General features: G+C 45.3%; 1 protein-coding gene across 1 annotated transcript; it reads right to left on the bottom strand.

Annotated features, from left to right (window-relative positions):
• Nucleotides 1–73,168: 73,168 nt before the first annotated feature.
• LOC119387709 (calcitonin gene-related peptide type 1 receptor) lies at nucleotides 73,169–116,792 on the bottom strand. The gene is made up of 15 exons (XM_037655188.2): nucleotides 116,588–116,792; nucleotides 113,581–113,759; nucleotides 112,099–112,301; nucleotides 105,297–105,422; nucleotides 103,494–103,588; nucleotides 98,903–98,994; nucleotides 96,599–96,743; nucleotides 95,503–95,653; nucleotides 94,008–94,068; nucleotides 90,893–90,959; nucleotides 86,518–86,603; nucleotides 83,676–83,811; nucleotides 78,310–78,351; nucleotides 77,256–77,475; nucleotides 73,169–73,567 (listed from the first exon to the last, which is right to left on the bottom strand). Exons 1-14 carry the CDS (start codon nucleotides 116,627–116,629, stop codon nucleotides 77,368–77,370), a joined length of 1,533 nt encoding a protein of 510 aa, XP_037511116.1. The 5' UTR covers nucleotides 116,630–116,792; the 3' UTR covers nucleotides 73,169–73,567; nucleotides 77,256–77,367.
• Between the last annotated feature and the right edge of the window lie 12,957 nt (nucleotides 116,793–129,749).

The raw sequence follows: 129,749 nt of genomic DNA on the forward strand, positions 1-129,749 counted from the left end.
CTGTGGCGGATGCACATTATACCAGCAAAATGGCACAGAAAAATGCCTGTTATCAGATAAAGGCACAATGCGTGTGTGCTAGGAGACGACTTTCCCCGCTTTCGTAGCTCCCCTCTACGACGGAGCGCCGATGAAACTGCAAGTCCTCTGATAAGAAACCCGAACATTATCTGGACGCGCGTGATTGCGGTGTATACCCATGCGTTGGGGAAGAGCGTCAGCCCTGAGTATATCTTATACCGGGGCATGGAGCTAACTACGCGCTCTCTCTTGCTTGCGTGCGTGAGAGAATAGGGCTGCTACGCTCTCCGTTTCGCTCCGCTTCTGCTGTTTTTTGCGCAGAAAAAAGCAAGGAGGAAGGAGGTAAAAACGAGAGTTCGTAATATTGTGCGACGGGAAGGGGGTTGCGTTTTTGGCGCGAAATGGGTTTGGAGTTGTAGCAGTTGTAGCGCATTCCACGACAGCGGCGGATGTTTGATAGGTTGGTGTGGTCCGTTGAGCGTGTCGCGTGAGCCTGTACTCTGCCGCCATGGAAATATTCTCTTATCTCAATATTAAAGGGGTGTTGCGAGGACATAGCGACATCCCCTTGCACGTGCATTGGCTACACGCAGGCTGTTGACGCAGGATTACACGACGATTTCGCGCCATTTCTGTCTAGCTGGTGCGCTCACTGCGGACACAGCCCGGCGCATCGTACCCGCCTGGGTGAGTGTTCTTCTTTCTTCACATATATGCTCGTGCTGTTAGCGTTCACATTTTGCATGCTTGCGCTGATATATATGATGACGGTTTGAGCTGCCAGAATATTATTTTGACGGCTTTTGAAATAACTATACGAGTGCTTACGAGTAATATGCGAGTATACGAGTACTTTCTCTTTGTTGTAATCGTCATCCATCTCTATAGTCGCGCACGTGTTGTCGTGCTGGTCGCATTTATTGTGAACTCTCATACAGTTCAGAGGCTTTCGTCGCTCTTGACAGATGTCACTGAGAATCACTTCGTGTTGCTTGACAAGCTGTGTAATTTTAGCTCTCGCATGGCTTCCTATCTTTCGGCTAGCAACTGTTCTATGCATTTATGGTCAATGATATAATGCGGTAGTCAAGGAAGCATATTTTTGCTAGCAGTTGAATGATGTTCGGACATCTTTCATGTTAGGTCGTTATGCTTCGCATTTACATTTCTTTGTTTTTACTTTGGGAAGCGGAAAGTTTTTCCACAATCAAAAGTAATAAAACTGCACTTACGAGTACCGAAGACGTTAGCACCGTTTCATTGGATCCGGCGCTCATAGATACGCTAGCGGCATTTCTTTTTTTTTAGGAGGAAAAATCAGCAATTTGACTTTCTGATAGCGACAATCTTTAAAACGCGTTTTGCTGCCTAATTTAACAAGTTTCTAAGCCAGCCTCATTCATGCTCGGGAATACATTTGCGTATTTACTGTGCCCCTTCACTGATTTCTGTGGTTTCGGGTCACATTTGCCCATTGGTCTTATGCAGTGCCATGTGAAGTGTGGACAAGTCATCAGTGCATCATGCACCAGCTGTGGTGCCTGTGCAAATTGCTGATCTCGATGAGGTAAGTAATGCGTCCATATGTAATTTAGACGTTAGCTAGTTGATGGCATTTTTTGTTCTCTCATCCATCATTCATGCGATGCAACAGCGATATATAACCGTTCTTGTATAAAAGTATTGTTGTTTTCGTTGGCAGCTTATTATTTATGTTGCATTGATCATTGTTAATGTTATTACAAAGAAGTGAAATTCTACAGCAGTCGTAATAAGGATATAATTGTTGTTCATCCTCGTGATAGTATACACAGAATTTGAATACGTCGGCAGGTGACAAAACCTTCTGACACAAGAGCCAGGCGCAGTTTTATCGAGCAACTGGCCAGGAGCTCACACCTTGCAGGGTCTCCATAGCAGCATCAGCAGCAACACCGGCCGTGGTGTTGTTTACAATGCCGTAACTGAGCATACGATCTTTCTTGTTGTGTTTTTATTCATTTTCTTTTTTTGCGTTGCACTCCCATCTAAAAATCTTATTTAATTAACGAATGAATCGAGTCTATTGTAAAAACTGGTTTCCTTGTACGTGATTCTCATCAATTGCGACTGTGCTGTGGTTTCACTTGCAGCCGACATTCGAAACAGAGCTTCACTTCTAAAAAAACTGAAAGTTTCATGGAGAAGCTCCACAAAGTCAAAGTCATCCTCGGTCAGATATTCATGCCCGCATGTATTTATTTCGTGGAGGTCGACGAGTATTTCTGAGGAAATGATGCCAAGCTTTCTTTCATAACTGTGGCAATTTATGGTTAAAATACTATAAGAAGCTTCATTAGCGCTTCCGAAAACACTTTTGTAATTTCCAACTTCTGTGACAACATCTATTTAAACAAATTCACAAGGTGTATAACAGAATGAGAACAACCGTTTCCCAAGTATAAGTTTTTGTGTGAAGGGCAAAAAGGGCAGGTGATCTAAGACATAACGTCGAATGTGTCTTCTTGCTTTGTTTTGTTTCGTCAGGATGACATGCCAGCAGCCCGCCCATCGCCTGACCCCGGAGTTTGGAGGGAGTACACAACAAGGCTTTCTACTGCGATCAAGTGCAAGATAATTTGAAACGTTCGGTTGGCACAGTTCTAGAGAAATTTGTGCTTGACGATGTACGGTACATTAATTTGTGCTTGACAATGTACTATATTAAGGTCACATACCCAACTGGGTATGCTCAATGCTTCGTCTTGTGCAGAGTGCAATGAGAAATACCGTTGTTTCCCAGGTGTTTTGCCGGCGGGAAGCTGCTGAAGAAACATTGAAACGATCAAAAGAAACGATCATTGAACATCAAAAACGATCATTGAAACGATCAAAGCACCAGAATATATTTGTCCGAAAAAACATCGGATGTCACGTTTATCGTTTCCTTCAGCTCTTAGCATTGCTTTTAGCGCTGTTTGTATTTTTTTTACAATAAATACTTCTTTTTACACGTGAGTAGTACCTGTTTTCTCGCATGCTTATACACGCTAGACCCCAGCAGGTACTGTTGAACTATGAAGCTGATAGGGCCAGTCAAGTCATTATCAAGGAAAATGATACCGCTGAACGATACATTTACGAGGAACATGTGCGTCCATGCTTTAACCGCCGTTACTAAAAAAAGAATGCGAAGTTTTATACGCTTGTCTAAACACACTTCATGCTTATAGTTTCCAAGTTACTTGTAGTGGTTACTCTAAGTAACGATCAAGGGGGAACTGAGGTAAAAACTCTCTATGTGATGTAATCGGTTTCACGTTCAAAAAATCCCAAGTGGTTAAAATTAGGCACTATTAAAATTCGGTACCCAGCCTTCGTGTGCACATTTCTTGTGTTTGTTGCCACTGCGCATCTTTCAAAGACTAGGACACTGGTATACGCACGTAACTTTCCGAATACAATATAGCGTACGTGCCCAGCCAACGCAACGTCTGCGTACACAATTCTAAAACTCCGTTAGCCAACAATCAAACCACTACCACGGCGTGCCATTTGACGTCCAAGGGAGTCCGCATTATGGGTACCGCAACCTGACTGCTTTCTTGGCATAGGCGTGCGCAGGGGGGGGGGGGGGGGGGGCAAGGGGGCGAGAAGGGGGGGCGCAAAGTCAGCCCTATACATTGTAGGGGGGGGCCGAGAAGAGGGGCGCAAAGGCAGCCACATACATTGACACAATAGGGAGGGGGGCGCGTGCGACGAACCTTCGCCCCCCCTCAAGGGGAACCCTGCGCACGCTTATGTTTCTTGGTTCTTGTGCATGCCACAACACACAAAAAATAGTAATGAATACGCTGGATAGGATCAATGGGGGACTGGAGAAGATATCTTCGCCCTCAAGTGGACATAAATAGGGTTGGTAATGATGAAAAACAAATGCTTCCTTGGACAAATGCGCGAATCGTTTGCCGTGAATGTACATATCTAATTTAATGCTCTATTAAAAGCAACGGCATGCTGTCCGAACTCAAGTGCGAGCAGTAGAGCTTCCACGAGGTTTCTAGATTTCGCAAAAGCGTTCACGCTTTTCTCCTCTAAATCCATGGTAAGCAATGCCTAAGTCCTGGAAAACAATATTTGCATACATAAATTACCGTCCTCTGGAACGTACATATTTGCCAGCGCGAGTGCGCACGCCGGTGGGGTAATACCTCGTAATAACAGCGCTTCATTGGCCTAAAAAGTTCAGAAATCGTTAAACACCCTCATGTTCGACAAATGGCCACTCTACGTTAATTTCTTGGGATAATATGTCATAGTTTAGCAGTTTAAGCTCCTCGTGACGACTGCCACACTCAGGCGCACCGCTTTGTATTGCCCAATAAAAAATTAAAAATCCAGCCTTGCCCCAAAGTTGCATCCTTCATAGACAATACGTTGTCTTTTAGCATCTGCGCCATAGCTCTGCAACACTAGAACCTATTACTCGATGGTGTCAATTTCATTTTCCATTAATGCACCACTATACTACGTTCTGGATTTCTGGTGTGCGCAACACCTCTCATTAATCCGCACATTAAAAATTAAGTGCGTGTACAAGTAAACACCCCCAGAAGGTTATCCCATGCACTCACAACAAACTAACATACCCTAGTCGCGTGCGCATGCAAATGCAGCTGTGTGGATGTAGCTCGCCAATTTTGCGTGTACCGCCGTATTAATCGCGACGAAATATGCCAAAAATTTATTGAAAGGTGAAACTTGTGTACAGTTAGGCACTGCATGTCCATGAAGGTGCCTTTCGCACAAATACTTCGTATAGTACATTGCATGGACTCGCGCTTCCAGAAAATATTCTAGTAAACTTATGTGAAAATATTGTATCATCCAGTGTGAGTTTAGCAAATTCTCCGCTTTGAGACGGTATGAGGTGATTTAAATTGCGCGGCAGGACCGCTATACCAGCATTAATCGAGATGTTCTAAAAAAGATGGCCACTGATGGAGTAGTAACAGAACGTCGCAAATATTTCGGCGATAACTACTGCCGGATATAAGATCCAGTTCATGTTAACAGCCAATTTCCGCCTGCGCACTGCGTGCCAGACAACGGCGAATGGCGAGCCGCCATGTCTTTAGCGTGGACAGTCCACATCACGAGTCACGTCTGTCGCGCGAGTGTCGTCCAAAGTGAGCGCATGTGAGAGGCATTTCTTCCGCGGCGCAGTCCGCCGAGCGACCGCGAAGCTGCATGCAGTCAGCTCTACCTCCTCGCTTCCATTGTCGACCGAAACGTGGGCTGCACTTTCTGTTGAAGCAAAAATAATATCTGCGGGAATAGTGTCAGTCGTTTGAGGGGAAGCTACGTGCACTATCCAACGTTTAGAACCAAGATTAGTTCCTTTACAAGTGAAGTTCATCTGCAGTGCGTGCGCGGCACACCGCACCTGCTCGAGCGTGTTCGCATATTACACATATTGCCGACAATACCACGGTTATCAGCGCATGTTCATCTCAGTGTGTAAATTATTATGCGGAGAGGGTCGAGCCAACAACGGTAAGAAGTAAAAGATCCTGACATATGAGCGTGAGCGCTTTGTTCTGAAGCACCGTCGACTACGGCTTCGAAATAAACTGAATAGGCTTAGTGACGATATCGGCCACCGGCCCGGTAACCATCGGCGGTGAAGCGGCCAGCGACGTTACTTAGAACACGGCTATTCTCCATCGTTGCTACGTCGTTGCTACGGCTACGTCGCTGTGCGGTTGGCACGGATGGATTCCGAGCTCACGTCCCACGGCAAGCGAATCTTGACGTTGAAAACTCGTTCAATCCACGAAAGGCAACAGGCTGGCGGCTGACGTGAATAGAACTCGGGTATTATGCACGCTAAGATTCCTTAAATGTCACTGAGGTGCCAGTGCCAAATATATGCGGAACAGTTTTATCTTTTATACCAAGCAGGCAAATTCGCTTCAAGCATGCTCCGAGCAGTAACTTGAGTGACCTCGTATATATTTTCACAAATGTCGTTTAAAAAAAAAATGTCTCCTTACGTATCCGTTAACGCTGCATGTATAATAACGATCTCCACTGCACTAATAGGCCAGTGCAGCTGGCCAGTGTGTAGCTACCCATTGGTAGATATAAACCCCCGTTCTTTTACTACTGTCGCCGCGGCGTGACGTGGTGTAGTGGTTAGCGTACGCGCTTCCTGATCGAGTGTTCGCGAGTTCGAATCCGCGAGTGTTTGTTGTGAGTTTTTCTGTGGTTTACTTCTGAATGTGATATGGTGTATATGGATTTATGTATGTCATAAAATGTGTGTCTCAGCCTCCAAATCCCCTATTAGAGCTTAAAAGGTGACTTAAAATCAATTTTTGTTTCGTCGCTTCATACACCGCCTATAGCTAGGACGTGCCGTAGCTGGGACACACTGTAGCTAGGCTCAGGCGGAGCGAGGAGATCTCCTTAGCCGGCCTTGTACCTAGCCGGGATTCGAGACGAAAAATCTCCGGCCTATTTGAGTCCCGCCTATGAGATGAGCCGCTGAGAAAACTACTACGCCGCGGGACGGCTACGGGCGGCGCCGCCTACAGGTTGTGCCGGCTAAACAAACAGTCTATAGGCGTTAGATTTTTCGTCTCGTTTCCGGGCTGTAGACTGCCACTTTAAGCAGGACATGATTAAGAGTGTATAAACGTCGGTTTGTGGTGTACATTAGAATGTTATGTAAAGGGAAAATAAAGACAGCACAAAACTATCCCGATGAAGCACCACAGGACTCACTAATCGAAGGGGCAATAACAAGGAGCGACAAGTGTACAAACAAGATAGCGATGCATCATAAATGACTATATATATGTATACTTATCAGGCTGTCCAGAGAGCCCACGACATCGCGACGGGACTGGGGCGGGCGCCTCCGATCTGGGGGGCCTCCGTCTTCCCTAGATATCACTTCCCCAGGACAAAAATAAAGTCATTGTCATGTCATGTCATGCCATATCCGACATCTGAGTGGTGAGAACCAGTGGCGTAGCCAGGGGGGGGGGGGCACAACCGGCCCGTGCATACCAATGCAACTACTACTGTGACGACACTTTTCACTTTCGTGTTATACTGATTCCTATGATAGAGGAATCAGCCACCTTTTTTGCCATGACATAGAGAGGACAAAATGACATTCGATCACAACTGCCTGCCGGACCCTTAATTCATATCAAGGAGGTGCCCCTCCCCCCCTCCCCCTCTCCCCCCCCCCCCGAAAAAAATTTCTGGCTACGCCCCTGGTGAGACCTATCTGAGTGGTGAGAACTTACGTGCAATGCTAGTTCAGAGATTGAGCGTTATCTTTGTCAGTAATATTCAGGCTAAATATTAGCTGCGATTTTCTGCACCGAGTGTCGGTGTAATCGCATTGGTGTAAAGCAGATAATCCGTATGAGCGTAAGCTGCATGTAGCAGTGCTCGCGAAAAATGTTATCTGGTAATACCAACGCTACAGGGGGGATCTTGGGGGGGATCTACAGGGGGGATCGCTACAGAGGGGAGCCTGTCATTAGGGTGGTCTTGTTCTTTTTTCTTCTTCAACCAATACTAAGTTACCTGTGCAACGGCCTCGTATGCGCCCGAACTCTCAAGCGAGCAGCAGAAATATAAGCTCTAAGTTTAACACTCTGCGATGTTTCTGTCGAATTTCGTTTCTGTGGATACTGCATTCATGTTTTCTTTTCTTTCTTTTTATAATTTTGCTGCTTAAGCGAACGCGGATGGAAATGTGGACCTTTTCTCTATCTTTTTCTTCTTTGAGCAATACACTTTCTTGCGCGTCACCTGCGTTGTTGCAGGTACGCACGCTGTCCGCAGTGTCATTTATTCAAAAAGTGCAAGCAAGACACGCTATTTTTCTTTTTTGCCCAACGCTGTGTGAGGTGCCTCGAATGCACGCTGCACTACACGGATGAGCCGGACAGTTTCAGGCTTCTCTCGTTTTGCGACAATACAAAGTTTTCTCATTCTGGACATTATTGCGTTTACTGGAACAGTTTGACAGTAGAAGTATTCACTCGCCTGCACAGAGCTTGTATTTATGGTGTCGCGCTGAGTGTGTATACTCCCTGCACGAAGAGAAAAGCGGTTTGTTCGATGATACTTTTTTAAAGGAAAATAATTGCGCGAAACTTGAAAGGGAGACCACAAAGAAGGGTTGACACTGGGGCGTAGCAAGAACACGTGTGCTGGGGAAGTTTTGGAAGCTTTTATCATCAAAACGAAAGGTAATAGCTGTGTAAGTGAGGCCTCGATATCGTTTTACGGTGCAGAAATGCCTTTCTTTTTTTGGATAAGGTGCGTTAGCACTTGATGTGTTCGTGCGCGTCTGCGCAGTTCTGTTCGGATGACCTAGTTACGTGACGCTCTGCGGTCAATAAAAAAGTGGGTATTTTGCGCTCGATCTGTTCGTGCGTCTTCTTTGTGGTGTCTCTTTCAAGTTTCGCGCAATTATTTTCCTGAATATAATAAACCAACTAGCCCCTCAAGACGTCCTGATCTTCGATGCTACGTAAGAAATCTTTATTTTGTTCAGTGCCCACGTCCAAACGAAAAACTAGCCTCAGGGACTGTCCGCTTTTTGAGCTCATAACTTCGGTTTTTGCAGTAAAATTACTAATAGTCAGCGCGCGTTTATTTTGATTGTGAAACGCGCGAGGAGGGTACATAAAAAATTCTAAACTTTCAGCATTAGAAAGTCACACAGAAAATGAGAACCTATACATATATGTGCGGCCTTTTGATACGATGTCTAACATGACGTTAGGAAAAACAGCACAAGAATACACAAGCCGTAGGAAGGCAACAGTCAGACCAGCGCGAGGTTTCTTGTAGACCTCCTGAGACATGTCACTGGGGACATCTATTGGTTTTTTTTTCTTTTGGTTAACGTTAAAATGTGCTTGACTGCTGTGACGTGTGTCAGTGGCTCTGGGACCGGCTCGCTCTGCTAATTTTGGTGAGTGCCCATATCGTGCACATGTGTCAAGAATGACCTACCAAATCACCTCCTTTGGCAGAACGCGCTCTTCGGTATCGCGAGAGCTACTCGGCCAAACAGCTATCCACGCAAAGTCCTGGGAAAACCAAAATAGAAAGAGAGAGAGAGAGAGAAAGAAAGATTATTTTATGACGTGAGAGTTAGTATCAGAAGATATTGATCAGCATAAAATACGCAAGTGAGGAACTTAACTTCTTTTGTAGATATAGAGTGATTTCTCTATTTAGTAGATGCCTCGGTGTAATTTAGAGAAATTCTGGCAGAGTTTCTTTTTAATCCTTCGTTTAGCCTTTGTTGTAGTAAGATTTCGTGGAAAACCACTTTTCGTCATTTTCTTCACTTTGTCTTGTCATCAATTTGTTAACCTCGCGGTTTAAATTTCCTGAAGCAAAGAAGGGTTGTATACTTGGTGCGAGATCAGTAGAATATGGTGGATATAGCGAAATATTTCATAACCATATTGTTTTACTTACACTGCAGCACCCCTAAAGGAGTGTACGTGCTTGGTATCCGCTTTAGTAAACCTTTGGTTACTTTGACCCGTCAGGTTGTTGTTTCCAAGATTTGAATTTTCTCTCATTCAGTCTTTTGCCATCATGAATTAGCTGTTTCAGTGTTATCACGCGCACTAGATCACGTGTGTGTGTGTGTCTCCTTTCTAACAAAAGAGAGAGAGAGATAAAAGCAAAGGAAAGGCAGGGAGGTTAACCAGGTTGTACCCGGTTTGCTACCCTACACGGGGGAGGGGGAAGGGGAGAAAAAAGAATAGAGATAGCGAGGAGGAAAGAGGGAACAAGTAATACGCGCGCACACATCAGTGTTCACCGCATACACACAGACAGTCACAACGGAGAAATATTTAACATCGGTTCCTCTGCGAGATGTTAAAAAAGGCTTGCAAGGACTGGCTCCAAGGAATCGAGAACTTGCAGAGCGCATTGAGCTGACGGAGTGGTCATTCCGTTGAGGAGGGTGCGCATCGTGGTCATGAGAGACCTCAACACAGCGAGGACTTGTAGGTTCTTGTCGTGGCAGTCATCCGTGGACGATGAAGCCTTTCTAACAAAGTCCAACGAAAAGCCGGCGCAATCCTTCTACCTTTTAAGTCTCGCCTTTGTTTGTCGCGCTGTACGTATCGTAATCGGCGTTAAGACGTAAGCGGAATGTTTTTTGAAAGGGTACAACAATGCTCATACTTCAAAATATGTTGTGATATTCTTCAGTACAGATGCAGTAATATGGACCGTTTGTAGTCATACGTTATTACAGAAGTATGTCAGGTGGACTCGATGACCATCCCGGAACGCGACCTTCTCTGCGTAAATCCGAACCTCGGCAATCTTTTTTTCTTTAAAGGTACCGTGACCGTTTTCGTTCTCTGCTGACATCTTTAATCTATATATCCCAGAGGCAGACCAAACATTGCTCTGTATAACGGTTCTACAAAAAAAAAATAGTGTGATTTACTCCTTGCAATATTCTGTAACATGCATTTGGTTCCGTGCAAAAGTGCATTGGCATATTTTAAAGCTCTGGCTAGAGTTATCAGGGGCACCCTGTACAACAAGCGACAACAAAAAGGATAGTCGTGCTCCAGAAACTAGCATATTCCTCGAGAAGTGGCAACAACGTCTTTTTCCCATCTCCACCTCCAGTTCGCCTCCTGACATCACGTGTGTCTCCTAAGAGCAGTTATTCTTTCATGCTGCGTAACCATTCGTTTGAGCAACAACTGGATAAAGCGATCTTATGTTAGTAATGCTTTTTCGACATAGAGGCGTAAGAGTGGCATTAACGAACCATCATACCTACCCATGAGGTGAAGGTAATAGACGTGGTTACTAGTCATACTTGAAAAGGCGCGAACCAACTCGCCCAATTTTCTGTCTTGGTTACTGTTATTGAATGGAGGTGCATACGGTCGTAATACAGAACATAAAAGGGGAATCGTAAATGAGGGGCAAACGTTATTATCGGAAGCAGCGGTCGCCTGGAGCAGACCGTGCTAAAGGCTTCCTTGTGTGCAGGTGCTCGATGAATTATTCGGAACGGAGCAGGCCTCGTTCCACAGTGCATCTAGAATGGCGTTACATTGTGCCAAAAGGCTAGCTTTAGGCGAAAAATTTTAACCGGGGTTTATCTCCACTTAAAAATATTGTACGCCATGATCTCGCGACGTGTTATAGAGGTTCCTGCTTTTGGTGCAAAGGAAGTCCTGCACTATATCACGTTACCTGGGGCTGTTCAAAGCATCCCCCACGCCTGACAGACACAGAAATGACACCAACGCACACGTTGGAGCAGTGGGAGGCGCAACTGTCCGGCTCTGACCTGGCCGACTAGCAAGCGCTGATCGACCAGGTTGAACTGGCGGCTAAGACCAATGGGGCCCTCGACTAAGGCTCCCCCCATGACAATAATTTGTATTTCATAAAATTTTTTTTTCTATTCTGTTAGGCGCTTCTTAGCGCTAAGCAAAACGCCGGGCTTTGCCAGCGCTACTCGCACTCGCGCGCCGTAAGTATACTTCTCAGCCAGAATAGTGGCGTCGAAAAGATAAACGGTGCTACACGCAACAAAAGATAAAAGGCACCCAAGCACTCGAACCCGCACGCACAAGCGCACATGCTCCAATGGGCGTCCACACAACGTGTCCTGGACCCTACCGAACCCCATACGCCCAGCCAGTTTGTCACAGCACTAAGATGCACCCGACGCAAGACCTCTGGCGCGCGGTAACGCCGGTCCAAATGCACTCGGGGGCGAAGCTTGCTTCCTATAGGGAGACAACGCACGCGCAGGCCATGAATGTATTGTTCCACCAGCCTGCCCCGCCGGTGATTGGCTGCCTCCTGTCCGGCGTTCAAAACTATTCTGTGAGCACCTGTACACGCAGTTACTAGCAGCAGATCTGTGCCACGCAACCAGCATCTTTGCCATCCGCCGTAGTTCTGGCTGTCAATGCGTGCAGCGATTCACCTATCGAACATTCCTGTGCTGTACCGTGTACCATATTTTTCAAGCCACTGCCGCAAACATCACCACGCAGTCATTCGGCTATACACTCTAAAAAAAAAGGGAGCGAGAATGGAGCAACGGGCTCCGTTCCTCCTTCGGAGCCGCGACTTTCTCCTTTGCGGACGATTTACTCGTCGCGCCCTCTTGCGGCAAGCGCCAAGGGAGAAACTTTTCTCCTTTTCTCCTCAACCACGTGACTTGCGCGCGCGCGCATGCGCACGCCGAGTTCAATCGTGATTCCGTGCTGCGGAGAGCGGCTGCCCTTTCGCGGTCACTCGGCAGCCTCAGACCGGACTATCCAGTGCTACCGATCTCGGCCAGTCGCGTGCAATTACTTGTACCTAGGATTGATGCGAGCAACACACGAGTGACGTTCATTGTTTTTGTTCTATGTGTTGAGTAACGTGTGTGGAGTTCTTTTTTTTTTTTATAGGCTCGGCGTGTGCGCGATGCGCCGCATACTTCCGTGTGTCTCGTGTTGTTTGTATACGCTTGCGCACGATCTGCTTGTCATAAATACAGTAAGTCCCGCTTCACAAAACAGTCTTGTTTTAATGAACACCTTCGACGGTACACCAATAATTCAACTTTTTTCGGCGTTAACATACTTGGCTAGAGCACGCGTTTTTAGTTTTACACAGCACTTATAGCACTTATCAATGCAACAAGCAATATAAAGAAGCATGAAGGTTAATTTTTACAACATTTTAGCAAACGTGATACCACTGGACAGTGCATGCGTGAAAGTACGATAACATATAATTGCTGGAGTTTGACGTGTCGAAACCACCGTATGATTATGAGGCACGCCGTAGTGTGGGACTACGGATTAACTTCGATCAACTGGGGTTCTTTAACGTGCACCCGAACATAAGCACATGGGTGTTCTTTGCCTTTCGCCCCCATTGAAATGTGGCCGCCGTGGCTGCATTTTAACGTTAACCTGCATCATAATTGCACATATCTGAAAAATAAGTCAATGACTTCTGTCAATTAAGCCAAAATTCTCAATCACATGCGTTTTGGAATACGCATGCCATCACTGAGAATTAGGACCGACTTATGCACGCGTGCAGTATGTATCTCTCGTTCTCAGGATTTTGCTTTGGCGTGCGAAACTCAACACAAAATGCGCTTCTAATGACAGCTGTGCACAGTGGGTAATCACTAACACTCTCACTCACCTTTGTGAAAAGAGTATTCCAAATCTAACGCAAGACAAACCACCGCCACAACGACAACTACACAGTTGTCGCACAATGACCACAATTTCACACGCCAGGCGAATACCGTGACGTAACAGTAGCAGAGCAGCATGTAGGTACAGCGTACTGAAATATTACAGAACACGTAGTGTGGGTAGCGTTCTTTTCCATAATTCGCGCGGTGTAGCGCCAGTTTCTCTACTCAAGTAATCGAGCTGCCGCGACGCCAAGAGCCACTGACATCGCTCTCGAAAGACCACCGTCCGGTGCGAGGCCATCTTGTCTTGTTTCTTCGCACGACCCGCGTTGTAACGTACGTATACACAAATGAGACGGCCGTACCGCATCAGAAGCATTGTCACTGAAGGGCTAGCAGTTGAAAGAATCCATGGCCCATCGTCATACTTGTGGTCAACGCATGAACAGAATGTGAACAGATGTTAACGCCAAACCACTCAACGAAGTCGACGCGACGAAGGCGACGGAATCTGAACTATGTTGCCGATGTTGCGCCCTCACACAGTAACTATTGAAAATAAAGAAATAAGAAGAGAAATTTCATCTGTGGCCGCTGTCGGAAGATGGCGCTACTTCAAAATGTCGCCGGAATGGTATGAACGGTTCACAATATGGTCGTTTTCGCACTAACTAATCAACTCTCTGTAATTATATTGTTCATTATCATGCGGCTTTAGATTAACTGGTGCGCTTGGCTAAGCCATAGCTAACATTTAATAATGTCGGCGTATATTGTGACGCAGCCATGAAATCGTAAAGAGTTGAAGAAAAATGACGCATCTTTGTGCCACTATGGTCCACTGTAATTCAGTGACTATATAAGGGCCAGCGCTTCTTAGAGGGGTATGTGTAAACGTCTATACGTATGCGTCTGTAGTGAATTGTTTGTGTTGTAGGTTTTATACATGCGAATGAATTGTGTATGTATTGAATTGAATGTGCGTACTATGTGTCTGCCTAGTGAACATGTGCGTATCAACTTTCCGGTGTCCTTGAGTAATCCATGAATGGGCCCACCTCCCCGAAATGCCGTGTGCAGTATCGACGTACGCCGCCTCAGTCAGAAACAACTTTTTTTTTAGTATTGTTTAATCCCTCTAGATGGCGCCAGCTACCACCTACTTCGCGGCCGAGGCGCTCTCATAGCTCCACCTACTTATATGAAGTTGAACATCTATCTATCGAAACTATGCTCTGCTGCGCCGGGATTGTTTTGATGCGACAGAATGTACATTTTGGAGGCACAAACGCGTGGATAACGTCGCTACACCGTGTGACGCTTCGACAAATAAAGACAGCAAGCGTAACGTACAGTCTCCGGGTGAGAGCCCCTTTGCAGTATCCGTCTCTTTTAAAGTGAACGCCGTCTCGCTGGCCGAGCGAAACGTACGAGTTCCGTCGTTCCGTTTCGCGAGGTTTTCATCACTACAGGTTTGTCTGCTTGATTTTATTGTCATAGCGTTCGATATTAAGCTCAGCGGGACCGTTTTTTGTGACTGCCAGTGCCGCATACTCTTTATCAGTCGAGAATCGATGCGCTCGCTAGGCCTAAATCTATTGCTCGCTTCACTGGCTTGGCGTCAGCCATCTTGATTTTGACGGTTTCTCCATTGAAAAGGGAGGAACGGTTTCTCCATTTGAAGACGAACATTGGGGACATCGCCGTTTCTCCCTTAAAGGAGAGAGGGTCACTCCATTTTTTTTAAGAGTGTAGGCTTCCTTCTTGACAAGCAGGTTGGTGCCTCGTACTTATTTCTTCTGAGAGGATTTAGTATCGGCCGTTGGCGAGTGTTTGTGTAGTTATGCGTTTTTCGTGCCTTGTTTTTTTATTTTTTCTTCGCTGTCTTTTTCATTGCACAATAGCTAGCTCTATCGAGTCGTGTGCGTCATGTGCAAAATAGCTTCGCACTTTGCCGTCTCTTCATGCAGCGAATGCAGAAGGTCCTGAAACCTCAAACTTCTTTTGACACCTAGAAAAGTACGAGTCTCGCAACGCCTGAAAGGTCTGGGAAGTGGTAAAGCACAAAATGACCCGTATATACACCCTTCCAATTTTTTAACAGTATCGCGCGAGGGCTGAGCGCGGAATATATGGTAACGTCTAATATTCTCGAAAGGCAACGAGATCTGCCGATGATTTGCAAGCGCACAAAGCACACTGAACTGCGAGCGCCGTCTGACGCTGTATCTTTAAGTAAACAGCGCCGTACAACGGAGCACGTCGGAGAAATGGTCAAGAGTATGTGCATGCGCACTATGCGCAGCCAAGCCCAAGTGTCCTCGGCTGTGCTATAGGCAGATTTGTTTTCCGCAGCGTTATCCGCTCCTTTATATTTATTTTTCCTTTCTTATGAACGCCCTTCACGGATAATTGCCTGAAGACAGTGCCCGCAGGTCAGTATGCTTTATGCGCTAGCACATCGTCGGCAGATCTCGTTGCCTTTCGAGAATATTTGACGCTACCATACCTCGCGCTCTGCGCTCGCGCGATACTGTTAAAAATTGCAAGGGTGTATGCGTGCTCCACTACACACAATTTTAGAGCGGCTTGAAAAGCTCGACAATCTACCGGCGTAAGTTTTTTGCACGGATAAAGCCATATCACACTTATCCGACAGTCATGATGGGATTATGATGACTATGACTGAGAACGACGCAGAAATAAGACTTATGCAAGCGTGTGGACGTGCTCGATGTCCAGGACAGCCTTGTGCAGATTCAAGAGCTTAAGCTTGCCGTACGTGACCTTGAATGGAGGAGCCGTAGACAGAACCTAATCTTCCATGGAATACTTCGGTTGGACAGGAAAGACATACCATCTAAGACAGATGTTGAAATGTGAAAGTCTTACACATGGTCACCGTCAAAGATTGTGAGTGTTCCAGTAATCATTGTTCGCATTGTCAAACAAAAGAGAATGGCTGCAGAAGAATAAGCTGTTGAGGGAAGAGAGGTCTAAAGTATCACTGTCCGAGAACTTTCTGCAACCTGCGAAGCAATGGGCAGTTCGCAATGACTCTAAGTATTCAGGACAGCGCGATGGCAAAGTTCATTGGCTGAAGGCTGAAGGCAAACGGGCACATGTTATCCAACGTGCAGAAGATTTGACAGAGAACCGGTTTAAAGTGTCAGCTCGCGTAAAGAAGAAAGGCCCTACCGGCGCCAGCACGTAGTGCAGGAGCGGAGCCTCTTGGTCCACACAGGCGGTGGATGATGTTACACCGATGCTGAGGGCTGCCTCCCTCCGGTCGATACGCGTCGTCGCGCCCATTCTGTTCTTGAACATAATATATTGAGAAGCCTTATGTCCCAGTTCCACAGTGACGAACTATGCTTTTTGATGACCCCACGCCCTTCCGCACACGCCTAAGAGGCCGAATTTTTATTGAAATAAAACAAAATGTTAAAAATTATCTCAAGAAACTTCATAGATAGCAGGAAAAGGAGAAATAAAGCAGCCGAGCATGCTATGGCATTTAAGCAATGCCTTCATTTTTCTTTTTAAATGCGAAGCATTTCTTAGCGAACTTCTGCGACTTTGAGCGTATCTATCTATCTATCTATCTATCTATCTATCTATCTATCTATCTATCTATCTATCTATCTATCTATCTATCTATCTATCTATCTATCTATCTATCTATCTATCTATCTATCTATCTATCTATCTATCTATCTATCTATCTATCTATCTATCTATCTATCTATCTATCTATCTATCTATCTATCTATCTATCTATCTATCTATCTATCTATCTATCTATCTATCTATCTATCTATCTATCTAGCCGCCTACGACTTTGTGCTCTCCTGGCCGTTTTATTCATGGGGTGCATACCAAAATTGGTATGGCATAAGATGACTGTATGACCAACATAACTGACTGGTCATAACATGAAAATCACGACATGCATGTCATGTACAGCATGATTTACATGCCACAGTCTTGGGGCTCTTGCGGCCGTTTCGTTAATTTGATATATACCAAAATTGGTAGTGCGTGACCTCACTGTGTGACGAACATAAATAGCAGGAGTTAATATGAAAATCATGACACGCAAGTCATGTATACCATGACTTACGTGCCACGCTCATGGTGCGCTGGCGGACGTTTCGCTAGCTTGATATACACCAAAATTGGTAATGCGTGACCTCACTGTGTGACGAACATAATAACCGGAGTTAATATGAAAATCATGACACGCATGTCATGTATAACATGACTTACGTGCCACGCTCATGGCGCGCTGGCGGACGTTTCGTTCGCCTATATACACCAAAATTGGTATTGCGTGACATGACTGTGTGACGAACATAAATAACAGGAGTTAATGTGAAAATCATGAAACGGATGTCATGTATCACATGACTTACGTGCCACGCTCATGGTGCGCTGGCGGACGTTTCGTTCGCTTGATATACTCCAAAATTGGTAATGCGTGACCTCACTGTGTGACGAACATAAATAACAGGAGTTAATGTGAAAATAACGACACGCACATCATGTACAGCATGACTTACGTGCCACGCTCATGGTGCGCTGGCGGCCGTTTGGCTAGATTGATATTCACCAAAATTGGTATTGCGCGACGTGACTGTCGGACGACCATAAATAACAGGATTTAATATGACAATCATGAGCGCATGTCATGTAGGGCATGATTTAGACGCCACGCTCATGGTGCACTCGCGGCCGTTTTGTTAGCTGGATATATGCCAAAATCAGTGTGGCACCTGAGTGCGTGTCGAATATAAATAGCAGATCACGAATCGTATATATGTACCAGAATGGACGTTTCATTAGCAAGGCATATGCCAGATTGTACATCCATGCATTCATGGCAAACTTGCAATATATAGTGAACTAGATGTCACGACATGAATGACTTCGTTTGCCTCAATGACAAACCAGACGATATATGCAGCTCTTTGCTGGCTGCTTTGCATTACTTCGATTCCCACATTGCGTGGGATCTGCCGGCTTTTTTTTTATTAAAATGATATGCAGGAGAGGTTAGTGCCTTTATGGCGGCACCGGCTGCACCCTCTCGCTTAGCAAACGAAATATACAATACTAAAAACTAGAGCTGTGCGACCAGCGAAATTTTGAGTGCGAATAGAATTGGAATATTAAAATGTGAGTGCTGATAGAATCGAATATTTTTCGAATAGTTGTCGAATATTTTTGTAATACTTCAAAGCGAAATTACAGAAAAAAGGTTGCAGAGGATCTCCAAGCATATTCTTATAAGATATTGACATGAAAGAATTTATTTTGGCTAGGTTCGTGAAGCGCTGGAGGGGTGGTGTTCCCTAGTTGTCTTATCAAGAACGAAGCAACGCAGAGGACAAATTGTATTTGTTTACATGACTTGGTGCAACCAGTGTGGTCACTGTGTGGTGTCCACAAAACTTTAACATGTGAAAAGACGCGATTTCCTCATCCTCTCCTCCTCCTTCAACTTCAACTGATGTGGCGGACAAGGGCGCGCTTCCTTCGAGTGCGGAGTTCCTAATGTGCCTCATAGACGTCGGTGTATAAGAACATCTGAAATTTCGGACGCTGAAACTCTTTGGCGTCTGATTTTTCGGACTTTCTGTCCAAATTCCGGGTGCAAAACGGCATCAATATTTGATATGCGATCCCCCCCCCCTCGCCCTGCCGCGTCTATCATCTCGTAGGTTCGAACCAGCGCTTTCGTGAGTCACTCTGTTTGCGGCCGCAGCAGAGTCCGAAAGGCACCTTGCCGCAATGTCAGAGTGTGATGGGGTGAAGCATATAAAAAATCTGAAGGGGCCACTGCCACGGCGCAGTGCGGCGATGTCCTTACGGATAAGCATTGGAAATGCACGGAGGCGTGATAGTGGCAGACGGCAACCGCGCCCAACCCTTATGATAAGCATCTTCAGCTAACTGCTGAGTAGTGCATGTACCGATGTACCGCGCCGCCGTTCATGCTGCCTCTTTGTGCGAGACTGCAAAGTGCGCTGCACAGACGCGTTGCTTTCACGAACGAAAGCAGTTCGCCAGCGCCGCGCCCGTGTGCAATCGGGAACGGAGTGGGACGGAGGCCTATCAGAACGAACGCTATCATGGCAAACGCGTGCGTATACGGTGCAACAAGCACCCTGGCAGTGATGGGGTCAGCTTGGTTGGCGATGTGCTGCACACAACTAGGAACGATCGGCTTCACGCGGCAGCGAATGCTGCTTATCGGCGGAGATTCGGCGATGCGTGTGCGCATCGGGGAAAGCCGGACGAGTCGTCCGCTCTCTCGCCGCAGCGTTTGTGCTCCGAGTCATCGTTTCCAAACGTTGCATGTGAGAGAGCCGTAACCGTAACCTATTCCGCGCTTTGCTGGTATGAGCGGCGCTCAGCATGAGACGCAGATTTGCAATTGGCGGTTAGCACGTAGTTAAGCGGGGTTCGCGGCAGGTACCGAATGTATTCACAAGAGCCTGGGCGCACACCATATTGCCTGATAAGTGTACTGGGAGGCATTAAAGATATTTCGGATGTGGCTGTGGCGATGTGACCGCTTGAGCGGAATAAAAAAAGCATGAATTCGTTTTTTCGGACCGCCCGGCTTTTCGGACGATTTCGCGGTCCCCAGGGAGTGCGAAAGATTGGACGTTGACTGTATTTATCTTGCGGAAGTTCGAATACTTTGAACAGTTAAATTCCGCTGTGAATCGAATCGAATAGCAACCAATATTCGAACAATATTCGAAAGTACGAATATTCGCACATACCCTGCTAAAAACATAAAAACGACGCGAAATATGTCATACAGTAGAACACAAGATGTGCAAACGCAGTACAATCCAACAGCACACGAGTCACGAATATTCGCGCAGAAGTTCAGATAAGTAAAAAAAATACACCATCTCCCGCTAAAGGGGACCATGAGGCGATGCGAAGCCGGAGCACTTGCACGATCGCGTTCCGTTGGCGTTCGTTCCGCATGCTACCGACCTCGGTCAGATTGTTATCGAACCAAAGTCGGTCGCACACGTTGCAGCTGTGCCCGAAGCTCCGGTGGAGTAATTCGCGCTGGAACCGGGCATCGGCACCGTCGAAGCCCGGGCGTTGAAGTTGTCTAGCGAGGCGTTCTGCACGAACGTTGGACTCGCGTCGTCTGTCCGCAGCCGACGCGTTGGCTCGACGCTGGCGCTTGGCTTCGACGTCGGCGTTGCGTACGGCAGGGTTTGCTTGCCAACGCTGCCGTTGCGTTTCGGCATGTCGAGGCCGCGTTTCATCCGTAGCTGTTTCCCGCCGACGTTGCCGTTTGAGCTGGGCTTCCCTAGCCCGGAGCTGGGGGTCCGCTTGTCGACGTTTACGTTGCGCTTCGGCGCGTCGAGCCTTCAGCTGCTCCGCGATCTCGGCAGGCCTTAAGGTACTACTGCAACTGCCGCCGACGTTCACGTTGGAACTCATGACACCTCTGCAGTGACTGAGCGTGTGTACGACCTAACGCGAGCCTTTTTATTTAAACGAGGAGAGGGAGTGGAGAGGGCGGAGAGGGAAAGGGGAGAGGGGGAAAGGGGAGGGGAGGGGGAAGGGGGAGTGGAGAGGGTTTGCGCATGCGCAGTAAGGATGGTCACGCCGCACACCGTTTGAGCTCCGCCATAAGATGCTTCGCATCTAATAAGTTCACATGTATGTACACGTACAAAGTCAGATGTTCTGTGTGGCTCGATAGGAATATACATACAAAAAACATAATTGCGCACGACATAAAACACACGATCACAACATTATACAATTCTGGACACACAACAAGATATAAAACTCTCTCGGAGTCACCAGAGATTTCTCGATACTCTTCTTGATATTATTAATCCAAATACTATCACACTGAAGCTGTAAGACAACAGATTATTTATTCAACCAGCTTAATTTTCATGATCCCTTTTATTACCGTATTTCACTGGCCCTTCTGCATGCATTCGCGAGTAGTGTATTTGGACCGTTCAAGCAGAGAAAGTTCCCATTCGCATATTTCCATTAAAAACATTTGTTCTTTATGAACTGCTCTAAAAATTAGTATTTATTATGAGTTTGTCGTGCGTGAATGCATAAGAACTTTAGGCCTGTCGTCGCTATCGTCTATTCGTAAATTTTTCTTTGAAACTTCTGAATCGTTAGACCGATGAACATACGATACATACGAACATAGTGATGTTGTACACGAGCGTCTTCAATAAAAATAATGCATTACCCACATGAAATTGAGTACTAGCTTGTGTGTGCGTTTTCTGTATCGACAACTTTGAATGCGTGAGCGAGGTCACTGAACCTCTTACTACGATACTGATATGCCCTGTGCGGTTTTTTTTAAATATATTTATCCGAATACAATCTCGACCAACATCTCGAAATCGAACCATGCCCTCGGGCGGCTTCTCACACGCAGTTTGTCGACCCGTTATTCAGAATTTTGTCTTAATATTTTCTGCTACGAAGGAGATTACAGAGTTGCGCTGGCGGATTGCGCCAACGCAGGCTTGTCTCGCCTAAGGCGACTTAGCGACGCGTGCGGCTGCCTTTGGACGTGAAGTGGCGCATTTCACAATCCTGACGTTTTCATCAGCCTCGAACTGATATCGATCGCATGTTTATTCCTTTTCCTATAATACGGCATGATAAATTCGCGTAGGGTACGACAAAATTGACCGGGCTGCAGGAGCTCTCGATATTGTCATTTCTTTCTGCTTTAACTTGAAGCTAACAGAAAGCAGAGGCTTGCAAAAAACCGCACCTGTTTTCCCCTAGTGTTGGAGTGGTTTAATATACCAGCCATTTTCTTGACATATGGGGGTGGGGGCATCGGATCTACGAGTAAACTATCTAACGAGCTAGCGCGTTAGTCGTTTATTGAGCTACGTTTGTACTATATGTTCAATCACAGTTTATTTAATTACGGTTCTCGTAATTTTTCTTCCACTACGTTCTAACGACTGCCTATCGATAGCGCGAGGACGCAGGTATCGGTGGAAGTGAACAAGTTAGTCGAGACACGAGAATACGTTCCGAGGCATGCGCCGTCAAACGCAGTAGGAATGCACAGTTTTTCCACTCACTTTTAACACAGACAAATTTCAAACGTTGCAGAGCAGACAGGATTCCTTGGAGATGTAGCAGCGTTCATCGAATTGTAATGAACGCCTCGTGTTGTCGAACAGTTTCCCGTCGTGACGCAAGATTTATGAAAGAACGGAGTGTCGTAGTAGCGGACCCTTCTCGGAAACTCAAGTTTCAGTTCTACAATATAGGCGCGCACCCTGGACGTTCCACTGCAAGAACCCAGAAAAAGGACTTTGTATACTTCAGTGAACACCATCGATACGACTTCCTAGTTGCGGCCATTGACGCATGTTCGCAGCCAGCGGCACGGTATGTTCTCGGCTGCCGCCTGAGTCTCCCGTGGAAGCATTATCTGCACCGTGGGGTGCAGGTGCATTTCGCTGAGCTCAGATGTGGATACATCATCATGAAGATTTGAAAACATTTGTGGCGGTATTTTGTAAGCATTCCTAAAACGGACGGAGGCGGTCCGTCCGTTTGAGTCGCACGCGATTGGTCAATGTGAGCCGTAACGAGCGCCGCGACTAAACGAAACGGATGGACGGATACGCAAGAAACCGTCTCGAGTGCCTACGTTTCAATCCAATCCAAGCCGTCTGGCAGCCATCTTAATCCATTCGTTTCGTTTCGGACCATGGAGGAATGTTTCGGACGGTCTCGAGACCGTCCGAAACGAAACGGATGAATTAAAATGGCTGCCATACGGCTTGGATTGGATTGAAACGTAGACACTCGAGACGGTTTCTTGCGTATCCGTCCATCCGTTTCATTTCGTCGCGGCGCTCGTCACGGCTCACATTGACCAATCACGTGCGACTCAGACGGACGGACCGCCTCCGTCCGTTTTAGGAACGCTTACAAAATACTGCCATTGAAACACCATTCTAAGCGATCCACGTGTACAAAAATCTAACGCACTTATGGCACTGTGCAGAATTGCTAACTGCTTTGTGAAAAGACACGATGCATTGTTTTGACTGGCTGCATGTAACAGTCGACAGCGATTCAACATGTTTTCATTCCTACTTGGTTTTGAACGCTGGACGCCTAACTTCGAAACGTATAGTTCACAAGTGCACCTGTTGCATGGCTGCGCATCGAATTCCCAGGCCTGCACGACAGCAATTCGCCCAGCTTTGCGTGAGCAAAACACGTGTCGAGTTCTTGTCGAGAATGTAATAGTGTTACGGAACAAGAACACGGTCCGGGCACGTTCATTTTGCCGCCCATCTGAGCCGTTCCGGAAGGCGGTGCAGTCAGTGCAGTGTCACGTAGTGTCTCAAAGCGCTAGCTGCCGCTATGCAATGATGCGGAGAAACTGCCGCACTCTCGCATTCATATGCAAATTGTTGCCATGCGACGCGACGCACGTGCCGGGAGTCTCAATCCGCTGGCTTGCCTGAGGAAAGACTTGTAACGTTGTTTCAGTACCATGCTTTGTAAGCGTGTTGTCCTACTGATAAAAGCTGCTGCGTTGGAGGAGCGCTGTTGAAATCCTATTATTGTACCCCTGTACGTTTTGTTACGGTGCGATTGAGGCCGGAGGTAGGCAGCAAACGCGCGGAAGGAATCTTTAAGTGCATCGCATAAATTTTAAAATAAACCCAAATGTACATTACGTTCGATAAAGCACGGGAAGGTACACGAATTCTGTGCATTCACTATCCCTTGAGGGTAACCTACGTAGAAGTTTTACTATTGCCACGAAATTTCACTGAAAATACGCAAAACTCTCAACGAATGTTCGCCTGTGAAATTTGTGTCAAAATTAATGCGTACTAGTTTAACTCTTTATCGCTTTCATTGATAGGCATCAATATATGATTTAAAGCATACTACCACGATATAAATAATCTGCAGCTTTCTCTATTCGTGATCTCATTTGCATGTTTGCAAAGAGCTCGTTTCTTCAAATATACCTATAACTAAAACTACGCGTTCGGTTGTACTTTCAGGATATGTGCGACAAGCATGTGTCAGACGAAATATAGACAGTGAGGGTGGCCAACCGTGGTATTTTGTTAGCTAATTTGCGTTAGGGTATGGGGGAGCTGAACGAAGTCACATAACAAAGGGCCCCTAAACAATGTCCGAGAACACAAAGAACGAGCGTGTTATTCTCTCCTGGGGATTTCCGTCTTTGCGGCATAATACGTGACACCAGAAAGTCTGTTCACGTGACGTCATGAGAAAATAAGCTCTCGATTGGTCCACTTACGAAGGATATCAGTTGTGAACTGTCTCGATCCTACCCTGCTTTTCCATGCAGTCGCGCTGCCGCTCTGCCTTGTGCCTCAGGACTATCAATCGCGATCAAGTGATTTCAATTTGCGCTGCGCGTTTTCGACTGCGCAAACGGAGATAACAGCGTGTACCCGAAAAGCGCGTAACCTTGGTAGGCTCAGCGCGTAGTGCTGACATTGTCCACATAGGAAGCGTAGTGAAGGCGAGAAACAAACCACTCTCTCGTCTTTCAACTCGGAGATGTTTAGCGCCCTTTAAATAAATGTATGCTTGGTCTAACGTAGCCGTCGTCACAGGTTAATGCAAATGAGCTCTAATGCTATTTGTCTGGTATGTGTTGTCATCATTTAAGCTTAGCTACGTACTGCTCCTTCTGACGCCGTGGATAGAGTTAGTCGATCCATGGCGATAGCAGGGCAAGTGTGAAAATGTCTTAATACGCTGCGCAGGGGCTTCTTCATACTATGAAGCGGCAGTGAATTTGCACAAAATCGCGTCAGCTTGATCTTCTTATTTCCAGCGTTTATTCTGTAATTTGATATTGGATGAATGATATCGCTCTGTTCTATAGCTTCAGTTGCTGTCGTTTGTCAGCCACTTATCATCCAGGATTATATTCTAAAGAAATGTTTTACGAACCTGTGCGTTCGACGGCGGAACAAACTCGTGTCAAATGACCTTGTTTTAATGCGCTCCTTGTCTTTCGATGTTAAGCTATATTTATAAGTTTCGTGCTCCGAGGGTAGGCTTGTTCTTCATGAAAACGACAGCTTGACTCAAATTCCCTTTTTCGGCCGCTTCGAACCTATTATATGCTCTGTGTACCGCTGTGCTAACATTACTATGGACACATCCCTTAATTTGCGTCTGCTCATACACTGCTTGAAGGCTGCTAAAAGCCTTTAAAGATTGCAGTATTCAATTAAGGTTTAGCGTCTCTTTACGGAAACGAAACTGCAACCAGCTTACGATCATATGCTCACATCTTTTCACCTTGTGCACTTGTTTTGCAGCTTCAATTCTTCATCAAAGGACAGCCTCAAGAGCTGTCATTCTTCTTGATAGTAAATGGAACATGTAAGACATATTGCGTGTTGTGGAAGTACCCAAAGCACCTTCACGCCAACTGGAAAGGAACGTGACATTGACTATACTTAAAGTTGAAGACTAAATAATACTTTGGTTACTACCTCTTGTTTTGACAATCGGCCCGAAAGGTCATTGGTTTATATTAGGGGTGTGCGAATATTCGGAAATTTCGAATATTCGTCGAATACTACATTCGAAATATTCGTATTCGATTCGAAAATTGTGTATTCGAAAAGATTCGAATATTCGATAACTTCGAATATTCGAAAAATTCGAATACGCGATTCGATTATCATGCATAAAATAACTCGTCTTCCACATTTCTGCTGCGTCCGTATCGCTAAAAACGTTGCCGAGAGGAGCAATAAACATCGTAAGTACACGGAGGCACGATATCTGCCTGCGACGAGCGCCCCAATACGTATTATTTATTGCTGGTGCATCTCCGACGTACAGCGCTGTTGGCGATCGTGTAACCGTACATTTTCAATATTATGCGGCCGTAACGTGCCGCACTACCACTCGTTCACTATGCGGGACCACTTCTGAAGAAAGACAGTGACCCATGTGACTGGTGGCGGACTGTAGGCACCTTCAGATACCCCAGTCTGGCAAAGCTTTGTCCCATGTACCTCCCTATACCTGCCACTTCTGTTCCAAGCGAGCGTGCCTTCTCAGTGGCAGGGGGGGGGGGTTGTCTCTGTTAGAAGGGAGCGCCTGCTGCCTGATCATGTGGAGCAACTCATATTTCTTCATGATAACATCTAGTCATTACTTTCATTGTGCCGTGATATTTGCTTGCGTTGTGATGTGCATTGTGCTAGCCTGGACATTGTGTTCTGGAGATGGCAGTGTATGTTTTGTTGCCAGTCAGGCTGTTAATGTTTTTTTTTTCATATAGCTACATGTTATTGTTACTGCGGAGGCATTTTTCCTTTGATATTCGATATTCGATTCGATATTCGAAGGTGGATATTCGTATTCGATTCGTATTCGAAAAATTTGATATTCGCACACCCGTAGTTTATATTGAAGTACCTAATTTAACATGTGGGATGGCGGAGTGACGTCAAGGCGTGCGCATTGTGAGGATATGTCCTCAGCGTGCACAACTGCGGCTTCAATGAACTTATCGTCGTGAAACGTACGGAGTTCATGATTTCTCGACTGCATAATTTGACAGCATCAGAGCTTTACCATTTCCTTGACCGTCTCTTGGAATGCAAAGCTGATTATCTGGACGATGCAGGGCGCAGTCTCGGCATATTACATTTACAAACAACGCGCTGAGAAATTATGTATGATCTTAGATTATGATAATATGCATTCCGAATCTGCTGTGGCCATCAGTTGAGATTTCTTTTTGTGTGCGTGTGTATGCGTGTGTGTGGGCGTGTGCATGTGTGTGTGTGTGAGCGTGTGCATGTGAGCGTGTGCATGTGTGTGTGTGTGTGTGGTGTGTGTGTGTGTGTGTGTGTGTGTGTGTGTGTGTGTGTGTGTGTGCGAACGCGCGGCGCACACATGTGTGTACGTATGTGCGTGTGTATGTGTGTGAGTGTGTGCGTGCGCGTGGAGGGGGGGGGGGTGACCTTTGTAAGCTAGACTGAACACTGCAGCGTCATTTTTGTTATGAAAGATTTCCTCCAATGAACCCCAGGTTTCATGCGTGTATCTGTTCCCCATGACCTAGGTTCTCGCGAGGAATTCAGGCAATCAGTCTTTCATAATATTCCGTTCAGGTCTATGCACACTTCAAACTCCCAAGCAGAAATGTCTTATAACGCGGCGTACACTCGTAGACTTATAAAATGTGTAAGCAATAGAGCCATGAGGGTATCGTGCGTGAAGTGATAAGACAGACGTCTGAACGTATTTTCGAAAAGCTCTAACGCTAGAATAGTTTGTAAGAACAGGCTCCTGGCAACCCTTTCGCTTGAAGGAAGGAAAGGGAGAGTGGAAAGGCTATCCTTTGATAATGAAGCGGACGCGCGAATAAAACGGAACGCAAGAAAAGGTTGACACAAGTCGACGCGCCACTAGCAACTGACTTCTTTATTCAGGAAAAAAAAAGATATTTAAAACGCAGTTAGACCAGATTAAACCCAACGAGTCGACATAAAAAAGATTAAAAACTAGCGCTCAGCACGAATTACCTCACATGTCGTTCAAAATGGTTATCTCAGCGTCCTGCAGATTAATGGAAGGATGACTGATGCAACTCGGCCCCTCCTTTCTGATATGGAACGCCTCTATTATCTTCCTCTGTGTGGAGCCCTTGTGCCTGTACATTACTGTTGTTTGCACAAACAGAACCAACTCGCCCAACAGTTGGCCGAGTTGGTGTAGTTTGAACCAACACCAACTCGCCCAACTTTTTATTATACTTGTCCTTTGATGTTAACTATTCTAGAAAAACTGGTGTGCTTCCCTGCACTGGGGAAAGGGGTGGGGGAGTTTGAAAGTTGGAGGTGCAGAGAGATATACCGAAAGAGGGAGAGGGGTAGCATGAGCGTACAAACTACAAAGTCACACTCGTCAGTCAAAATATCTCCATTGGTCTACAACCGCCTGTGCAAGTCTGTTGTCTTGAAGAATTTGCGCAATGCCTTCGTCGCCTTCATCCACCTTTCGTTGGACGTTTTCTTACCCATAAAGCGTCAGCGTCGGACAACAGGCAAGCATAGCTTAACAAAGAAAAGTTTCGCGAGCTAGGTTCGAGAATTTGCCGTTGGTTTTAGGAGATTCGAAGAAACTGCGACCGGTATCTGTGAGAAATGCCGTTGTGCATCCATTGCAGTCATGCACGTCATCGTCTCAGACTTTGTGTCGATGCCATCGCCGTCATCACTCATTACGGGTGCACTTTTTGATGAATTCGTATTCCAATAGGAGCAAAAAACTTGCACTGAATCAGTGTTGCAACCTGTTACCGTAAAATGTCTCATTTCCCCACATCGCCTGCTTCTGCGCTGTCGCAGCTGAGTGTTTATTTTGTCTTTTGCCGTTTTAGCTTCGGGCATATCTCGCAAAGCTCCATGTGCAATTTCCACCGGCGGTTCTGCTTCGGGAAACGTACTGAGCACTCTTAACGAGCACTTTTGCCATACCATGTCTGTCAGTCTTCACGAAGTATATATTAAGACTTCGCACATCGCTACATCCTCGGGCTCCAGACCCGGTGCTCATGGTGTCACTGCAGTGTATGATGAAATAAACACATAGCGAATGAGAAAAGTGTGCAAAGATTACGACAAGGTTACGGGCAATGTATATGCGAAAACAACATAATTTTTTCTTGCGTTGCTGAGGAAGTTCTTTCTTTTTGTCTCGAATTTCACAAGAGTCGGGACACCTGTGTCAGTGCAGTCATTATCATTTCTTCATGGGTCCCAGGTAACTGAATCGCATCATTCGTCCTGTCTACCGTCGAAGTTTTGATCAAAGGCACGGAAAGTGAGTAGAAAGACGACGCTTGAAAAATTTGAGCCGTGAAAGAGCCACGAAAAGAAGTACAGGCGCATTTCTTACGTAACTACGTTTTGCCGCGCAAATCCACTCCCTCGACGGCTAAAAGCGTCGAACTCCTCTTTCATGTTCTAGAAATAAAGGGGACTGTAAAATAGATAAATTGAATCTCATTGGAGAGACTTGGGACCTTAAACGAGGCGTCAGAATTCGCTGATTGCAGTTAAGATCAAAGGGCGTTCGTGAGTTGCAGAGATAATGGCCGCTAGAAGCTACACGTAGCTCATTACGAGTCAACTAAAAGCTGCCACTTAGTTCAAAGTCCCGTCAAGGCTGGGAAAACTAGGCTTTGATTCGCTTCATTAATTCCATACTGCTAAGTGAATTATCCTTTCTAGGTTTTCCGGGAATGTAACAGTAATAAAATATAAGAATGTACAAATGCGCACAAATTAAGAGGTCAGGCTGTTGAGTAGGTGTGAAAAGATTAAGCTCCTCGCACTTTTAGGCTCAGGCTGCCATAGACAAAACTGGCAAGCACTAGCAGCAAGGAAAGAATCAGTTGGCACCGAGACGGACCGTACTTTTCATAATTGCATAAAATGGGACTGCCTCTGTCGCAAAGTCACCTATTGAGTTTCTTTTATTAATTGTGTTATAGTTTTGCCAATACATTTGAGAATAAGGCATTTAATTAGCGGCACGTCTGCTGTGATTCGTTGTCGGAGCATCTTTGAAAGACTGTGCGATGAAAAGAAAACACGAACCTTTATGACACATGTCTCAACTTCTCAAAAGCACTCCACCGGTTCTCGGTCACGAAGATTTTCGTTGGGGCACTCGGCAAAATTACATCAGCACCTTTGAGACTACCTGACAATTATTAATGCATTTCCAATCAATACTTCTGTCTTTTACCAAATGATGCAGGAGTCTTGCAGGTTTTTGTCGGCAGTGAACAGAGTCCTAACACCGCCATATACTTCAAGCACGATTTTGCTTACCTCACCTTGATAACTCCCAGGAGGTTAGCATGCCAAGTGTCCCAGACGTGGCGCTCGTACATCGCAGACTTTGCTGATAAAATTGGTGCCTTTTTCCTGTGCCACATAGAGTATTGTGGCAAAATATTTTTGCTCGAAAAAAATTTGCACGATCATGGTGCCCCCTCGAATTTCGCTTGTATTTTTTAAACTGTGCCTTATGGAAAAATGTGTATAAAATCCATTTCTGTGTGGTGAGCTTCGAAACCACGTTCGCGCCATCGCAGAGGTCCTGTTTAGTTGTCCCATTCATTAATTCCGAATTTTGTGTGTTTCACTACCAGCTACGTATCTTCAAAAAATGCGAAAATCTTCGAAGCTAGCGATTTTTTCTTCAGCTATCTGGAACTCTCCCTAACCAATCTTAATAATAGTATGATTTTCAGGAATGTGCACTTTAGTACAAAAATGTTTAGGGGTAAAGTAGACTTCAAATCTTCCCGAAAAAAATTGTGAGATTAGAGAAAATATGCGATTTGTCGCATGTTTGACCGTATTTTTCATACTGATGCGGTCCAAGTAAAAATTCTCGTCATGCGGCGTTTGATAGCATACTACACCGTTGAGTAATTAAGAAAGTCTAATCAAATCATTTTTTGTTTTAAGGAAGAAAATAATTTTTGAATTTGGCCCTCCGAACGCGTCCTGCATTTTATTTTGTTGGCGCTTCGCCGCAAAGCACGTGGTAGCCCTTGCAGCTGACACTCGTCACAGGCAGCGGCAAGATGCGAGATATATGTCAGTGACTCGTGAGTGGTCGAAAGTCTTGTGGCGTTGATGTCAGGGCGACGAGTAACGAATTCGTGTTACAATGTGAGCTCCCTTGCCGGGCGTACTGAGTAGTATGGACGCCCGAGAGCAGCCTATGGCGTCGTTGGCACAGTGTGCTAGAGGACCGTCTGCACAGCTAGCATAAGCATACTGAAAGAAATAATGCACATTGTATGCACTTGTTTGTCTTGTTATATATATATATATATGTTGGAACAACTTATCCGCCTGCATAACGAACACACCTGGCCCGAGTGCTTTTGAAGTAAGTTACCAAGCCTGTAGAAAAGGAAAACAAAAATTCCGCTTAATAACTATTTTGTGTACTTGAATTTCTCCCTCTTTCAAAAGGCAACCTCTTAAGTATTGTGTTTTCTTCCTTGTTTTGCAAAGTATGCTCGTGCACTCTGCAATGTAATTATACCCTGTGGTAGCGCTAAATAAACGAATAAATATAAAAGAAAATAAGTTCAAAGATGAAGGCCGGATCGTGAGCTTGTCATGCCGACTTAAGCGAGTGTCACATTGTCCGTTGTTTTTCTGTCTCCCCTGGGGAAAATAAAATTGATTATGTACGGAGAGAGCTGTCTCCTTGTACCGGAGTTATTCGGTTTTGTGATACCTAACTCACATCGAGCGTTATCTGGAATTCTTTGGTTCGTTAATGAGAGCACGTTAAATAAACTAGAAAAAAAAAACACCGCTCCGCACAGAAAAAGCGTGCCATAAACAATTGAATGGTCGAATCTTCTAGGATGATCTTTGATAGCCATTGAAAAAGAGAGCGTGAGTCGCGTTTTTGCGGTAAGGCTGCTACAATATCAAAATTATGGCACCTTCTAATCATCCGGCGTATGGGGTCAATCGCAATAAAATATTGTTCCTCTCTTGAATTTAGGTCATAGCTCAGTCGCAGCAACTGCTCGAAAACTTTCCGGCAACGTTCGTATTAGTGGCATACTAGTGTTAACTCCTCGCCAGAAAAAGTGAAGGAACGGAAATTCCTCCTTTTCTGCCAAGATATGGCGCGATCGAGTCGTAATTTTCGTTCCGTAACCACTATTTGGACCACTTTTGGAGGTAGACCATAGAGATTCCTACAATATTTACTAGAGGGAACTGTGGCGCTGCGATCGTACAGCCACCATGGGAATGATGGGTAGTGCATGGATTTGCCTATAGTGTTCGTTGCGTGCGGCTTCGAAGGCACTTGAGGCTTTGTTTATTGTCGTGTTTTGATTATCGTTTCGGATAAAAGAACCACTCGTTGTGAACTTCGTGAGCTGATACGAATTGGGGAGCCTAATAGTGTCAAGGTGAGGAAGTGGGACTACTGAACCTTTGCTGAACTTCGTCTTGTGGCAAACGGGTCGGTTGACCACACGGAGCCGAAAGCACGAAGATTGGACAAATCCATGTCCCATCATTCCCATCATATACCCATCATTCTCATGCTGGCTGAAGCGCCATGGGTTGCAGCTCCCATAGACACTATAGCGACCAATTTCCCTCCAGTTTACTATTATGAAACTCTATGAGCTGGCTGTGGCCTCGCAGTACCATTTTTTTTCGACTCGCTTGAAGAAAAAAAGACATTTTGGATATGTAGCAGCAATAATGAGAAATGCTGTAAATTTATGACTTTATTTAATTTTTAACCGCTTGACTGGGCTTACGCAGCCGCTTAATAGATTTTGTCGATTCATGCGGACATATGGAGACATATATTTGAGTGCATGTAAGCACTCATGTTGCTGGCCGAGTCAACGGAAGTCAAATCGATGCTACATAACACAACAAATTGCTTAAAACAGATTATGCTGTATCTCAAAAAAGATTTCTTTGTTATTTCATTGCCCATTACTCTTCTTACCCTTTACTCAATCAACATCCTACTGTAAAGTTTCCCTGTTTACAAAAAAATTAAAACAAAAACGTCGTAGCAAATACTGAGCCGATTTCATTGAAACGAGGCTTTAAGGTGACAACTCCGAAGAAAGGCATAATCTGCATTAAAGGCCTGCTGTGAAGCCGCAACCACAAGATAAGCAGTTAACTGTTAAGACATGGGTGCTTTTTCATGATTTTCTTTTGTATGGACGGTGTTACTATTACTATCAACCCGAAGCCACTGTGGTCGCGCCTTGTCACAAATTTGCAGCGCTAGCTCTTCACAAATTTGCTGACGCCGAAGAAGAGAAAAGAATATGCACCTTCTACACGTTACTTACTCTTCTCTTAGCTTCTGCATCAGCAAATTTGTTAGAAACAAGCTCTGCAAATTCGTGCGAAGGCATGACTGCAGTTAAAAGAGCCACTGGTGGTACTCGTGTGTAAGCTATATAATTTAACGTTGTCGGGGCGTTACAAAGTAATACTTGGCTTAATGTTGCAGCTACACGGAAAAGGCGGGACGTTGCTTATTGGACAACAATCCCTGCAGTCCGACGCTAACGTTCGCAATTAAGAGCGCACGGAATACATGATGCGGCAATCTCAAAACTTTGTCCCCGTAATGGAAGCAAACGTTATCATCTATTGAGCGCTGACACTTGCGTTTGCAATCAATACTAATGATGTGTCCGTATCGCAAGAAAAGTAAACTTGCACTCAATTGGGGACTTTTACCTCTAAAACTAATTAAGTTCTGCGAACTTTGATTCTGCGTTCGCCGTCTGCGCAACTCTCGCTTTCCAACTATTGGCACCGGCTTCGCGGACATATACTTTTTTGCAAAACATTTGCTGCACTTTCATAATAATTGAGTGCTCGTTACTTCGAGGTTAGAGCAGGATGGACACCAACCGTTGCCTCAAAAAGACGGGGGTGAGGATACCGGCCTTGCGCTAGAATACATGTTGCTTTTTCGATGTTTAACAGCGCAAGGAACGAGGACGACGAATTTGGAGACGCTGTTGCGCTGTTGAACATTGATTTATGCTGCACCAACTAGCCGAACGATCAACCTTAGTAACGCTGCTTTTCTTCAGCGTTCCTGACATGATGACGCAGAGCGTCATCTGGATGCGAAGTTCCGTACAAATGATACGAGGCCCCGTCAGCTGTACCGCAGTATCAGCAAGACACAAACAAATGGGATCGAAAGAAGCGTTTGCCCCTACCGGTTTCTCTTCAGATCTTGCATTAGCGCTGCCCACTCACTGCGCATACCTTTTGTAGGGCAACTTGTTCCATCGCCACTCGCCAGTAGTCATTTGCCTTCGGTCCGTCCATCTGGTCCTGTGTACTTGGCTCATTTATCCACATACCTTTGATCTCCAATCCGTCCTGCTCTTTGAGCTACGAAGACATCGTGCGTCCTCTGCTGCCGGGTCAACTTTTCTCTTGTACATTCACCATCGTCACTGCTGATTTTACTTTTGAAGCAACCGACATGCTCTTGTTATCACAGGTACGTTGGTGGAATACAGAACGGTAACCTTTAGCAACACGCGGTCGGCTTGGCATAGTCCTGCGGTGTCTGCTTCCGTAAAATATTTATTAAGGCGAAAGCCTTAGATCCCTCATGAAACACCACGTGGTGCTCCAATTAAAAATTTTCTGTATACCTCAACCGAAAGCAAATAAATAGTTGTTCTTATATGGCAAATTTTATCATTACAATTTTTGTTTTAAGAAAGAGAATCATTTTTGAGGTTCCCCCTAGACAGCTATCTTCTCAATTGGTCATATGGTAGCTTCCTCGTTGAAGTTATCCATTGCCGTCAATGGGGAACTTCAAAAATTCAAAGTGTTAATTGGAGCATCACGTGGTGGAAGTTGCGTCTCAATGTGGACCAAAATGATTACCTCAAATTTGTGATTTTTTTAGTCAAATTTAGGAACATCAGTTGTCTGAAAATATTTTAACTCAAAACATACCTTCTGTAGAGTAAGTATTCATTACTGAGATATTCATACATAGCGCAATATTGTAAGGGAGAAAATACAAACATAGAACATTTTAGAACAGAGATAGAACAAACGTAGAGGAGTTTATGGCAGAAAAATTGCAGTAATGTTTTTGAGCTTCGGACATCTGGCACAAACGCCTGTGCTTAAGTTCTAAGCCAAATTCGCTATTGAATCAAGAAACGATACCCTCCCACGTGAACAAAAAATTTTTCTCTGCGAAATATTCTAGCAAGTCACTGAGCACAGTTTTTTCCCGAATACATTTGAGAAGGTCGCCAAAATGGCTGGGATGTTTGGCGTGGAATGACCCTTTTGTGCTATATTGCCAGATCATGGCCGTGACCATGGTTTTTAAGTATATGAGAAGATTACTGGCACAAGTGGATACTACCTTTACCTTGTCTCAAAGAGGTCCTGAAGTGATTAGCTCGATCTCTTTCATCTAATCAGTTACGAGAGGTGGGAGGCTACATATTTTGAGAAGTGTAAGAGGAGTTGCCAGTTGTGTGCCTTCGATCCTTTCATGAATCCTCTACTCCGTCGGCTATCGAGGTGGTCGATCGTCAGTTAAGTGTTCTGGTTGGCCAGACCGACCAGTCGCTATAGCAGTGACACACGGAGACAGTGAAATGGAACATGGGATGCGGTCATTCCCGTCACCACTGTCATGACCGAGCGACATTGCACGGCAGCGGGAATTTTTCGTGTCCTCGAACGTTGTGGTGTCGACGCAATGAAACCAAACGAATATAACTGCACAAGAGAACCCAGCAATCTGAATGCCATTGTCCAGTGTCTAAGGCACCGTGCTGATGACTTCGCAGGTTTGATCTCGGCCCATATTCGGCGGCAAAAATGCAAAAGACACTGAGATGCAAGTTCACACTTAAAAAAGAAAAAAAAAAACCGCAGAAGCCCTTGCCCTAACTGGAGGATGGGGGAAAGCGAAGTTTGGCTTGTGCGTTCCTGACACGCTTTGTTTTCTCTCTCTCTTTCCTTCTTTCTATCGCAAGGAATGCGATGCGGGCTTGTTGGTAGCACATCTTCAGTAGGTTTCTTTGTAGCGCACATAAAGGACAGGACAAAATAAAAGCATATATACACTCACATTGCGCAATGTTCCCTCCTAACTGTTCTTCCTTCCTCCATGCCGGGAATTGGACCTTCTTCCACGTGCTTAGCAGGGCAACACTTCAATTGCTACAGGCAACAACGACGGACATGCGTTCATATCCAGGCGACAGTGAAATGTCACAATGTGAAATAACAAGTCACCTCGATAAAAAAATCACATTGCCATATCAGCAACGAAACGGCTGATCGCCAACAAGCCCACGATCGAGAGAGCATAATTTTTTGTAAAATGGCGCATACAAATACGCATGCGACAGGCGCGCCTTCAAGGGTCGCATTTCTGTATGCCCGCCGGCGCCGGGCTTCCCGAAATCTGTGAGTTATGACAGAGATATATATATATATATATATAGAAGTGAAAGAAAGGCAGGGAGGTTATCCAGGTTGTACCCGGTTTGCTACCCTACACGGATGGAGGGGGAAGGGGAGAAAAAATAATAGAGAAAGGAAGAAGGAAAGAGGCAAAGACAGTCACAACCGAGGAATGTTTGACATCGGTTCCGCTGCGGTTGTCTAAAAGTAGGCTAGAATCCGAGATGCAGGCTTGCGAGGACTTGCTCCGAGGAATGCAGAAATTGCAGAGCGCATTGAGCTGACGGAGGTGTCATTCTGTTGAGGAGAGTGCGCATCGTGGTCATGAGAGACCTCAACGCAGCGAGGACTTCTAGGTTTTCGTCGCGGCAATCATCTGTGGACGAGGAAGACTTCTCTTCCTCGTCCGTCGCGTGGCCCTCACTGCCACCACTGCGCACTCATAAAGAGTCGATGCAGAATGCCCCGCAATGTGAGTTGTAGCAGCTTCACTTAAAAACCCAGGTGCTCAAAATGAATCTGGAGCCACCAGCATATATATGGTGCCCCTCAGTCGTACCTCGGTTTTGGCACATAAAATTGTGTTACTTTGCGCCATTATCAAGTTTCATAGCGCGGTTTTATTCGATGCTTGGCTGATGAAAATATTAATTGCGTGATGAGAATATTCATCACAATGGTAGGAATTCAGCTTATTTTTTATTTCCGTGACATTTATTCTATGTTCAAGAATCTGGTACATGAGAAGTTTTGTACGAAAGCATATATTGGGCTCCCCTGAGAATAGCGAAGGCTCCTATACATTGGCCTTCTGTAAGTTGCACGCCGAACGTCGTTTCCACGCAACGAGGACACTTACATCGGGCACATCGGCAACAGCAGAAGAAATATACCGAAAGTTGACTGGTAATGCACGAGTCGATCAAGGTCAGAAATCTTGATGGCTGCTTCAATGAGCAGGTTCTAGATAAAGAAAGCTACTAACAAATGTCCATCCAAAACAACACGAATGAACTACGAAGACAGTATTGCTAGACCTAAATTCTAGCCTTGGCGATCACAGGAGTGTTCTTGCTTCTCGCGCAGCTGGTCTCTGTACTTGCTTCTATAACGTGGTTCTTCTATTGCCCTAAGCCTCTGCGCGGGGCCATTTTCTCTATGGAAACTATCATCAGACAGGGAAGTCGCTTTCACTACGTCACTAACGAAGAAACCAATTGCAGTGGTGTAGGGGCATATGCATTATTTATTTGTAGCTCGATATCACACGACTGTCTTATAAGTAAAGAAAGGGATCAAGTTGATGTCCCATAAATCTTGCATTGAAAGCACAAGGAGAGTGCGCCAAGTTTGACGTTTTTCCTCGACGCTGGTGCACTCAATCTCACGCCGCTGTCAGGATATGATATGAAAATACGTGAACTGGCAAGCATTGATCTCGTGGACGCTTTACCAAGCACCATGTGACTGATTTTCATGATGTATACGTTTTTTAAATATCACAACAAATCGCAATCTTTAAATTCAATGAGGTGTAGTATGCTTTATCGTACAAAAACGCTATGCTGCGTAGGAGCACTTATTCTGAGTCGATCCGCAGTTGTCATACGGTGCATGATATTACAATATGATTTTCTGCAGTGCTTGTTTAACTAAATGCCGATGCCATCCATGGCTCTTTCGTACGAGGTGCCGAAATACCACTGCAAGCTTAGTGGTTCACGAAACTCTGCTACAAACTCACAAAAAGCCACTTCTCAGCAAATTTTCGCTTAAGATAAAAATGGCAGCGTAAGTGCATTTACAGAAAAAAAAATCAACACGTGAGAGGTTCTAGGTTCGCACATCAGCCGGTTTCTGCTCGTAAGAGTTGTTGAGACCACTCTAACGAGAGCAATGGCGGCAGTCAGACATCAAAAAGCGGTGGTATTTGGTTTCCGCGACTGACTTTCATCTCGTTCGCGTCCACATAAACCTGGCTGACTGCAGGCCTTCTGTATCTCGGCGTCTTGAGTTTTGTGCTTCCCTAACTTTTTGAACGCGCAACGGACAATATTGTCACTCCGAATCGTTGATGCTGACCTACAAAAAAAAAAAGAAAAAGAAAAAAAAAAGAAACAAAAGAAGAGAAACGTATTGGGTATATTGGGTATTGGGTATACCGGCATATGCATGTGGATCAATGGGGCATTCTTGGATTATGAGCATGCAAATGGTCCATTAAGCCCAAGTGCGGTTCGACATAGAGTCGGTATTTTTAGCGTGGATTGTGTTTGTCGAACGTTTCCATCAAATCAGGCTTCTTCCCCGTGTCACTGTATATGCATAATGACATATACATGTGCTATACGTTGACGACAGTGACGATTAGGGGCTTTAACAGACTCCGCGTAGCATGGAAAGTTGGGAGTTGAAGACGAGAAAGAGGTATCCTGTTCTGCTGACTTGAACTGGCTTTTTTCGCTGTCTTGTTCAACAAGTTCTTGTCTCCTGTTCGCGATGAACCGCAACAATATTGGTCCAAACCACGATTAACAGATTCAAAATAGGACTTCAACTGCATTCTATTCAAAATTAAACTACACGCAACATTTCAGTTAGCCATCCCCGAAGTCTAATGAACGATTCCGAAGCTTTACAAATGAGTTCTGAAAAAGGCCGCGGGGTGGAGGTCATTCGATTTACTGGCACGTAAGAGAATCAATAATTCTCTCTCAAGCCTGTTTTACGCCGTTGCCTGAATCGCAAGTGGGCCCACATACGCGCTTTCAGTCTTTCATCACCACACTGTGTGACCGATTGCCGTCTTCTCTCTTCCCACAAGTGACCCCCACTTCGTGCTCACTGGTTCGCTGTTTAGTCTATAGACCTTCATTCGCACACGTGCTTTGTCCTGCCCTTGATGGCGCAAACAAATGATGAATCGTACCACAAAGCACAGGGACCGTGCTGCATCGCAAGTACGACATAACGAGCGTAGCTGTATGCCATTGAAGACACCCCTTGAGTTGTGTGCGTTAGCTTTCATTCGGGGTACCTTCTTCGTTAAGTCTTCGGCAAGCGTTTCAAAAAGATGTTATGCACTCTAACCTAACGTGCACGTCACTGCTAATTCTTATAATTATTTTTGGTTTCTACGTCCCAAAACCACGACATTATTATGAGAAACGCCATAGCGAAGGGCTCCGGAAATTTCAGCCTCGTGGGGTTCTTTAACGTCCACCTAAATCTAAGCACACGAGCCTCTAGCATTTTGCCTCCATCGAAATTCGGTCGCCGCGGCCGGGATTCTATCCCGCGACCTTCGGGTCAGCAGTCAAGCGCCATAACCATTAGACCACCGCGGCGTGTACCACGGCTAATTCTTGAAGTTGGTTAAAGAGGCATAGTCGTCACCGTTTCGGTGCAGGTGAAGATGCATGCGTTCGTTTAAAGACATATGCATACATGGGACTTGGGAATTCAGAGGCCCGAGGTGCTCAGTTTCGTAACTGTGCCCGTGCCTTAATTCATGTACGAATGTTTTCTTGGAACTTGCAGGAAATTGTGAGTGCATGCGAGTCTGATTTCCAGGCGTGAGAGCGCGTAATGCATCTGATTTTTTTTTCTTATGCTGCAGTCGTGATCGAAGGTTGGGGAATCAACGTGATCTAGTGTGTGGTTCTCAATGGCTTGATGCAACGGAGCAGTGAAAATTGGGGGACGCTTAAGCTTCGCCTTTAGGAGTTGAATGCGATAGCGATATCCTGCCCCTAGTGCGCACTTCGAACACTACGAGTGTTTAACCGAATGCGCGCACTAAGGTGTGTGCCTTATGTAATGGGTAGCATGCTTTAAACTAGGAGCAATTATGCGCGAGAAACTTTTTCGAAGTTGCATGCACCCACTACGTGGTCTTAAGAGAATACGGGCAGTAATGTGTGTGCCTTTTGTAATGGGTGGCTGTCTTTAAACCACCGAGTCGTTATGATAGTGACATGGTGTGACGCCCGATGGCAATGTACGCTTGTACCACGCAATATCACTGCGATATTACATCTCGTACTGTGACACCTGTATACAGAACGCGTATTTTTGGGAAGTATGAAAGTTACTTTCAGTGCAGCTCCAAGCAGAGGCGTGGTATTCGGTTCCTCCCTTTCAAAAAGAGCCCCACCAATAATGCACCGTATGATTTATTAATGTTATTAGGACTGTATGCGCTATGGAAAAGTCACATGGTCGACAGGCACTCCGAGCCACCACGATTGACGAGGTCTGTCTTCCGAGAAGAAGCTGCTCAAGTGCGCAGTGTTGTTGAGTCTTTTGAGCCCGTTCCGGAGTGGCTTGCACTTTTGGACGCTTGTGTGTGTTTGCCTGACTTTTGAACAGCCTCTTACTGTAGGCAACAATGTGGGTGTTCTGCATGTTAAGGTAATTCTAATGTGACGAAGTATGTAGTGTGTGGTTCACAGCTATAACGGGTCATCTTTCTATGAATTAAAGAAAAAAAAAAGCAGAGGCGTGACTCTGTGGTAGAACACTTGCTTGCCACGCAGACGGCCTGGGTTCGATTCTTACTCGCACCCAACATTTTTATTATTTATTTTATTTGCAGCTTTTTCGATTTTTCGGTCACGGACAAGATGATGATTTTTCGCTCACAACCAACGGCGCCGACGCCGACGGCGGAATTTCTGCGATACGAGCTCTTTAACGCTATCGCGTTAAAACAACGAATGCATGGTTTGACACTGACGGTCAGTTCTTATACATTTCTTTCCTGAAATGACCTTATACAGTTTCTCGTATAATGCCACGCAAATATAGTCTCGCCCCAAGGGCGAAGCAAGGAACGCAATAGAAACGAATGGGAATGTGATACGAAGTAAGGCTAGCAGCTCATTCCTATAGGAATCGATCTGGCGTAACTCTATGAAACGCTTGCGTAAGGGAACACGGCCGCTGCGGCGAGCGAAGCCACCTTCGGGCTGCCAATCGCTTCTACGTGATATAAGCAGTCACAGCACAGCGCGCACTAAGGTATGAGCTGCCTGCTGATATCCGCCGAGATAGCGAGCGCGCGCGACCACGCCTGTTTGATCAAAATTTGCAGTTCCTGACAGAGCGACGCCGCCTCACCCCCCCCCCCCCCCCTGGACATCCCTCCATGCGCCTTCGCGTGACAAAGACGGCCAGCGCGTTTCATATCTGCTTGAGCCGCGACCGGCGGCAGCCACTCGCACATGGAGCATACGACGTGCGGGATGATCTTATCAATTTAAACTTTATGCGGAACATGACGGCGACACCGACAGCGACGGCAAAAATGCGCCTCGAGTGCCCGTATAATTGCTATTGCAATAAAAACTAGACCATTTATAGTGACGAGGTAAAAAGACGCAGCGCCTGGGAAGAAATGAGAAGCAGTAAGTAAAAAATAAGGTACTTTGAAGCGTGGTTGATGTCAGGGGCTGGTGCGTGCGTGTCCGCCCATTATGTCCCGCTGCGATATATATCGGTGCTCAGCTTGAATTCCCGGGAAATCTCTTTTATACAAAGGCCACACAGCTAGCTGGCTTTACAGAACAGATGTGGCAGTTGTGGTCGCCCTTACTGCTAGATGACCAGGTGTTTATGGTGAGGGTTGGGTCAAACGGCGACCGGTCGCTTTACCACTAATTCTGTAGCGCGACCGCTGATAGTTGCAGGTGTGAATGACCCTTTAAACCACAGTGCAGTTGGAGGCCTTGCTATGTCATACTCTTGGAGAACCCACGGCATCTTATACGATCCGGTGTCTTATTTGAAATAACGCTGGTTACTGGTGACTACGAATGAGACTTCCTAGGAGAAGCAAGAAGTCTAAGATTCAATAGATAGAGGGGAACTGAAGGAATTTTTTCTGCAATCCCCCCATCTTTTCTTTTTAAAGGTCACAAATGAACAATTTCAATTGCAATCGGAAAAATTAGAAGCCCAAGGAACATGTTAGAACGAGGTCGCAGTGCCTGTTCTTTTTTACATTCGCATGGAAATGTTGAACAAAGAAGTAAACCATCCGCTAGTCAACGCATACGGGACAACTAGTTAAAAATCTGACCCGACGCAACCGATGCCCGTCGGGCCAGCTTTTTAACTCAGTAAAGAGAGAGCATAGACACATTTGAAGACCGAAAAGCATTCCATTGAGCACGAGCTTGCCATTAATATGAAGAGAGTACAAAGCCGCTGCGCGAGCAAAATATTAAAAGCGGTTATGTTGCGAAACATAATCTTTTGTCTAAATCTTTTGGGCCTTATTGTGCATCTAGGTCAAGGCATTATGTTTCTCAAGCCACTCGTGTAATAACCAAAAGCCACGAAGCGAAGCAAGAAAGGGTTCATTATTTCATTCCCACTGAGCTATTTCTTGAATTAAAGAAACCATTCATCTATAGCCTCTTTCTTACTAACTTTGAGCTCAAATCCGTGCTCCTGTATTCTCCCCGCTATATTTCATTTCGTGTCGTCCATTGTTCAAAAGTTCCACTGCTATTATGCCAGACGAGGGAAATATATCCATTTATTCCTGTCAATGACGTCATCTGAATGAGATCACCTCACCACCCTCCAAAGGACAAAAAGTGTTATCACGCATGAACACTGATATTATATGAGCGTGCTTTGAACTTCCACTCTTCTTTGTTTGAGTCGTGCCGTGTAAGCTAAATAACACGAATAAATAACAAATAGAACAAGTGGCGCATCCACTATTAGGCACTCTCTAAGACTAGTGCGGACAAACATAAATTAATACAGAAAGAGTCACTCTTTTCTCCGTTTTTTAAAACTGATAGATCTTAGACTGCATCTGTGAGAAATCAATGACGCAGCTTAATTTTGAGAGTACTGCTGTAATAGTAAGAAAGGAAAGATATTTCGCTAGGAAGTGACTTAGAATGAATAATGAATCGTTGCAAAGGTACCCAAAGTGTCGCCGCTCTTGTTTCGTCCTCTTCTGCCAAGAATCTGACAGTCGAGTATGAAAATAATTTTACCGAGCTACAGAAAACTGCCGACGCACGCGAAACTAAGTAACACAGGGTGTGTTCAGATAAGAACGTCGGTGCATGTCCGTCGACCCCCTGTAATTTCGCCGAAAAAAATATATTTCGTTGTCCGCGTCCCCAAGACCACAAAACCACTTTTAGTCTCGCGAAAAAAAATTTCACCTTCCTTAAAAAAATTTAGAAGTCTCCACTGAGCCGCAACCGCCTTTTTAGAATTTCTAGGAAATGGGATTTCGATGAGATGCCACAAAAAAACTATTGCAGCTGTAGGTCTGACAAATTTTCTCTACATACTACGGATAGTTTAAGTTGACGGAACATTATTACTTTGCAGTTTTGATGCTGTTCTTTTAAGAAAAATATTCGCAAAATCGGCAAAATGTTCAATAATGCTCAAATTTAAGATTTTTTTTCTCCGCGCGTATAAGAGCCAGACTTCCCAAAATTTTTGAGAACATTGCCATATGTTAGCTTAACAAATGTGCTGAACGAAATTGCTGAGAGTGACTTGAAACGTTAACCAGAAATGTTCAACTGAGGACAAGTCTCTAAAAATGCGATATTTCGAAGGTCATTTAAAAAAAAACACCATCTTCGATTTTCTTTAAACTCTTCATAACTAAAGCCAAGCACGTGTTCTAACTTAATCTGTAAAAACATGTTGCATTATTTTTGTGAGGTAGGAGTTATGAAGCACGAAATGTGGCCAAATTGACGTAAACTGAGTAAGCACAACATTGAGCGAGCATGGAGCAATAATTTCCATTATCATTATTTTTAGGTCGTGAATGTGTTCTGTGAATTGACGGATTGACAGAAAAAAAAGAGGAACAGTTGGTTCTGAAGAGCAAATTATTACTACATTTTACGCAAATCAAAAAAACTTCTACATGGGTCCCAGCCACTGAGCATGCCGCGATGCTGAGTCGCACGCTTCGCAGGAATCGCTTTCAAAATCTTTCGCGCATGCGAGCCTGCGTGCCGTAGTTCTTCCGGGAGAAGTTCAGTCATATCACTGGCAAAAAACCCAAGTCTCCATCTTCACATTCGTCGTCACGACTAGAAAAGGAAACCGCAGCTGCGCTCTTATAAGCGATGACACTAGCCACGACTCCGCCCACGCATGCTACGCTCTCGCAAAGGTGCACGAGTGGCTCGAGGGTGTTGCTCGTTTATATGCACATGTTACATACGTCAGTGATGGTGCCCCGAGCCATTTCAAGAACAGGTACCAGCTTCACGAGCTTACAGCTACCAAATACGCCTCGGTGCAGTGGCTATTTTCCGCAACGGGGCACGGCAAGAATGCTTGCGATGGAATTGGGGGCGTCGTCAAACATCACGCAACCTTACACAACCTCCGCAGCTCCGCCACATCAGTTATTAAGTGCGCGAAAGACATGGTTGATGTTCTCAACACAAAGCTACAGAATGTGACGCTGATTCACCTTCCAAGTGCTGACTTGAAAGCCATCAGGGAAATGAAAACAAAGAAGTAGCAGTGCATCCGTCCAGTGCATGGCATTCAGTCGTGGCACATGTGGGAGTGGACGCGCGTCAGCCAAGAGCGCAACGAATTGCTTGTTGCAAGAACAGCCGAATGTCCAAAGATGAAAGTGCCGGATTAGGCGCTGCTTTTCAGCGCATGAAACAAGAATAACTCCACAAAGGAGCTTCTTCAGCTAAAAAGGATTCTCTACAAAATGAAAAGCGTTCATTACGAAATCAGGTTAATTTTATTGAGTGACAACCATGCCTCGTGTAAAGAAGCAGGAAGCATCGTTCCGAAGAACGCAGTAATACAGGCGTAACAAAGAAGACATGACACTGAACGTCACCAACAATAATGCACCTGCTAAGTGTAAAAAGTGTTGTGAACTCTTGTGGGTGGTACTCCCATGACCGCGGCTTTCCACGACGGTCACCCTGGGTGCCACTAACACTTAGCGCAAGGCGCCCCCCTTGCCGCATGTAATCAAGATCACAAGGTTGCTTCACCAGGAGCAAAAAACACAACTGCTTCAGGGACGTGAGTAACTGTCTAACTTGTCTGACTATGACTTGTGACTCTGACGCCCTGTGTATACATCAGGGGTAAATAAACTGTTCCTTCCGAGAGCACGACTCGACTACATTTCTAGAAATCGTGCGGTTAGTCCTTACGTATGGGCCAAAACTTCGACGCGTGCACGCACGCACATGAACAAATATGCACTTTAAGGCAACTCATTGGTTTTCTCTGTCAAGCTCTTGTCCCTCTAGCACAACAGAACACATTGAGGACCTAAAAATAATGATAACGGAAACTATTGCTCCATGCTCGCTTATCTTGTGGTTACTCAGTTTACGTCAATTTGGCCACTTTTCGTGCTTCATAACTACTACCTCACAAAAATAATGCAACATGTTTTTACAGATTAAGTTAGAACACATGCTTGGCTTTAGTTATGAAGAGTTTATGTGTTTTATGTTCTTTCTTTTTTTTCTTTTTTATTAGGAACCGCGCGAGCGCGGTCGGGCTCCAGAAGCGCCGCTTGTGCCGCCACGCACCGTCTGCGTTATCACATTACCGACGCGCCATGGGAAGCGATAAACATCCAGCCGTGGATCCTCTCCAGCCACCTCCTTTGTGAGCCGTACGCAGGCTCGCATGCGCAAAATATTTTGAAAGCGAATCCTGCGAAGCGTGCGACTCAGCATCGCGGCATGCTCAGTGGCTGGGACCCATGTAGAAGTTTTTTTTTTTTTATTTGCGTAAAATGTAGTAATAATTTGCTCTTCAGAACCAACTGTTCCTCTTTTTTTTTCTGTCAATCCGTCAATTCACAGAACACATTCACGACCTAAAAATAATGATAATGGAAATTATTGCTCCATGCTCGCTCAATGTTGTGCTTACTCAGTTTACGTCAATTTGGCCACATTTCGTGCTTCATAACTCCTACCTCACAAAAATAATGCAACATGTTTTTACAGATTAAGTTAGAACACGTGCTTGGCTTTAGTTATGAAGAGTTTAAAGAAAATCGAAGATGGTGTTTTTTTTTAAATGACCTTCGAAATATCGCATTTTTAGAGACTTGTCCTCAGTTGAACATTTCTGGTTAACGTTTCAAGTCACTCTCAGCGATTTCGTTCAGCACATTTGTTAAGCTAACATATGGCAATGTTCTCAAAAATTTTGGGAAGTCTGGCTCTTATACGCGCGGAGAAAAAAAATCTTAAATTTGAGCATTATTGAACATATTGCCGATTTTGCGAATATTTTTCTTAAAAGAACAGCATCAAAACTGCAAAGTAATAATGTTTCGTCAACTTAAGCTATCCGTAGTATGTAGAGAAAATTTGTCAGACCTACAGCTGCAATAGTTTTTTTGTGGCATCTCATCGAAATCCCATTTCCGCGAAATTCGAAAAAGGCGGTTGCGGCTCAGTGGAGACTTCTAAATTTTTTTAAGGAAGGTGAAATTTTTTTTCGCGAGACTAAAAGTGGTTTTGTGGTCTTGGGGACGCGGACAACGAAATATATTTTTTTCGGCGAAATTACAGGGGGTCGACGGACATGCACCGACGTTCTTATCTGAACACACCCCACAGTAGAATATAAACATGGCCTAACATTTACCAGCAAAGGCGCAGGTGAATGTGTGTGTCATGAGTACAACATATGGCAGTCGTGACGCCGTATTCCACACGTATGCCCCATTCATCATCGTACGCTAAAATTCATTAACTACTTGTAAAGTATTACATGACGGCTATGATAAGTGAACCGGGGCCAGAGTTTCTGCAGGCTTGCAAACCCTCTCCGATGATATGCAAGATCGATGTTAATGATTCGAACCATAATTAAGAGCGGAGCTCTTTAGGCTTTTCGTTGCGCCGGGTAGTGCGAACAGAAACTATCATCATCATGAATCGGCACGCGCTCTCTTCGTCCTCTTCTTCCTCTGCTTCATCTGCTGCTTCGCTCCCAAAACACATGCGCCGACTTCTCCGGCGCGGAATGAAGAAACTCTGGCGGGTGAGGGAACAAGTACAGAGATAGAGAGAAAGAAAGAAAGAAAGAAAGAAAGAAAGAAAGAAAGAAAGAAAGAAAGAAAGAGAAGGAGAGAAATTCTTGCCAAAAAAACTGCGTGAGGCGGGATTCGAACCCACGGACTCTCGATCCGAAGGCGAGCGTCCTAACCACTCGGCTATCCAGGCACGCTAGCGGAGCGTAGCATAGTCTTGTATAGTATAGTGTAGCAAGGGGGCGGGAAGCGAAGTGAGAGTGAGGAGGAGGGAAAGGAGGAGGGGAGAAAGTAAAGCATATACCGTAAAAAGAGAAAGAGAGACAGTAAAACATTATAATAATTTCTGGGGTTTTACGTCCCAAAGCCACGATATGATTATGAGAGACGCCGTAGAGGAGGACTCCGGAAATTTCGACCATCTCGTGTTCCTTAACGTGCACTGACATCGCACAGTACACGGGGCGCTAGCATTTTGCCTCCATCGAAATGCGACCACCGCGGCCGGGCTCGAAACCGCGACCTTCGGGTCAGCAGCCGAGCAGCGTAACCACTGTTCCACGGAGGCGGATCGGAAGAAAAAAAAAGACAGAAAGAGAGAGAATGAGAGAAAGAAAGGGAAGAAAGGAGAAAGAGAAGAAAGAGAAAGAAATAATGAATTTTCGCATCGAATAAGAGCGCATAATGCTTACCTCAAACTTGTTCCTAAATGTTGACGCATTTAAACACTTCGTTTTCTACAACAAAATACTTCTGGCATGCTTGCCGTAACTTGTGGCCCTTTATGGATGAATATTTAACCGGACACATTTAATTACCAGCTCAGCTAGCAAGCGTGACGCCGTATCATTAAATAATCATTGCTTCAAAGTTAGTACGTGAGTGTTTTAAGTATACTTCCAAGCGTGCTCCTAACGGCTGAATTAACGATATAACGCAAGATACTCTTAAATATTCTATCCCACTTTGTTTGAAGCAGCAAATGGTGTTTCATGTCCTGCGGTGACGACAATAACAAATAAATTTCAATCAGTTTAATATTCATAATTAAATGGTGTGCAGTGCATCATATTTATACTGCTGGGAACAAAGAGTTCGACGTTAATTAATACAGCGTGAGGCAAAACAAGTTCGCAACAACAGAATCAGTTACTTCCTAAATGCCATTCATGCGTCGTCGCTATATTTTGTTTAATGGCAAAAAATTATGTTGGGACTTGGTGATTGCCAAGCACAAAAGAAGAAAGAACGCGTGCACAGCTCCTCCGGCCATCGAGATCTAGGGTTGTCAGGAAGAGAAAACAACCGCCTTAGGGCAGCGGAAGATTAAGTTCACTTCAATAATGGATTTTTTGTTTTTCACGAGCGACACAAACTTCGAACACGATTCCAGACGTGCCGTCGTGACAATGCGCAAGGGTCGCGGATTAAGTGCGTTGTGCCTTCTTTTCGCGATGGCTGCTTTACAGTGTAGTTGTTGAGAGTCTCCCTCTGCATGACTGCAGTCTCACTTGTTTTTTTTTTTTTAAATAAATGCGCCAACAAACAACTTTTTGCGAACTAAAAGCTTGGATAGTTGGGCTTGTTGGTTGTACATACTTTAAGAAACATCTCACAAAACGACAAGACACACAGAAGACGCGTATACAGCGCTTTTGCGAACATCTGAAATGAGCCTGAAGAGTGCTTGATTCGTTTTTCTGGTTTCCTTGAAGTGTTGGACAATGATATTTAAGAGAAACACTTGGAGCACAATAAATGTCAAACATGCAACAATAGCATTAGAGAGGAAATTTTCTTCAGCTGCGGAAAAAAATTTTTCTGCTTAGAGTTGATCAATTAAGTCGATGTCCTCGAGGAACGACGAGTACAGCGAGAGAGGCATTTTGTATATATGACTGAATGTTCGCTGTTGCGATATAAAACAAAGTTCCCCTATGTCTGGGGGGACGGCTCATTCCTCTCTTTATGCCAGAAAAACAGTTTGAAAGCAATGGCATTATAAACAAACAAACAAAAAACAGCGATTTGACGATTATTTGAGAAGGAGTGCTCTTCACTTGCGAAACATTTTCCCGAGTTGCATGGAAGACTGAAAGGGTATCGTTGCATCAGTGTACGTACCGAGCTACTATCTACACGTGTACCACAGCGGAGTTGAGACAGTTCGAGCGAAATGACAGTGCATATGCAGACGCTCTTACCCAATCGGAAACTCAGCTTTATCAGCGCATACTTTTGATGAGATCGTCATAGATCCTATGGAGACCACTGTACTTTCTCTGTTTTTCAGCTTCGGAACTCCTGTTTAAGTGATATTATATTGTAAGTTTCTTAGTGTACACGGTAAAAAGAGGTCTCGGACAAAAAGAAAATGTGTGTCTATTGTGCAACGCGAAGATTACCTGTACTGCACTCTGCAAGGAACCATCGATCCGGCAGATTTCATAATCATGAAGGGGGCGCAGACCAGCGTTGAAGCGCGAATTTCATATTCGTGAGCTCAGTGATCGAAGTCGCAATTCCACGTCGAAGTGTAGCTGGAAAATGCTAACCGGATGACACAGGGGGTAGCGCCGGCTGAGCATACTGGATGCCGTGTATTTTGTCCGTGCGCCGTTCCATTTAGAAGAGAGAGCGAGGCCAACTTTTCTCCTTCTTTTTTTTTTTTTTTTACTGCCATAGCTGCATCGATTTTCCGTTTCTGTCATACCCCCGTGTGCTGAGTAGGAGTACTCGTTTGTTTCTTTTCTTCTAATAGAAACTTTCAGGGTTCAGTGAAGGCATTCGGTCACGTGCTCCAACGTTATGTCACTATATGAGACTGTGACGTGCCATATTCTTAGAGCCGTGTATCTCATCATCGATGTGTTGTAAGGCTTTCCAGAAAGGACGTCAGAAGAATATGTAATATTCGAACGGCCTCAAAGGGCTTCGCTGGTGACACATAGTCAAAGTTCTTGAGCGTGCATCTTCCTATTAGCTTTAGTTGAGAGAAAAGTCTCTATCGAATTCTTCTGTGTTTAATTAGAACGACCTTCGTGTTGTTTTTTTTAGTGTTGGTTTGTTTTCTCACCGAGCGCTCTTGTTCAGATTCTCTGAGGCGTTTTCTGAGTGACACACAAGTTCGTGGCGTACATTTGTAACGTTTGCTGGCAGGCTAGCTGGTGATGCATAGTTGGTTCATTGGTAAAACAGCACAAACACGTTGGAAGATAACTGCGAATACACACGAAAGAGTGGACAGAGTGCTGAGTGTACAGAGTGTTGGCACCCTTGTCTTCTCAGTTTTCTTGTTGCGTGTCTGTGCTGTTATACCTATGAACTGTACTTTCGTAGAGAGAGCCAGTCTACTTCCATAAGTAACTCCTGAGCACTTGGGCGAATGCACAAGATAGCAGGGGCACAAGATCACCTCGACATAATGATCTACGCGCTCATATGGCCTTGACACCGGGAAATGGTCACAAGAGAACTCTGTCAGTGGAACGTGCGTCTTCATTCGTAACTCCTATTGTAATAGGACGAAAACACTTCAAGTATACGTGGTACTAGAGTACACTCTGCGAGCTTCTACACCATACACGTACACTCGTCCGAATTGAAGTGAGCGAAGCCGGTCAGCGCAATTCCAGTGTTGGAGAGCTTTCGTGTACGGGTCTCTGTATCCAAAGAAATTGACACGAGATTCGGGTCAACAGAGCAGTCGCGGAGCGGTTGTTGATGGCGAATGCGGCTCAATTACTTTCTTGCTCCTGTGCCTTCCTACTGACGACGTTCCTCGCGGAACAAATGGTCGCCATGTGCCGTCTCTATGACTATACTTCACTTTATAGAGTGTGTGGAGGCCAATTTACCGTTCGCCGGAGCACGAGGCCGTGCGATGGACGACACAGCCAGAAGATGTCTTTCGCTACGCTAGTACCATGGCGCTTCGATCGGGTTATACCTGATCCCGCAGAAACGTCATCTAGAAATGACGTTCAGTACTCTAGCTTTTCTTTGAACTAATTTGCTAGGGCAGAGGTCGAACGGCACAGCCGTGCAACCACCTCACGTTTCTGGGCCCACTAAAACCCCTTACGCTAAAATTCTTTGCGAGACGAAATTTCTGCCAATCCTGACGCTGGACACATCATTAGCGCGGGCGGCCAACCAATGATGAAGAGATTTACGAAGTAAAAGAGATATTTTTATAGTTGTTTTGCCTGCTGCACTTAATCAGAGGAAATTCGGTAAAAAGACATATAAGAGTGCTTTTTGACCCTTAAGACGTGCCTTATTGTTATTGCAAAGTTCCTTGGGTCCTTGATGCAGCTTCAATATGACTAAAGCAAGAAGGAGGAGGAGGAGGAGGAGTCGACGCTACCAACTCGCGCATCCAGCATCACCTTGAGGGAGGGAATCAAAATAGAAATACAACGCTAATGTCTTTCTTGTGTAAGGATTGGAGTAGTTCTAAATTCTGTGCTAAGTCTAGTTCAAATCCAGCGCTAAATGTACTTCCAATCCAGTGCTAATGTCGATCTTATGTAGCGATTGGCGTAGTTCTAAATCCTGCGCTAAATGCAGCAGCTTCACTGCTGTGAGACCTGAGGAAGTGCGTAGCACGGGCACCCAGCGATTCCCGTTCGTAGTTTCCACTGCTCCGTTTACCAAACCGTCGATGACGTCAATGTTTGAGGTAAGCATGTAGGCTTTCCCTGGCACGAGCAGAATCTTGCTAGGGAGATTCGCAAACTCGATGTGTGACATGCACGCCACTTTTTGCTGCGCTTTATCGACTTCCCGCTTCTTGCGGCAATTTAGATACGTGTCGTCTGCAGCGAGTTTCGCCAGGATGTTTCCCCCTTCTGATGCAGCGATGAAGGCGCCGGAGAAGCGCCGGTGGGAAGAGCAATCGCTTGCTTCACGAGGCGGCGGCGGCCTGTCTTGCGCGGCGCGGTTGTCAGCCGCATGTTTCCGAAGCGTTTTAGCAATTTTAAGTTTATTATTGCGCTTACTTCATTGGTTATTTCTGTTATTATATTATTTATACCTTGCTCGTTTATTTTAACCCGGTTTCGAGCATTGCTAGCCTTGTTTTTGGCCTGTATTTACCACTTGATTGTCAGCGTGATCACGCCACATGAGATTTACGGATGGACGACAAGGCGTAGCCCTAACGTTCTACGCACTTAATACACTACAGCGCCTTGTCCGCATTTCGCATCTACCTTAACTGTACTGTAGGTGAAGTCGTTTCAATTTTTTTAGTATTTTTCAAGTATTCAAATACCAACAATATACGGTAAAGGTGACGTACAGGGTTCGTCCGGGAAGTAGTAGGACTGACTTTTTCCCGCGAAATCGTGGTGGAGGAGGGGGGTGTTGCTGCGCTGGTTGGGTTGAAGTAAGGTGGCAAATTGAGCTAGTTGGAACGTACACGCCATGTTCAGCGCAAAAAAAAGGAACACGAAACAGCGACACAGCGCTTGTGTCGTGCACTTCCTTGTGTTTTCGTGTTCCTTTTTTTTGCGCTGAACATGGCGAGCTGGTTGGGTTGTTGGGGGTCTTAGCTAGCAGCGCACCAGTCGCCGGTCGTCTGCTAGCGTTAACGTAGTGTACATCGAGTTTGAGCTGAACCCCTTTCATGGTGCCTTGTCATCTCGACAATGTATCGTATGTTAGAGCAGCGTTGCGCGGTGAAGTCTGCGTCAAACTTGGCAAAACTGCGAGTGAGACCCATGACATGATCAACACTGCTTATGGTAGTAATGGCATGGGCCGATCGAGTGTTTCTGAGTGGAATAAATTGTTTCGGGATAGAAGAGGGCAAGTTGAAAATGAGCAACGGTCAGGAGGCCCTTCAACGACAAAAAGTCGCGATATTGCGTCGAGCTCCACCATTTTTGCTGTCATAGGCTTCCTGACCAAACATGGCACCGCAAAGCTTCCCCAGCCATCCTACAACCCAGATGTCGCTAGTTCAAACTTATTCCTCTTCCCCCCGACTGAAAATGCACATCAAAGGGTGGCACCACGACTCCTCGGTCCAGGGCATTGAAGAGGTCGTAACGAGGGAGCTGGAGAGCATTGCGGTTTCTGCGTGCCAGGGAGCCTTCAGTGATTGACAGAGTCGCTGGAAACGCTGTGTTGATGCAGAATGGGCATATTTTGAAAACTATTAAGTCGATTTGCCTTCAGTGTAGCAGCTCTACAGCCAAAGAGAATTGCCGTGTTGGGCGTGGGGCGGCACTAACCTTCTTTCGTGATTTCTATGCCGCAGTTATTTTCACTATTAATTGCCGCGCTAGTGCCGTAGTAAAAGTAAGGACCAAATTTTAAATATTAGAAAACACGCAAATGCAACGCAAAGTGTAATATAAGTGACGCGATGACTTTTTTTCAGTTAGCGAGGTCCCCGATTGCACGTAAGAAGTCCAGCTAAAGTCATCGCAGTACGAAAGCGAAAAAAATGTCTTTTTTGGATTTTCTTCTCATTCTCATGATTTATGTTGGAAGAACTGGGCACCACATCGTAATGTGGAATCATCAGTCTCCAGCGGTGTCGCACACTTGCTTATTAAGTTACGAGCGTACGCCTGACTGAAGTGGTAAAAGCGGTTGCGTAACTTCTTTTGTAAGGCCTAATGTCTCCAGGATCATGCTACGAGCAGGGAGGGAGTCATGCGTAAATCTCCAGACGTGTCCCATAGAGCAACGTGATAACAAATGACTTCAGGTTCTGCGGAGAAGCACTTTCGCTGCGTACTGCAGTGCTGCGCCGGAATCATTAGCCTCACTCTGCCTCGTATGCTCCCAGTAGCCAACTAGGATAAGCTTGAGGAGCGGCCACGGTCTTGCTTGTATTGTTGCCTGTTTTCCAGCCATGAGCGCCTTGTGCGTTCCCGTTTGGAGTGGGAGCGTAAAGAACTGTCGCTAAGCTTTAATCTGTGGTATCCTGAATGAAGGAGAGTGCGGAAGAACGTAAAAGAGGAAAGGCCGCAGGGAGAATAGTAATGTCAAGAAGGCCGAATTACCCACTTAGCTATGCCATTCTTGCATGCTAGTAGCTCGTATACTTCGTTACTTTTGCTCTGCTATTCATTACCAGTGATTTGGTAAGCCGCGTCAAGTTGACGAGTATAGCCCGCATACGTTTTCTCCTCGCGCTTTCCCCTTTGCTGCTTAAGGATGTCGTAACCACAATGTGTCTCGGATATCAAGCAAGAAAGTCCCTTGATTTTAGGAGGTAGACTGTACACTTCATTTGGTTTCGCGAGCTGATATTTTCTGTCTTGTTTCAGCGCTTACTTTCCCGTGGCACAAAGTGTCACACAGTTGATATGTCAATAGACTATTGGACATTTTACGAGTCATGCATTATAGCTCTAAAAGAAGGTCCGGTATTTGCGGAAATTTTGAAAAAGTAATACCGAGGGGCCTGATATCGTTTATACGGCTGTTATCTACAGTGTTTACCAGAATACGCCAAAACGCACGCAACGCCACTTTTACGTTCTGTCATGTGAAAAGGAGGTCTGGGGTCGGAGCAATTTTGCAAGCGCATAAGAAAAACTCGCAGGGTCCCTCATGCATTGGCCCCAAGACGACTCGAAGCCGAAAGCCACTTTCTTCTCGGCCGATGCATTGATTCTTACCACTCCGAAAGCTTTCCACACCTAACGTGGTTTTGCCATGCCTCCAGCATCGGAGGAAGTGCAAGGTTTCTGCACCTCACCTGGTTTTGCACTGCTTTCATGATCGGTCCACCTTTGACCAAGCGACGATATCAGTGTCGCCGTCATCATATGACATCACATGATGACGACATCACGATGTCACAAATTTAGATGATCTTTGAAGTCATCATGTGATGACCCCGACGCCACGGGTCGCCGGCGCCGACGGTCAATTTTCGTCTTTGATGAGACATCTAAGGCTTTCCCCTCCTTGAAGTGCATCGTCACAGCCAATTATAGTTAGGCAGATCTAGTCAGCTGTGTGCAAGCATTGCAATAATACCTCATTCTCATATTTTTTCTCAACAATATGCGCCACGTTCTTCCTACACAGCTACTTAGTAAAGCTGGTAATGCTGTCCCTTTGACGTTTCTTCCTTTTACGTCTCTTTATATTCTCTGTGTGTAATCTAAGCAGAACCGCATTATCTCAGCCTGGTTCTTCATGCAAGCGGCCAATCATCGCATGAATCTGACGTGAATGGCACGACGTGGATGAAAAAAAAAAGTAAAATAAGTTTCTCTGCGCAGAACAGACACGTCTCCAAAAAAGTCGTGACACTTTTGATAGGGCCAGGCTGTTCTTGCTTGACCCATCGGCCTGTCGCGCTGTCATCCTCAGGTCATCCTAATCCGGTATGACCAGCAGAAATAAGGAAAATCAATTGGTATTGGTTAAGATAGAGTACCTACAGTGGCAGTCTCTTCTCGGGTACAAGACGCACGCAAAAACAAAGCGCCCGTCTCTCTCCTTTGTGCAAGACTGCAAAGAACATCCTCTACATTTTGAGTTGCTTGGTTTCCGTGCTGCGAAACTTCTTGTACTGAGAACGTTTCTTTCACTGTATATATATCCAGGCTTTCTCTCTCTCTCGATACACACACACACGCATATATATATATATATATATATATATATATATATATATATAGTCAAGTAGATCCTCCGTGAGAAGTCACAACGTTGTTTATTTCGACGTTTCAGCCAGAGTCTGGCCTTCTCCTGATGAAGGCCAGACTCTGGCTGAAACGTCGAAATAAACAACGTTGTGACTTCTCACGGAGGATCTACTTGACTACTTGCAAACGCTACGGCCACTCCACCACCATGCCTGCCTATATATATATATATATATATATGGTACGTAGATTATGAAGAGTCTGTCTTCGGTTGCCGTAAAATAATTAGGAAAAAGGTATACGCTTCTAAAAAACTGTTTATTTGTCGACGTTTCGATCGGAGACCGATCTTCATCAGGATGAAGATCGGTCTCGATCGAAACGTCGACAAATAAACAGTTTTTTAGAAGCGTATACCTTTTTCCTATATATATATATATATATATATATATATATATATATATATATATATATATATATATATATATATAATATATATGGTAGAATGGCGAGTAGCCAGTTGTGCGTTGTACGGCGGTATTATATGCAAAAGTTACAAATGGCAAAATTGCGTCCCAGTTTGTGTGGTATGGCTCAATGTACATGGCTATCATGTCGGAGAGTGTGCGATGAAATCGCTCAGTTAGCCCGTTGGTTTGCGGGTGACAGACATGCGTCACCACGCATTGGATCGAGACTGATGGTAGGTCCATCGTTCGTCGCTGACCATATCCGCGTATCTCTAGCCGAGCGGAAGCTCATCGAAGAAAACGTTGACGACATGCTGCGACGGAAGATAATACGCCCCTCAGCTAGTCCTTGGTCATCTCCCGTCGTCCTGGTTCGAAAAAAGGTGGTTCTGTACGATTCTGCGTGAATTACCGGGCGCTAAATAAGATCACGCGCAAGGACGTATACCCTATGCCACGTATAGACAACGCATTGGATTCGCTGCAGGGGGCCGAGTACTTCTCGAGTCTCGATCTACGTTCGGGATACTGGCAGATACCGATGCATGAGGACGATAAAGAAAAAACGGCGTTTTCGACCCCAGATGGGCTTTACGAGTTCAATGTAATGCCCTTCGGCCTCTGCAATGCTCCTGCAACATTAGAGCGCATGACCGACACCGTTCTGCGTGGCCTCAAGTGGAAGACTTGCCTGTGCTATTTGGACGATATTGTTGTTTTCTCGTCAACGTTCTCTCAACACCTAGAACGTTTGGAGGAAGTGCTGACGTGCCTTGCTAACGCTGACCTTCAGCTGAACACATAAAAGTGTCACTTTGCCAGCAAGACCATTAAGGTCTTAGGCCACATTGTGAGTAAGGACGGCATTCGTCCTGATCCCGATAAGGTTTCGGCGGTTCTTCGCTTCCCTCGTCCCGAAAGGAGCAAAGATTTACGCAGTTTCCTGGGCCTCGCTTCCTACTTCCGCCGATTCATACGAGACTTTGCTTCAATAGCGGCACCTTTGCTCGGTTCTGGTGTTCTCTTTACTCGGTTCTGGTGTTCTCTTTGACTGGTCTCCCGAATGTGAATCAGCGTTTAGCCATATGAAAAACGCCCTCACGTCCGAACCAGTACTTCGCCATTTTGATGAAACAGCACCCACACTCCTGCATACTGACGCTAGTGGTCACGGCATCGGTGCGCTTTCTCGCTGCCCACTTCCTAAGGCACCGTGCACTGGTTCTCCTGCAGCGAGATCAGTCATCACGTAAGAGGGTCGTCGCGTATGCAAGCCGCGTACTGACCAACGCTGAGAAGAATTACACCATCACTGAGCAGGAGTGCCTAGCTGTCGTTTGGTCGGTGCAGAAGTTTCGACCTTATCTGCATGGCCGTCATTTTACCATCGTTACAGACCACCGTGCTCTATGTTGGCTTTCAACACTCAAGAACTTATCCGGACGCCTTGGTCGCTGGATTATACGTCTGCAAGAATACCATTTCACTATTATCTACAAGTGTGGTAAAAAGCACCAGGACGCAGATGCGCTTTCTCACTGCCCACTTCCTACGGCACCGTGCACTGGTTCTGCTACTGACTTCAGCGATGAATGCTCGGACGGTCCTTCCACGTATGTCTCTTCCTTAGCCGCTCTTCACCAGATTTTTCCTGACGACCATGGCCCGATGATGTCTCATCAACTCGCTGACTCTTACTGTCGACGCATCATAGACCGCCTTCAGGGAAATTCGCGGCCACCTAATGCCCGCCTTCGTCGACAGCTGACGCAGTTCAAGCTTCATAACCATGTCCTTTACCGTCATATCTATCAACCAGATGGTCAACGCTGGGTGCCCGTTCTGCCTCGCTCTCTTAGAGCTGAGATTCTTAAGGCCTGTCACGACGACACGACTGCTGGTCACCTTGGTTTCCAGAAAACGTACGACCGCATTAAAGGTTGCTTCTATTGGCCTGGCCTATCCACCTGTGTAGCGAAGTACGTCACTTCCTGCAACCTTTGTCAGAGCCGAAAGCTCCCGACTTACCTCAAAGGGGCGAGCTGCAACCACTGCCGTGTCCGTCGGCACCATTCGAAGTCGTTGGCATTGATCTGTATGGTCCTCCCCCCATGACTCCCACTGGTCATCGCTGGATAGTGACAGCTGTCGACCACTTGACACGTTACGCCGAAACAACCTGCGTGACTTCGGCGTCGGCTTCTGAAGTGGCTGCATTTATGCTTAAAGCCTTAATCCTGCGTCACGGAGCTCCTCGTGTCATTCTGAGCGACCGTGGCAAAGCTTTCTTTTCACAAATTGTTGAGGAATTGCTCAAAGCCTCTGGTACCACGCACAAGACAACCTCCAGCTATCACCCCCGAAGCAACGGGCTAACTGAGCGATTTCATCGCACACTCTCCGACATGATAGCCATGTACATTGAGCCATACCACACAAACTGGGACGCAATTTTGCCATTTGTAACTTTTGCATATAATACCGCCGTACAACGCACAACTGGCTACTCGCCATTCTACCTTGTCTATGGCCGATCGCCAACTTCCCTTCTTGACGTCTCTCTCTTGTCCGCCCCTGTCACTCCATATGCATCCTCCTGTGAACAATATGTGTCCCGCATCCTCCACTGTCGCCAGCTCGCCCGAGTGAACACTGAGGCAAGACAACAGCACCGCAAGAGTCTCCATGACGCATCGCACGGTGCTGTATTCTTCCACCCCGGCGACGAGGTGCTACTCCGGACACCAGTTCGCACTCCTGGCTTGTGCGACAAATTTCAATTTCGGTTTCTTGGCCCACACACAGTCTTGGAGGAGACCTCTCCCGTTAATTATCGCGTCGAACCTGTTATTGCTCCAATTGACCGGCGCCGTCGCGGTACCGAGATTGTGCGTGTATCTCGTATGAAGCCTTTTACAAGGCGTTCTCCGTACCTTTAAGCTGCGGCCAGGATGGCCGCTTGCACGTGGGGGAAATTAGTGTGGGCATTTATCGGGCACTTCTTCATCATCTGTACATTATCGTTATCACATGGTGTTCTTCATCATCTTCGCTTGTGGGGACATATCTGGAGATTGTTCTGTGCCTCGGATGTGTTCAGTTCGCCAAGTCTCGAAGGCTTAGTAAAGGTGTATCAACTGCGACGTCACAATATATATATATATACATACACACACCGCTACGCACGAGTAGTGCGAAGACTGAGGAAACAGCGGAGCTGATGGCCTTCCCTTCCTCCTCACCGTTACTTCTACATGGCATCTGCATGGCCTTACACACCAGGAAGGAGTAAACTGTGCATTTCAGCATTTGGAATCGGTTCATTCGGGCAAGCTGTGGAGGAGTTTATGTATACGACAATACTTATGTGTGTGTTTTCAGCTCATACAGGAAAGAGTCAAATAATAATACCGCTCTATAGGACTGACGCTCCATGGAAGCTCCGCGTGCTTGCTCGCCAGTGCACCACGTCGCACTGAAACGAGCCGCATTTCAAGCACGCACGACTATATTCCCTAGACCCAACTCTCAGCCTTCAAGTTCCCCAGGCCTTCGCCGAGGTGCCGCTAACTTTCTGGGCAGGTTATGGTTGGTAGTCGCATTTGCGCGTGCGTACCCGTGCCGCATAGCAATGGCCGACACCGCAGCATGTGACTACTGCGGCAGTGATGAAACTACTCAACATATTCTGTGCGAATGCCCACAGCACTGTTCACAGAGACAGTCGCTTTGCAACACGCTCTATAAATTGGACGACCGCACTCTTTCGGAAGAAAGAATCCTGCGCCATCGACCGGACCTAACGTCACAGAAAAAGGCTGTGCAAGCGCTGCTGCGCTTTCTGCGGTCAAGCGGTCTCTCAGAACGGCTCTGATTGGAACATCTTGCTTGTGTGTGCATATGTGTGTGTTTTTTTAACAAGAAAGTGTTCTATGCTGGGGTCCACCAAGACTGCAGTTACGTACTTCCGTCACGGATATGACGTTAATAAAATGGACGCCAACAGGTGAGAAAAAAAAAACCAAGAAAAAGATCCGCCACTGGGAATCGAACCCATGATCTTGCGGCCGCGACGGTAAGCGCTTGACGCTTAAACGACTAAGATACCGTGGCAGATGCTGGACACTTCACGAACGCGCTTTATATCTTTCACACATACACTCTCGCACGGTGCTCTCTGTTGGCGGTGTAGGTAGGCGGGGCGGAGCAGGGCGGTGCCGCCATCTGTGAGAGGTGAAAAGAAGTAATGTGTCACGATCGATGCTTACTAGCGCTTACTCCGAGACTGCGCGAGAGCTCGGAAGTCATTGTTAAGGCGTCTTGATACCATCGAGGGACACTGGCCGCGCTGGCGTCGCGAAGGCACCCTAGACACAGTTACGTTCCTTGCCTTTCGCTTCGTGGTAGCGTGCGCCAGCACATCGGAATAGTGCAGCTTCCACATGAACCAACGGGATTTCTCCGCCGCCGACTGCTTCGATTCCAAGAACACCTACTAAGAAAACTGCTGCAATACGCGTTGCAGAAAGGACACGATTTCGACGGGCGAATCTCATGCCTTGGTGGAGCGAGACAGAGGCCAGCGGGACGGGCGCGTTTGCGGCTCAAGCTACGAACCTCTGCCTCCCATATTGCTGAAGCGCAGTGCGGTGGTGTATGCATGAGCACAGGCGTCGGTTACCAATTACTAGAAAGCGCACACCGCGCCATTTCTCCCCTTAATTGACGACGTTTTGAAGAAGTGCATACCGGGTACCAGTATTGATTATGAGCTTGTTGATATCATCCTTACGCGGGATTCACGATTCGCTGTGTCCAAATATATGTTCACACCGTCAGCTACCACAACTGTTTAATCATAATCATGGGCGTTAGTCGTCGCGATGGCATCAACATGGGTGCATCCACTAGGCGTCAACATTGGTACATCCACGTCAAACTGTGCTATAACTGCCAAATACGAATAGACGTTGTACAAGCTCTCATATATAGCTACACAATATGCACTACTGTGAAGACACGTTTCACTTTCGTGTTATACCGATTCCTATGACGGAGAGATCAGCCATGTTTTCTTTTTTCGTTTTCATTTCATCTCTCTCTCTCTCTGTCCTTTTTCCTACTCATATTTCCCCACCCCTTTGCAGGGTAGCAAACCGGTCACTCGCATCAGGTTAACCTCCCTGCCTTTCCTTTTCATCTATTTCCCTCACTTCTAACAGTGGTCCTTCGCTTGCCTTTCCTCTCTCTGGTATCTTCTCTCGTGGCCGGACCAACAGTGCCTGAACGAGGAACGTCGCTGGATTAATCCATAATAATAGCGCACTTCAGACTGCACAGAACGACACACAACAACCGCTAGGTTGTCTTGTGTCAGGTCAACTAGCGGTTATCCTATGTCGTTCTGTGTACTCTGTAGTCGGTGTTCATGCTAAAAGACTGGGCGTGCAGACACGGACACAACAGAGAAGTCAAGACAACACAAACACCGTGTTGTCGTGTGTGTTCGCTAGCATTACGGACTCATCAAGCCAGTACCATCTAGCCCAGCTAAATACACTAACGTCGCTGGAGGAAGTGCTTCGGCGCAGGTTCTCGTCGCCGCCTTGATCGAAACGCATCCCTTTCACACGGCGCTGATCACGATCGCATTTCTTCGTGTGACCACTTTTGGTGACGTCGAAAAACTGTCATTAACACCCGCAATTGAGCTCAATTATCTGTTCATTCTCTTTTGTGATTTCCTTATTCCAATGTGTGCATTGTGTTTGTGCGTTGAATCCTTCACTCTATGTTGTTTCGTTCTTTTAACTTACCTCACTCATCTTTCCTCCGAAGACGGCGCGTAATTACAGGGACAACGTCACGCATTTTCGCACCCCCGCTTCGCCGGTGTTCTTGCACAAGCGGAAGCAAAAAGGAAACGTGAAGAACGCCTGTAGTTTTTCTTCTGTGCGCTACGAAGTGGCATCCACAAAAGGGACAAACTGAATTGCATGTCGGATAAACGCGGTAAAGGGAAGCTTAATTATACGCCTCTACGTCTTTTTTATCTTTCTTTTTTTTCCCTTATGGTTCGCCTCTCCAGTCACCAAAGAAATGTGGGTCCATTAGTCTGGCTCGATATTTGTCACCGTACGACCTGAAAACAGTCTTTCACGGCAGGCGAGGTGGCATTCACTCGCCCTAAGTCGGACGCGATCTGTCGCAATTACGTGTTTGTGCCCCCCATGGTTTTGTTATCAGGGGGAGCGCGGGATTCGCTTTTCCTCTCGGTCGAACGACGTTTATAAAAGTTGGCTGCCTTCTGAGCTCCAATAAGGACCCACTTGAACTCGTACCATCAACAGCAACGAAATTCTGAAAGTTGTTCAGTGAAAAGGTGCATGCTGTGCTGAATGCTTTGACCGAGGAATGTCATTATAGGGTGTGTCATTTGTGTGGGTAGCGTACAAGCTTAAAAGTAATAACTTGACCTTTGATGCTTTCTTTTTACGTTCTACAACTTTTCTTTTCTTTTGCGGTGCCTCCCATCTCTCGGATTTCACTAGTAATCGAATCTGTATATACAGATTCGATTACTACAGAAAAATTCTGTATGCCATACCAATAATTCGATATGTTTTCTTACGGAATGCATATATTTTCTATATATTTGCCATACATTTTCCATATATTTATATGAAACATATGGAATTATTGGAACGACATACGGAGCGTCTCAGTAGGGATAAAAGTGTAATCGTCCGGAATCACTGACAAAATACTATTTCATTTATGCACGTCACCGCTTGTAAAGCTATACCGGTCAGTCGAACGAAGATCATTGACAGGGGCTGTGTTACAGTACGTGGAAACCAATTATACGATGCAGAGACACTCATCTGCACCCACGTCTGACATTGCTGTAGAGAACATTTACCTATGATGGTTCTGTAATGGGTGTCTTTATTTTTAAGGAAGAAATAATATAAACGTATAGTAGCTGTACCTCATAAAGGCACGAACCTTCTCCAATTACCACGCGTATATTTAAAAGCGAAAGCTTCACTGGCCTAGTCGTGCGAGTTTCGCCGTGTATCTCCGCTTGGCCTTGAAACGAAGAACGCATACCGCGTGACTAGCCGCGTCCGCCACCGCCGCCGCTGCTCCGACCGCTGCTAGGATGACAAACGCTGGCTCGCCGGCTGTGTACACGTGATTGACCACATGACTCGTCACTCTCTCTGCCACGTCGGGTCATCGGGCGAGTGCTTCAGTTCAGGTAGAATGTAAATTGAGGCGTTGTGCCATGGTCGCGCGATGGAAGGAGGGAGCCAGGACGCTGGTCCATGGGTCCAGATGGGTGCAGATGAGACGCTGGTCCATCTGTGGAAAAGTTGTCAGCGCTGTCCCAGCGGTGAAAGAAAGCCGCAAGCTACGTCGGACTATCCTGCGGTGTCGCTCGGCTTGCCGATTAGGTAAAGCGGAAACACGAGTACCAGTGCGCAATGTGCAGGCTGAAACAGGGGAAGAACGGGAGCTTCGCCGAGCTAAAAATCGGAAGAAGGATGCAGAAAGATGACAGCGACGAGCTTTAGGGGCGGCAATGGACGCCTCGCGTTCGACTTCGGCGAAGTTCGGTTTGCAAACTGTGCTTCGGCTACGAGGGTAAACAATCCTAACCAATTGTAACAAGCTTTTGCTTGCATAACCGGGCCTAGCCGAGCTAAGCCGCAGCCAATATTTTTTCATGCGGATTTTCGGTGCATTTTCCAGGTTGGTAGCCTAAAGTTTCAGTAGCGCATTGTCACTTTTTCTCATTGGTCTGTCCTCCGCTGTCTTATGTCCTCACAGTTTTAAACTGAATATTGCAGTGGTTTTGTACTCTCTACTATCGGGTGACTTATGATGAGGCCGACGGATGCATGGTGCAATGCGTATATATTATGCAGAAATGCTACAAGGAAGAATCAGCGTCATCATCGTATCCTGCTCACCTCAATATTAGCCTTCTTTAACGTGCTCCTTGAGCAAGACCAACTTCACATGCGAAAAGTTTACAGTTGCGGCAGTTTGAAAAATCTGCTGGCAAACTGAAGCCCTTCCACTGGTGATATATTCATTCGTGGCTGGTAGTTCAAAGGAAATGGGTGAGGGCAAGCTTGCGTAAACTTAACGGCAACCTTGAAACAAAAGCCATCTGACTTTTCTCTGGAAAGTCCAGTTTATCTGGCTGAAACAAAAGTTGGCTGAAACAAAAGCATCGAGTAACCAAAATGAAAAGACACAATACTTCGCATTACGCCTCTCAGGATGTAAGAAACTTCACGTGTATACCCTTCAATTACGCGTCACTTAAGTGGCAAAGCAGGGGCGCTTAGCTATACACGCATCCAAGCAGAAAAGGGTTCACGAGCAATGCAAGCTCGCACAAGAGGGCAAGAGTGGCAGCTCGGCTGTCGTTAATTTGCATACCGTCTCCGCTGTGCGACATGCTATCTCACTGAGCAGCTGGTGAAATCACAACATAAACAAAAAAAAATCTTCCTGGCCATTTCTTTCCCACCTTATCAGCAAAATTCGAGCGCCCGTACTTTGGTGCAAGGGGTTAATCTGTAGCGGTGTAGGTGCTCTCCATAATTCAAAGCGCTGATATTGTGCCTTATTTTATAAGGAAGTTTCAGAGCAAAGTGTTTTTTTTTTCTTTTTCAGTATATTCCTTTTCTACAGTCTTCTCTTTCTTCCATAGGTGGGCAAAAAAGTTGAAGCTCACTCAGACTCACTCAAGAATTATATTATGCGCTTAGGGCTCACTCGGACTCAGGCTCACCACTATTTTCCTCAACCGGACTCACTCGGACTCAGTCTCACTAAAAATTTCTTCAACCGGACTCACTCGGACTCAAACTCACCAAAATATTATTCGCCCGGACTCACTCACACTCAGACTCACGGGCCGATCTGAGTTTGAGGGAGTCTGAGTGAGTCGATTCATGAGTGAGCTTGCCGACCTATGCTTTCTACTTCCTGTATTTTGTTGAACTGTCCCTTCATGAAACACAGTAAATGTGAACTATATTTGTCGAAGTGCGTTTTAGAGCAATGCGATTGCATTTTGTTTAAACTTCGATGCCCAGTTTCCTTACTTTTTGCTAAGATCTCGGTGAAAGGCAATGTACTCAATGATACCAGCTTGTTTACCTGCTTTATTGAAATGGGGCCCGGCATCGCGTTAATGGTCACCCACTTTTTGCGCCTCCTAGACCGAAACTAGCGAGGGCTTACACGACTTTCGATCAATGCACTTGGAAAAACATTTCTAACAGTTCATTCGAAGCACCTCATTTATAGAACACCGTGGAGGAGACACTGTAAGTTCGTTGTAACAATAGAAATTAAGCCAAACCTTCCACGAAGTAAATCGACTACATCACTGACTACCGGATATTTGCTTGTATGGGATGCAACATGCTTTCTTCCTTTTGAAAAGGCGTTTTGAAAAGACGGGAGAGGGGCATTATCGTTCATTATTTTTTTAGTAGTACGTAATTCTAGTGACGCATATGCGCCAAAAAAGCGAGCACTATTGTTTTCAAATAGCGCTTTTTTTACAGCCTGCACAATTGCCCCTCTCGGCTTGCCCTCACTATTGTTACTGTCTCTGTGTTTTTTTTTAAATTTGATCATTTGGTACAGCAGCACACTCGTAGACACCGCCAGACTTCTGGCCATTTATAGAGGTGTATGCGCGTGCGTGAGTGTGTGCGTACGATTCATCTGCCCTTGCTCGGTTGCGCCATGTATCTGACAGAGTGTGTAGCGGTATCTTTCACCTCCTGACTTAACGATGGAACATTTCAACAACAAATAATAATGCTAATTTTTGGGATTTTACGTCCAATAACCATGATGTAATAATGAGGAATGCCGTAGCTAGTAGAGGACTCCAAAAATTTTACCATCTTATGTTCTTTAATGTGCACCTCAATCTCAGTACACGGGCCTCTAGCATTTCGCCTCCATCGAAATGCGGCAGTCACCGCCGTGATTCGATCGCAAGGCTTGGCACAGCGAAGCTGATTGGTCCTCAAGTCTTCTGGCTATCGCCACTTCCTTTCTTTCTATCTTTCTCTCTCTCTCTTTAGTTCTTTTCTCTCTTTCTTTGATTCACTGTCTTTCTTTCTCTTTCTGTTTTTCTTCTTTCTTTCTGTCCATTTTTCTCTTTCTCTGTTTTAATGCTATTTCTTTCTTTCTTTCCTTCTTTCTTTCTCTCTTTCTTTCCTTTCTTTCTCTTTCTTTCTACTTATGTCTTTATTTGCCTTCTTCATTTTTAGTGGACTAGCGGTAAGTAGTGGGGTTTGTCCAATTTCTGTGGCCCATACCCGTTCGTGATAATGATAGCTTTTTGTGGTCATCCGTTTTACCTCAAGCTTTAGCAGCGCCGCTGTTAAAACGGTACCTGAACCGTTGTATTCTGCTCTTAAACGAGCCCTGCAACACTGCGTGAACATCGTCAGAAAATCCTGCCGATCTGTTTTCAAGGCTCTTGTGAATTTGCGGGTCAAATATTATTTCACAACTGCAATATTCTATCAGCAACAGCAAATCAAATTGCTTGATATCACTCCGGCAATTTTGTCAATATGTACGTAGCAGGTGACATTATTAGGCGCAACTGGTACTGGGTGATTTTATGAATGGCGCGCCAGCGGATGGTCTCAGAGTTCACGTGTTGTGATATCGCCGTGGCCCGCGAGGTGCCGCCATGTACCGGCACCACACATATCTGAAAATAGCAGCCAGTACCTCCAAAGCAAAATGTAAAGATAAAGAATGCTCGAGTGGTGACTTGATTTAATAGCGGCGCGTCGCCCCCTTGCCATCTCACTAGCAAATAGCATGCACGAAATGTTTCACTCTTTGTCCTACTATTCAATAATTCCGTATGCGCAAACGTTTTTCTTTTCCCCTCCAAGGCAGCGCTAATGTTATGCGTGAGCAGGCAACTCTTCCGTTGATTCTAGTTAGTGTGCGACAGCGTAAAAGCTAAAGGCCTGAACACACGTACGCGTTGCAGCGTGTCAGCGCTTGACCTTTTACGCGGCGCCGCGTCCTCTCCCTATGGGGAGAGAGGGCGCGCGGCTACACGAAGCTACACGAAGCTACGCGCCCTCTCTTCGTGTAGCCTACACGAAGCGCGCGGCTACACGAAGAGAGGGCGCGTGGCTACACGAATGAGACGAAGTGCGAATCGTCATAGAAGCAAAATGCAGGGACTCATACAGGAAAACAAAATACAGAATCTTAGTGATCACGTTGGCTTTCGAAGCCAAGGACATTTGACTTAGAGTCTTGTCCGAGAATAAGGCTCTGAGAAAGTAATAATGCGTGGGGATTAACAAGCGTGGAGTGTTTGTAAACCTTAGGTCTTGTTTTCTAGGGAGGAAAACAGCTTGGCGCTCACAAAGGGATCACTGGGAAGCTCATTAAACTATAAACACGCCATCACGCTTTCAATTTGTGTCGTTTGTGTTGCGTGCATGAACCGACATCGATTGCCTGCCTGTGGCAGCTTGGGCTGCTTGGGCTGATTGCCCGCCTGGGCTGTTTTTACTAGAAACGGGCGGGCGTGCCCACCTCGCCCGTGACGTGGAAGGTGTTAAAACTGTGATATCTGCGAACAAATCATTCATTCATTCATTCATTCATTCATTCATTCATTCATTCATTCATTCATTCATTCATTCATTCATTCATTTAAAGTGCCCATGAACAGCTCTGGGCCTTAGCAAAGATGCACTTTCGTTGCACAATGAACAAGAAAAAAAATGAAGATAGACCTAAAATCCGAAAGTGACTTATTATATTGATTCAACCCAGTGAAACCAAACCACAGTGGTTGTTGGTCTCACTAGGTCGGATTTGTTAGGCTGTGTCTAAAAAGAAATGAGCCCTTGCTGTATTCCTCTTCTTTTGTTCATATGATACTGATTGGATATTGTTGTACTACCATGGCATGAAAATTTGTCTACTTGCATGAGACAAGCTATATTTCAAGTGGCTCGAATTGTGACTTCTCCTACAGGATGTACTCGTAGGGCTAGCAACACGAAGTAAAACTACCGCATAAAGAGGGGCGGGGACGAGGATTCGCCGTTGCGAAGAGAGCACGGCAAGTTAATCTCGTAATCTGGGCAGTGGCCGGGTAAATGTCTTGGTGACCGGCGTTGACACGCGAGCCGTGCTAGAACTGCGACGTGTATAATTGCACACCGACACACATACGCTTGTCCTAGAGGACTTGTGACGTCAGCGCAGAGGTAGTAACAAAATGAAAGGAAGAGATGTCCGCTGATTGCTTCCTGTCACGGACTCCTTGTCCAAGCGCCATTTCGGGAGCTAATAAGTACTTACCCTTGTTTGTCAAGTGTCAACGGTGAGGCACACGCCTATCTCATTTTCTGTTCGTCTTCTGCTGTGGCGTTTGCTTAGCGTTTGTGGGTATATATTGGGACAACAATTTTGTGTGGGGACGGTACAAGAACCCAAAAGAGCAAACGGGAAATTGGGTTAATCAGCACCTGCGAGTTGATTTCCTGAATGTTACGACTGCCATCGTCAGTATAACGCAAAAGAAGGGGTCCCAACAAGAGGGGTTAAGTTACCCGAGAATGAACACAAAAGACGATGGTCGAAGCCGAATAATCATCTTCACAAAGGTAGCGCGCACGCACAATGCATATAAGGGCAAATAGCAGAGAAAGAAAGCACTGCCGTTGCTCTGATGACTGACTCTTCGGTTTCTGCAGGGGGTGTGCGAATGGTGAAATTTGTTCTCGAATCGAATTCGAATTGAATAGTGCCGCATGCTGTCCAAAAATATCGAATATCGAATAAAAAAGATTTTATTGAAAATTGAAAGAAAGTAGAAAGAAACGAAATCTGCTCATGTCCTCGAGCACATAACGCGGTGAGTGACTGCTACCGTAAGAGTACAAATTGTCATGCAGGAACACAAGCTGTTCCACATGACCTGGCTTCAGGTTTTCGCCGTGATGTTACGGTGTTTCCTGCGGTTGAAAACACGCGCCCAAGGGATAGAAGTTTCTGAACGAGTGGTGCGGTGCGGCAGTGGTGACTGCATAGCGTGATCAAATTTTGACATGTGAAGCCAATCATCGAGGCTTTCGCCGGGCGCCGGCCAAAGTCGGGACATTTCACGGCGCATGCGGCATGCGCGACCGAACTACGCAAGAAGTCCGTGCCTTCTTTTCGGAAGCGAAGTTATGAAGGGATTGACAGTCTTCTCATCTCTTTTTTACAGTGAAAGCTGTTATGAGATCACAACAAGGGCCGTCTTTGGCGCCGCAGTTGTCCGCCGCCGCCGCCGCCGGTGTCCGTGATCACTATCGCGCGAAATAAGAAAAAAATACCAGGGATGGAACGAGGTTCGAACCTGGGCCCGCTGCGTGGGAGCCCAGTATTCTACCTCAGAGCCATGTCGGTGCTTGAAATTACTTTGCAAGAAGACCCTATACAGGCTTCATGTCGGGAAGGCACCGCGTTAACATATGTAATGTAGTGTGGTGGAATGGTAAATTAACAACCAGGCGTCACACAACGCGAATTCAGTAACCAGGCGACACACAATGTGAATTGTGCAACGAGTGAGTTGTTGAATGCGTCCAACCCATTACAAAGGCCTCTGCCATAATTTCAGCCACAGCATCAACAAAGTGCACATAATGCCTTACAGGTGTTTAGCGGGCACCACGGTTCTCCACAGAATGAAGAAAAATTGCATAGTGTCTGCTTCCCTACTTCACAAAGATTATGATGATTTATAACGTAGTCGGTTTCTCACAAGTGCACTTCTATTGGTTGCCAAGCAAGCCCATAAGGCTGCCATGATCCATTTCCTCAGGGTCTCAATAAAATTAATTCGATCTCTCTATTTCTCACGTTAACGTATGTTATAAAGCGTGGTGGGAGAGTTAAATAACGACCGGGAGTCAATCAATGCGAATTACGTAACTAGTGGGTCGTTTAAAGCTTCCAACCTTTTACAAAGGGCTTAGCCATAATTTTTCATCGTCATCAACAGTCGCATCAACGAAGTGCACATAATGCCTTACAGATGGTACCTCGCTTCTCCGCAGATTGACAAATAATGTCGTGGTGGGTGCTTCCGTAGGAGAGGAGAAACATCTGGCGTCTTTCGTTAAGCAGCTGGCGTCTTTTCGTTTTGCTTTAGAAACATCTGGCGTCTTTTCTTTTTGCTTTTAGAAAACATCTGGCGTCTTTCGTTGGTTTATTTCATCAATCAACGGCGTTTTGAACAAAATTTTTATTGTTTAATCACGCACAGGAGAAATCTCACCAGGCACTACCTTGGAGGTAAACAATGGCTGCTAATGGGAATGAGAGACAGAAGAATTCGGCTTTTAGTTAACTCGCACGCTGCGAATTTTTTATTGTTCAACAACGCACAGGAGAAATCTCCCACCGGTACCACCTTGGAGGTCAAGATCTGGTACTAGCGTTAAGACTGGTTACGCACTACGACGGGGACGAACGGGTGCCGCTTTAAGGAGCTCCCTAAAAGTTCCGTCACCGGGAATCGAACTCACGGACGCTCATTCCGCAGCGCGCAGCGCGAAACGATTCGGCCACGGACGGCACATTCTTCGCAATGCTAACGGCGAGCTATTTATATACACCATTTGCGGGTGGCTGTACTCAGAGATCTGTGTTACAGTGTTTTTGTTATCACTAGCGAGATGGCGCGACGGGCTCTCGAAGAGCGTAGAAGAGCGCGTTTGAAAGGTCGTCGCTGTTGCGACGAGCGCCCGCGTCTACAGGGCGTGGTCGCCTGTACTCAGAGATATGTGTTACAGTGTTTTTGTTATCACTGGCGAGATGGCGCGACGGGCTCGAAGAGCGTAGAAGAGCGCTCTCGAAAGGTCGTCGCCGCAGCGACGAGCGACCGCGTCTACAGTGCGTGGTCGCCTGTGCGGGCGCTTATCTCGTGATCGCGGTGGTTTGTACGTCTCGCGTTGAGAGCACGAAGGTCACTTGGCTCACTGCAGCGGCTGCTTTTGCGAAAGGAGCGCGGTGCTAACGCAGAAATAAGTTACAAATGTGACAGTTCGCTCTCATCCTGTGTATGTTCGTTCCGTGCGTCCTTTCCGCTTGATCAGTGCGTTGCAAGTTTCGAGCTGCTTGTCGTTCTTCGGGTGACATTACAATTTGTTGCTGTAGCATTCATTCCATCGCCCTTGGGGCGAAATAATGTGCAACAAACGCTCAACTACGTCTGTGAAGACACGTTTCACTTACGTGTTATACCGATTCCTATGACAGAGGGATCATCCATGTTTGTTTTTTTATTTTTGCACTCTAATTGAGGGGTGTCAAATACGCGGACGGCAGGCTGCATGCGGCCCACGGACGTTTCGCTAGCGACCGCGGCTTCACAAGGAATAACATGTATGTGACTTTGGTAAATGTAGTACTCACATTGTTTACTCGCCTATTGCGATTAATAACGGTTTGTGCGGGTAAGCTACAGAGACGAGACTGGGTCTCAAGCATCTTTTTGGTGAGGCACCCCATGCGGTCCACACGTGTTGAAACATGACCGCGGAACAAAATCTCTATATTTCAGGATCGGCGTTCAGATTTGAGTAATTCTTAAGAGAAGTACCGATATGTACTGAAAGCTTCAATACACATTGGTTCTTCCACTGTTCGCTAGAAAGCCTTAGGGGATTTTCCACGCGGATGCCACGAAATCCCGGATCCTAGCCATAGACAGCTTGGCTTTAAAAGGGGATTTTTTTTAGAGCGCAGCTCTCACCCGTTCCTGCGTTGAGCGTCGTCCCTCGTCGTAACCGAGCTAACGAGCACGGCGAAAGATGAACGCAGAGCGCGGAGAGTATGGCGAAATTGTGAGGAGGAAAGCTGACTGCCACACGAGACTACGAGATGGAGCCGTAGTATTTGCTATCAGCGCCGCCGCCAAGATCCTCAGCAGTTCGCGCCGCTGAAAGGAAAGCTGAGTGCTGTCGCTGAGAAGATCCTGCCGTTCACGCCGTCGAGGCCGAAGCCTATCGCCACCGCCGCCAAGGAAACCGCGAAATGAAAACGCGCGCGCAGCGGCGCTCCCATTTCGCTCGAGGGTGTACCTTAATCGTGGTAATTTCTTTTTTCTTTCTTTTACGCCAGAACCAAATCTTAAAGCAATGAACTAATTAGCTCAACATCGCACTTTGCTGGATCGGGTTTTGATTTGTTGTGCAGCTGTGATGAAACATTAGGGTGTTTTATCGCTCAAGTCTCAACTGCAGTATCATGAAATGCAACGTTTTTACAGTGGTTTGGAGACTCGGCCTTGTTGGTACGACGTACTGCTGTCATCTGTCTCTGCCAGTGTGTTCACCGTGCTTTACCAGCAGCAACTTCCGAACAGTAGACCACTCACAAGCTCCACCGAAATGGAAACACCAAATCAGGCGAATGCACGGTTTGAGACGTCGACGCAGCGATGTCACAAATACTTTAGTGTAACGGTTTACACGTGTTTGCATAAGGAAAGAGGAACAGTCATATTGGGGTGTCGACGGCAATGCCTCGAGACGTCTATTTCACAGCTGTCAGACAAGTGGATGGTTCATGTATCAGGCGTTGCACGGGATCGTTATACGTAGTTCTCGTTATGTAGAACTTTCCACAGTACGGTTTCGAACACATCCGGCTGGCGCTATGCAATGGAATTCACATTGCTTCGGAGGAAGGTCTGATATAGCTGTAACACTGACAGGTGGATTCAGGATGAGAGGGTTACGAGGATGATCCCTGCTGCTCCTCGCAGGTACCTAGAAATTCGTTTACAAATCTTGATTCCCACGACGGTTGATCACGTTCAAAACGCGTGGGCTCTTCATGATGAACACGTTCCGACTGAATGACATGTCGACCGACGAGACACGTGTGGAGAAGGACTTGTGGGTCATTGAAAGGGTGTCTTTGTTATTACACTATCCCCGCTGAAGTAGATAGCGGCCGCGCGAACGCCGCGACAGGCACCGCACCTGGAAATGGGACAGGAAGAAAGACGAAAGGTTACACACCGCAGAGCTACGTTGATGAACCTAAATTACCAGCGTGGCATGCACCAGCTTATTCTCACCTACTTTTTAAATGCGAAGCATTTCTTAGCGAACCTCAGGCACTTTGGCCGTTTCTATCTACGTATCTATCTATCTAGCCGCCTACGTCTGGGCGCTCCCCTGGTCGCCTCCATAACTTGTAATATACCAAAATTGGCATAGCAGGGGAGCAGAGTAAGACGAACACGATTCACTGGTCATGACATGAATAACGCAAAATACATGTCGCGTACGTCACGAAACCCTTTCTCTCAGTCACGTGTGGCACATACCCGTAAACCAGAGTTAACGTTATGCGGGTGTGTGCCACAGGTGATACAGAGTCTCAACCAACACAGTAACCGCGAACACACACAATGACACGCAAGAAAAGTGATAATAATAATATTTGTTGGGGTTCTATGTCCGCAAACCACGCTATGATGTGAGAGACGCCGTTGCGAAGGGCTCCGGAAATTTTGACCATCGGGTATTCTTTAACGTGTACAGAGATCGCACAGAACACGGGCATCTAGCATTCTGCCTCCATCGAAATGCGACCGCCGCGGCCGGGATCGAACCCGCGACCTTCGGGTCAGCAGCCGAGCACCTTAACCGCTACACCACCGCGGCGGACGCAAGGAAAGTGAGGAAACTGAAGATAGAACACCCCTGGAAGACGCTCAAGTACCATCCACTCGTCCACGTGGTTCGCAACGTTGACCACGTGGATTACGCAACAACCGGCGTCAATGCTTCCTACAATAAATCTGCCGAGAGAACCAGGCCTCTCATCATTACCGGTGACTTCAACATTGATTTATCAAGACCCAACAATGTTTGGTGCTTATACTACGTGAAAGACGGATTACATGTGGAGAGGGCATCGAAAGACCTCGCTGCCACCTCCATGACAGGAGGAATAATAGATCATTTCATCGTAAGAGGCATCCAGGATTTCCACCAGCTGCACTATACCTCGCACTTCATTACACGTAGACTCATCATAGCCGCGATCATGAACGGATCCGATTAACAAGTTCGGTCCAGTGGTGCTCACTGATCATGGTGATGATGACCTTGTTCAAGAACTGTCAAGAGCCCCTTCTACACATACACACGGGTTCGTGAAACGTGCTTGCGTTCGCCGTCCTAACGACAAGTATAAGCATAACAACTGTAATTGTGACAGTAACGTACGTGCAGTGCGCCTGCGCGTGCCACCTGGCTGTGCATATAGCTATAGGGAAACTTTCCCGAATGAAGCTTAGTTGGGAGTAACGCCTGTCCTGTGCATCTGTGTTCCTTCTTTGTCCTGTTCGAATTCGGGCTATCCAGTTTTGAAGAATATAAGCTCTACAGATCAGCCTACCGCTTCTGGTGTTGGTAACACCCATGTTGCTGTTGCCATCGTTACGCAACTGTAAACAACTGGTTATATAATAGATATGCGACTCTTCAACATATGAGTGTGCATATACCAATTCCTTATTTCTATAGCGTCATTCCGTAACGTTTCGCTCAATGTGAGAAATCACGCCAGTCACCATCCCGCGCATGCTTCGCATAACATCGATTCCCACGGTACGTGGGATCTGCCAAAATTTTCTCTCGACACGCTTAACTTGTCTCTTATCTCTTGCCGGGCAGCGATTAAAAGTCGATTGAAGTTTAGTGCCATTGTATTCTTGAGGCAGTAACTATCGAAAAGTACGTGGGGACGGGTGCAGTTATATCAGCCCATTTGTAGCACGACATTTGAAATGATATTACATGAAATCCCGTATTGCTGGTACAACAGGTGAGAACACCAGCGATTACGTACGTGCGTACTTTCTTTAATTCTTTCCCTCCTCTCTTTCTTCCTCTCCTTCTCTTTCTTTCTTTCTCTCTTTCTTTTCACTGGAGGGGGGGGGGGGGGAGGGGTGATCTAGATGTACATAAAAACGCCGCTAAGGTGGCAGCCCTGCCGAAGACAAGTCCCTTCGACGAAACGTTGACTTCACAACAATGTTTCTCATGCAGCGACTTCCATCATTTTAGCCACAGAGATCAAGCATGCGACATTGCCAGGCAACTGTGCTAGCTAAAGAAAGGCACATCTACGCTTAAAAGAAAAAACAGGTTTCAAGTAGCTCTGAACTGTACACAAAAGCTTACTTCTAAGCAAACTTAAATGCGCTAGGGTATAGGGCATCACACTGCAAGGAAATATGTCAGCAACAACGCGCGGGCTTGAAGCTTTATTTATTTTTTCGTATTAAACCTCAGGCTTACCGCAAGTCAAACTTAACTATAACGTATATGTGACCACGCGAAATCCCCCATTTTAGTGACTCCTTACGACTACTCAGTGGTAAAGTGTGACTAAAATATGGGATTTCGCGCAGTCACCTATACGTTATAGTTAGGTTGTCACTTTTTTTTTAACCAAACATCTGTGCGCGCAAACACACACATATATAGGTACGTATATAGGCCTCGATTGTAGCCGATGTGAGAAATTATAGCTGTGCAATATGCCCGTCCTAACACGTGGCTTATTGATCAGCTTCGGAGAAATTTTATGAACAGTCAAGATGGCGCCAGTGGTGACTGGAGAACTACTGTACTAAAGCGAGTGTAACCAGGTCAACCTCCATGCCTTTCCTTTGCCTTTCTCTCTCTCTCTCACTGTAGTAACGGCTAGGCAAACATGAGTATGCGTTGACACCTGAAGAAAATAAAGAGCCTCTCTCTAAACACAATGAATAAGCAAAAAGTCAGTGACATCGTTCTTACTCTGATCCTTGTCGCTAGGTTTAATAAGTGTGTGAATAATAATAATAATAATAATAATAATAATAATAATAATAATAATAATAATAATAATAATAATAATAATAATAATAATAATAATAATAATAATTCGTATGCGGGAGAATGAAAAAAGACAAACATCTCGATTTCGAAAATCTGGCGTCACGGGTCCTTTAAGGAAAAATCAGTTTCGGCCCAAGAGCAAAGCAATTAATGCGATAGCAACATATTGGAGTGTTATACGAAGTAAGGCTAGCAGCTAACTCTTTTGGATCCGATCTCTCGTACCTCTACAAAGCGTTGCTTTAAGCGAATACGGCCGCTCCACGGAGCGAATCGATTTTTTAGCTGTCTATCGTCGCAACGCGAAGCGGTGAATGCACAGCACGTATATGAGCCGTCTACTGATGGCTGTCGAGATAGCGCGCATGCCAGCTCTCGCGACCACGCCCTTAAAATCAAAGTCCGCATTTTCTGCTCGAGCGACGCCCAAAAGGTTCCCTTTCATGCTTCTTCCACCGACGACAGACGGGTGAGGAGTTTCCTCTCTGCTTGAGGAGCCACCGATCGGCAGGCCTTGCACGCGGGGCGATTTTATCGCATGCGCCCTTCGTGCGACGGAGAAGCCCGGCTCGTTTCTTCTCTGCTTCAGCCACGTTCGTCCCCAGCGCTCGCAGGCTTTCGCTAGCGCGTAGCACATACGATGCGCGAGGCGATATTGTCGATTTGGACTTTATACGAAACATGACGACGACAGCGACGGCTAAAATCCGCTGAGGATGTCCATGTAGTTGCTATCGCAAGAAAATGCAGGTTGGATTACGACACTTACGTTGTGGTGCAGCAAGACAGTGACTGGGGCCGAACGCATGAAGCTGCTTCGACTGCACCGGCGGCCGACGAGCCACGGGTCGGAGTGTGAGCGTTGGGGGTTGCTCGCGTCGTCAGCAAGCTAGGACCTGGGTTCGCGTTGAGCGTCTTCGGTCGCCTGCCCTCGCCAGCGACGACTCCAGCTTGACGAGCTCGATGGACCGCGTAATTTGGCCCTGAACCTGTAGAGGACGCGAAAACGCTTTAACTGATTGCACAGTGCACGCCTTCCCACCTTCATTTAGGACAGTATATGCGGTCGTATCTTTTAAAAAATGCCGGTGGGGTGTAAAGCAAGAAGTTGCACAGCTTGTACGACGTTTGTGTTGTTTAGAATTTGCGGCCATTCTCTGAGCGGCAGATTACACAATAAAATTTACTGATCCCGGGGAAAAATGCCTTCGAGCTTGATGTAGCATAAATTGACGGGCGTATGCCTACGTATGTATGTGTTCGTATATATATATATATATAAAATATGTTTTTACAAAGAATGCACAGCTACTGTGCTGCTCGTTTGATGCGATTTGAACAAAAGATGAGAAAAATAAAAAACTATACAGACCTAACAAATCAACACCAATACATGGGAAGCCCGGTTTGAAACATGAAAGCATAATGAAAGCTATGAAGCTTTATATATATATATATATATATATATATATATATATATATATATATATATATATATATATATATATATATATATATATACACACACACACACACATAATTTTGTGTCACATTATTACGGAATCGTTGCTTGTGTAATGCGCACTTCAAGGATTTTAGCTTTATTTCACCGTTCATACTTCACTTTTCGATTTCGTCATACCTTAATGTGTACCGATAAACGTGATTTTAGAAAGAACACAATAGTTCATTAATGCGTTCTTGTCGACATATGAAATAAATAACATCAAACTCCCTCTAGATTAAGTACATTTAGCTTAGGAATGTAAAGTACAATTAAGAAAAAAAAAAGTGTTCAGGGAGCGGCAGGAAAAGCGCCTCACCTCTCCGTTGAAGTAGCAGAATATGACCGCCACAAAGAATCCCTGCGCAAAAAAAAAAAGAAAAAGGAACGGTGTTCAAACAGAAGAGTTAGCGTATATAGAACGTGCTCCTATAGGCGAAATTATGACAATATAAATGTGTACAAAGTGCACCAGAGGGACGAGCAAACATTTGAAGAAGGTATAGCGCTGATGACCGCGATTTTTAAATGTGCTAAAGCTTTCTTTGCACCGCTCCCAAAATAAACTTAAGTTTTATTTTTAAAACAATTAAGAATCAGCTCTTTATGTCATAGCAGTGAGATCTGATAATTTCGCAACAATTGGTATTTTACTTTTACAATAATAAAACACAATATGTAAAGTTGGTACAAAATTTCTATTAGGAATCGTGTGTCGTTGAGGTTCTTCAAACAACTGAATTGCTCAGTACGCTTAACAAAACTTGCATAGCAAAGAAAACGGTTGCACAATGACAGTCTATGTTTATCAAGAACCAGAAGGTATGCACAATGCTGACAGGCATGCTAGCAACCTGAAAGATCACTTTAGCTCACTACGTTAGATGTCAGTGTTACGTACTCATAATTACGTGAAGAAACAAGTGAGTGTTAAAATTGCAAAAGTAAAAATAAAGAGCTTCACCGGATTTCTTGCAGATTGACGGCTCACATCTAAGCTTTTAAAGAAAAGAACGAGTCGAGATCAAATTCAAGTAATTGCAAACACAATGTGTTCGTTTGTTGCAGATGCAGTTTTCACATTTTTGCTATCATATAACGCACAAATAGTGTGCTCGTTACTAATATCTGATGATGTAGAAAACACGGAGATTTAGAGGCGGGAAGGTACGATGATCATCGACTGATGTGGGGTAAGGTATGTGCAGCTTTACGAATAACAATATCGTTGACAATGTTATTCACAGAGAGAGAAAACGACGACGTTCGATTTTACTTCAATAATTTTCTGTCGTCCTGGGTAAATGCAGTCTTTGATAAATGGTTTGTATTGCACGCTTGTACGAAAGTGGGAGTTCGTCTCTACAGATCGCGACAGGGCTTGTCGAAAAGCTATAGTTGGATACCTTTGGTTATGCACTATTGTATTTGGAATGATAACTATCAGCTGCTCATAAAACTTTTTTTCCCTAAATATTGTCACGATGCTGTTTTCGCTCGGCAGATTGGAGAGAGAGAGAGAGAGAGAAATAACTCTATTAATAAAGTACAGCGAACTTGACTTGGAATAGGCCTCTACCCCGGCCTAGGCATCGGCCGCGAGCCCTTGGGCTCGGGCTGCTTCCTCGGCTCGCTGGACGGCTTAAAGTTGTTCTTCGACTGTGGAGCTGAGCAGAGCCTCCTCCCAGCGCACCCTGCGGCTCCATACTGCCTCCTCATGGTTTCCGTGTGCTTTGTCGTCTAAGCTCGCGGCAATATTTTATCGTTGCATTGGTTGTCATTATGAAAATATAAAAGAACTGTCTCAAAAGTGCAATACAACTTACGCACAGTTGGTTTAAAGTCAGATTGAGCAATATGCCAGAAGTTTATCAGTGCCGTTCCGTTTCAACCCTCTCTTCTGTCTTTTTATCTCTCTCTCTCTTACCCACCCCCTCTCTCTTTAATCAGTATATCTGCTAAAGGGTGGCTCGGCAAATCCATGATTCGGTGGCCTGCAAGTTAGACGAACGCTCTCTAAAACGGAAGAAGCCTCATCCGCATGTTTATAGTCGTAAGCAACGACAGAAATCTCTACGAATCATCTGCTATTGGTGTGTGGATACCGTCGGCGAATGTCACCATTGCCGCTACTCTCACTCAACGTACGTCCGCTGCTGCCACTGAGCTGGCCGCACAGCGGAGAGCGCTTGTATATATCAAGGATAAGAGACCCGATTCTTGGGTGATATTATCCGACTCACGAGCCGCACCGCAGTGCCTGAAATCACCACGTGCGTCAGATCAACTAGTCCTGGACATAAGACGCTTAGGCAATGATACTCATGAACTACACCACGATGTTGTACTGCAGTGGCTACCAGCTCACTGCGGCACAGAAGGGAATGTTTGTGCTGTCTCCGCTGCCAGAGCTGCACATGATGCGGCATCTAAGAAAATCGACATTCTTTTTTTAAGAAAAGACTAAACGACTTTGGTATCTGCGTTCGCGCAGAGTCTGCAGCGAACAATATGGTGCGATGCAAGTAACCAGTACAGACCGCTGCACAGAATAGACCCGACGTGTGCTTTTATATGCCACAAGGACTAACCAGGTAAGATGAAACGGGCATTTACCGGCTGAGACTCGACGTTGCCTATACGAAATATTTCAAGCACAATATTAAGCAGTCGGACTCGCCCACGTGCACTAAATGTAATACTCGCGAAAGCTTAAAACGCGTCGTCTTCGACTGTTCCTGTTATGACGGAGAACAACAGATTCTGAAGGCAGCACTTCATTTGCAACGCGGCTTGAGCTTGGAGCTGCGGCACCTTCTCGGCCCGAGACAAGACAACGGTTGTGCGATGCGCAAAACAAACGCGCAGTTGGTTTTTTTTTTTTTTTGAGGAGCACTCGAGTTAACGAGTTTGTTTATAACTCTTCTGTGTAGCCTATATATGTGTGTTTGTGACTGTATGCACTAGTTGTGTGTGTATGTGATCATGGTATATATCATAGTCATTGCCCGACACCTGGAATAGCAAGGAAGGCGGTAAACCAGGCTAACATCCCCGGGAATTTCATTAAAGGTTATTATCTCTCTCACTTTCTACGAACTTACGTAGGGAATTATTTTGAGGCTCCACACTGCAAGCGAATGTATGGCAATTTCTTTTGCTTCCTTAATGATGGTGTGTACCTAGTTCCGATAGAACGACACCTGCCATATATTATCAGTGCCGAAGAATTTACGTCAAATGACAAGCTCTATCGTTTGCCATAAATCCAATAAGACCAAATCCAATCCAATCTCTGTGTGTAGAATGCCACTTGCGGGGTCATGTCCCTTGTATTCATTTGTTACTTTTCGACACATTCACAGCGACGCATTCACACGTATGGTAGCGAAGTATTCAATTCAAGTAATCTTCATTTTCACAGCTATGGGTATCGACAGAAAGACTGCAGGTTTCATAAGTGCAACGGTTTCAGCGTATGATTAGTGATCAGCGCCTTCAAACTCTGCGACAGCTGAACTGAATGTAAGATACCTTCACCGTAAAAATTGAATACACATGTTCATTTCTATTAAAGAGTAATCTAGCTGTCTACGCTTCATAGTGATTACGCAAGAAGGGGACTGATCGAGGCACTCGTTTCTTTGTTCGACAGAACCTGCCTTAACTAACGCCCTTCGCGCTTAACATGCGTTACACGTAACTCAATTGTTAAGCCTGGCTTACTTGTTGAGATGAGTTTTCAGAAGCTTTCGCTCACTAACCAAATTACCCTTGGTCAGGGGCGTAGCCACGTTAGGGTACACCGGGCCCGTGCCCCCCCCCCTCCCGAAATTTTTTTTTGCCATAGCATACAGAGCAGAAAATGACACTCGACCACATCTGCCTGCTCGTCCCCACTACAGATCAAGCAGGTGCCCCCCCCCCGAAAAAAATTTCTGCCTACGCCCCTGCCCTTGGTGCGTGAATTGAAATTGTTTTTTCATACCCCGTCCGGTTAGCTCTCATATCCTATTACATATATCCGATATTTATGACGGACAACTGGAATTTCTAATGAAGGAGAACGCTTCATGGACATACCAAAGTTTCCGAGTGTCGGAATGACTACCTACTGCCGTATTAGCGCAGGCCGAACGCCTAAACCCTTGGGGGAATTACAGATAAGCGACTGAAGGCAATGTGACAGCTGACAACGGATGTTCCATATAATGAACACTGACGCGCCGTCCGCATAGAATGCGGCACCTCACAAAAGGAATTACCTCGGCGCTCCAACCATAGTTCTCGCAGACACCCGTTAGGTAATCTCAGTCTGCCCTATTCCTTACGCAATGGCGCTGACGTAGGTCCATCTCTATGTAGGTGGTGCTGTAAGAGCCGCGTACATTGTACTTGGGTTAGCAATTAGGCTTAGCGGGCAGTCAACCACATTCACCTCTTAAATTCCAGCTGTATCGTTGCCAAGAGGCATTATTTGCGGACCGGCGTCGCTGAGTTACGTCGGAGCATAGAGGGTTCGGATTAACGTCCTTCACGGATGTGACGGTTAGATGAAATTCTCGCAACGAGAAACCACAGAAGTTTGGATTAGCTTTGTGCAAATTACACGAAAAAGTGTCAGACTGCTTATCACAAAGCCGTTAACATGCAGCTTTGTGATACATCGTTAACAACTCTCTAAATTCCTTGGAGTTTAAAGAACGTGTTCATTCGTTCTGGGGTTATAATGGAACGAGAAGTGCGATACGATGGGGAAGTTTCGCAGATGATATTAATAACGCACTATGTACCATCAGGTATATCCTGTAGCATGTAATCACTGCAGAAGACAAAGTTAAGTAGCAGCAGAACAAAACACCCGAACTCACAAGGAGATGAAGACATCGAGTCTTTTTGCTACCTTTGTCATATAGAACTCTGCATAATAAGTAAACTTGTTGGTAACCTTCTGCTGTACACTCAGCTAAAAACGGAAGTTTTCAGTTATCTGAAACGCGCTAATAAGAGGCTCACCCTTAGACATAAGTGCACAGGAAGGGGGCGTTGAAGAGATTGAAAGTGGCAGAACAAAGGTTTTCTCTGGAGTCGGATCATATCGACAAAAGGACCTGCCTCGCTCAAGTAAGTAACTGCTTTATTAATAGCTACCTTACAATCATTTATTTCTTTGTTAGGCCTTATGTTCACGCCTGGCGATGGCAGCTTTAGTCAATTCCAAAGTTAAACGAAGGACAATCCGATAAAATATTATTGTATACCATGAAGCTAGGTGTCGGCGACAAGATACGCGAAAAGAGTTTGTTACTTTTGTTGCCACTGTTGTTTTAATGTATGCTTTGTGTAAAACGTAACGCCCCATAGTGCTGCAAACTACGCCGAGAAAGAAATGTTTCTTACATTTTAAATGCCCCTAAATTATGTAATCAAACCTGGAAAGGTTAGCTACACTCTGTACTGGAGAAAGAAAAAAGTGCAGAAAAGTTTAGGACAATAAATTAAGTTATAGCATTATGCTTACATATTGATACAAAAGGACGCACAGAACAGGATCAGCGGGATAATGCAAAAAATTCGCAGCTGTTTGAAGAATAATTGCTGAAATTGTCATTGGTGCGTTGTAAGTGGGCAAGTAGGAACTTGGTGCTTTGTAAGTAGCATTAAAACGGACAAATGACGTCTCACCTGTAGACCATCCGATGCTTTGCTGATGTACTGATATACCTCCCAGGCTCCACAGTTTGCTGGGCTTCTGTACACCGTCATTAGAAAGTGCATTCCAAAGAGCGGGAACAAGACCAGCACCGCTCGTACGGCTTTCCTGCGCAAAGAAAGCAAAATGCCTAAGAACCTTCGATGCAGATGTTTGAGCTATTTCATGACCCAAAGGGGAGAGTGTTTAGAATTGATGGAGTTATTTAAGATTGCTCCTAAACTCCGAATGAATTCGCTAGCTTGAATTGATGGGCGAGATGGTGAAGCTTTCCTTGACATATTTATTTCCTGTCCCATGAAGCACTTTTAATTGGGTTACATTGCTTCCACCCTAAATGTTTTAAATAAAAAGCATATGTCTAATTTACCCGGTACGCATCCTGCCAGATACAACTACCGAAAAGACGCCTGTTTATTTCGGAAAATGCTTCCCATCAATGGCATAGGGCTTCATTCATGTGCTCCAGAGATACGTAAGGAAATAAGACAGCATAGACATTAAGCGCAGACCCGACGTGGTCGGTTAGCTAGCGTTATGCTTAGGGTTATAACGCATTATGTTGTGCCATGTTGTCTGTGTGACGTTATATGATATGTAGCATTATATAGCGGATTCAACTCGTGAACGTGGGGGCGCTGAGAACGGGAAACAGTGAAATCATGCTTCTTACACAGATATCTCGGAGCGCTGCAGAAGCCAGTGTGCTTAAACCGTCAAGTCTTTAACTACAGTTCCACTAACAGTTCCAGGTACTGCTTTTCAAACAACGTTCATGGGAAGATGGGGGCTTGTATTGATAAGAAGGAAGGAAAACAGGAGAGAGAGAGAGGAAAGGCAGGGATGTCAACCAGTTTAACATAACCGCTATGCTACCCTGCAAAGGGGAATGGTATAGGGGAGATTGAAAGAAGAGTAAAGAAATAGAGAAAGAGTGGGGGAGTAGACACACACATAATGTCACAGAGCAGAGCGGCAGTCTTGCGTGGTAAACGGTGTCATTGTGAGTCAACAGCCGCTCGTGCAAGTCTGTTGTCCTTAGAAATTTTAACAATGCCTTGGTTGACTTAATTCTCGATTACTTTTCCGGATGATATTGGAGGATAGTTGCTAGCGACATCGGCCTGTTGCCAAGGCGAGTGAGAGCGATTGCGAGTGATCGCCTCCGCACAGTGTCGCGAGGACAGTCGCAGAAGGTATACTACAAAGTCTCCTCAATACCGCAGACGTCGCAAAAAGCGTTGTCGGTGATCCCTACACGAAACGAAAATAACTTTGCTATTGATGAGAAGTGGTTGAACAACATATGTCGCTGGAGCCAACGTTTTGACATGGGGACTGCCCTAAGGCAAGTATCCTGGGAGTAGCCAGAAATATTTTTAGGGGAGGGGTGGGGTCAGTGACCTTTTATGGGCATTCGTGCGTGCATTAGTACGTATGCGTGTATATATACACACGTGAAATTGAAAAATTTGGGGGCGGGGCGGGGGTTGAACCCTCCCTACAACCAACAGCTACGCCAGTGCCCTGGTCGAAACCTAGCTCCCAGAAACACTCCTTACTAATCCACTTTTCATCTGGTAAAGCTCATTATCTACGAGTACCCTTATTTATTTGTCAAGTAAACACGTTTTGTTACGAGACATATAACCTCTAATTTAATCTGCGTTATTAAGTGCGACATGAGAAATCCTTTAGCAAGGGGTGTCGCTGAAGACCACGTTTCGAAAAGTGGTCTTTGTCTTCTTCAAGGCAACAACATGACCACTTCTCTAAACGTTGGCTCCAGCGTTACCCCCTGTTCAAGGATTTATCTCTTCCAGCCTCTATCTTCTCCGTAACGTCTGCCTTGTTTGGATTAGTGCGGCATGTAGCACATGTTATCGTTTCAGTGGCTCTCCACTACAAGCTTTACTAAGCCTGTCCGACCAAAGGAATCAGCGCACCACGCAGAGAGCTACGCCAGTTATACGCGGTATTGAAAGGGGCACCTATGCGTGCACTGGTAGGAGCGAGATATTCGCTGCATATTTGGGTACAAACTGACCACTGAAACTGCTCAAGCGGGGCGAGTCCACGCTAATTAGTTTCATAAGAGTACTGGTTATATTTCCGCGACCCGCAACTAAGATGCCAGTTTGCTGTACTTCTTGGGTGTACGGTTGCTTGCTGCGCATGGGGGTTAGCGATCCCACATGAAGGTGAACATCAGCCGTTGTCTTCGGTATGCGTATGCAAATAAGTGTCCGGTCTAAGATGCCGTCCCAGTATCCACTCGCTGTTTAATCAGAGTCAAAGAGCTTTCACGTCGTGGCAGTGTAAGAACAAAGTGCTAATTCCCCGAGAAGTATATAAATTTAGACGTAGGTGTTGAGGAGGAGTCCTGGGCTTGTGGTACCTTACTGGGAAAGGAAACAAAACGAAATTACGCTCGCGGAATACGTTGCGCGTCTTTGCTTTAGGAAAAGTATACCTAGTCAGGTAGGCTACGTGAGTATTTTCTGATGTAAACAATGTTACTCGTAACTAAGTACTTCCTGGGGAAAGCACCCGCACTGGACACGCATCGATTAATAAATGCAAAGCATTGTTAGCTTTTTTCTTCTTCTGCGTTTACACATCTACAGTGAATTTTTCTTTGAGTACATGTTCTCGGAAAAGTCTTCCATTACTTCCTTTCCCTAGTGAACTTATAACTGTTCCGTTTCGCACACTTCGTAACAGGAAGTTCTTGTTAATCATTCCCATATAGAGTTTTGTATTTCCTTATTTCTAAGCGTTCAACCGCGCTGTGAGCGCTTTTGAATTACTTACCGAAACTGGCTAGGTTCGCTAGCGTGAGTGCTTCTGAGCTTGGTGACGAGGACGCGAATGATGTTGCAGAGGAAGACGAAGTTTGCCTGTAAGAAAAGAGAGAAAACGGTTAAAGCGCAACAAGTACTTGCCGGTAAAAACTTAGCTTACATAAAAACGATAATCATAAAACAAAGGTTACGGCGCGTATACAACGCTCATGCATTCGATAACCTCTCTATGCGGGTTTTTTTTTACCGGCAAGCCAGAACGTTCTTGCTCGCGACGCGTCGTACCGGTTCTACTTTAGAGGACAGCGACTATCAATATTAACGCCGAGATTGAGCAACGCAACTCTTTGTAATTGAACTAACAGCTAGATGCCTCTTTTCATTGAATTACCTCGATGAGTAGCTGGAAAAACACCGGAGAAGTTTTTATTTTTCGACGATGACACACACGTTTCTTTGAACTAGGGACGGGACAGCTGGAGTTTTCAGTGGTCCCGCAGTAACAGACCTCCCACTGTTGTATGTGTTATACGTGACATTATTCAATATGTGAACAATTTGATTCAGGTTATCGTTTCTTTAATTTGTGTGCTTTTGCATAGAGATAAATTAGACTTCTAGCGTTCATATGTAAAACGCATATACTGTTTCTGCTTCTTTTCTTTGTTTGTGTACAAGTTACGTGTACAATAAAACTACCCCTTTATGGGCATTTAAATACGGAACGGCCAGATGTAGTTCGCAGTGGTCCCGCGCCAACAGTTTCCCACACTTGTGTGCGTATATGCGACGATTTCGAGTATGGGAACAGACCTGTTACTTTTCGTGTTGCCTTTAAAACGCGTATGCTTATAGACGCGTTTTAGACATATGTGACATATTAGACAGTGTGTGTGCGTGTGTAATTGTGAAACTTACATACTGTGTTTGTGTATTCGTTGTTATTCTTGACTTCACATACAACAGGTCACTTTTACATTGAGACTTCCTTTTATGATTACTGCCACAGTAGAGTATATGCTCTAAACATAGTAATACTATCGAAGAAACCCATAGTACTTCTGTGGCCTCATTACCAGGGTGGTCCTTTAATATTTTTGACCCCCCCCCCCTATTACATTTATACAAAAAATGTGACAACTGCCTGGTACAGCTTCGCAGTCTTTGATGAATCATTCGCTCAGATTGGCTTATATTTTAAAGTCTGTTTTTTTCTAATATTCCGTACATGTGAATCTGTATTTTGACGAAGTGCCCGTTGAAAAGAAAAAGATACTGCGCGAATAATATTCGTGATTATTTCACATGACTGTCACGAATGGCCCCTTAAAGACCACCCAATATAACGGCGTGGTTCTTATCCGGTTCCCCGTATATAGTTCATTATTACTGGCGCTACGGACGGAGGCTTCACTTTGCCATTGACCTTAGTAGTGATTCAGTGGCGCGGGAAAAACTCCATTCTCTATATGATGAATTGTTGACGAGGAGACGGTCAATATGCGCGAGGTTGTTTCAGCGGGTGTTGTTCGTGAAGGCCGTCGACACTGCGACCTTGCGTTCAGAGATGAATAATAAAATACGTGCAGCCGAGGCCACTTTCTTTACGACGCACTTATAGTGTCAGGAACCAGGGTATTTTACGCCCCTTAGGGTGATAAATGATCCCGCCTTATCCTTTTAATTTCATCCATCTGCACCGTTTATTGCGTGTGTGCTCGCGGACTCGTCAGTAATTTTTTGCTTTCTATATTTGGTAAGCTTTCAAGTTGTTCAGCCCTCAATGGAATTATTCCCTTACTGTAAACAACAACTGCTTACCTAAAAAAAAAAGATTATGGCGTGTATTTGCAGGCACTCATTGCTGTGACTGCCGTCTCGCCCAAAGCAATTACCTGCTACATTTACAGAGAGTTTTGCAGCGAAAAGATGCAAGAACAATGTATGATATGCACATTGATACTTACTCTAACTCAAGGAATCCAAGAAGGACAAAAGTTTAGGGAAATATAGAGGCTTGAAATTCTGAGAAATCGTTGAACAGGGAACGTCGCTGGAGCCATCGTTTCGACGAGATGGCTTTTCTTCTTCAGTTGCTGCCCTGACAAAGACAAGTCCGCTTGTCCAAACGTTGCCTCAAGCAATATTGCCTGTCTAACGAGTTCTCAACACTTCTAACGCAAGGAAGATATAAGATTCCATAGGACGAGAAAAGAAATGCGTACAACGATGCTTCTGAAAATGTTCGGCATTGATTAATGGCAGTTTCGTGTGCTCCCCCATGTGTGCTTATGATGCTGTCACTCACTCTCTTTTCTTCTGTCTCTCTATTGGCCCCTTTATCTCTCTCCCCCAGTGCAGGGTTGCAAACCGGACGTGCGTCTGGTTACCGTCCTTCTTTTTCCTTGCTTCTCTCTCTCTCTCTCTTTGTGGATGTGCACTTGAACCACTGCTTTGTGAAGAAGGCTTGTACGCAATGGTTTGAACAAAAAGCCCATATACAGACTTTCTTATCACTCTTCACAAACACTTCACCGCAAAAGCGCTAGTGGACAAATTTCAAGTCTGTCTGTTGCGTCACTGACTGAAACACACTAGGCCGCATGTACTGCGAACGATGTGCATTTGATAAGTAGGAATTTTCTCTGAAGCACTGAAGGCTATTCAAGTGGGTGTCAGTTTTAAAAGAAAATAAAATTAGTTCGGCTTCGTTTGGTAAAAGCAACTCTCCGAGTCTCGTCACCGTGTTTGAGTGAGTGTGCAAGATAAGCCTTTCATTTGTAACCCGAGCTCACAGAAATTAAGCTTCAAGCACTTCCAAACTGCACTGTCATCATATTACGCGCAAGTTCTTGCTGCCTCCTCGAATGGAATTCTATGTGAGGCAATTAAAACACAGGATTACAAACAGCGAGAAATTTCTTAGAGTATGGATGATGTTGAAAGCTTCCCGTAGTTTTTTGATAACGCAAATATGTTGAATATGCTGGTATCCGGATCAGCGTCCGCATGAATGCTTTTGTGCCGCTAGACCAGGGGTCTCAAACTCACCTCAGCTAGCGGGCCGCAGTCACGAAATTTAGTGCTGCAACGGGGGGCGCGGGCTTGGGGGTTTGACAAAATATCAGCTAACGTTGCCTTTTGAAAGAATCCCGTATCTCACATATCCACATATCCCATATCTGCCATATCTCACATATCCCATATCTCACATATAGGTTTTTTTCTGAAGGGGATTTGACGTCAGGATTCGAGAAACATACCGATACGGACTTTCAGAATGACGAGAATCTGGACGCCGATTCTAAAACATGGACTTTTCGTTCCACGCTTATCCTTCAACGCATGGTGGCCGCACGGTGTGCCTCACGAAAAAATGCTTGAGGCCAGTCATGTATGTGTAGCTTATCCGAACAAAGCGTTATTTCAGTCCCGACAGGCGAGAAAATAGTGCCACTACTATTTAGCAAAGTTGAACGATGATGAACGTACATACTAAAAAAAACAAGAAAAGCATAGGATGAAGACAGTATGTGCGGGCGGGCCGCTAGCGAAGGGTCTGCGGGTCGCGTGTTTGAGACTCCTGCACTATAGACGAACAGCGGGCAACACGTATACTACGGAAAAAGCGAATGACCATTCCTAAGCTTTTAAATACTACTTAAGATGTAAAAAGAGCCGTTCCAGATTTCGCTCTCTCTCATTTTTTTTCTTTTACAAAGGCTGGTAGTACTGATGTGAGAGACGGATTGTAAATAATCTCGGACGCAGGTGTCGCGGATCACATATTATTATTATTATTATTATTTGGTTTCAATACATAGAAAACACGAAGACACAGAGGAAATAGGGAGGGAACAGGATGACAACTGCCACCTAAAGGGGCACAACGCCTGCCTGCTCATTTGGGAAAGGGGAAACATTGGAGAAAGGAAGATAGGGGGGAAAGAAAAAGGAAAGAAAATAGGTAAGAAAAAAAAACAAATAACACAGACGTAAACACGAATAAGTGGTCACAAGGAAAAATGTCTATACGCGCGAGGCCAAATCGGTATTTTTTAAGAAAGTTAGTAGGGCTCGATGGGCCTGGTCACGCCGAGCAGCACAACCCCTCGAGAACAGGCAATCATCAAGGTTCGTACACTTCAGACCAATAAGTCCATATTCCTTGATGAGCAGTGCTCGCTGCATAACAAATGCGGGACACTAAAAAATTGTGTGTTCTAGTGTCTCACAGGAGTCACACGACGTACATGATGGACTGTCTACACGACCTTGTCGGTATAAGCGCTCACGCACTAATACGGAGCCAACTCTTAGCTTATATAAGAGCGCTCTGTCACAACGAAGCAATCCACGACCACGAATACCAAAACAGGACTTACAAAGAGACAGAAAAGACCCGGAGCCAGCGTAATCCAGTTGTATCCCTCTATGTTGTCCATCCAGCAACTGCAACAAGAACAGAAAGTAAGCTCGATGTGCTGAAACAGCTTCTATAGTACATCAATGCATTTACAAAGCCAGCCTACAAAGGATGATATAGATAGCAGCGACGCAAGGCTAATGCCAGCGCATAGAAAAGCCAGCCGGTAGCCAGTCAAGGGCACGCAGTACAAGCATTCCCGCAAAAAGAAGCTATGTAGAGAAATCAAAGTTTGGTTCCATGGAAGGTTATAGGTTGATTACTGATGAATTTGTGCTCAAATTGGTGTATTGGGCATGAAGATGGCATCACACGAGCGGCGGACAATCACGTGCTAGCAAAGCAAGCTTCGCGGAAACTAAATCGTTACTGAATACTGCGTCTGGCATACCAATTTCTCAAAGCAGATTAATAGAATCATCGTAACAGGTGTGTAGCAAGAACCATATTCCAAAGGGTAGGTAGATTCCAGATTAATTTACTAATTCATCTGGAACACACACACATGCACACACGCACACGCGAACACAAAAATTCAAACGCTGGACGTACGTAGGACGCCGTAGAGTAGGGGGATTCTGGAATAATTCGAACAATGTCTGGCATTCTTTAACAGGCTGCCTAAGTACCTTTAAAAATCAAGCATATGTACGCGTTCTCCAACCTACAGCAGCTTGCCATACTCTCACATTTCCGGCCTTAAAAGAAGCATCGCCAATAATTGCGGAACTTTCCTTGTTTTATGCGTTATACGAGATGCATATTAAGTTTTCCCAGTTTGCCTTGTGAGCTAAACAAGTTGCATTGTTAATATTTGTTCATTATTATAGTAATTGATGAATATTATAGTTTTATTATTGCAAATAATCCACGAAGTGCATTGAAAGAAAAGAGTGTTAGCAGTGGGCACTCAAGAAAATCTTAGACTAAAAGTATTAGGCATCTACAAGACACCATAAGAGTGTCTTGAGTGTCCTTAAAGCAATGAACTGAGTCAAATAAGATTACAAGATTTTATTGAGCTTAATTCTGAGGATTAGGGTATTGCCGGAATGCATAAACGTTGGCTTAGCTGCAAGCTGCATGACTAAATGCATCGTCCAACGTCCATTTCACAAACACCAGCAACACGAGCACAAGCGCAGCAACAAGCAGATAGAGCACAGCACAGTGAAGAAGCCAGACCATATACGCTGAAATGTTTGTCTCTGGGTACTTACCTCGACGATTTTCTGTACGGATGCGAAACGGACACAACACAGTTATTTAAAAAGGCGAAAAAGGTATAGACCATATGACGAATATATGAATACTGCGTCGAAGCAACTCCGCCCAATCACATGCACAGTTTACGTAAGTACACAAGTTTTGAAAGACAAGGAATATGCATGTTCATGGCCCACGTAAATATTGATAGGAACGCACATTAGAAACCCGATAGTCGTTTTACGTTATGAAATACAGGGCTTTTTGTATCTACAATTCCTTTTGATAACAGTGACGCAATGGTACACACAGAATAAGAGAAAGTGGAGCTCTAGTTGGAAGGAATTTGTTATGGAAGAAGTTGGATGCCGGCATGGACACTAGCGTAGGGAAACATGGCGTTTATGTATACAGCAGGTCGAACTTTTTTCTATGATAATTTCGTCCACAAACGGCTGAAGCGAAAACACGACGACATCTATTACAGAATCAACTTGTGGTGTCTTGATCTGTCAAGTAAACCTGTCACGCGGTAGGGCTTCATTACGTTAGTTATTGAGAACTTATCGTGGTGGCTTAGCGTCAGTGACTTTGAGCTGCAACAAAGAAGGAGTGTGCGCGACCACCTCCGGGCCACCGAAAGGCACAACCAACCGTGCGCCTCGCACTGGGTGCGCGCTAAAGAACCCCAGATACTGAAAATGAGCCAGAAGTCCCCCACCACGGCTAATCTCAAGGTCGTATCCTGCTTTTAGTACGTGTATAAAATATAAATTAAACCATGCTGCAGGCCGCATTGAATTGCTTTGCCCATATTACCAATACCAAATCAGAATGATAGCATAATAAGTATAAGCGTTCTCTTGCTGGTGGAAGGAAATAACAAAAAAGAAAAAAATAAAGACGCAGGTCGTCATGTCTTTCGCGTAATATTTTTTTTTGAAGCTGCTTCATTCGGTGTTCCTCAATTAATGCTCCTAGATTACTCGTATGTACTTGTATAACATATTCATACTTATGTAACGATTTTAATTACGAATGAGATTTGGCCTCTCACGACGAGCTCTTCATTGTTGATCCGCAATAGCTTTGTGACGAAGCTATACACAAGCAATCTATGTCCCTAAACGAGATCAACGATATATGTTCACCACGAGATACATAACCTAGTATTGGCGATATGCATGACACACAGGATGAACCGCTTGCATGTTATTTACGTAATTCCGCAATACCAATATACAGGCGAACATATTAGGCAAATGTGTCGCTCGCACGAAACAGATGCATACCGTATTTGCTCGTGATGACCCTATACTTTGTTGATGTTCTTAAGAAGGGACTTCTACGTTTCACGTAGCGCAAAATTCGATGCACCTAAGCTCCTGAGCCGGTGCGGTGCACAGCACGTGTTCGCTTTATCTTGGAGTGATTGGATGAGGGTTCCGACTCTCTTAAAATTGTTGGACATTCCATATTAAAGCAAGCAATCATTTTCGAAGTGAAGGAGGCTAGACACTGTCGACGCGACCCTTCGCTACTCGTCGATTGCGCACTTTCGCTGATCCAACTGGCCGTTTACCATTTCGCAAAGACTTTCATAATTGTTTTGATGCTGCGTCTCAGCATTTACAAACTTCATCATCTCCAACATAACATGTTCAAATGTTTTCCACCCTTTCTTACGTACCTTCCTCCAGTTAACGTAAGCTTATCTAAACAGAGTGGTTTCTACATACGTGTAACGACATACTAATACTCCATACAGTATTTACGTAACTACATACATATACTGCATCCAGTATGCATGACCATGAGCGAGGTATATATGAGCGGCACAGAGCTGCAATGTTGCGTCATCAACTTACGGGTGGCCGGTCCGTAGGGCCCGTAGTGCTGCACTCATGGCGACGAATATTGCGGGGCAACCTGAATGCAAAGAAAGAATTCATTTGGCGCGCCTTTTCAATGGCTGCACGCGGGTTGCCGAGGCAACAGCTGCCGCACAAGAACGAAATCATTGTTGCCCGTCTAATAAAGCCCGTGCCGCTGGCCTAATAGATGCAAGTGGAGCAAGCGCTTGGAGTCTCCAAACCCCATGGAGAAGGCACAGAATACATTTGCGGAGCCCGTCTGAAGCATTTAAACGAATACGCCGCACGTGGCAAGAAGGCATAATTTGCCCATGAACTTACAACTCAACGATATATTCGTGTATTTTAAAGAAGGACTGTTTCACAATGGCGAATGTATCAGTCAACAGATTTTATTTATTTATTTATTTATTTATTTATTTATTTATTTATTTATTTATTTATTTATTTATTTAAAAATACCTTACAGGCCTCCGCTGAGGCATTGTGTAAGGGGGGCAATACAAAAAAGTGGACCTCCGAAGCACAACACAACATAACACAAGGTCCGTAACATAACACAAAGTTCATGAACAGCGGTCATGTGATCACTTAAGAAGAGCAGTACAATATAATTAGTTCATCAGCAATGGTAACAAAAAAATTTAAAAGAAATAAACAACACTAGCAAATATAAAACATATAATAAGGAAATATTCATCTAGTCAAGCACAACTGAAATCTTACAGTACTAGGGAAATCTTTGAGAAATCGCCTAAAAAAATGACCTGTGGCCGAAGACGTTGCAGCTTGCGAGTGGCAGCGTTTCTTTTCCCTACAAGTAAAACAACGCACATGGGAGATGCGGCTTTAAAAACTAATAAATACCGCAGCAACTCTAAGATAAATGAAACTGGATAGAGACAGCTGAATTTAAAGTAAAGGTGACTGATACGAAGTAGCACACAAACGCCTAAATAGGTTACGAATTCAAGTCACAAAGTCAAGGTTAGAAAGCCTATACATGCAAAGGTTCGAAGGAACAGACTCTTGTATAAATTAATTTTTTCATAACAGCACAATAAAGTGTTTTGATAAAGGGCGTTGTAGTATTATTTGCAATAAAAGAAGGAAGTAAGAGTGCTCGCTCTGTCAGCCAGAACGTGAGTTTGCTTACACTTTTTGTTAACAGAACATTATAGAACAATTTGATACGCCTACGATGATTTGGAACTTAAGTTAATGATAAACGCAATGGCGCTACCTCGCCTTCCTCAACATTAAGTCTTCGAGAACGAACTTCTGCATAGTTTCGCATATGTCAAGTATTGCTTAAGACTGCTTACTAGCCGATATTCCTACTGCACTCTACCAAACGAAAAACAATAGCTCAACATCTTCCTAATACATGCGGCATATCTTTACTGAACAAGTAGGGCATGTTATCTTTAAATGCTTTGAAGTCATGGCGAATTCAAGGAATCAAAGCAAATTTTGAATAGTTTCTCACCCCAACCGATGACATAAAACACGAGCAGTGATTTCTGCTCGGCAAAGGCCGATGTGATGAGCCTATGCAGGTAGAAGCCTTCGCAGAACATCCAAGCGTACTGGCACAACCGGAAATAGCGTGAAAGGGTGTACAGCACCTTGCATAAGTTCTGCACAAGGAAGCATGCGACGAAGAAAGAAAGTTGAAATGAGTAACTTTTTTTTTGTGTGTGTCTCATTAATTGCGACCGTGCGGTACAATTTCCTTCTGTGGATCACGATTTTCCAAAATTGTATTGAGGAATGCACTAGCTGAGAAAACAGTATATAAAAATAGAGAAAATCGAAATGCATAACGTTTACTGAGAGTTAACTAACCGTAACAGAAATAGTTACATATAAACTGAACACTAAGAACTTTCAAACGTGTTTGTTATTTTTTAATGTTTTGAACACATTGACACGTTTGCAGAAGTTTGCAGGGCCCTTCGTGCACCTTCACTTCTTCAATGCCTTCTTTTATTTATCTACGGAACTTATAAAAAAAATGTGTAACATTCCCATGTTTCGTATGCTGTTCCATCTTATCAATATCTTTTGTAAGTTTTTGTGATGCGAAGTGAAGTATCTGGGGCACATAAATACCGCCGTCATATTTTGTATAACATACCAAAAAGAAAAATACCTTGATATCAAGTTGTCAATACACTCGAATCATGTTTAATGCTGGGTGAGTGCATGATCTGTAACAAGCATGAGTACTCTGTTCTCATGCTGAAATGCTTCAGCTTTGAGAAGTGTGCGTGAAAGGCCACTGACGCAGATAGGTTATGCAAACAAATCTACATTAAAAAATTAGCGCTGTACCGATCCACAGAAGATGTAATAGACTCGAGATAATCTTACCATCAACGTGAGAGTAGAACCACAGTATACACCTTTTATCTTAATGTAATGAGTTCAATGTTTTCGAAAAGTCAGGCGAAGTTGTTACAGCTTTCAGTGTTTAAAAGTGTAGGACTAGGATCTGAGGTATTTACTTAGTTAATAAAGATAGTTATTAAGACGTCAGGACTACCCCATCGTGTCTCGCGATGGTAAAATGTCGAAAATACCGGGTTCTCGTTGACTCGAATGTTCTTCTCCTCGTTGACGTGGTCCAGGATGAAGACCGAGTCTACGAGGATGACGCTGATGTCGTACAGCACCATGGCAACGCAGAAGTTCTTGTGTAGAGCGATGCGGTGAACCTGCAGCTGCCTGCCGTCGAAGGTGAGAAGGAAAGGTGCAAACTGTAGGTACGAAAAGCCTGTTGGGATAACAGTGCTTCGAACTGAGAACTAATAGAGCACAGACAAATTAAGCGCCTTGGCAACCAAAGTTGAGGTAAGCTGTGGGGAAATCTAGAACAAAGCCACACTTTAATTCCCCAGCACCGAACTATTAGCACTAAGTATTCGGAAAATGGGCAGCGAAATTACCTTCGGCAATTCAGTGACCGCTTAATCTTTACAAAATTAAATATTTGTTTTAAGAAAACATCTTGAAACACCTTGTGCCGTGGTTGCTTTAGCTTTCAGTCTGTGCCTCACACAAAATGTTTCCATTATCTGCACAGTGAAAGTGAAGTTTAATGAATGTGGTGAGTGCAAAGCCATTATGTGGACCGTTCAAATTATAAGAACGACCTTTTAATTCGGCGAATAAAAGCGCTGAGTACCTCTTATATTTTACAAGGTACCGTACATCAGTGCTATCAGTAAAGCATTGCACTTTTTAATTTAAGACATTCCTTGTCTGATGAGATTAAAGAAGCGAAATTTAAGTTTTCATAGTATCGATTGTTGTTGTGAATATATGCAAGGTTAACAGTATTCTGTACGGTTACCTTGCATACATTCAGAACAACAAACTTTGCATATATCCAGAACCATGCATGTTAACTCTTTTGTTTTTTTAAAGAAGCAATTCTAAATTTCGCGCTACGTGTACAGAGACTTGCTCTTGTTGCCGCTTGCCGTTGCGTGAGGTAAATGCCCACACTATAGAGCGCCGTTACCGTGCCTTTATGTCCGTCTTGTTAACTTCCAATGGGTCCCGACGCAGTGAGAATCGCTCCTGCGACCGCGTTCACTGTACATTCGCTGTAAAACATAGCTGTCTGTGTTTGTCATGGAACAGCATATCGAAGACTTATACGGTCCATATTTGATGATTCTGACGTTTCATGTTATTTTGGCACTTGTACAGTGCATTGACTCGAAAGAAGGATAGACAAGCCATAGCCTATGCGAACGCGTTTCATCAACTCCATTTCAGGCTCACTTAGGGAAAAAAATTTGTTTGCTTGCTTAAGTGTGAGTCGTACACATACAGAAAAAAAGAGACAACGCCTGAGTTTATCTTTAAATCCTGTACAAATAATCTATAACGTCCATAGGGTCAGAATCTCCGCTGTACAGTCACATCAAATATGAAGCAAATGAGAATGGAGAAATCAAGCCAAGGTTAAAATATGTGGCTATCATTGGTAACCAGGACGCGCATTTAAAGCAACTTTCTAGTAAAAAAATAGGCATTGATTGTAGCCGCGCGTTGTGATCATGCTCTATGTCTACCAAACAGACAGTGATCTTTCTGCTTTTAATACATTTATCTTTAACTTACTAGACAGCGACTGAACGTGGAGCTCACCATCGACACAGGGTACTCTACAAAAGAGAAGAAATGAAAGCAGAGAAAAACAACGAAGTAATAACATAGTTGCTCCTGGCTGGTGATTTCTGCGGGTCTGGTATTTTCATTAGGTTTATTGATCACAATTTGCGACAGCGAAAGAGGAGCAAGGACGGTTACGAGAATATAAACAACAGTGTCGCCCATGACAGGTGTTTCATGGCAAGATAGCAGCAAAATAAAAATTCACCTCTGCATGAGGCTTCAATTACCCCAGACAATATGTTTGCCACGTGGCCGCACGACACAGTGCATTACATATTTGTCTTCTCACGTGAATTAATTTTATAATTTTTTGTTTAGCCTCGGACGCAAAGCCTTATCGATGTGGGCATCCCTTAGCAGATTCATACAGCATTATGCCGTATCAATCATGACCTGAGTAAATGTGGGCATCCCATAATGTCAAGACAAGCGCAATGCCTCGCTTTAATGAGCCCAGAGGTTTTGATACTGCACAGTCTTGTCGTGGCCTCCTACTCTGAGTAGTCTACAGTGCTGTAAATACAGACACAACGCTGTCGTTAAACGTGCCTGCAAAGCAGTTTCTTCCATGTCGTTTAACAGCACATTCAATGTTAAAGGGCAGAAGACAAGATGCATATGCCCGCAAGCATTAGTTATGTCAACTCTCTCCATGCCTAGGGCGTCAACGCTTATAAAAGCATGAAGAAGGAACTTACTTGTACACAGAGAATATGATAATGGCAGGCACCAGGACGACGACCGACAGTGAGTGTAGAACGATGGAGAAGATGGTCATAGAACGATGGTACTGAAGGTGCGCCGACACCGTGTGACATGCAAGAAAGTAGAGCAATGAAAGGATAAGTCCATCAATACAATTGTGACACTATGTGATGAACAGAGCACTGGCACACGCAACAATACAAGCGAGTTTTCACGAAATGAAGCCGGCAGGATAATGAGGTACTCGCGCATTTATGTTGCCTTGCTTGTTTTTTTTTTTTTTTTGAAAATAAGTTTATTTAGGGCATCCAAGACGTGCCTACGAAGTAACGATGTCAAACACGTATGAAGTAGATTCTAAGAGTGTCAGCATAAAATTCTTGTTTATTTTAATCTTTAAACATAATCTGCGTTCGTTGAAAACGCATATTCTCTATATTGGCCTCGAGATCTTGGAGTGGCGCCCTCTCGCGTGTGACGTCAGAGCGGGGACTCCGCTCTCAACCGCGCTGCAGCAGCCGCTGCTCCTGTATGCGGATCGTCTGCTTCAGGTGGGACTTTGTCGAACGAACAGCCTCGCGACGGTCAACTAACGCCTGCAACGAATGTTTTCGAGTGTAATCTTGAACTTGTTTTAGTTGCGGCCCATTCGACAGGGCCAAGAAATCCCCCGGATGGCCGACGAGTGCGCCGATGCCACCGACCGCATTGCTGGTGAGAAAGTGAAACTATGTGTGAGTGTTCTTGCTCGTTATCTTGTTTCCGCCGTACGATACTTATTAGTTTGGGTGGTGCTTTCGATATTTCAGTAAGCGTGCCGTTCTCCAGCATCTACAAGCATGTAGATCAAGCTTGTGAAAGGTAGCGGTGCCTCATCGAGGGCGAGGCGGTGTACGACGCAGGCCACATTGTTGAATGCGCGGTCGAGGCCGTCAACAGAGGTCACATCACCGCCGCTGCTTTCGTCCTGCAAACAAGTGCGCAAGTGCCGCCTTGTTACACACCCCCCTGCCGATGCCCATGATCGCAGTTTGTCCCGTAATGTTGGTTCAGTGAGAACGATATTACGTCGTAGTTCCTATTAATACCGCACAGGGCCGTCGCATGGGTATTAGAATATAACAAATAGTTAATCGCTGATTATACCACGCACAGGGCCACAGAGATTAACATGGCAAAGGCAAGCTGGGTCCAGTTTCACGCCACGCAGCCTAACGAAAAGCTTAAAGGGCTCCGCTTTTAAAAAAGCGTCTGCACTGCCTCAGGTGAAAGCTTTTAGAGAATGTGCACTAAACAGCGGCAACAGGTTTCGCTTATGACTTTATGATAAGCAGTCCGCTAGGCGCACGCATGCCTTCATAAGTAAAATACGTATGTACGCCATCCAAATGCAGCCGTAGTCTCAGATATCCTGCGCCGCGCTCAGCTGAGCTCACGAGGCGCGCTTTCCTGCGAGGCGATTCGGAGGCCGCGTCGTCGGCTCCTTGTCTAGGGGCCTTCGCGGCAGGTTGTGGGACGGCACCGCACCTGGTGTAATTCGCCTATGCTTGTAGTCTGCGTGCAATAAACGCCTTAAGTATTGGCGAGGCGCTTAAACACGGTCACAAACTCACCTAAGAGTCGCACGTACGGTGGGTAGCAGAAGTGTCCGCGAAGTGCTTGATGCACAAGGTCGATGAAGGCGTGGGGCGCTTTCCCATTCTGAGTTTGCGATGCACTTCTTCAGCTTTGGGCCCTTAGGGTAGTTGTGAAAGCTAACGCCTTTTTCACGAGCGGACGAAGTACACTGAGCCACAGAGCAGTACTTTACCATTGCGCTGCACTCGCCGGGGCGACAAGCGGCCGCAGTTCTAAAAAACAAAGAGCTGTAGTTCTAAATGAACGTTAAAAGCAGTCCCACGGTTGTTCGCACAGCGTCAGTAGCCACCATACGCAAGATAACCAATTGAACTGCATTTTTGTTGAGATATACCACAACGGTGGTTTCAACACGGCGCTGGGCCTACGTAGCAGACGAAAGCGCGCAAATCCCCGCTCTGACGTCATACAGGCGCCGTTCGCAGCGCCGCCATCGGTCGCACACCAGGCCAATAGAACTCTGCTAAGCCGCTGACCACCCGTGATCAACCTAAGTTGATGTTCGAGACCGTAGCTCCCTTCTGCTGAGCATTTTAGCCTATTGGATTTATCTAAAGCAGATTCTTTTGACGAGAAAATCATGGAGCATTTAGTAAGCCATGTATTTAACCCCCAGCATTGCAGACAACAACGCTGCGGCTGACAACCACGTATGTATGAAAGTGTTCGAAACGATGGCCCCTGTCATATTTGGATGTTGAAACTGACAGCCTCACAAGAGGCACGCTTATTGCTGCTCGACTAATCGAGTTGTTCTCGGGCACCTCTATTCGTGGAAAGTTCTGCACACACACCCATTGCCTTCGCTATATAAGCACACGTCGGCGCTGAGCCTTCCGTCCCACACGAATGCATCCTGTTGTCATTGTTTTGGTGATTGACAGGCGGCAAAATATTGCCACAGTGCGGCTTGCGCCACGCACCCAACACATCGCTGAGGGGGAGGTGATCACGAACAGCAGCTTGCCTCCAATCATTGTCAGTCACGTGACACTCTCGACCTATGGCCGTATTGATTGAGTCCTGTGCGTAGTCGCACCAAGCACGCCTGTGAACTAGTCGTAACAAAACGGATACCACGTACTGTTTCTACCACCTTCCAAACCATTAGCTTGCTAGATAGATAGATAGATAGATAGATAGATAGATAGATAGATAGATAGATAGATAGATAGATAGATAGATAGATAGATAGATAGATAGATAGATAGATAGATAGATAGATAGATAGATAGATAGATAGATAGATAGATAGATAGATAGATAGATAGATAGATAGATAGATAGATAGATAGATAGATAGATAGATAGATAGATAGATAGATAGATAGATAGATAGATAGATAGATAGATAGATAGATAGATAGATAATGAACGTACTGTAAAAAAAGCCCATGTCAGGAACTAATGAAACCGCCTAAGAGACTACGCTTGTGCAATCAGGCTGTTATTTAATCTTTACACTTATATGTAGTTCAGCGTAATGTTGTGTATCAGTGTAACACATGTTTTTACACGTGAAGCTATATCGAGTAGCTGTATCATGGCGTTCCACAAAACCAATGTTTTGAAAGCGGAACGCTCGACAAGTTCAGTTTTGAACACGCGTTCAGTGAGCGAGCCTTCTAAATTATGTGATGGCTCTGAAGCTCCTCCCTTCCTACGCTTCGAATACACATATGAGTGGTCGAGAATTGCCATAATGTAATGACATTTTAGTGAAAAATAGTACAGTAATTTAAACCGTAATTCAGATGTCTACACCATTGCAAACAATAACAATAAGAAAGAAGTGCTGATGACATTCTCGTGGCAAATTCTGTAACGGCGGCGACTTCAGGCAATACTGCGGTGTTAACAACTTACTCCTGCTGTGTGATCGTCCTGCTACTTCAGTCACTACAATTATGACCCAAAATTTCTTCAGATTTGGTGCGTAATGTTCCTGTTTATTCACTCACGACTTTCGCGTATGGCTCACACCGAGCCAGAAAACCTAGATAATATGAATTGACCATTGTAAAGCTGTTTGTACCTGCAATAAAGCTGAATACTTCTTAACCCCTTAAGTGCCGATTGAATTACAAAAAATGTTCCAAAATTGCCAAATTTTTACGACATGAAATGCTTCAGTAACATGTTCAAAACAGAAAAGACCTTGCGAAAATGTTTTACAGCTTATAAAAATGCTTTATTCATCATATTTCGCACCGTCGTGTAATACCCAGGCCCGTAGCCAGGAAAAGTGACAAGCCTTTCAGGGGTTTTAAAACCAATGAAACGTTTTTCACTGGTTGACAGATACCGCAATCATGCTAGAATTCTGCGAGCTTTAGGTGAAACTGTGCAAGTCCATTATGTTGGCATTCAGTGTGTGACATTATAACTTAGCTACATGTAGGCAGCTCTTGGTTGTGTTTCTTTAGTCACGAAGTCGCAAGACCAAATCGTGGCCGTCCGATACGCCCGTGACAGGGCCCACAGGCTAGACCTGTTGGTTCCCACGTCGGAATAGCCGGGTGGATGCGGGGGACGCTCTTCCCCACATTTATAACGGACTTCAATAAAGTTGTTCTCTCTCTTTAGCTACGTGGCGCATCTCTTGACGCCAGTAGAGGCACAGGAAAGCTGTCAGAGCAGTTGTCTAGGTAGCAAAGAAAACTGATATTGAATAGATTGGCTGCGCTACGCAATCACGTCTGTGACAATGTCAAGAAGAGTGTGAAGAACAGAGGTAGGGGCAACATATTTGTTAAATATTGAATCTTTGTGAAGAGTAAGGGCAAATTTATCAACTTTATAGGGCGGGGGCGGGGGGGGGTGAGTTGTGCTGACCATAAATGTTCAGTGTTCGAAAAGACTTTTCGTTTGTGCGGAGCATCATAAACACTGCACTGAATGCGTCCCGTATGCCCCATATTGTATACACGTTATATTGAAACATACCTCCAGTGAGCCACAGTCGTAGAAAGTGTACTCCTTGCCGTACTCCTGGCTGTAGAACCACGTACCGTTCTCCCAGCAGGTTTTCTTCGACATTTCTGCGTAGAAAGGCCAAACGAAATAGGAACAGTGTGAGACGCGTCATACAGGGTCATGCACCGACGTTTACAGACGCGTCATACAGGGTCTGCACCGATCACACAAATATCATGCGCCGACCTTTACAAAATGAAAAAAAAAAAGACTCCTCATTTATCGGTTACAAGTACCCGAGGTCATGCAGCTTTTGACGATTAACGTCATTAGCTCATAACAATTACTCATTTTCCTCGTCGTAATGTATAAATTAGAACGTTACTCACAATTTTCAAGCACAATCAAACTGCGATATCTTTAGCAAATATAATAGTTGAATACATTGGCGATGGAAAATAGTACTGTTTTCTGGTGCGGGTGTGTACGTATATACATGGTCTATTTTTACACTTCGTGATGTTAAAATTATTATTTTTTAAAATCAAGTGTCCATCCTTGAACGGCAGACTCGAACAGATTCTCGGCAGAGGGAGGCAGCCAAGATATGAAGAGAGGAAAAGGCGTACAAACGCTTGCGCGTGGCAGCCTCTGCTTTCGTAGTTGTCAATGGATAATTTTCTTTATGCGAAAGTGGAAGATGCGGTCTATACACTAGAAACGCGCGATGGATCTCACTCATAAAATCGTACCCTGTTCAACGAAATAGCTTGTGCTCAAAAGCTGTCTCTCTCTCATCCGCAAGTTATAGAGCAGGCGGGTTATTCAATGCATTTACACTTCATCATTCATATCTCGCTTGCTGAACGACATCATTTCCATTTAGACAAGTCAAATATTGCCTAAAGTCATAAGAGATTGGCGTATTTTAGAAGCGCTCGCAACATGTGAAGAAACTCGTGTTGCAATTTCTCGCGGACTTTTGTTATGTATACGCCTTAACAGAATAATGACAGTACGAACTGAAACTTCTTTTTTTATTGTAGCGGGTTCTACAAGCATCCTTAATTTCTAACACCGAGCTCTTTGAGAAACGTTAATTGTAACATTATTTATGCATCGTTTATAAATCAGAAGCTCAAAGTTAATTGAATTCCGCATATCAGAATCGAGCCAAGTGAGACGCGTCACTAAAGACGCCACTCAAGCGAACGGAGGAACCTGAACTCGGGACTGCTTAGATGAAGCTTTGATTTCCACGCACTGGTTACTGTAATCCATTGCAACTGTAAAAAAATAAGCTGGCAGAAATATATCGGCATGGAAATAAGTTACAACCAAAGGAGCCTATGATGCAGTTATCCTTTTAAACTGCCAAACTCCACATTCAAAACTTCGCCTTTGAAACATTTAAGATAGTTTCCCTAAAGTTTCACCTGCTTACTTTTATCCTATTGAAGGGTTCTAAATAGTCGGAGCGCATCGAAGAATCAAAGTAAAAGCAACGTAGCAAAGAGGAGTAACGGAGACCTTTACGCATTTAGCTGAGCTCCACTGCCATCGATACGCCGGATGCCGATATGTTAGCACTCAACTTTTTGTAATGTTCCTCTCATTTACTTACCTAGTTTCCTAACAGCATAGGTGCCGTGATCATTGTTGCTCTATCTTCGTAATACGCTATACCGCCTCCGCAGTGGTTAATAAATGAGAGCACTTTTACGAAGCAACACTAAAGCTGGCGGCACACGTGTCAATGTCAATCCATTATTGTAAGCGTATAGACCTCTGTCCAGAGTCGCAAATATGCACTCATCCGCAAAGGTGACTTACTGATGCACTGCGGTTGCTCGGTGATAAAGTACGCGTGCGCGGGGCACGGCTTATGCACAGTTGTCCCAGCAGGCGTGTTTTTGTAGCACGTCCAGCCATCCCATGTAGCAGGGCAGTGTAGCCCGTCTGGAAAAGCAGATAATCATAATAACGAGGGTGTTAGATTTCACTGCGAGTACAAACACAGCACGCCGATATTCACTAAGCACTAGGCAATCCTTTCGGGCTCATTATCACTAGTGCCTTGAGTAACACAGAGCCTTAATTTCTACATTTTTTTTTCAAGGCTTTAGTTTTCGATATTCTCTGTGCGATACACATGTACAATACACCGTTCAGAGTTGTGCTTGCCGACGTTGGTGGGCCCCTTTCTATCACTTCCACTAGGCAGTCCGCGTGGACAATGACTGCGGTCGACCACTTTATCCGCATTGCTAACACAGCGTTTTTCATTTATAGACCTTCGGAAGTTTCTGCCGTTCTTTTTGAAGCCGTAATTCTGCATCACACCACTCTTCGGGCCCTACAGAGCGAGTGTTGAAAGGCGTTCCTCTCACAAACTTTATGTACGATGCGATGCGAGCCTCACGCACCTCCCACACTTGATAAACCTACTACATATTGCAGCCACCCTCGAACTAACGACCTGATTAAGCGATTTCATCGAACTAATGCTAATATAACAAGTGTGCTTATTCAACCACACCAAAGATAATGGGGCACGTTTTGATCTCATTTACGGCCCCTAGCTCACTTTCTCCCTCGACGCTTTTTCTTCGCCTTCCCTGCTACACTGTTCAAGTTTCAGTGTTCCTGTGATAGATATGTACCCAATATCGCCCAATATTGTCAACGTGCTGAAATGAACGCTGAAGCCATATAACTGAATCGCAAGACCATGAACGGCACATTCTCACCGCGTCTTATACCCTTGCCCTGGTGACGATGTGCTGCCCTGGATACGAGTTAACTCTTCAAGCTTGTATGACAAGTTCCATCCCTCGCTTTGTCCACCGGATTATAGCCCGGCAGTGACATTCTCCTTTCGATTGCCACTTGACCGCAATTATTGGCTCCACTGACCACCGCTACCATGGCACAAAGGTCGTACAATCTTCGCGAATGAAGCTCGTCGCGAGGCATGGCACTCCTTTCGCTGTAGCTGCTGCCACAATAGCCGCTCCCATAGGCAGAAAAGTGACATATTGTAGCGCTGAAGCGTAATAACAAAAGAAGACGGGACAGGGGCTGTATTGTATCCTTTTGAGAGTATGCTTCAGCGCTACAATATGTCCAATAGCCAGCACCAACTTGCCCAGTAACACGTTCTTCGGAAGAAAACTAGCGTGACTCCCTAAAGGGGCCATGACAACCAATTTTCGACCATGATCTGTGTTATGTGGATTAATCCTTGTGCATTCACAAATAAGCTGGCGAAATTTAAGCGCGTTTGGCTGAGCACTTAATTTATAATCGAATATTTTTATAAACACGCGAGCGGCCCGAGCGTCAGGCAACACTGGTGTACTCGCGAGCCGTGACTTAACAGGCAACTAGCTGTGCAAGCGTCTGCATTGCGGCCAATGATATTGTTCTGTCGTCAGCTGCACGTGATATCGAGATATTTCTTCAGCTTAGCACTGAAATTAAACAATTTGCAGTGGCTGAAGCTTTGGTAGAAGACGATGGCTACGTACCGTGCTGCACATGACGTCACACGCGCCATGGCAAAATGTTGGTCGCTGGCGGTGGGCGGGGTTTACAGCCGGCGACCTCTAGGCTTGTTTTGCACTGAAATATTCTTTTACAGCCCACTTTTGAAATCTGTATAGGCATAATAGACCCTCTACTTCTAATTTTCGCTGAAAACCACAAATATTCGAGCAACGTGTCATGGCCCCTTTAATATACACACTACTTTATCTCGCCGTCTTCATCGTGAGCAAGTAATTCCTCTTTATCGCCTGTGTGCGATCATGCGTGTGATCAATATCGATGTCTCAACGTACTAGTACGTAAAACTTCTGTAATGCCATATTAACACAACAGGATGAAATACAAGCTGACATTCACGTATGAAATTGAAATATGAATGTGGGGTTTCATGTCATTTCTTTTCTATAGATGGTTGATTTTATGTTATTGAACACCGCGATCTACCCTCAGGCCGATCTCTCTGCCTTTCTCTAAATAAATTCCCTCTCTCTCACCTGCTGCCATGTTCCCCTATTGAAGTGAGGGTGTGGACACTGTGAACATTTTTGTTCCGCGATGTACTTGGCCTGTAGAACAAAGAAACTGTCTGCGGGATGTTTCGTGCCAGCCGGTAAGCGTGGCTACCTACCGATATGCAAAAAAAAAAAAAAAAAAAAAGAAGCTTCAATTTCAGTTGCGAAGTTCTGAGAGCTGTTCAAGGTGATTTTTTTTAATCTTTTAGCGAACGCTAAGGCCTAACTTCGTTTCTTTTTACGCAGGTTAATGTTCTGTTCTGCATACTGCTATTATTAGAGGACCGTTCGTCCTGTGTGCTCCTTTGTTCGCGCTACGTCTCCTTCGCGCGTGTTTTACGGTTTACAAATGCGTGAGCAACTAGCCCAACGAAAGACACTTCTGTAATTAGAGGACCATTCCAACGATAATAGCTCGGACGATCTCTGGTATGTAGGTCATCTCCTAAACATAAAAGTCTATTGCAATATACTGCGTTTAGAATACAGCTTCGACGATTTACAGTTATGTGCGCCTAAAATGAACTGTGAGTTATATAGATAGGTCTCCCTGTTTCCGGCGTTTATATTTCTTGAAAATCAGCGGGTGTTTATCGGACTCTGTATTTCTGGCGGAAATTCGGCGATTATCGGAGTTTATTTCTTGTAAATCCCCAATACTACGAAATTTCGAGTTTTGCATTATTATCAGAATCCCAAAATTTTAGATCAATTCATATCTGAATACTAAAACATCAAAACACAAGAAACACATTTTTTAGAAGGTTTGAATGCACAAAAACATATATGCAAAAGCGAAATACTTGAACATAAAACACCTGTATTTGTTCGTATAAGAACCTTAGCTTAAAGCTTATTGTAAAATACGCAAGCATACTTTGCGAGGTTGCTGTCAGTGATCGAAGCGCGCTCCTTTCGATTGACGACTCTCGGCTTTGAAAATGTCCTTTTAACGTTAGCGCTAGAAACAGGAAGCGCCAGAAGACGCAGCGCGCAGCGACAAAGCACTGGCCATTAGACACTGTAAAGTCTCCAAAACGACAGGGGTTCAGCAATGTTACATATTTCATAGCACTGATAGTTCGCAAAAAACACTAAAGAGCTGGCTCATGTCGTCAGTTTCAAGAAGCACAAATTGAAAAATAGGCGTATAGGTTTGGAACGCGCGGGGCAGCTCATGCTTCACATTTGCATTCACAATTTCAACACAGTACCAAAACGATTCTTTGCTGTACTGAAGTTGATCACACAGATTCCTCTAAGATGTCTGTCTCCACTTTTCGGCGACAGCAGCGTAGTATCGTGAATGTCTGCGACAGTCGTTAAGCGGTCATTATCGTCAAGGAGGTCGAACAGACTTGTGACATATGATGCGAAGACCTCGGTTGGATCACGCCATTGACTGATGAGTGCGTGCAAACGAACCCCCAGTATGGGATAAACTTGGTGTGCCAGGGTACTCTCTGCCTCAAGTTCCTTAATGATTGAGAGCACGGCACACGAATTGGTCTTCAGAAACCTCATCTTAACGAGCAACTCGTGTACAGCTTCAGGCGATGAAATAAGACTATTGAGCTTCTCACACTTCGTTCCCTTGGCGTTGTCGCTTCCCAAGAAAGACAAAATGGCGCGCCAGTAGTCCAAAATATCTTCTAGAGCTTCATAAAAAGAAAACCACCTCGACGGACATACGGTTTTCAGCGACTCTAAGGACATGCCAATGGCCAAGCACACAAGACCAAACTTACGGCGCAGCTCCCGCAACGACTACAACAGGGCAGGAAAGTGCACAACAAAATCTTGAACTACGTTAAACGAGCACGTCCTGATTCCATCCTCCAGAGCGTTGTTGAGTGGGTCGCACGGATCTTTGAAGTGAAGCGCCTTGAATTCGGGGTTGGAGAGTTGCAAGTCCTTGTGAAGCTTCTGCATGTAGGAAGCTGAGTCGGAGCACAATACAGCTACGTCGCCTAACACAGCTACCCGCGGTAAATTTTAGGTCGGTCAAACCAGAAGATGTATCAATGAGCGCTTAGAACTTGCCCTTTCGATAAAGAACGGGACCAGTATAATAAAAAGTTCGGCGAGTTGGTTTTGGTCCAGGTCATATTGGCCCTTGAAATTGGAGTTTATCGGATAAATCCGAATTGTCAAAAATTTTACCGGCGAATGTTTATCGGATTTTTTCGGATAAAACCGAAAGCTCGGAGCCCTATATATAGAGGGCCGATTTCTCTACTGTATGAGAGCTGCACGCAGCTGGCCTAAGATTCCTGTGCACGAAAAGAAACAACCACACTACCTGTATGACAATTCCTACAAGCTAAGTTCAGCCTTTCGTATAGCAAGAAACTACCTCCGAAGTTCCACTCGTTGCTGACTATCTTCTCTGCACAACTACATAGTAAAAGAAGCGAAATCGGGTCTGACCATTTGTCCCACATGACGTACGCCATTATGAGCACACTTTCTTTAAATAGACAGCATGTTTTCTATCCCGAAATATCTTGTCAGGTGCACCTTCTTGTTGGACGAAGGTAGCGAGCTGTACTCTCATATGTGTGTTAGACAGCCTGTGGTTTTCGTAACAAAATATTGCACGAGAATTTCATGCACTTACGAAATGGTGGTTGACATTATTCGAGCTTGGACGTACTGTATAAACCAAGATTAACTTAAAAACATGGTTGATCCCTCCGTCATAGGAATCGGAATAAGACGAAAGTAAAACGTGCCCTTATAGAAGTAACTGAATGTTTACTGTACATTGATATAAGAGAGTTTGCACAATGTATATTTATGTCTGGCAGCTATAGCACCGTTAAACGTGGATGCACCCACTTTAATGCTTGGTAGTACATCTCCATGCCGACGACTAACGTCCATGTTCAATGATTAAACAAACCCTTGTAGTAGCTGTAGTAGTTAACGGTGAAAGCCTAATCAGAAAACGAGTTGTGATAGCAAGAAGAGCGTCGCATATTGGACGCAGACCTCGGTCGCCATCCTGCGGCATGTTAAAATGTGATTGAACACCACGGACGCACTAGAGGGAAACGCAAAGCGCGTCGTGCCGTCCCGGTAGCCCGGCCGCAATTTTTCTCGGGGCGAGCGCGTAGGCGGGGAACGCGGTGTTACAGCCAGGTGAGGCAGGCGCGCGTCGCAGAGCTATTTTTGGTTTGATTAGCGTGATGCTATGGTGGCTAGATAGTGATGCTATGAGCGAGACTGAAGCTTTTACGACGCTTGGGTGGAGGTCGCCACCTCGCGGTGTGTTAAGGCATTGACAAAATTGCGCTTCTATTGAAAACGCGCCGAATGGGACGAACGTGTAACGCGTTGCAGGTACTAATCGCGGAGGCCACAGTAATCATGAATTACTTTACTTTGCCGCTCCCAGAGGCCAACACCACCCCGCCGATTGGGAGAGTGGTGGATATAAAATGCGCGTTTGTAAAGCCTCTAGAGTCTGTGACCGTGGCGCAGTGGATAACGCACCTGGCATCTGTTGTTGCGGACCGAGCGGTCGTGGGTTCGATGCCCGTTGACGGAACTTGTTTCTTTGCCATCTGATCATGTACATTTTTTCGACGTCATTTCCGTGACGGAAATACGTCACTGAAGTCTTGGTGGACCCCGGCATAAAACACTTTCGTGTTAAAAAAAATCACACTATCTCCCGCTAAAGGGGACCATGAGGCGATGCGAAGCAGCGTTTCGGCTTGTCGAGCCCGCGATTCAGAGGGGGAGGGGAGAGGGAGAACGGGATAGAGGGAGCGGAGAGGGGGAGTGGAGAGGAGGTGTGTGGAGAGGGTTTGCGCATGCGCAGGAAGGGTGGTCACGCCGCACACCACCGGTTTGAACTCTGCCATAAGATGCTTCGCATCCAATATAACTACACCCAAACAGTGGGAAAGCAGTCAAGGAACGCCCGGGCGCTTGGCGTGTTTCGGTTTCCCCACGTACGCGTGAGCCTCACAAGCTCGAAGCGCGCCGGCATCTCGTGCTGCGACAAGTCGCGCGGTATTCTTTAATGTATATCTCATTGGGGCAACAACCTCGTATCGTTGGTTCCAGTCTTTTATATCGCTGGTTCCAACAGAAATTGTAAAGCCATAAAGAGCTACCAAAATGCACCCAACTATGGAACAGCTCCCCAGTATAGGGACGTTGTGTCTGTCATTTTTGCTGAACGCCACTGGCATAAGTAATGTGAGTATAGTAAAGCGTGTTGTAAATACCGGCTTCCAATTGTTCAGAATGCCAGAGGACTCAGTATTGTCGTTTATAAAGTGTTCCACTCTGTCTCTAATAAAATATGTCAATATCCATATTAGTGCATTCGCTATGTATAATAACGTGTGCATGTTCTCATAAATTGTAATTATGTATATGCGGCTGCTTTCAGGAGTGAGCTCAGTGTTGAATCAGGCTGTATTGATATCACCACCACCATCACAAAAGATGAGCCGCACGCCATCATAACAGCTACGAATCGATGTAGTGACAATTGAATTTATCTTTACAATTAAGTACACACACTTAGTTTCATCGCGTAAACGGCTCAAGCGTACCTTTGGTAGCGGCTGGCTCAGCTAGCTCGTCTTCTAGCATCTCCCGGCAGCATTCCCGGGCAGCGTGACAGCAGGTCTCCCATCGGTCGGCGTAAAACTTTTTCTTGAACGTTTCCAATATTCTCGCGTCACTTGCATTACCGTAGGGTTGGAAACACTCGAGACCGCACTCTCCACGACACAACCAGCCACCGTGACAGTACCTGCATCGGAACGCGGATCGTGGGTCAGCTTAGCCGGCGACAACCAAAGCATATAATTCGCTAGCTTGAAAATCAGAGCACGTCAGCCGGAACAGTGAACGTACGTCTGCCTAAAAGGTGCGCTCTTTTAAAACCCGGCAGATAGGAGGCAATCAGCCCAACAATACGATATGGCCCGGAGGTATGCGTTAGCTCACTGACGTATTATCGACGTAACGCCACCGTCGCTTAATTTCGGTCTGCGCAATGCTCGAATGGCATGGGTGACAGAACTGTGTGTTTTCCATGTGATTCGTTCAATCTTGATATGGCAACAGTATTTGCATAACTTGGATCGTATCACATAGAAAAGATTTCCTACTCTCTAAGAAAAAAAAAAGTCCTGTGACTCTTTTTCGCCACTTACATAACTCTTGCATATATACAACTCTCTTTAAAGATACACCCTAACTCCCTTTAGGAGAGTCGTGCGTCCCACGAATCTTCAAAACAGAGCTAACGTGTCTCTTTAAAGAGAGTTACGTATGTGAGAGGTACGTGGCAAAAGAAACATCAGAGGATGGTTTTTTTTTTCTTATAATGTAGTATGGGAGTTAAAGGATAGAAAGGAGGAGAGTAAGAAGGAGAGAGCACAGAAATTGAACCACAGCGCTTCAAAAGCTCTCCCATTGGCTGGCCGCTATAAATAAAAAAAAAAAACATCGCTCTCGCCATCGCGTGCACCCGGTAGCAAAGCGCACCGACGACACACCCACAGCCTAGGTGGGGCGTTATACAGCTCTTTCCTCGTTGACTGGTTCATTAGCTGTCCCAGAAGTCCCGGTGTCTAGGTTACAGTGTTCGTCCAGTTTAGTAAAAACGTTGAATTGATTCTGTCTACTTTTCTAATAAAGAAGAAGGAGTTTTGGCAGAGTCGTGCAATCCTAACCCGCTCTCAAAGTATCAAATTTGCAAGCATCTTGCCTCGCGAGTACCCTTTGCGGCTGCCTTCATTGATAATATGCATAACATTAGCTTTCACTCAAGACTTGCTATCTGTAATAGCGCAATCTTTTTCTGAACGCGAGTTGCATTGGCCGAATGTATGAATAAGTACTGCCACTTCTGAAAAAGTTTATGCATAAGATAACGACGCATGCAAAGGAGCGCTAGCGTAGTGTTACACTTAATCGACGCAGTAATATAGAAATATATGGTTTTTACGATGCAAAACCATCGACAAACCTTCGTTTACATAGAAATGAGTCAACGTGTGTAGCCAAAGAATAAAAGTACGTACGTCAGCCTCGAGGCGTTCTTGAAGGCCAGATTGGGCATGTACTTGTAGCAGCGTGCACAGGTGAGCTGGCTGAAGAGATGCGGTTCCAGGTACAGCTGACTCTCCATGCGGCAAGTACCAGGTGCTCTCTCGTACATCGACTGTCGTGCCGATGTCACTTTCACATTGCTGGCAGCGAGCTGCGAATAATTGTTGCAACGACATCAAATTTCGAGCTCGGTATTATTACTGTGCATACGCACAATATAAACACACAAGTATATATACACTCGGCGAAAAGAATATAGGGTGGAAGCGAACAGACAACTGCCGCCGAAAGGGTTACAACGCTTGCCCACTGTGTCAATCGGGAGGAGAGACAGTGGAAATCAAGATAGAAAGAAGGGACTCGAAGAGGAAAGAATTAACCAAGTGACATGAAACACAGTCACAGGTAAAGTAGAAAGACGAAAATAAAAGGTTTAGGCGACAATAGTGTTTCATTTAAGTGTATTTAGTGGCCCTGGGTCCTGGCGTTTCGGGAACTTTGGGTTCCCTTGGATAGACTTGAGAGCGAAAGAGAACTGTTCTGCTGTAGTTAGTGTGTGCCATGCCCACAGGAAACAATGTGCTCTTGCAGTAAACTCATTCAAATATTTTAAGGGCACTCGACTAGTGCCATGAACAATGCTCTGCATACAGGAGCTAAAGTCAGCTTCGCAAAAAAAATAAATAAGTTTAGCAGGCTTCGACGAGACAAGTGGTATTGAGAAGCACGTCCGCTGGGCAACAAGACGATCGTCAAGGGCGATGTGCCTTAGTCCACGCAAGCTGTGTTTTTTAACTCTAAAGTGTTTTATGCCGGGGTCCACCAAGACTTTCATGACGCATTTCCGTCACGGAAATACGTCAGCAGAATGCCCACCATCAAATGGCAAAGAAAAAAAAGAAAAAGTTCCACTGACAGGAGTCGAACCCATGACCTCTCGGTCCGCGACGATTGCTGGCGGGTGTTTAGCCCACTGAGCTACCGACAAACACATAACGCAGTCTAAATGCAGTAATCAAAGCGATACGCCGCTCTGATTATTTTTCCTTTTTCCTTTTTTTCTTCATTTTTTTATTTTTGTTATTTTTATTTTTTATTTTTTAATATTTTTTATTTTCTCTTTTTTTTACTTTTTATTATTTTTTTATTTTTATTTTTATTTTTTTATCTATGGGACAGCGCCATCTATTGGCGCTGTCTCATGATATGGGAGACGCGACGACGGGGACACGCCGGATGGAGCGACGACCGACCAGGTGATGCTATAACGAGCTCCACTCCTAAAAAGCGCCGTTGCTACAACCGTCCGATTCGGCGCGTTTCCAATAGAAGTCTAATTTCGTCAACGCTTTAACACACCGCGAGGTGGTGGCTTCGGCACAAGCCTCGCTCATAGCATCCATCCATATCTAAAAATAGCTCTTCGACGCTCGCCTGGCTGGTGCACCACGTTCCCAGAGGGAAGACACGACGCGCGTAGCGTTTCTCTTCGCGTTCCGCGACGCTTTGAAGGAGTGCATATCAAGTGTTGGTGTTTAATATGCTTGTTGATGCCATATTTGCTCGGCATTCACCATATGCGGTGTCCACGTGTATCTTGACAACTTCAACTACCGCAAGCGTTAAATCATGATCATGGGCGTTAGTCGTCGGTACGGAGATGTGCCAATAGGCGTCAACGTGAGTTCGTCCACATCAAGCGGCGCTATATCTGCCAAACAACAGGAGTCATTATACAAGTTCAATGCACTATAAACAATCAAATACTTCTGTGACGACACGTTTCACTTTCGTGTTATACCGATTCCTATGACAGAGGGATCAGCCATCATTTTTTTAGTGGAAACCTATGCTGCATACGAAACGTTGGGCGCTCTAAGTATTAAGTGTTTTCGGGAGAACCACAAGGCGCGCGGGGCGGACTCTGCTCAGGTCCCTGTATTTGTGAGCGTTCTCGCACGTGAAAGAGGCGACCCTTCCCTCCAGTAACAGTATTCTAGCACGATGGACAAAAAGATTCACTGTGAGTTATGCGGGAAGTGGCTTGGTTACTTCTGCTCAATCACGCCATCACAAACGTTGATTTTGTATGGAACCATGTAGAGTGATGAAAAATTTTTGTATAGGGGGCGTCGCTAAAGCCAACGTTATGACAAGTTGCCTTGTCTTCTTCAAGGCAGCCACTGCCTTGAAGAAGAGGTTTCTACCGACGCAAGATGACGGAACATGGTGAGTGTCCTCTACTTTCCTGAAAACGCACTTGCCCTCTCCTCCTCTTTTTCTTTGCTTAAGAGAGAGCGTATGAAGCATACACATATACATATAGACGCGTTAAGGTAGGCAGTTGCTGCCTTCAAGAAGACAAGACCACTTGTCGAAACATTGGCTTTAGCGAAACCCTCCTGTTAAGGATTTTTTATCTCTTTAAGCCTTCATCTTCTTCCGAACTTCTGCCTTCTTTGGATTTCCACCATATATAGTAACATTCGACAAAAGTGAGTGTGTATGTGAAAATTGTTCGCATACTTTTCGTGTAGCTGCTAGTCTTTTAGAGCTGCAGTCTAACGCTTAAAGGAGTAGAGGACGAAGCATACGCTGTAGCACCAACGCTGCATGTGTAGAGACAACAGAAAAAATTATGTTACAGGTTGAAATCTGGACAAAACATGCAACTTTTGACACGAAAGGCCGCGTCACATCATTGTCTCAGTTTTCCATTTCATAAAGCTCACGCGTGAGCGTTTGCGCGCTAAAAGTAAAACATGATACTATTATAAAAGGACTCCTCCTCCTGTGTTCAACTGAAGTATTCGCCGAAGTCCTTCCACACGGAAGGCAGGATGCATGGAGGCTGTATGGTAGCGCGACCACGTACTCGCGTATGTTGCAGCCGCGACAAGCGGGACAGTTTCGTTAAGGTTCTCAAATATGTTACCACACTCCTATAAGAGCCCACTAAACACAAAACGGATAACTTACCAAGGAAGCAAACAAGTAGAGCGGAAGATCTAGAGCCGGCATATTTCACTGGATAAGCGGTGTCGTTGTGTAGGTCTGTTTCGTTCTCCGCTTTCTTTTCGAAGTCACCTGCAGTGGCCCGTCATGGTTTCAGCAGGCTTGCAATCTGCAGAGCGTAAATGCTGAAAAAGAGACGAGTATATATAAACACCGAATCAAGATTCCTGTGCGCTTTGACTGAAGCGCATGTGGTCAACTATAACATAGCAAAAAAGCGGCAATGTTTAAGACAGCACCGTCTGGCTAACCGAGACCAGCCGGTCATAATCTCGGACATACTATTAACAAAGGAATACAGCCAGTGGAGGAGAGAAATTACGAAGGAATCATAATAATTTCTGGGATTTTATGTGCCAGAACTACGGTACGATTATGAGGGACGCCGTAGTGGAGAGCTTCAGAAATTTCGACCACCTGGGGTTCTTCAACGGACACCTGAATCTAAGTACACGGGTCTCTAGCATTTCACCTCCAACGAAACGCGAGCGCCGCCGCTGGGATCAGAACCTGCGCCTTAAAGGTCAGCAGCTGAGGACTGTAACTGATATACAGGGTGTCCCAGCTATCAGGCAGCACGATTTAAAAAAAGAGGAACGGCGTTACGCGAAGCGCACCTTCTGCATATTGTTCCTAGTACACTGGAGTAGCCACTGCTATTTTTTTCGTTAATGAGGTTTAATTAATTAGTCATAACTATATTTGTAACTCGACAAGTACTCACCTAATCGTCAAAATGTCAATGATGCGTATGTAGGCATGCTCAAAGGACATCTAACTGCGCAATTTTTAACAACGTACTAATTACGTGCTCATTTTTTCCGGCTGATAAAGAAAGCCCGCGAAATATGAAAAATAACACGTGACTACGCTCCCACCCGCAAAGGAAACCAGCGCCCTCAAGTAAGCTTACTGCAAACAACCGCTCTGCCTGTTGTCCGTTGCGAGAGACAGCGTTCCGCATTTTGCCAAGGTTACAGGTCGGGCGCCAGCGATATGCGTGCAATTTCGCTGGGATTCATTCTGTTCGATAGTCCGCCACAATCATTATCCATATCTCACGGCCGACTGTTCTCACTGATAACGCGGCAGGTGTTCTGATTACGGCCTGACTCTGTAAGATCAAGCGGTGCGTTTCTTAGGCCGGGGAGTGGCAGATAGGGAGATGCATTTTGTTTTCTTTTCTGCATTATTTCCTTGATACTGTCTACCTCATGGGAGCCTGTCTGAGGGCGCTGGTTCCCGACGCGTGCAACAGTCTAGTCACGTGTCCCTTTTCATATTTCGCGGGCTTTCTTGATCAACCGGAAAAAATGAGCGCGCAATTGGCACGTTGTTGAAAATAGCGCAGTTAGATGCCATTTGAACATGCCCACATACGCCTCATTGACATTTTGACAATTAGATGAGTACTTGTCGAGTTACAAATATAATTATGACTAATTAGTCAAACCTCAATAAAGAAAAAAATAGTAGTGGCTACTCCAGTGTGTTAGTAACAATATGCAGTAGGTTTGCTTCGCGTAACGCCGTTCCTCTTTTTTTAAATCGTGCTGCGTGATAGCTGGGACACCCTGTATATACCCCCGCAGCCGCTCACTTAGGAAAGCAATAATCTGTGAATAGGATATACGTTTCCTATGGTAACAGTAACACCCGTCTCCAATACGGTTCTGTTGGGGATATGTGTAACTATAAATTAGTAGTATATGTATAATTAGCACGGAATGTATGACGTACTTTGTCAGTTTCAGCTTGGAATAGGCCATGGGTGGCTTTGGGATGAATTCCCAGGGGTGCCTTGGTCACGATCGCTTACCGTAACCATTTTCGTGAACATTTTAATATTGTATAACCATTTCACTTTTTGTATTGCACACCACTTTAGTTCTTTTGGCCTGTATAATACATTTTTTACATTTCCTGGGCTTTGTTTTTTGTTGTTTATTTAGTGCTCCGTACTCGCCTCACTCAATGCTCCTTCGAAAGCCCTGTGATGTATCGTAACTAAATAAATGAGTAAATAAATAAATAATTAAAAAAATAAATACGGCATGCCAAAAAATTCCCGCGCCGCATATGAATAATCGGATGTGAAAACGATTAAAAGAAACCAAGCAGCAACACACATCTTAACGGCGTTTTTATTATTTCACGCAGTGTTCGTAATTCAGCGAACACAGCCTTTCAGCGAATTATAACTTATACATATTCGACTCGATAAAGTCACCACTTTGCTGATCTCACGTGGAGGCATTGACAGTGTGGAAAGTACAGTGTACCGTTAAAGATCTGCATTTACATTTTGTCCTTTTTATGGGAACCAGTTATGTGGTCCGGGTAATATGTGTCTGAATTATAAATTAAGGCTATTATCCGAGTGTTTTGCTGCACTCTTCTCAGCCAGCGATGATAAGTGGCGTCTGTGACACGGCAATTAGCGCTGACAAGCATTCTTTGTGCCTGAAAACTAATGGAGGCGGAAGTGCCACAGAGGTTTCGCAGCCGTATTCCCGGAATGACGCTTTGGAGAAACGTTGCTTAGAATAGTAAAAAATTCAAGCACACTTATAGAACAAATAGTAATGGTGCCATAATTTTAGTCCCGTCCTGTACTAAAATAGAAGGACTTTCTTTGGCAGAAGGAATAAAAAATTAGAATATTTGGTTTTATCTCTAAATCATAATTTCATGCTTGAAGCTGCATGACGAAAGTTGTCAATGATTGCAGTCGAGTTGAATCATACGTTCACATAACTGCATGCTTCGATTAATCATTTCGAACAAAGTTCAGCTCTAAGCAAATCAAGCAGCCTTGTGTTAGTACAATGGTCGCAGCAGACACAGACCAAGTCAACGACAGCGCTGGTTCCCCACGACTTGCCGGAGAAAGACAAGGACATTGCTGCGATGCTTCGCTCTCTTCTGAACACCATATTCATGCTCTTGAATAAGCTAAACACTCCGTCAGCCCGAACTGCCCTGCAAGTGCTGGAAATTCTCGATCCAGTGTTTTCAGCGCTGCAGTAATCACAACGGCTCGCCCACGGCCCTCTCAAATGCCGCGATTCCCCAATGGAATTTCAGAACGCTGATGTCATGTAGGCTCCAGCCTGAGTGACTGATTGTACCCCCCCTTTGCACGTGCAGTACTCTCCTTCTCTCTCTATCTCTTCCTCTTTCTATTCCCCGTTCTCTTATGCCCAGTGCAGGGTAGCAAACCGGACGTTCGTCTGGTTAACCTCCCTGCCTTTCCTCTTCTCTTTCTCTCTCTCTCTCTCTGTACAAACAAACCGCTTTGAGCGTGTATACGATAGCAGTGGTTACCTATAGGAAAAGAAAGAACATAATAGTTGCAAACCTGAACCTGAACACTAAAGAGAACAAGGTAGAGGTACAGAATGAGTGGTTCATCTACTGTGATCACGAATGCCGCATGTTTATCACTGTAACGCTTAAAGTTTATCGTATTTTGAACCAATAGAGTGCATTGAAAGAAAACAATGTGCGCCTGAGTGGGGGTCTTTGTTACCCGTACTTAGTCGGCGCAGTTCATCAACCCTTACGTTTCTTCTGTCCTAGGGTTTACAAGCGACGACTACGATATACGTTGAGGTGCACGGTAGAGCAAACTCTGAAATTATTTCGACCCCCCGAGGTTCCCTAACGCGCGCCTATACATTAGTACACGTGTGTTCTTGCATCTCGCCCCCATTGAAATTCGATCGCAGTGACCAGGAATCGAGCCTGCGTCCTCAAGCCAAACAACGTGACAACTTCGCTGCTAAGTTACCAGTATGAGTACTTTCACGTGAAAATATATACACCGAATAGTGTAGGTAGATTACAAAGAGTCAGTGACCGAAAGCGGATTTCAATGTGCAGCACGTACTATGAAGAGCAATGTATGGATACTGTGACGGGAAAAAATGACATATTTTCCATATGTACAAAGGAAGGAAGCAATGAATGATAGAAAGTTAATTGATAATAAATAGATATTTCATCATGCATTATTGCAACTGAATGAGCAAATCGTGGGTAAAATATTGGAGTGAAGAGGTAGACACTGAGGAGTTCGACCAAGAGCAGCATCCTATATTTGAAGGATGTTTTTACATTCTTTTCAGTGACAAACTGTTTGATGTAGCAATTGGGGTTGTCTTACCCGAGACAGCTTAAAAATGCCGATTCACGTAGAGGTGTTCACGAGCACTCTCGCACCAAGTCATACACACGCAAGAGGTCAGTGTTCGCACCCCTTCACACCTGATGATTGCATAAAGGTAGCTCAGCATTCACACAATATTGCTCTGTTTGCATGTATTAGCAATCTTCTTAAGTTCTCAAAGACAAACAAGTCTAACTAATAGTTTTTAAAAACCGCCGCTATACGGTAAAGGTCATCAGCTGGGTGGGTCTCATCCAAATTTCACCTTGTCTTTCAACACCATTTACAGTCCTCGAGGTAATTCCTGTTTTGCATTAGTAAAATTACACCGTTACACTGTAAGGGAAACACGGCGTCGCTGAATGTGTCCGCAAAGCTTACCTATACCTTCCGAATGACGTCGTTTGGTACCCGAGGAGACAAGGACGGCGACATTGCAGAAACGAGCACGGTGTTGCGAAATCCAAGAAAGGTGTCACACTTCGCGCATTTAGAAAAAAAAATAATAAAGTGCTTTCGCGTTCTTACGACTATGCGTCGAGCTGCACCATTTCACGAAAAACCATAATGCCACGCCGACGTCTTTAAAAGCCACGGCATGAAGAGAGGCACACGGTACTTCTCAAAACGCCCGTTCCAGAACAAAGGCAGCAGCCGAGGAAAATCACCTGAAAACCCCTTCTTACGTTTGCCATATATATACGAATTCCATTACGTATTTTTATGAGCATTTTTCGTCTACAGCTCACAAGCACTTACGTCGAGAAATCGCATCGTTGCGCCCTCTCGTCGCCGTTGAAAGGCGGGCGCGCCGCTTACGCCACCTTGCGGGCGTCATTAACGAGACTCGGGCGTCTCGAAGTACAAAGCCGCAACGACGCGTCGGCGGAGGGATTGTCTTTCACGGGTGCGTTCCTAAGCTACACACAGGGTTCAGGTACGCCGGCGATTACGAGACAACGGGCTTGTTCCACGTAGCTTGTTGCAGCGCCAGACTGGAAGGAACAAAAGCGGTTACGACAATGAGGTGCGACGGCGACGCGCACTAAAAGAAGCTTGGAGCAGCGGCCTAGAGAGATTAGACGCCCACGTGACAAGAACAGGCGAGCAGGTCTGAATCTCGTGCTTGTTCTAGAAATGAGTGACTTTCTCTTTCCCGAGACTGTTGTAATGCTTGAGAAACACGAAGTTTCCTCCCGACCGCAATCGTGCGAACACCCACCTAGTCTCAAACAAGGCGGGTACAGCTTAACTGCCGTGTCGCCGTCTCTTACTTTGTTCTGGAAGAAAGTGTTCCTGTACACGAAAAGAGAGACAACGGGAGTGTACTTTCATCGTCCAGAAGCCACGTCGTCACCTCGTTACCCGTTGCAACAACGCTGTAGTCGAGTCCCCAAGTGTTTATTGCCATTGGTCGGCCACCTTCACGAATAATACGTGCTGCGACAGCATTGGCTAGAGTTTTCTCGGGAATAATTGGAGTGTAAGAACTGTTTTAGGTAATGCGGGCTCAGCAGTTCACCTCTGGCATTTTGAGTAAAGTGTTTCATAAAGATGAGTGCACTATTATTAATACTGGCGAGGACTATATCTTGGGGCAGCTGCATTCGCGGAGTTCCGATTGCCTCTATTGCCTTTTTATGTGAATATCTTTCTTTCCATCTTTTTTCCCCTTCCCCATCTCCCTAGCATAGGGTATCGAACCAGTTGTTTAAATTCTGGTTGACCTCTTTGTCTTACCCTCATTTTTATCTCTCTTTGCAGCCCTCTTTTCACTCCCTGAATACGCTATGCAACCTGTTTTTTGTCTAGTTAAACAATTTGTTATTTCTCCATCTCTTGTTTATCAATTATTTGTTATAGAAATTTATGAAATAATCTAACTTTATCCGTGATCCTAAATAACTTGTTACTCTTACCGTGGTTTCTGACACTTTGGAACCCGTCCAATTGTTAAATGCAAGTGCTAGCACTGCACTTGTTGCCGGTTTACGCGAACTTCCTTTAGAAGTTATTTCATTTGTTTCAGAAAAGCAAACGGTTTCACACTTGCACACTGTGTCAGTGCAGAAATACAGACAGTTCAGGTGCTTGGAACTGTTTTCTCTTCCTCCTTGCGTCTTGTCTTTACTTCTCGCTTGCGCTGTTAACTGATACTGTTAGTGTTTACCAACTGTCGACGTGAACCTCGAGATGTCCTAGTTTCGCAGCAGGTGGCGTCCGCTTGGCATGCTCGGCTAAAAAATGCTCCGCTTCACCATATAGCTCATAAGTTGCTGAGTGCCTTTTCCTATGCGGTGTAAGGAGAAATTTAGAGGTGGGAAAAATTGAATGGTATTTAAACAGCCATGGGAATCTCTTACGTAGACACACAATGACAATATGTGTCACTTGACCATTAATACTTCATCCTTTATAGTCATCAGCGCGACAACACATCTTTCCTACGGGTCTTGATTAAGAGCAGTTCATCGAATAAATACATTTCCAATGCATCTCTGCTCGTGTCATTTGCTAAGAAAAGCTTCATAGTGCACACTGTGGCGTTTCGGGAAGTGACTGACCGGGTGCCTTCTAATCAAAACCGAGGAAGAAAGATCGGCGCGCGCTTTCTTTTTTAACTTTACTGCGATGCAAGCAATGTGGATAGACCTACTGAACCCAGAAGAGCAGCGGGTTTATGTGTTCCATGAAACGCTGGAGCATATGCGGCTGTGGTAAAAAAATTAAATAAAGGAAGAAGACGACAGAACACCGCAACCGTGGCCAGCGTTACCGTCAAGCTCTTTCTCATTTATTTCTCGCTGCTCGGCTTTCGGCACTGTAAGACGAGAACACGTTCGCGAATGCGTCGCACTAATTCCAGGACTTAAGCAGGTGATTTAGAGCTTAGCTCGCTGGTGCCAGTTCAGATTACTCGCTGTATTTTGATGCTTTAACGTCAGCGGTCCAGGCACTTATGTTTACCTTTTTTTTTGCACGGGGTATTTCGCGCAACATGAGCCATGCACGAAAATATCAAACGACGAATACATGGCCAAGTGAGGCCCTCATTATCGCCATTGCATACGCTATCTTTTACTTTGCGACATTTTTCGCCAGCTTCTCAGACTCCCTCCTGCACTCAATGCGTGCGTGTCATTGCAAAAGAAGCAGTATGCTGACGTCATTCGCAGTGGCGTTTTTAAGTCGAAAGCCTTAGATGCCTCATGAACGCGAAAAGTGACCGTGGGCGGCGGCGTCAACACGAGGGATGCAAAAAGTCACGTGATCGGAGATTACGGCTTGATGACGTCACATCACCAAAAGAAATCACGTGATCAAGGACAAAGCGAGTGTCGTGTCTGTATTGTCCCCTTTGTCCACGTCAGAAGTGCGCTGCTTCGCCTGTATACGGTAGACGATGAAATCACGCAGACATTTCGATCCAAAATCACCATTAAGGCCTTCGTTCTCTCTTTCTATCTATCTTTCTCTCTCTCTCTCTGTATATGCAAGCCATGTTATTTGCTTCAGACTTGAATAACATCGTTTTTGCATATAATGTGCTGCAGAAAAGACTGGTGGGCTAGTTGGCCTTGATATCTAAAGTCAAGTTTATTTTTAACTGCGAAGCTGTTTAAGCTAGCCGTTATGTGCGGCCTATCAGAAAACTATCATCGTCATGAACGCGTATGTGGCACAGATATAGTGGTCTAGAATAATTTATAGCCACAGATTTTGGGCAGATCCCACTACTCACCGCTACGGCGTGGCCTGTAATCACCAGGGTTGCCAATGGTGGCTGCTTTTCGCCAAATTGGCGAATTTGAGAGGCCTGTGGCGACCTAAAATTATGAATGGCGACATGGCGAATTTTTGGCGATTTTAGGCTTAGGTCTCCACCGAATTTTGAATCCTGAGCTCAGTGTCTTCCCAACGAATGAGCGGCAACATTCTCAGTACTTTTCTTGGTTTTAGACCCACGAGTAGAATGTGCACATTACGCGTCATTCGGTATGTCCGTCCTGTAACTCGTGTGTACCTCCTCAATTCATCTAGAGAGATAATAAAATGTTTATTTGATGTTCTGCGAAAATAAGATCTGTGGTGCGATCTTGTGCGCATTCCAAAATAAGCACGGAGGCGTGGCATTACATCCAGCCGCACGTGACCGCACGCGATTGGTCAATGCAGGGCCGTGACGTCTGTCGCGGTTCATATGGGCCATTCGCGTGCGGCTGGATGTAACGCCACGCCTCCGTGTTTATTTGGAATGCGTACAAGATCGCACCACAGTGAGTGGGATCCTTAGTTCGGGATACCATCTAGATGCAGGAAGTACTGGAACGTCCCCCAGCGACATTCTAGCAAAATGTAAGTCAGCGGACTGCCTTGCAAACCGTGAGGGGGCAGTGATTGACTATAGGTTTATGGCTTTAGGTGCTTTAAGCTTATCTGAAGCTTCGCATCTGAAGGGGCAAGACGACGGGTTGGCCGCGTGTTCCGACCATTTGTTCCGCCAAAGCTCCAACTGCTCTGAATAGCTTGGCGACTTATTCACTGTTGCAGTACCCCCAGTTCAGCTCGCAAAGACTGTTTTGGAATAGCGAAGAGAGGCGGATACGCGGCTATTTCTGCAATAAAAATTATTTATTGAGGCATTTTTCACTGTTCTCGGTGAGCGTGTGCAATAAAAACAATTGCTATATAACATTTTACATTGTTATACAGCAATAACGCATCGGATTGACGCGTGTAGATATAAGTAACTTTAAGAAAGGGTCAGTGATGTCCGGTATCATATTAGTTCACACTGAAAAGGTGTAAGACTCACTAATGATCGGTTCCTGTAAGAATTCTGTCGTGTTACCTTCAATAAACCTTTTAATCCTACAAATAATGCTTTCACGGTTTTCGCCCAAGGTTTATACCCCACTTTTAGCTTTGAAACGAGAGGACAGATATGGAAGGATATCATGAGCGTTTCGTTCATTCACCCTTGCGCCACCACGCACATCTTGCGGCTAGTCGGAGAAGCGGCACCATGCACTCCCATGGTGAAGCGGGAGGTACGACTGGCATCGAGAAACGTCAATATAATTTAAGGGTCTTGGATGGTACTGTATTCTACGGGGCTATACGTGAGTGGAAATTTTTATTACTGGGTATGCCGCACATATCTAGAATGGCTACTTTTTTGGCGAGATTTGTAAAAAAAATGGCGACTTTTGGCGACTTTTTGCTTGTCGTTTGGCGACATTTACTCGAAAGTCAGTGGCAACCCTGGTAATCACCCTGAGAACGCGTACAGAAAGAAAGAAAGAAAGAAAGAAAGAAAGAAAGAAAGAAAGAAAGAAAGAAAGAAAGAAAGAAAGAAAGAAAGAAAGAAAGAAAGAAAGAAAGAAAGAAAGAAAGAAAGAAATAGAGAGACAGCAAGAAAGATATAAAGAAAGAGAACAATTCTTGCCGAAAAGAATTCTTCACGAGGCAGGATTCTAAACCCCGCACCCTCGATCCGTAGACGAGCGTCCTAACCACTCCACTATCCAGGCCCACTAGGAGAGCATAGCATAGCCTTGTATAGTATAGTGTAGCAAGGGCGTGGGAAAGGGAAGCGAGTGTGAGAAGGAAAGATGTGGTGGTGAGGAGGAGGGAATACCAGTGCTCACCACTGCGTCACTAGAAGAAAGAGAGAGGAAACAGAGAGAGAAAACTTGGGAGGGGTGAAGCATGAACAGCAAAATCTTTACAGCTTTACTCGCCACCGGTCTAATAACACACCATCACTTTGCAGATGTGTTTCAAGAAGTGGTGTTTCAAATATACGACTTTACCGCAGAGATGCATGTTTGTGTCTCTAGTTTTAGATAAGAAACTTGAGCGCCTTGGTAAATTTCATCGAGGATTCTGACGCCGCTGCTAAGCCAAACATTTAAGCAGCAACGAGGAACCTTTAATTTATAATATGTATAGTATGTGTTATATCGTGCATAATGATTAGGACAGCATTAGCGAAGACATCACTGTTTATTCTCTCTTCTTCCTTCTCCCTGAGGCGGCCGCCAAGCGCGTGCCATCTCACAGTGCCGTCGTCGGTAGCGACGCCTTATATAACATATCCCCTTTTGCAAAAAAAAAAAAAAAAAACACAGTTGTCCTTTACTGTCTAACATAGTCCTTCAACTTCTTCGGAGTCTTCTTCTTACGTGCGCTGCTTCTTACGCACGCATCACATCCTGACAGGTTAGGGAAAACTTGCGTGCTCTCTGCCGCATATGCTCCAGGGTCTGCATTTTCACGGCTATCCACTCCTGATGTGTCAGGTTGTGATGCACTAGATGACTGATTAGATGTCGGTGACCAGTTCATGACAGCAGAGGTGCCGGATTTCATCTTGTTGACAGCTCCATGGTGAACAGCGGCTAACTTCGATGCGTTCCACACTCGCCCATCTTCCAACAGATACGAGGCTGGTCCACGTTTTTCAATTATCTTCTTGGGCGCGGAGAATTGTGGAGACAGCTTGCCATGAACTGTGGATAACTTAACCCGTACGTAATCACCAACGACGAAGCTGGGTACCTTGGCTCCACGTTTTTCATCGGTGTAGCTCTTCGACATCCTTTGCTTGTTTTTTACGCGCTCTCGCAACTGCTCAATCGCCCTTGACGGGTCCGCGCTGAAGCATTTGTCAGGCAATCCCACGATGTCGAGTCTTGTGCGAGGTTGGCGTCCATGAAGAAGAACAGCGGGTGCCACACCAGTAGTCGCGTGAGGCGTACAGCGATATACTTGCAGGTAATCAAGCATGGCTGTTCTTATATCACGGCGTTCAAACAAGGCTAGTTGAATATATGACTTCAGCACCCTATTAAACCTTTCCACCAAGCCGTTAGCTTGCAGGTAATACACCGAAGAGTTGTAATGCGTTATTCCGCGTTCTGTGAGAAATTCTTCAAAGCTTGCTGAAGAAAACTGTGGTCCATGATCGGATACGAGACCACGTGGGTATCCTTCTCGTGCAAAAAGTTCAAGTAAAAACTTCTTTACTGTAGAAGTGGTCGCATCTCGTACGAAAGCCACTTCGGGCCACTTGCTGTGATAGTCAATAACAGTAATGGCAAATCGGCAGTCGGCTGAAGCTTGCGTGAAAGGTCCCACGATGTCGATAGCAATCTTTTCCCAGGCTCTGTCAGGAAGAGGAACGGGTTGCATCGGCGCTGCAGAGGTACGTGCAGACTTGTCACAAGACTGGCAAATCACACACGTGCGCACAAGTTCTTCAATGTGGCTATCCATGCATGGCCACCAATAGGACTCTCTCAGGCGCGCTTTGGTACGACTAATGCCTGGGTGTGACTCGTGGGCCAGATCCATAAGACGCCGTGTCACAGTCGCAGGCACGACAATCCTGTCACCCCCGGCACAGTATATCACTGACGACAGAGAGTTCAGCTCTCACGTAAAAGTAAGGCAGCAACTCTTTTGACAATGCTTTCTTGTCAGGCCAAGAAGTAGTCGTGAAGTGCTTAACTTCGCAAATAACCTGATCATTGGCACTTGCTTCTTGAAGTTCTTGCATGGTAACTACTGGAGACAAAAGACATATAAATTCTTCTTCGGATGTATCGCGGATTGAACTCTGTACGGGTAACCTGGAGAGCGCGTCGGCCACGACGTTTTCGCTGCCCTTCCTGTATTCAACGGTATAGTTGTAGCAGAGCAACCGTGAGGACCAGCGCGCAATCCTTAATGGTCGGTGACCAGTGCCTTTCGTCGAAAGGAGCGTAACCAAAGCCGCGTGATCTGTTCGTAAGATGAAAGGTCGTCCCCACAAGTAAACGTGCCAGTGTTCGCAAGCCCAGACGCAGGCAAGGGCCTCACGTTCGCCGACTGAGTATTTCCGTTCATGCGGTTGAAGTGTGCGTGAGGCAAATGCGACCGTTTGCAGCGAGGTTCCGTTATCCTGCTGAAGTACAGCACCTAGTCCATATCCGGATGCGTCAGTTGTAACGTACACAGGTAAGTGAGGATCAAAAACATGAAGAACTTCGCAAGATGTAAGCAGAGATTTCAGCCGCTCCAAACTGCTGTTTGCTGCCGCACTCCAAACGAAAGGCGCATTTCCCCGAAGCAAGGCACGCATTGGCTCGACAACATCAGAAAAATGAGGGATGAACTTGGAGTAGAAGCCTGCAAGTCCCAGCAGCGAGCGAAGTTCGTTTATGGTTGTAGGTGATGGTGCCTTCACTCTAAGGCAAAATTACCCCGAACGAGGAGTAACGGAGCCCAATAGGCGCGCAGATGAACCGTTAGACCGTCGTAGGAGCAAGCGGAGAGGGATGCGTGCCGTGTGCAAACCAGTTAGTCTCCTAAGGGATGAACGGCGCGGGAGATGCAGGCCGTGTGCATGGATACGTTTCGTGTGCAAACCGTTGTCAAGGGTAAACCGTCGTCCTCCTCGCTCGGGTCAGTCTTCCAACTTGTGTTCGAGCTGGCGTGTTGCCGGTTGTGTCGCGCTCGGAGTTCGCCGATCTAGGAACTACGGCTCGCTGCCTTTGATACACACGTATGCGTGGATGAGTGTGTCGTGCTGCTTTTACGTTTCGCCACACCCACGAAGTCTGGAGCTGCTCTCGACACGTCGCGATGCCGCGCTGTGTATCTCCGGCGTAGTCACGGCACTGCGTCGCCACCGGCTAGGAATGGCGGCCGAGAAGACAGTAGGCCTATCGGATCCATGACTTCAATCTGAATCGGGGCCCAAATCGGCGCTGGATTCTTTCACAAGTAAGTGATCGCTCTTTATTCTGCCGTACCTATCGCGTGCGCGAAACTGATCGCGATTATCTGTAACGGACTCGATCGTGTTGTATATCGCGCGCACGAAATGTACCGCGAGGGCCGGCTTGGGCGTGGTCTGGCCTGTGCTTTGTGACCGCCTGGATATTGGCCGCCGTTGTCGTCGCCTGT

Source organism: Rhipicephalus sanguineus, chromosome 3 (assembly GCF_013339695.2).
Source record: "Rhipicephalus sanguineus isolate Rsan-2018 chromosome 3, BIME_Rsan_1.4, whole genome shotgun sequence".
Classification (NCBI taxonomy): Eukaryota; Metazoa; Arthropoda; class Arachnida; order Ixodida; family Ixodidae; genus Rhipicephalus; species Rhipicephalus sanguineus.

Bases quoted from the DNA above. Each gene is read 5' to 3' on its own strand.
- LOC119387709 (XM_037655188.2), bottom strand. From the start codon at position 116,629: ATGCCGGCTCTAGATCTTCCGCTCTACTTGTTTGCTTCCTTG. The intron at 94,069-95,502 runs GTGAGAAACTAT...CTTTGCATTCAG, and splicing joins GTTTTATGTCATCGGTTGGG to GTTGCCCCGCAATATTCGTC. The intron at 86,604-90,892 runs GTAAGTCCTGTT...CTTTTCTTACAG, and splicing joins CGGGTCTTTTCTGTCTCTTT to GCAAACTTCGTCTTCCTCTG.